This window comes from Pseudophryne corroboree, chromosome 10 (assembly GCF_028390025.1).
Source record: "Pseudophryne corroboree isolate aPseCor3 chromosome 10, aPseCor3.hap2, whole genome shotgun sequence".
Lineage (NCBI taxonomy): Eukaryota > Metazoa > Chordata > Amphibia > Anura > Myobatrachidae > Pseudophryne > Pseudophryne corroboree.
Window position 1 is genome coordinate 177,186,158 of NC_086453.1, and position 144,179 is coordinate 177,330,336.

A 144,179-nucleotide genomic window follows, 5' to 3' on the forward strand; every position below is an offset into this window, starting at 1 on the left:
CCGGCTCAGAAGGGTTGCAGAAACATTCACCTAGCGGCGGAAACTGGTACAACAAGTGCCACGCCCTCTAGAATGCAATTCCTGTTTCTTTTGGGTACCCCCTCGTACGTAGACTGAAACTATTTGGGAGGGTGTGGTTACTCTGATATAGACACAGAAATAGAACACTGTATCCTTTGACAGTTTGGCTGAACTTTCTACTGTATTTGACCCTTCGTGCAAATAAATTAGAATGTCCTAATGAGGAGGTATATATAGTCTTTGTGCATGAAGACTAGTGGCTAGCACTCATGGCATTTTCTGTACTTAAATATAAAACAAGCAAAACATATTAAGCAAATAAATAACATTCAGTCAACTTTTCCAGAATTCCAACATACAGTATAAAGACTCCCAGCATTGCTCTAAGTTTAATAACTGGCATAGTACCAACAGAAATGTATACTTTCTGAACTAAGATAAATGATTAGCTTTATTTATTTGTCATCAAAACTTTATATGCACAGCAAAACATTTTAAATGCACTTCACAATTCACTCTATATTCAATACTATTATATGTACATTTTTATATGAAAAAACACACCTTTAAGGTTAAATTATTACTTTATAAATGATGAATGTACTAAGACTTTCTATTCAGTCTCGCCTTAACAGTAAATAAATGTTAAATATTCCCAGATTAGTATGTTAAAAAGAAATTACAAGATCATAATCATTAAAATTGAAAATCTCAAATAGATTTTGCAAAATATTAAGTTTGAGTTAAAATGATGAAAAACCTTGAAGTGAGGTCTGCGGGGTTTAACAAACCTAGCAACTATGGATGGTCTACGTAACTGCCTATATGGGTAGAAACAGGCCATGCTGGAATGGGCATAAATGTGTCCAACACAATAGGAGAGATTGTGAATGCTTTTTCTTTGTTGCCTAATGTAAAATAATACATCAAGCATAGCCACCAGTTAAAGAGATCCCTCACATAAAATGTCCTCAGTGTGTCATTACTTGCATTCACTTTAAAACAAAATATCTCAGTCTTAATTACCTTTGATCTATTCAGGAAGGAAAACACAATTGATCATGAACTTCCTAAACAATGTTCTAGTTTGACTTCCTGAAAAGACACATACTGAATTTCATTTTTGCAAGAATTTCGGACAGATACCCTAAAGCATGCTCTCTATAGTATTGTTGTCTCCATTTTTTCATGGCAAGTGTTGCCTTTGTTTCTAGATACATTTCTATCGTTTGCATCTCCCAAAAAGAAAAATTGATGCCATATAACCTAGGCTGTAGAAATTCTTAGAGATGATAAGGTCCACACAAATGCCTTATAGGTCCTTAGTAAATCCCACGGGACATCACTTGGACATCGCTGCTCTAGAACTATCTGTTCCTTATTAGTATGCCATGTAGGCTAAATCAAGACATTTACAAAATCTCTGTCACAGTTGTTCTAAAATAGCAAACAACTTCTAAAGATGGTCATCCTTAATCCATTCCCATATTCCTCTATTGTTCTTGTTCCAATGTCCAAACAATTTTGCAAACATGAATTCATTGCTGAAGTCTCCTATTAACTTGTTTCTTCTTTTTTCTTTATGGGTATTTTTGTTGTTCTAGATAAAACAATAATTGAATTAGAAAACAAAATATGGAATGTTTCATGTTTTTTGTGATTATTACAGACAGTATACTATAGAAAGATTTTTATAATGAACCCATTTCTTTATTTCAATGGTTAGTATGATGAAATGTGAATGTTATATTTGTTGTATAAGGTGAGTTTCAAATGAATAAACTTTATTGATTTTTTCCTGAAGTACAGTTTCTTATTTTAGCTTGCAGATGTAATTCTTAGAACATTCTCAGCGGCGGCCTCCACATGTGTTCAGGGCAAGTTACTGTTGCAGTGGCGTAAAAACACAGGCAATGGCTGCAGAACTCGCCCCCATCATTGCCTGATCTCACCCCAGATTTGTGGATTTTGGTATGCAGTGCTATGGGACTGCAAACAAAATTCTGAACCTAACCTCACTTACTTGCCATGAGTAATTGGCTATTAATTAAATCTACCCCTTAGAATGTTTTATTCTATTTAAGCTCAATTTCATTATCAAGACATAAGTGCTTAAACACTAGTGGGGGATTTGTGATCTTATTTCATTCGCTATTTGTTGACCTGAAATGACTGCAATATTTGGGCGCCCTTTGGGAGTATTGGCACCTACTATAGTATCTTACAGAGTAAAGCAGAGTCAGAGACGGATTGGCCATTTAATGTACCGGGAAGATTTCTGAGAGGCTACTGCACCAGTGAGGCTGCCAGTCTGCTGTGTGAGGTTTTTTTTAAAATTTACATGTAGTACTTCCATGACAGGGGTAGGGGGTGGGTACAGCGGGGGCCGGACTGCATGTAAGGCTAGACAGATAATTACTCGCAAAGGCTGAGGGGCCGGGATGACTAAAGAGGTTGGCAATGGGCGGAGCTACGCCAACAAGACAGTTTGGGGTCTATTTACTAAGCCTTGGATGGAGATAAAGTGCTTGGAGATAAAGTACCAGCCAATCAGCTGCAAACTGCCATGTTACAGGTTGTGTTTGAAAAATGACAGTTAGGAGCTGATTGGCTGGTACTTATCTCCATGCACTTTATCTCCATCCAAGGCTTAGTAAACAGACATCAGTGTTTTTTAACTCAGTTAGCCGGCTTGGCTGAGAAGCCAGGGACACCGAGGAGTGGAAGACAGGTGGAGCTAGATGATCTGAAGACAGGGAGAACAGTATACTGTGCTGATCGGAGGGGTACAGATAGAGCTGATGATCGTGGCTGCAGCCTGCTTCTCACTAACATGTCTGCCTGAGATTGTTAGTAAAGACGCAGTTCGGGCTGGGATCATGAGCACCAGCGGGTCCCTCTGTCAGGCATTGGTCATTAGATTCAGGTTTTAGATGGGGGATTGGGGGCTAGTGTGCCCCTCTCCACCAGTGTAGCATGGGACTACAGTCTTCCCTCTCCATAGTTGCTCAGCTGCCTCTCCTTATATGTATGTGTACAGAGTACAGCATGTTTCCCCGCCCCCAGGTCTCCTACAGCTCTGCCCTTCTCCATCTGCTTCCACGGGTAGGGCTACACATAGGGTGGCACTCAGAAGTTCTCCAGCTGTGCTGTGCCTATGCTCCTACCCTCCCATGTGTACCTCTACCCCCCCACTACCATCATGTGTGCCTCTGCCACCTATATCAGCTGCCTGTGTCTCTGTCATCTCTCCATGTTTGCCTCTGCCCATCCCCTTTTCTCATGTGTCCACTTTCCCATTTATATTTTTGCCACATTCTCCACCTGGGCCTATGATATTTCCCCCCTCTCTACCTCTGCCCTCTTTGCCATCTGTACCCCTGCCACCAATTGCAGAGGGGCACTCTGCTCCGCCTCCATGTGTGCCACCCACACCACCCCATGGCTGGTTGCAGAGACCAACAGAATCAACACTGTGTACAGTGCCACATAATTCAAGGGTGGCAGGTAAGCACAATTTTTCATTTTTAATAATTTTATATTTCTATTTTAAGTGTGTGTGTGTGTGTGTGTGTGTGTGTGTGTGTGTGTGTGTGTGTGTGTGTGTGTGTGTGTGCGCGTGCGTGTGTGTGTGTATATATATATATATATATATATATATATATACACTGCTCAAAAAAATAAAGGGAACACTTAAACAACACAATGTAACTCCAAGTCAATCACACTTCTGTGAAATCAAACTGTCCACTTAGGAAGCAACACTGATTGACAATCAATTTCACATGCTGTTGTGCAAATGGAATAGACAACAGGTGGAAATTATAGGCAATTAGCAAGACACTCCCAATAAAGGAGTTGTTCTGCAGGTGGTTACCACAGACCACTTCTCAGCTCCTATGCTTTCTGGCTGATGTTTTGGTCACTTTTGAAAGCTGGCGGTGCTTTCACTCTAGTGGTAGCATGAGACGGAGTCTACAACCCACACAAGTGGCTCAGGTAGTGCAGCTCATCCAGGATGGCACATCAATGCGAGCTATGGCAAGAAGCTTTGCTGTGTCTGTCAGCGTAGTGTCCAGAGCATGGAGGCGCTACCAGGAGACAGGCCAGTACATCAGGAGATGTGGAGGAGGCCGTAGGAGGGCAACAACCCAGCAGCAGGACCGCTCCCTCTGCCTTTGTGCAAGGAGGAACAGGAGGAGCACTGCCAGAGCCCTGCAAAATTATCTCCAGCAAGCCACAAATGTGCATGTGTCTACTCTCAAACGATCAGAAACAGACTCCATGAGGGTGGTATGAGGGCCCGACGTCCACAGGTGGGGGTTGTGCTTACAGCCCAACACCGTGCAGGACGTTTGGCATTTGCCAGAGAACACCAAGATTGGCAAATTTGCCACTGGCGCCCCTGTGCTCTTCACGATGAAAGCAGGTTCTCACTGAGCACATGTGACAGACGTGATAGAGTCTGGAGACGCCAAGGAGAACGTTCTGCTGCCTGCAACATCCTCCAGCATGACCGGTTTGGCAGTGGGTCAGTAATGGTGTGGGGTGGCATTTATTTGGGGGGGCCGCACAGCTCTCCATGTGCTCGCCAGAGGTAGTCTGACTGCCATTAGGTACCGAGATCAGGTCCTCAGACCCCTTGTGAGACCATATGCTGGTGCGGTTGGCCCTGGGTTCCTCCTAATGCAAGACAATGCTAGACCTCATGTGGCTGAAGTGTGTCAGCAGTTCCTGCAAGACAAAGGCATTGATGCTATGGACTGGCCCGCCCATTCCCCAGACTGGAATCCAATTGAGCACATCTGGGACATCATGTCTCGCTCCATCCACCAATGCCACGTTGCACCACAGACTGTCAAGGAGTTGGCGGATACTTTAGTCCAGGTCTGGGAGGAGATCCCTCAGGAGACCATCCGCCACCTCATCAGGAGCATGCCTAGGCATTGTAGGGAGGTCATACAGGAACGTGGAGGCCACACACACTACTGAGCCTCATTTTGACTTGTTTTAAGGACATTACATCAAAGTTGGATCAGCCTGTAGTGTGTTTTTCCACTTTAATTTTGAGTGTGACTCCAAATCCAGACCTCCATGGGTTAATAAATTTGATTTCCATTGATAATTTTTGTGTGATTTTGTTGTCAGCACATTTGTTCAACTATGTAAAGAACAAAGTATTTAATAAGAATATTTCATTCATTCAGATCTAGGATGTGTTATTTTAGTGTTCCCTTTATTTTTTTGAGCAGTGTATATACTTATACATATACACACACACAATATATATACAGTATGTGTATTTACACACACATAAATGTACACCTAACATGCACAGCTCGCACTCCAGCTCCCACTGCGCTTTAGGTGTGACGTGCAGGTGTGTGCACCAGCGACATGAATAAAGAGGACCAGTATAGTGGGATAGGAGGGAACGGGGACAGGTTTAATATGAAATTCCTACAATCAAAATCCTGACGGTAAAAATCCCGACAACAATTGACTGAAGGTCAAAATCCCGACAATGTCAAAATCCCAACATGGTCAAAATACCAACATTTAAAAAATACAGACAAGGTCAAAATACCGATATTTAAAATGTCAAAAAGTTGACACATGGTTTTCATATTTTTTGTGTGTGTATGTCGACATAGATCGACATGGACACCATATAAGTGTCCCGCATCCCCTCACATAGCTTGCTGCGCTCGCCATGCTTGGGGCACTATTATAGTCCCCCTCCAGATGCACTGAGATGGTAAAGTATGAACAAGTCGGTTTCAATTAAAAAATCATGAAAAATTTTGTTGACTTTTTGACCTGTCGACATTTTAAATGTCGGTATTTTGACCTTGTAGATATTTTAATTGTTGGTATTTTGACCATGTCGGGATTTTGACCTTGTCGGGATTTTGACCGTCGGTCAATGGTTGTCAGTATTTTGACCGTCGGGATTTTGATTGTAGGTAAATTGACCGCATCCCATGGGGACATCTGCATCCTCTGGATCAGTGGGGGGTGAGATGGTGGTAGGGAGCCTTGTCAGTTTCATTTGTACTGGGCCCCGTTATATCTGGTGGCAACCTTGGATGTAGGGGATGTCATTGCTATGTGGTCCAGACTGCTGCCGGGTACCCACATCCCCTGCACCCCTGTAATGCCACTGAACAGGGGAAAAATGAGAGAGGGAACATAAAAGGCAGTGAATGCACTTATGCATGGCAGCAACGTCACAAGCTACTAAGTGGGTCAGACAGAACTTGCTCCGCAAAAAGAAAATGTCCCATTCACTTACTGTAATGCTGCCCCTTAGTTCCGGGACTGCTGTGCCCTGGAAGCTAATGTAAGACTGGTGAAGAGTCAGTACAGTGCTGCAGCTACTGGGGCTAATTTCCTCCAAGGGCAGTGATTGCAATGATTTCTTGTGTGGGCATTCTCTTGTGCCTATTTCTCATGCCCTGGTCTTCGGGTTGGGGCTGGGAGACCGGCGCTGGGGATCCAGGCAGTCAGCATACCGACCCCAGGATCCCAGCAGCAGAAAGCCATAGGTGTGGTGGGGGGGGGGGGGCGAGTGCAACAAAGCCCATGGCGGGTTCGCTGAGCTCACCATGCAGTGGGCTCGGTGGCTCGCTGCGCTTGCCACAGGTTCTATTCCCACTCTACTGGTGTCGTGGACACCCACGAGTGGGAATAGTCCCTGTCAGTTGGCATGCCGGCTGTCAGGCTGGTAAGTGGGCAAAATCCCGGCATTGGCAGGGTGACCGCCGGAATCACGAGCACCGGTCACATGACCGGATCCCCTATATACAGTCGGTACAATTATTAATGAATGTGGTTCTGGTATCTGCAGCTATTGCCCTTAATCAGTCATAAATTGTGTGGAATTACATTTTACAAATACCGAGGTATTACACATATATATGCATTAAGTACACATTGCAGAAATACGTAAGGTAAGGTTCACTAAGCACTGCTCCTGTGAGTAATTACTGACAGGACAGGAGACTACATTTAATTAGTGAGATCCAGTGATGTATTAACTAGAGATGAGCGGGTTCGGTTTCTTTGAATCCGAACCCGCACGAACTTCACTTTTTTTTCCACGGGTCCGAGCGACTCGGATCTTCCCGCCTTGCTCGGTTAACCCGAGCGCGCCCGAACGTCATCATGACGCTGTCGGATTCTCGCGAGGCTCGGATTCTATCGCGAGACTCGGATTCTATATAAGGAGCCGCGCGTCGCCGCCATTTTCACTCGTGCATTGAGATTGATAGGGAGAGGACGTGTCTGGCGTCCTCTCCATTAGAATAGAGATAGATAGATTAGATAGAGAGAGATTGTGCAGAGTCGCAGACAGAGTTAGTTTACCACAGTCAGTGACCAGTGCAGTTGCTAGTTAACTTTTATTTAATATAATATATCCGTTCACTTCTCTCTGCTATATCCGTTCTCTGCCTGAAAAAAAAAACGATACACAGCACAGTCAGTCACACAGTGTGACTCAGTCTGTGTGCACTCAGCTCAGCCCAGTGTGCTGCACAGTCATCAATGTATAAATTAAAAGCTTATAATTAATTGTGGGGGAGACTGGGGAGCACTGCAGGTTGTTAGCAGGAGCCAGGAGTACAATTATATTAATTAACAGTGCACACTTTTGCTGCAGGAGTGGTGACCAGTGCCTGACCACCAGTATAGTATTGTTGTATACTACTAATATCTCTTTAAATATCAACCAGTCTATATTAGCAGCAGACACAGTACAGTGCGGTAGTTCACGGCTGTGGCTACCTCTGTGTCGGCACACGGCAGGCAGTCCGTCCGACCAGAATTGTATTATTTATTATTATATACCTACCACCTAACCGTGGTTTTTTTTTCATTCTTTATACCGTCATAGTGTCATCCTAATTGTTACGAGTATACTACTATCTCTTTATCAACCAGTGTACAGTGCGGTAGTTCACGGCTGTGGCTACCTCTGTGTCGGCACACGGCAGGCAGTCCGTCCGACCAGAATTGTATTATTTATTATTATATACCTACCACCTAACCGTGGTTTTTTTTTCATTCTTTATACCGTCATAGTGTCATCCTAATTGTTACGAGTATACTACTATCTCTTTATCAACCAGTGTACAGTGCGGTAGTTCACGGCTGTGGCTACCTCTGTGTCGGCACACGGCAGGCAGTCCGTCCGACCAGAATTGTATTATTTATTATTATATACCTACCACCTAACCGTGGTTTTTTTTTCATTCTTTATACCGTCATAGTGTCATCCTAATTGTTACGAGTATACTACTATCTCTTTATCAACCAGTGTACAGTGCGGTAGTTCACGGCTGTGGCTACCTCTGTGTCGGCACACGGCAGGCAGTCCGTCCGACCAGAATTGTATTATTTATTATTATATACCTACCACCTAACCGTGGTTTTTTTTTCATTCTTTATACCGTCATAGTGTCATCCTAATTGTTACGAGTATACTACTATCTCTTTATCAACCAGTGTACAGTGCGGTAGTTCACGGCTGTGGCTACCTCTGTGTCGGCACACGGCAGGCAGTCCGTCCGACCAGAATTGTATTATTTATTATTATATACCTACCACCTAACCGTGGTTTTTTTTTCATTCTTTATACCGTCATAGTGTCATCCTAATTGTTACGAGTATACTACTATCTCTTTATCAACCAGTGTACAGTGCGGTAGTTCACGGCTGTGGCTACCTCTGTGTCGGCACACGGCAGGCAGTCCGTCCGACCAGAATTGTATTATTTATTATTATATACCTACCACCTAACCGTGGTTTTTTTTTCATTCTTTATACCGTCATAGTGTCATCCTAATTGTTACGAGTATACTACTATCTCTTTATCAACCAGTGTACAGTGCGGTAGTTCACGGCTGTGGCTACCTCTGTGTCGGCAGTCGGCAGGCAGTCCGTCCATCCATAATTGTATTATTATTATAATATATACCACCTAACCGTGGTTTTTTTTTCATTCTTTATACCGTCATAGTGTCATACTAGTTGTTACGAGTATACTACTATCTCTTTATCAACCAGTGTACAGTGCGGTAGTTCACGGCTGTGGCTACCTCTGTGTCGGCAGTCGGCAGGCAGTCCGTCCATCCATAATTGTATTATTATTATAATATATACCACCTAACTGTGGTTTTTTTTGCATTCTTTATACCGTCGTCATAGTGTCATACTAGTTGTTACGAGTATACTACTATCTCTTTATCAACCAGTGTACAGTGCGGTAGTTCACGGCTGTGGCTACCTCTGTGTCGGCAGTCGGCAGGCAGTCCGTCCATCCATAATTGTATTATTATTATAATATATACCACCTAACCGTGGTTTTTTTTTCATTCTTTATACCGTCGTCATAGTGTCATACTAGTTGTTACGAGTATACTACTATCTCTTTATCAACCAGTGTACAGTGCGGTAGTTCACGGCTGTGGCTACCTCTGTGTCGGCAGTCGGCAGGCAGTCCGTCCATCCATAATTGTATTATTATTATAATATATACCACCTAACCGTGGTTTTTTTTTCATTCTTTATACCGTCGTCATAGTGTCATACTAGTTGTTACGAGTATACTACTATCTCTTTATCAACCAGTGTACAGTGCGGTAGTTCACGGCTGTGGCTACCTCTGTGTCGGCAGTCGGCAGGCAGTCCGTCCATCCATAATTGTATTATTATTATAATATATACCACCTAACCGTGGTTTTTTTTTCATTCTTTATACCGTCGTCATAGTGTCATACTAGTTGTTACGAGTATACTACTATCTCTTTATCAACCAGTGTACAGTGCGGTAGTTCACGGCTGTGGCTACCTCTGTGTCGGCAGTCGGCAGGCAGTCCGTCCATCCATAATTGTATTATTATTATAATATATACCACCTAACCGTGGTTTTTTTTTCATTCTTTATACCGTCGTCATAGTGTCATACTAGTTGTTACGAGTATACTACTATCTCTTTATCAACCAGTGTACAGTGCGGTAGTTCACGGCTGTGGCTACCTCTGTGTCGGCAGTCGGCAGGCAGTCCGTCCATCCATAATTGTATTATTATTATAATATATACCACCTAACCGTGGTTTTTTTATACCACCTAACCGTGGCAGTCCGTCCATAATTGTATACTAGTATCCAATCCATCCATCTCCATTGTTTACCTGAGGTGCCTTTTAGTTCTGCCTATAAAATATGGAGAACAAAAAAGTTGAGGTTCCAAAATTAGGGAAAGATCAAGATCCACTTCCACCTCGTGCTGAAGCTGCTGCCACTAGTCATGGCCGAGACGATGAAATGCCAGCAACGTCGTCTGCCAAGGCCGATGCCCAATGTCATAGTACAGAGCATGTCAAATCCAAAACACCAAATATCAGAAAAAAAAGGACTCCAAAACCTAAAATAAAATTGTCGGAGGAGAAGCGTAAACTTGCCAATATGCCATTTACCACACGGAGTGGCAAGGAACGGCTGAGGCCCTGGCCTATGTTCATGGCTAGTGGTTCAGCTTCACATGAGGATGGAAGCACTCAGCCTCTCGCTAGAAAACTGAAAAGACTCAAGCTGGCAAAAGCACCGCAAAGAACTGTGCGTTCTTTGAAATCCCAAATCCACAAGGAGAGTCCAATTGTGTCGTTTGCGATGCCTGACCTTCCCAACACTGGACGTGAAGAGCATGCGCCTTCCACTATTTGCATGCCCCCTGCAAGTGCTGGAAGGAGCACCCGCAGTCCAGTTCCTGATAGTCAGATTGAAGATGTCAGTGTTGAAGTACACCAGGATGAGGAGGATATGGGTGTTGCTGGCGCTGGGGAGGAAATTGACCAGGAGGATTCTGATGGTGAGGTGGTTTGTTTAAGTCAGGCACCCGGGGAGACACCTGTTGTCCGTGGGAGGAATATGGCCGTTGACATGCCAGGTGAAAATACCAAAAAAATCAGCTCTTCGGTGTGGAGGTATTTCACCAGAAATGCGGACAACAGGTGTCAAGCCGTGTGTTCCCTTTGTCAAGCTGTAATAAGTAGGGGTAAGGACGTTAACCACCTCGGAACATCCTCCCTTATACGTCACCTGCAGCGCATTCATAATAAGTCAGTGACAAGTTCAAAAACTTTGGGTGACAGCGGAAGCAGTCCACTGACCAGTAAATCCCTTCCTCTTGTAACCAAGCTCACGCAAACCACCCCACCAACTCCCTCAGTGTCAATTTCCTCCTTCCCCAGGAATGCCAATAGTCCTGCAGGCCATGTCACTGGCAAGTCTGACGAGTCCTTTCCTGCCTGGGATTCCTCCGATGCATCCTTGCGTGTAACGCCTACTGCTGCTGGCGCTGCTGTTGTTGCCGCTGGGAGTCGATGGTCATCCCAGAGGGGAAGTCGTAAGCCCACTTGTACTACTTACAGTAAGCAATTGACTGTTCAACAGTCCTTTGCGAGGAAGATGAAATATCACAGCAGTCATCCTACTGCAAAGCGGATAACTGAGTCCTTGACAACTATGTTGGTGTTAGACGTGCGTCCGGTATCCGCCGTTAGTTCACAGGGAACTAGACAATTTATTGAGGCAGTGTGCCCCCGTTACCAAATACCATCTAGGTTCCACTTCTCTAGGCAGGCGATACCGAGAATGTACACGGACGTCAGAAAAAGACTCACCAGTGTCCTAAAAAATGCAGTTGTACCCAATGTCCACTTAACCACGGACATGTGGACAAGTGGAGCAGGGCAGGGTCAGGACTATATGACTGTGACAGCCCACTGGGTAGATGTATGGACTCCCGCCGCAAGAACAGCAGCAGCGGCACCAGTAGCAGCATCTCGCAAACGCCAACTCTTTCCTAGGCAGGCTACGCTTTGTATCACCGCTTTCCAGAATACGCACACAGCTGAAAACCTCTTACGGCAACTGAGGAAGATCATCGCGGAATGGCTTACCCCAATTGGACTCTCCTGTGGATTTGTGGCATCGGACAACGCCAGCAATATTGTGTGTGCATTAAATATGGGCAAATTCCAGCACGTCCCATGTTTTGCACATACCTTGAATTTGGTGGTGCAGAATTTTTTAAAAAACGACAGGGGCGTGCAAGAGATGCTGTCGGTGGCCAGAAAAATTGCGGGACACTTTCGGCGTACAGGCACCACGTACAGAAGACTGGAGCACCACCAAAAACTACTGAACCTGCCCTGCCATCATCTGAAGCAAGAAGTGGTAACGAGGTGGAATTCAACCCTCTATATGCTTCAGAGGTTGGAGGAGCAGCAAAAGGCCATTCAAGCCTATACAATTGAGCACGATATAGGAGATGGAATGCACCTGTCTCAAGTGCAGTGGAGAATGATTTCAACGTTGTGCAAGGTTCTGATGCCCTTTGAACTTGCCACACGTGAAGTCAGTTCAGACACTGCCAGCCTGAGTCAGGTCATTCCCCTCATCAGGCTTTTGCAGAAGAAGCTGGAGGCATTGAAGAAGGAGCTAACACGGAGCGATTCCGCTAGGCATGTGGGACTTGTGGATGCAGCCCTTAATTCGCTTAACAAGGATTCACGGGTGGTCAATCTGTTGAAATCAGAGCACTACATTTTGGCCACCGTGCTCGATCCTAGATTTAAAGCCTACCTTGGATCTCTCTTTCCGGCAGACACAGGTCTGCTGGGGTTGAAAGACCTGCTGGTGACAAAATTGTCAAGTCAAGCGGAACGCGACCTGTCAACATCTCCTCCTTCACATTCTCCCGCAACTGGGGGTGCGAGGAAAAGGCTCAGAATTCCGAGCCCACCCGCTGGCGGTGATGCAGGGCAGTCTGGAGCGACTGCTGATGCTGACATCTGGTCCGGACTGAAGGACCTGACAACGATTACGGACATGTCGTCTACTGTCACTGCATATGATTCTCTCAACATTGATAGAATGGTGGAGGATTATATGAGTGACCGCATCCAAGTAGGCACGTCACACAGTCCGTACTTATACTGGCAGGAAAAAGAGGCAATTTGGAGGCCCTTGCACAAACTGGCTTTATTCTACCTAAGTTGCCCTCCCACAAGTGTGTACTCCGAAAGAGTGTTTAGTGCCGCCGCTCACCTTGTCAGCAATCGGCGTACGAGGTTACATCCAGAAAATGTGGAGAAGATGATGTTCATTAAAATGAATTATAATCAATTCCTCCGCGGAGACATTGACCAGCAGCAATTGCCTCCACAAAGTAGTACACAGGGAGCTGAGATGGTGGATTCCAGTGGGGACGAATTGATAATCTGTGAGGAGGGGGATGTACACGGTGATATATCGGAGGGTGAAGATGAGGTGGACATCTTGCCTCTGTAGAGCCAGTTTGTGCAAGGAGAGATTAATTGCTTCTTTTTTGGGGGGGGTCCAAACCAACCCGTCATATCAGTCACAGTCGTGTGGCAGACCCTGTCACTGAAATGATGGGTTGGTTAAAGTGTGCATGTCCTGTTTTGTTTATACAACATAAGGGTGGGTGGGAGGGCCCAAGGATAATTCCATCTTGCACCTCTTTTTTCTTTTCTTTTTCTTTGCATCATGTGCTGATTGGGGAGGGTTTTTTGGAAGGGACATCCTGCGTGACACTGCAGTGCCACTCCTAGATGGGCCCGGTGTTTGTGTCGGCCACTAGGGTCGCTAATCTTACTCACACAGCTACCTCATTGCGCCTCTTTTTTTCTTTGCGTCATGTGCTGTTTGGGGAGGGTTTTTTGGAAGGGACATCCTGCGTGACACTGCAGTGCCACTCCTAGATGTGCCCGGTGTTTGTGTCGGCCACTAGGGTCGCTAATCTTACTCACACAGTCAGCTACCTCATTGCGCCTCTTTTTTTCTTTGCGTCATGTGCTGTTTGGGGAGGGTTTTTTGGAAGGGCCATCCTGCGTGACACTGCAGTGCCACTCCTAGATGGGCCCGGTGTTTGTGTCGGCCACTAGGGTCGCTTATCTTACTCACACAGCGACCTCGGTGCAAATTTTAGGACTAAAAATAATATTGTGAGGTGTGATGTGTTCAGAATAGGCTGAAAATGAGTGTAAATTATGTTTTTTGAGGTTAATAATACTTTGGGATCAAAATTACCCCCAAATTCTATGATTTAAGCTGTTTTTTAGGGTTTTTTTAAAAAAACACCCGAATCCAAAACACACCCGAATCCGACAAAAAAAATTCGGTGAGGTTTTGCCAAAACGCGGTCGAACCCAAAACACGGCCGCGGAACCGAACCCAAAACCAAAACACAAAACCCGAAAAATTTCCGGCGCTCATCTCTAGTATTAACAGGGGGAACCTGTACTCCCCTCTTTATATAGCACCCCCAATCCTTCTCTTTCTATCTCTCTCTATTTACTTATTTTACCCTTACCTCTTACTCCATGTCTTTTTTCCTGTCTCTGTCACTTTCTGTCTCTCTCTCTTTCTCTCTCTCACAAAGATACTCCTGTCACTTTGTTTCAATAAACGTTTCTGTCACTCATGTAGTGCCACTGCTCCTTTCTTTCACCCCCACCCTAGTGAAGGTAATAGAGTGTCGCACCAGCTAGTATATTCTCTGTGCAGTACCTGTGAGGTGTCACTGTGCCCTACCAAGTTTTATTTAAATCACGCAGAAGAAGGCGGACACTGTCTGCATACTTCTGTGGCATCACAAGTTGGAGAAAGTTGGCCAGTCTGATGAAAAAGTTGGTAAGGTGTATGGAGTCACTGTTTGAAACACTTGGTCAGTTGTATGGTTGGAGGGAAGTTGGTTTGGTACATGGCCAGCTTTCGCCTTGCCTATCACTGATGTTTACTGGTATAGTGATGTACTCAGTAGCGGATCTTGCTATGGGCAAGCAGGATTTTTGCCCGGGGCACTGCCTTCCGGAGGGCACCGCCACCGTGGCAAGATCTGCTACTGGTGCCGCCCGGTGTTGTGTAGATGCCCGGTGCGCGAAGAAGTCATCGCGCACCACACTGCATTGTGGGAGCGGCACATAGACGCTAGAGGTCATAATTGACCTCTATTGTGTATGCAAAATTATGGGACAGACGTCATGACGTCTCTCCCATAGATCCGTGGAGCGGTGCCAGCGGCCAGAGACTGAGGGCAGCAGCTGTCGGGAAGCAGGAGCGGGGATTGTAAGTATTATTTTTTTTTCTATTTTTTTTTTTGGAAATTGCGCAACTAGAGGGCACAACTCTACAGGGGGCACAGTACTGGGGGCAATACTACTGGGGGCACACTACTGGGGGCAATACTACTGGGGGCAAAACTCTACAGGGGGCACAATACTAGGGGCAATACTACTGTGGGCACAGCTACAGGGGGCATAGCTGACCACGCCCCTTCTCCGTGAAGCCACGCCCCTATTTTCCCATCCGGGGCACCGCAAGGTCAAGATCCGGCCCTGTATGTACTGATCCCGCCTACTTTGTTTTTGATTCCGCCTACAGTTGATTTGGGGATGCCCATATGAGGCACTTCCAAAAATTATTCCAGGGCCACTTTTAGCTCCCAATCCGTCCCTGAGCAGAGTACACACTATTCAATTATAGGGGCTAATTCAGACCTGATCGTAGATGTGCTAAATTTAGCACATCTACGATCAGTCACACAGGCATGCGGGGGGACGCCCAGCATAGGGCTAGTCTGCCCCATGTGTCAGTCCCTGCCCCGTCGCACAAGTACAAAAGCATCGCACAGCAGCGATGCTTTTATACTTCAGCAGTAGCTCCCAGCCAGCGCAGCTCCTGGGCGCTGGTGGGAAGCTACCCGCCGTGGCCCGCCCCTACGGTCCGGGCACACCTGCATTGCCTGGACCGCACCCCCTAAATGGTGGCCAAACATTACAGGCCTGCCCCCTCCCGCCCAGCGACCGCCTCTGCCTGTCAATCAGGCAGAGGCGATTGCGGGGTCTGGCATGCTTCAGCGCACTACGGTGCCGGCGCATGCATAGTTCATACCTGATCACTGCTGTGCGAAAACGCACAGCACCGATCAGGTCTGAATCAGCCTCATTGACCGATCAGAGTTGGATAGTGTTATTAGACAGGAGCGTTCGAGCGTTTGAAGCTGATTAATGGTTTCAAATGCTCCTGCAACCATCAGATTGGAAGGATGATATAGTGTGTACTGAACTAGTGATGAGCACCGGAAATTTTTCGGGTTTTGTGTTTTGGTTTTGGGTTCGGTTCCGCGGCCGTGTTTTGGGTTCGAACGCGTTTTGGAAAAACCTCACCGATTTTTTTTTGTCGGATTCGGGTGTGTTTTGGATTCGGGTGTTTTTTTCAAAAAACCCTAAAAAACAGCTTAAATCATAGAATTTGGGGGTCATTTTGATCCCAAAGTATTATTAACCTCAATAACCATAATGTCCACTCATTTTCAGTCTATTCTGAACACCTCACACCTCACAATATTATTTTTAGTCCTAAAATTTGCACCGAGGTCGCTGGATGGCTAAGCTAAGCGACCCAAGTGGCCGACACAAACACCTGGCCCATCTAGGAGTGGCACTGCAGTGTCACGCAGGATGGCCCTTCCAAAAAACACTCCCCAAACAGCACATGACGCAAAGAAAAAAAGAGGCGCAATGAGGTAGCTGTGTGAGTAAGCTAAGCGACCCTAGTGGCCGACACAAACACCTGGCCCATCTAGGAGTGGCACTGCAGTGTCACGCAGGATGGCCCTTCCAAAAAACACCCCCCAAACAGCACATGACGCAAAGAAAAATGAAAGAAAAAAGAAGTGCAAGATGGAATTGTCCTTGGGCCCTCCCACCCACCCTTATGTTGTATAAACAGGACATGCACACTTTAACCAACCCATCATTTCAGTGACAGGGTCTGCCACACGACTGTGACTGAAATGACGGGTTGGTTTGGACCCCCACCAAAAAAGAAGCAATTAATCTCTCCTTGCACAAACTGGCTCTACAGAGGCAAGATGTCCACCTCATCATCATCCTCCGATATATCACCGTGTACATCCTCCTCCTCACAGATTATCAATTCGTCCCCACTGGAATCCACCATCTCAGCTCCCTGTGTACTACTTTGTGGAGGCAATTGCTGCTGGTCAATGTCTCCACGGAGGAATTGATTATAATTCATTTTAATGAACATCATCTTCTCCACATTTTCTGGATGTAACCTCGTACGCCGATTGCTGACAAGGTGAGCGGCGGCACTAAACACTCTTTCGGAGTACACACTTGTGGGAGGGCAACTTAGGTAGAATAAAGCCAGTTTGTGCAAGGGCCTCCAAATTGCCTCTTTTTCCTGCCAGTATAAGTACGGACTGTCTGACATGCCTACTTGGATGCGGTCACTCATATAATCCTCCACCATTCTTTCAATGGGGAGAGAATCATATGCAGTGACAGTAGACGACATGTCCGTAATCGTTGTCAGGTCCTTCAGTCCGGACCAGATGTCAGCATCAGCAGTCGCTCCAAACTGCCCTGCATCACCGCCAGCGGGTGGGCTCGGAATTCTGAGCCTTTTCCTCGCACCCCCAGTTGCGGGAGAATGTGAAGGAGGAGATGTTGACAGGTCGCGTTCCGCTTGACTTGACAATTTTGTCACCAGCAGTTCTTTGAACCCCAGCAGACTTGTGTCTGCCGGAAAGAGAGATCCAAGGTAGGTTTTAAATCTAGGATCGAGCACGGTGGCCAAAATGTAGTGCTCTGATTTCAACAGATTGACCACCCGTGAATCCTTGTTAAGCGAATTAAGGGCTCCATCCACAAGTCCCACATGCCTAGCGGAATCGCTCTGTGTTAGCTCCTCCTTCAATGTCTCCAGCTTCTTCTGCAAAAGCCTGATGAGGGGAATGACCTGACTCAGGCAGGCAGTGTCTGAACTGACTTCACCTGTGGCAAGTTCAAAAGGTTGCAGAACCTTGCACAACGTTGAAATCATTCTCCACTGCGCTTGAGACAGGTGCATTCCACCTCCTATATCGTGCTCAGTTGTATAGGCTTGAATGGCCTTTTGCTGCTCCTCCAACCTCTGAAGCATATAGAGGGTTGAATTCCACCTCGTTACCACTTCTTGCTTCAGATGATGGCAGGGCAGGTTCAGGCGTTTTTGGTGGTGCTCCAGTCTTCTGTACGTGGTGCCTGTACGCCGAAAGTGTCCCGCAATTCTTCTGGCCACCGACAGCATCTCTTGCACGCCCCTCTCGTTTTTTAAATAATTCTGCACCACCAAATTCAAGGTATGTGCAAAACATGGGACGTGCTGGAAATTGCCCATATTTAATGCACACACAATATTGCTGGCGTTGTCCGATGCCACAAATCCACAGGAGAGTCCAATTGGGGTAAGCCATTCCGCGATGATCTTCCTCAGTTGCCGTAAGAGGTTTTTAGCTGTGTGCGTATTCTGGAAAGCGGTGATACAAAGCGTAGCCTGCCTAGGAAAGAGTTGGCGTTTGCGAGATGCTGCTACTGGTGCCGCCGCTGCTGTTCTTGCGGCGGGAGTCCATACATCTACCCAGTGGGCTGTCACAGTCATATAGTCCTGAGCCTTCCCTGCTCCACTTGTCCACATGTCCGTGGTTAAGTGGACATTGGGTACAACTGCATTTTTTAGGACACTGGTGAGTCTTTTTCTGAGGTCTGTGTACATTTTCGGTATCGCCTGCCTAGAGAAATGGAACCTAGATGGTATTTGGTACCGGGGACACAGTACCTCCAACAAGTCTCTAGTTGCCTCTGCAGTAATGATGGATACCGGAACCACGTTTCTCACCGCCCAGGATGCCAAGGCCTCAGTTATCCGCTTTGCAGCAGGATGACTGCTGTGATATTTCATCTTCCTCGCAAAGGACTGTTGGACAGTCAATTGCTTGGTGGAAGTAGTAAAAGTGGGCTTACGAGTACGACTTCCCCTCTGGGATGACCATCGACTCCCAGCAGCAACAACAGCAGCGCCAGCAGCAGTAGGCGTTACACGCAAGGATGCATCGGAGGAATCCCAGGCAGGAGAGGACTCGTCAGAATTGCCAGTGACATGGCCTGCAGGACTATTGGCATTCCTGGGGAAGGAGGAAATTGACACTGAGGGAGTTGGTGGGGTGGTTTGCGTGAGCTTGGTTACAAGAGGAAGGGATTTACTGGTCAGTGGACTGCTTCCGCTGTCGCCCAAAGTTTTTGAACTTGTCACTGACTTATGATGAATGCGCTGCAGGTGACGTATAAGGGAGGATGTTCTGAGGTGGTTAACGTCCTTACCCCTACTTATTACAGCTTGACAAAGGCAACACATGGCTTGACAAATGTTGTCCGCATTTCTGTTGAAATACTTCCACACCGAAGAGCTGATTTTTTTGGTATTTTCACCAGGCATGTCAATGGCCCTATTCCTCCCACGGACAACAGGTGTCTCCCCGGGTGCCTGACTTAAACAAACCACCTCACCATCAGAATCCTCCTGGTCAATTTCCTCCCCAGCGCCAGCAACACCCATATCCTCCTCATCCTGGTGTACTTCAACACTGACATCTTCAATCTGATTATCAGGAACTGGACTGCGGGTGCTCCTTCCAGCACTTGCAGGGGGCGTGCAAATGGTGGAAGGCGCATGCTCTTCACGTCCAGTGTTGGGAAGGTCAGGCATCGCAAACGACACAATTGGACTCTCCTTGTGGATTTGTGATTTCGAAGAACGCACAGTTCTTTGCTGTGCTTTTGCCAGCTTGAGTCTTTTCATTTTTCTAGCGAGAGGCTGAGTGCTTCCATCCTCATGTGAAGCTGAACCACTAGCCATGAACATAGGCCAGGGCCTCAGCCGTTCCTTGCCACTCCGTGTGGTAAATAGCATATTGGCAAGTTTACGCTTCTCCTCCGACAATTTTATTTTAGATTTTTGAGTCCTTTTTTTACTGATATTTGGTGTTTTGGATTTTACATGCTCTGTACTATGACATTGGGCATCGGCCTTGGCAGACGACGTTGCTGGCATTTCATCGTCTCGGCCATGACTAGTGGCAGCAGCTTCAGCACGAGGTGGAAGTCGATCTTGATCTTTCCCTATTTTTGGAACCTCAACATTTTTTTTGTTCTCCATATTTTAATAGGCACAACTAAAAGGCACCTCAGGTAAACAATGGAGATGGATGGATACTAGTATACTTATGGATGACGAGCGACTGCCGACACAGAGGTAGCTACAGCCGTGGACTACCGTACTGTGTCTGCTGCTAATATAGACTGGATGATAATGAGATAAAATTAAAATATATATATATATCACACTAGTACTGCAGCCGGACAGGTATATATTATGTAATGACGGACCTGCTGGACACTGTCTGTCAGCACTGCAGACTCCTAAAGTAAGCTACTAGTATCAAGAAGATAGAAAAAAAAAAAACCACGGGTAGGTGGTATACAATTATGGATGGACGAGCGACTGCCGACACAGAGGTAGCTACAGCCGTGGACTACCGTACTGTGTCTGCTGCTAATATAGACTGGATGATAATGAGATAAAATTAAAATATATATATATATCACACTAGTACTGCAGCCGGACAGGTATATATTATGTAATGACGGACCTGCTGGACACTGTCAGCACTGCAGACTCCTAAAGTAAGCTACTAGTATCAAGAAGATAGAAAAAAAAAAAACCACGGGTAGGTGGTATACAATTATGGATGGACGAGCGACTGCCGACACAGAGGTAGCTACAGCCGTGGACTACCGTACTGTGTCTGCTGCTAATATAGACTGGATGATAATGAGATAAAATTAAAATATATATATATATCACACTAGTACTGCAGCCGGACAGGTATATATTATGTAATGACGGACCTGCTGGACACTGTCTGCAGAATGCGTTTATAAAAACACCACACGACGAGTGTTTAACTTTTTCAGGCAGACAATCACAATATACTGGTGGTCAGCAGACAATCACAATATACTGGTGGTCAGTGGTCACTGGTCAGTCACACTGGCAGTGGCACTCTGGCAGCAAAAGTGTGCACTGTACTTAAAATATGTACTCCTGCTATAACTGCTCCCCAGTCTCCCCCACAATTAAGCTGTGTGAGCAGTGAGCACTCAGCACAGTCAGATAATGATATACAGTATTACATATAATGCAGCACACTGGGCTGAGCACAGATATGGTATGTGACTGTGTCACACTGTGTATCGTTTTTTTTCAGGCAGAGAACGGATTAATTAAACTGGTGGTGGTCACTGGTGACTGGTCACACTATCAGCAAGTAGTACTCCGTCCTAAGCAGACAATCACAATATACTGGTGGTCAGTGTGGTCACTGGTCAGTCACACTGGCAGTGTGGCACTCTGGCAGCAAAAGTGTGCACTGTACTTAAAATATATTATTTATGTACTCCTGCTCTAACTGCTCCCCAGTCTCCCCCACAATTAAGCTGTGTGAGCAGTGAGCACTCAGCACAGTCAGATAATGATATACAGTATTACATATGATGCAGCACACTGGGCTGAGCACAGATATGGTATGTGACTGTGTCACACTGTGTATCGTTTTTTTTCAGGCAGAGAACGGATTAATTAAACTGGTGGTGGTCACTGGTCACACTATCAGCAAGTAGTACTCCGTCCTAAGCAGACAATCACAATATACTGGTGGTCAGTGTGGTCACTGGTCAGTCACACTGGCAGTGTGGCACTCTGGCAGCAAAAGTGTGCACTGTACTTAAAATATATTATTTATGTACTCCTGCTCTAACTGCTCCCCAGTCTCCCCCACAATTAAGCTGTGTGAGCAGCGAGCACTCAGCACAGTCAGATAATGATATACAGTATTACATATGATGCAGCACACTGGGCTGAGCACAGATATGGTATGTGACTGTGTCACACTGTGTATCGTTTTTTTTCAGGCAGAGAACGGATTAATTAAACTGGTGGTCAATGGTCACTGGTCACACTATCAGCAAGTAGTAGTACTCCAGTCCTAATATGCTCCCCAAAATTAGTAAATAGTGTCTCTAACTCTCTACTCTCTTCTCTATAAACGGAGAGGACGCCAGCCACGTCCTCTCCCTATCAATCTCAATGCACGTGTGAAAATGGCGGCGACGCGCGGCTCCTTATATAGAATCCGAGTCTCGCGATAGAATACGAGCCTCGCGAGAATCCGACAGCGGGATGATGACGTTCGGGCGCGCTCGGGTTAGCCGAGCAAGGCGGGAAGATCCGAGTCTGCCTCGGACCCGTGTAAAAAGGCAGAAATTCGGGGGGGTTCGGATTCCGAGGAACCGAACCCGCACATCTCTAGTACTGAACATGCTATATTGGTCCTAACCTCCCAATCCTGTTGTAGAGATCAAAAGCAACTACACACTGGGCAAGAAACTATTCTGTGTGTACAGGCACGCAGAGATTGCCAAAACAATGGGGGTAATTCAGACCTGATCACTCGCTAGCATTTTTTGAAGCGCTGCGATCAGGTCAGAACTGCGCATGCATATGCACCGTGCAGGCGTGTCGCACAGGTACAAAGCGGATCGTTGCTGTGGGATGGGTTTTACGAAGATTCCATTCGCACAGCCGTTCGCAAGGTGATTGACAGGAAGAAGGCATTTGTGGGTGGCAACTGATCGTTTTCAGGGAGTGGTTGGAAAAACGCAGGTGTGTCCAAGCATTTGCAGGGCGGGTGTCTGACGTCAATTCCGGCCCCGGACAGGCTGAAGTGATCACAGCAGCTGAATAAGTTCTGGGCAACTCAGAAACTGCACAAAGTTTTTTTGTACTGCTCGGCTGCACATGCGTTCACACACTTGAACAGCTAAAATACATTGATCGCAGAGCTGCAAAAAACTGCTAGCGAGCAACCAGGGGGTAAATTTACTAAGGTGGGAGATTTTTAGAACTGGTGATGTTGCCCATAGCAACCAATCAGATTATATCTATTATCTGCTAGAAGCAGCTAGATAAATGGTAAGTAGAATATGATTGGTTGCCATGGGCAACATCACCAGTTCTAAAAATCCCCAACCTTAGTAAATTTACCCCCAGAGGTCTGAATTACCCCCAATGTCCCTGTGAAATTTATATAGTTACCAACTGAATACACTATAATTATCTTTGATACTTTGATACAAAGTGGAGTTAATCCAAGATAATGAAAAAATCTAAAATAAAATAATTACCCAATAACACAATTTACAAAAAATGTAAGTTCTACATTTTTGCTATATATGTGTCATGTATCTTAGCCTTACTTACAAAACCCAGTACTGTCATATCAGCTTACTCTGCAAGTCTCCATTTTCATCATTGGTCTGTTCTGATTCAGGGGGTCATTCAGGTGTGGCTGCTCCTGCAACCATTGGTACAAAGTACCAATTTTTGGTAATGTGCACATGCACAGGACCTGTTCTACACATGCGTTAATAGGTCCTGCTGCATAGGACACAGAACGGCATCAGATTTTCTTTGACTGACAGTCTGATGCCATTTCGGGGGCGGAGAGTGTTGACAACCTCCATTTGTGAAAACGGAGGCGTTTCACTGCAGTTTTGGGGGTGGGAGAGGCCAGTGTTCTCCGCCGAAGGATGGAGATTTCCTGGCCTCTGCAATGGACAGCTTGCGGAACTCCATGGGTGACGTAAGCCACCCGATGGTGGGTGGTTTGATCTAATTCTGCGTCCTAGGACAGCAGGAGGTGTCTACCTGTAATAGACTCCTCCTGCTTCATCTACATACAGTGCTATCACTGTTGTTTCCAAGGAAGCATCAGTGATGGCTATACCAACCGCACCTGAATGACCCCCTCTATGCTGTTTTAGTAATCCTCTGTGCACATGTGTTTCCCAGACTGCAGCTACTAATTGCACAAGTTGCTGGTTAATACACTCCTACAGTATGTCTACAGCAGTGATCTGAAATCTTGATCTGTTATTAACCTCTAAACATACTGCATGTTCTCTGTAGCCATCTTGGGCTCTTGAGCTTGTCATGTGATTCATTCATCCAACCTCAGTGCTGCAGTGGTCATCTGACTTCATCCACCAATGGACTTCCTCCTGTTCCTATTTAAAACTGAGACTCCCTGCAAAGCAAGTCAGAGCAATGACTTCCCTCTGGAATAGTTCCTGATCACAGGTCTTTGTGCTGGGCAATATCGCTGTTCCTCTCCAGTATTAGTGTATTCCTTCCTTCAGCTCATCCATGTTTTCTGTCCATCACTTCCATGTGCCCTGTTCAGCGCTGCCGTCAGCTAATCCTGATATCCTGCTCAGCCCTGTCTCCAACTACTGTGTGTACTGATAGATGCTGTTCTCAGTACAGCATATCTGGATTCCCTGCATCTGCCTACATCTCTAGGATATCTGCATCTCCTGTACCCGTTTAAGCATCTCCAGTCTCTTTGCACATCTGGATTCCTTGTGTCTGCTACATCTCCAGTTATCCTCCACCTGCAAGCATCTCCAGTATATCTGCATATCCTGCTTCAGCAAGTGGCTTCAGTATATCTGCATTTTCTGCTTCAGCAAGTGGCTTCAGTATATCTGTATATCCTGTACCTGCAATCACCTTCAGTATATCTGCATATCCTGCATCTGCTACATCTCCAGTATATCTTGATATTCTACATCTGCCAGCTTTCAGTAAACGTCATTACCTCTGTGTAACATCTATCGGCGCTGCTGCTTCCACACTGCACACAGACTTGCTTCCAATACTCCATCTCCAGTCCAGTCAGTGTACCTGCGGTTCATCTCATCTGTTGCTGTACGCGCAACTAACCATTTTTGTATATTCCACTCTACATTATACCGAATACTTTCATGGACTGTGTTTGCAAGTATTACCTATCCTCTGTGGTTCACTCACGTTACGGTATTTTCTAACTGACTATTATTGATTTCCCAGTACTGTGTGCTGTTGTCTGGCAGTTTAGTGTACAGGTTCCATGGCTGAAATACATGGTCAGGATACAGCCTATGCACTCTGGTGTCCAGTACGGTTTTACCTGGATTGTTCCTCATCCAGATTCCAGGACCAGGTCTTGTGTAAGGGCAGTACCAGGGATATAGCTTTCTCAAGCTCTTTCCTGGTTACATAAGACTCTGATTTGGATTCCGATTCCATGCTGCCAGTACTATGGGCCTAATTCAGATCTGATTGCTCCTCTGCGAGTTTGCAGAGGTTTGCGATCAGATATTTGCTGCCCAAACAGAGTGAATACCCGCCCCATACAAGTCTGCGTCCGCCGTGTGAAAAGCTTTGTAAACGCCAGTCAATTGCAAATCCGTTCATAACTCACTCACCATCGAATGTTTTTTCCAGTTTGTGCAGTCTGTGCATAGCCCAGGACTTACTTCTACAAAGCGATAGAAACAGGCTGTTCAGGTCCGGAGCTGACGTCACACGCCCTTCCTGAAAATGCTTGGGAATTTCTGCATTTTTCCTTGCACTCCCAGAAACCCCAAACATCCACTTCCTGTCAATCAATTTGCGTATGCCTAGCGATAAAAAAGGCGCTGGATTCTTTCACAGTTTGGCCAGGCACGTGCGAACTATGATCCATATGCATGCGTAGTCTATTGATAATCGTCCACCTTGCGAATTCGCACAGATGCTGGGCGGTCTTGCCCTGTGCTAGGCGGCCCCCAGCATGTGCGGAGTGACATTTTACACATTCAGGGACTGATTCTGAGTCGTACACAAAGAGGCTGTAGTTGCAGGCAGCTGCAAGTGCCGCATTTACTACATTATGCTAATGCCAGAATTAATTCAACTAAACCAGGGATGGGGAACCTTTGGCCCTCCAGCTGTTGTTGAACTACACATCCCAGCATGCCTTGCAACAGTTTTAGCATGGCCAAATTGCAAAACTGTTGCAAGGCATGCTGGTATGTGTAGTTTAGCAACAGCTGGAGGGCCAAAGGTTCCCCATCCCTGAACTAAACCCTGTGTGACCCATTGATTTTATGCTGTCCTCATTAGTATCTGCACTTGCAAAAGCTCCATGCGAGGTGGAAGAGATACATCAGAGACAGGCTTTGTTTCTCCCGAATACACACCTCAGAAACACAAGGAGTTTTTCTGCATGTTCACGACAATCCCCCACAAGGGCATTTCTAGAGAGGAGGAGGTCCGTGTGCATGATCCATCTGGTCCCCCTCCTCTCTAGCCGGCAGCGCGGTAGATTTCTGCTGCACTTATGCTGCTCTGTGGTACTCCGGAGGGTAAAAATAATGGGTGTAGGGTGTGTGATGTTGGCCCCCTGGACCCAGGGGGCCTGTGTACACAACACACTGCACCCATTATAAATATGCCAGTGTTCCCACAAGTCAGGGTGGTTACGTGCAATCGCTGTCACCGCCCAGTTCCCACCCCAGAGCACCCTCTCTCATGCATAGACAGATCCAGCCGGTATGACTATGAATAGGACAGACATATGCAAAAATGCATACATTTGTTTATCTGCATGCGATGTATGCAAAAACTTTTTTGCGTCTCTGCTAAGAAATGCAACCAACTTGGAATCAGGCATTCAGTGTCTAATTGTCACCTTGGCTCCTCCACACTGATCACCAGTCAGAAGTATAACAGTGCTGGCACCTCCCCCTGAGCGCATGGCATCATGATATTGCATAGGGGATGGTGCCAACAACATTGGGAAATGTAGCACTACCTGGAGAGTCCTGAGGAGACTTTGAGCAGCTGTACAGACTGCAGGGTACATGACTCAAGCATCCAAAGCATGCCCCAGGCAGCAGTGCAGCAGCGATACTGGCCACAGCTCCGTGTGATGGCACCACTCATGGTCCTGTCACTAGCCCTTTTACATCAAGGACAACTGCTGGCAGCTTCTTACCTCTGAAGTTGCCAAGTGATGCGCCTCCATATTTGCAATGTTTAGGGAGTGTGACTCTTGGCTATGATGTGACAGCCAAGGGTCACACTCCCAAGAATACAAGTTGTTAATCTACAACTCTGGTAAGCTGCAAGAAAGGGGAGTTTGGAGACAAATGGTTGGTGGCCACTTCCCACTCATCAGTCCTAATAAAAGTCTCCATTATGTGATCATCTCCGCTAGGGCAAGCCAGATTGCCCCATGACAGGACTTAGAGAGGGAGAGAATCTCTTTCTGGTCAAATTAGGATATAGTACAAACTAGCAGATGGCAGATTTTTTTGACTGCACCATGTAAGCAATAGAAAGAGCCATTAAATATTTCCAGTGTATATACTTCTCTAGCATGTACATTTTAAAGATCTTAATTGTTTTAAGTCAGTAAAAACTAGATAGGTTAATACTGTATATATAACTTGAATGCATTTAAAACAGAGAGATTTTTTCAATAACATCTGTATTACTTTATGCTTGCAGGTTATAACATAGAAACATTTAAAAGACAAAGCTGATATTTTATAGACTCCAAGAACAAAATTGGTCAAAATATTTATTAAAAATAAACAATCTGTTAAAACAGTCTCCATAACGACAAAACTAATGCACATGCTTTGTTAAATCGATTAATTCACAGACAAATCATGCAAGCAGAGGTAAGTAGACATAATTCATTGGCATGAGCAACTAACATACTGACATTTTAAGTGTAAACTTTACATTGGCTACAAAATATTCCCTAAAAGGAATGAAAGGCTTTACTTTAAGAAGAGAAAAAACTAGATCTACATTTAGACAAGTTCACATTGGTTTAATGGAGGTTCCCTTACCCCTGACAAACACTGAATAAGAGATTAAAGCAAGGGCCTAGCTACCATAGGTGCAGGCAGTGCAGCTGCTATGGGGCCCAGAGCTGAGGGGCCCACCTTCCCTGTCAAGGTTACATATGTTATATACATTTTTTGCCATTGGGTGGTACGTAGGGGTCCTTTCAAACTTTCTCCTGCAATATACAGTATCTAGGTATGCCCCTGGACCTGCTCATTGTTGTGTGGTATAAAATGAACTGGAGGGCATTTTAATGTTATATAATATGAACTGGGGCAATGTAATGAGGTACAATATGAATGTGGAGTACTATATATATTAATGTGAATTGGGGTACTGTGCGGCATAATGTGTGCTGGCAGTTCTGAAAATGTGGCATACAGTAGGGTGAACTTAATCACTACTGCGATTCATAAAAGAAACTAGGTCACTACTATGGGGCATCACATTAAATAAGGCTCTACTATTCTTCAGAAATGAACTAGAGCACTATTATAGAGCATAAAATGAACAACTGCTGCAGAGAAGTGTCTCTCTAGAAGCATTGGGATGGGGGCCCCTTCAAAACATTGCTATGGGGCCCACAAAGTTCTGGCTACGCCCCTGGAGAACAGGTAAACTAAAAGGAGTATATAACTTTTTCTCCAAGAAAACTGGCCAAATGCTGGTGGTATAATAGTTTTTGTCTGAGGATGAGGGAGTCATCATAAATTAGGCATACTGTACATTGAAGGCATACACAAAACAAGTGATAACACATGGTAAGGTTTTTTTCAGTAATAAATATCAGATGTGTTAATACTAGGCTAAAATACAATTAATATAATTAAAAGAGTAAATATGTAAAAACAAACAAAACAAGCAACAGAAAGGACAAACAAAAATGAATATGGTTTTATTTTACATGGTTTAAATGGGAACACGTGAGGAAGCTCGTGCTTAGCATGTTTGGGAATGTTCTAGATATTAGACATACTCTCTGGTTGTTGCTGATGGCTGTGATTGTCTATAATACTGTTGGCCTCTCCTCTCGTCATTGGGACATGAGCAGCACAGAAAGGATCCCCCAAGCATGGTGAGGCTGGCGGCAGCCCATCCAACGAATAATGCTGAACCAAATTCATACCTAGGAAATAAAAATGAGTTAATAGCTAGATAAACAGACCAGGTGTAACTAAGCCTATTTGGACTTGTCTGGATGAGTGCATTCAATTTACAAACAAAGGACAGAAAATTGCGCTTCAAAACAATAGTGCTGCAACAGCTGTTAGGGTGGTCACCTCACTCTCAAGAATAGATTCAAGAAGAATATGGGTCCTGCGGCCGTGTGCACCTCTGGGATATATATATATATATATATCAGTCAAATACAAGATAATAGGATGGTAATTTCAAACCATAGAGTTCATCTATTCAGTCCAAGATCTTTAAATGGCTTTCCTTCTATCTCCAATCTATTTCTAGGAGAAATGAATGCACACTCGTCCACATACAAAAGAACAAGAAGGGCATATATAGTGTGATAAAGTTCCTAAAACACTTTTTATTTCATTCGTAATGTCTATAAACATTAATTCATATATATAAATCCACCAATAAAGTGCCAATGTGCATACCGGATAGTGTGGGGTGTTCAAAATGCCCACCCCAAATTGTGTGATGATAAACAGACAGTTCCTCCCCGGGTTCAGGATACTGCAGCAATTCTAGAGTAAGGCGTCTCAATCCTACACACTAAGAGACTGGTAGGTCAATCTGGCCACCAACGCATTTCGGCTCACCCAGGAGCCTTTATCAAGGTGCATGGTGGACTGGGTTTGCTATCAGTATATCCCCTTTACTGTGACCTGATTGGTCCAGGCCAGATCCGATTTCATTAAGTCCCATTTACCTATTATTTTAGTCTCCCTTCTATCCTCATGCACATGGGTTTACAAACTTAAAACTTACAAAACTACACCAGCACAAACAATACATAATACACTTGGTGAATCTAATAAAACTCGGCGTGCGTTCCATTCATCCCACTAATGGAACGCACGCCACTTCCGGACCACGTGTGTCCGACTTCCTGTTCACAAACGAGGAAGTCCGGAGTCCGTCCTGCTATTGCTATCAATCTTTCCTCCCATGTGGGACATCTTCCGGCTGTAGAGCCTCACTAACAGGAGTTTCTTCGGCGCTTGAGGCGCACACGTCACTTCCGCTCTCTAAAGCCGGAAGCGCATACCCTGTATGTTGAATGGAACGCAATCTCCTCTTAAAAACCTTCTTAAAGCGCTAGGTAGTTAAAGTACACTAGCGCATCTAAAAAATATGAATTCATTTAAAATACACAGGTAAATTTAACACCATAGGCAAATGGGTATATATTACTCCACGCCACTTCTTTCATTGGAAATATAACTGACAACAGATAGGTGTACCACATTCAACTGGTCTCCTTAATTAAAGTGCATAATTTGGATTAACAATATAAATAAACAGAGGTAAAGAAAGATCAATATATGTAAACATATGACGACATTAAATTGCAATGAAATACCTAATCATAAAAACCACTTACTGTAAGTTCAAAGCATAAATTAAGACCTTTAGGGGCTAAAGTACGCATATCATACAGTATATCCATTTCATTTCTATTTGCGCTAACGTTTCATCTATATTATTCTTCCTCCAGTGGCTTTGTACTATGCTGATTCCCAATACATATTTTATTCCAGAACAACTTTTATTATGAAATTCTTTAAAATGATTGGGGACTGAATGATTTTCAAATCCATTGTTTATATTACGTACATGTTCCGCCCAACGGTCTTTTAACGGTCTTGATGTTGTACCGATATATTGTAGTCCACACTTGCACTCAATAAGATAAATACAATTCTTTGTATTGCAAGTAATAAAATCCTCAATTTTATATGATTTTCCTGTAACTGTGGAGGTGAAATGTTCTGTTTTACTGGGTTGCGAGGTATGACACTTACACATTTTACATACGCCACATCTAAGGAAACCATTTTTATACAATTAGACCATTTTGGTGGTATAGCACTTTTTACCAATTTTTGTTTTAAATTAGGTGATCTTCTATAGATAAACTTTGGACGATCTGGTAAAATTCTCTTTAAAATGGGATCTCTTGATACAGTTGATCAGTTACACTTGATCTAGGGGAATTGTCACAAAAGGATAGAAAACATCAAAATGTGTCCAGAAAAGAGAGGGAAGCCATAAAAAGTCTGAATGATAACAATATTGTTATAAAACCGGCAGACAAAGGGGGGGGGGGGGGTCGTTGTGATGGACACTGAAAAATACAATATGGAAGTGAAACGTCAACTGGATGATAAAAAAACATACACGTTATTAAGGAGTAACCCGAATGAAAAAATAGAAAAGGATATGAAGGCCTTTTTCTCTGACGTCCTAAGTGGATGCTGGGGACTCCGTCAGGACCATGGGGAATAGCGGCTCCGCAGGAGACAGGGCACAAAACTAAAGCTTTAGGATCAGGTGGTGTGTACTGGCTCCTCCCCCTATGACCCTCCTCCAAGCCTCAGTTAGGTTTTTGTGCCCGTCCGAGCAGGGTGCAATCTAGGTGGCTCTCTTAAGGAGCTGCTTAGAAAAAGTTTTTAGGTTTATTATTTTCAGTGAGTCCTGCTGGCAACAGGCTCACTGCTTCGAGGGACTTAGGGGAGAGAAGTTCAACTCACCTGCGTGCAGGATGGATTGGCTTCTTAGGCTACTGGACACCATTAGCTCCAGAGGGAGTCGGAACACAGGTCTCACCCTGGGGTTCGTCCCGGAGCCGCGCCGCCGACCCCCCTTGCAGATGCTGAAGATTGAAGGTCCAGAAACCGGCGGCAGAAGGCTCTTCAGTCTTCTTGAAGGTAGCGCACAGCACTGCAGCTGTGCGCCATTGTTTGTCACACACTTCTCACCAACGGTCACGGAGGGTGCAGGGCGCTGCTGGGGGCGCCCTGGGCAGCAATGAAAATACCTTTTATGGCTAAAAAATACATCACATATAGCCCTTGAGGCTATATGGATGTATTTAACCCCTGCCAGATATGACAAACTACGGGAGAAAAGCCCGCCGGAATAGGGGGCGGGGCTTATTCTCCTCAGCACACAGCGCCATTTTCCTGCTCAGCTCCGCTGTGAGGAAGGCTCCCAGGACTCTCCCCTGCACTGCACTACAGAAACAGAGTAAAACAGAGAGGGGGGGCACTTTTTATGGCGATATTTTATATATTTAAGCTGCTATAAGGATACAACACTTATATAAGGTTGTTCCCATATATATTATAGCGCTTGGGTGTGTGCTGGCAAACTCTCCCTCTGTCTCCCCAAAGGGCTAGTGGGGTCCTGTCTTCGATAAGAGCATTCCCTGTGTGTCTGCTGGGTGTCGGTACGTGTGTGTCGACATGTATGAGGACGATGTTGGTGTGGAGGCAGAGCAATTGCCGGTAATGGTGATGTCACCCCCCAGGGAGTCGACACCGGAATGGATGGCTTTGTTTATGGAATTACGTGATAATGTCAGCACATTACAAAAATCAGTTGACGACATGAGACGGCCGGAAAACCAGTTGGTACCTGCCCAGGCGTCTCAGACACCGTCAGGGGCTGTAAAACGCCCTTTACCTCAGTCGGTCGACACAGACCCAGACACGGACACTGAATCTAGTGTCGACGGTGAAGAAACAAACGTATTTTCAAGTAGAGCCACACGTTATATGATCACGGCAATGAAGGAGGCTTTGCATATCTCTGATACTGCAAGTACCACAAAAAGGGGTATTATGTGGGGGGTGAAAAAACTACCTGTAGTTTTTCCTGAATCAGAGGAATTGAATGATGTATGTGATGAAGCGTGGGTTAACCCAGATAGAAAAGTGCTAATTTCAAAAAAGTTATTGGCATTATACCCTTTCCCGCCAGAGGTTAGGGCGCGCTGGGAAACACCCCCTAGGGTGGATAAGGCGCTCACACGCTTATCAAAACAAGTGGCGTTACCGTCTCCTGATACGGCCGCCCTCAAGGATCCAGCTGATAGGAGGCTGGAAACTACCCTAAAGAGTATATACACACATACTGGTGTTATACTGCGACCAGCCATCGCCTCAGCCTGGATGTGCAGTGCTGGGGTGGTCTGGTCGGATTCCCTGACTGAAAATATTGATACCCTGGATAGGGACGGTATTTTATTGACTATAGAGCAATTAAAGGATGCTTTCTCTATCGTCCTAGTGGATGCTGGGGTTCCTGAAAGGACCATGGGGAATAGCGGCTCCGCAGGAGACAGGGCACAAAAAGTAAAGCTTTAGGATCAGGTGGTGTGCACTGGCTCCTCCCCCTATGACCCTCCTCCAAGCCTCAGTTAGATTTTTGTGCCCGGCCGAGAAGGGTGCAATCTAGGTGGCTCTCCTAAAGAGCTGCTTAGAAAAGTTTAGCTTAGGTTTTTTATTTTACAGTGAGTCCTGCTGGCAACAGGATCACTGCAACGAGGGACTTAGGGGAGAAGAAGTGAACTCACCTGCGTGCAGGATGGATTGGCTTCTTGGCTACTGGACATTAGCTCCAGAGGGACGATCACAGGTACAGCCTGGATGGTCACCGGAGCCTCGCCGCCGGCCCCCTTGCAGATGCTGAAACGAGAAGAGGTCCAGAATCGGCGGCAGAAGACTCCTCAGTCTTCTTAAGGTAGCGCACAGCACTGCAGCTGTGCGCCATTTTCCTCTCAGCACACTTCACACGGCAGTCACTGAGGGTGCAGGGCGCTGGGAGGGGGGCGCCCTGGGAGGCAAATGAAAACCTTTTTTGGCTAAAAATACCTCACATATAGCCTCCGGGGGCTATATGGAGATATTTAACCCCTGCCAGAATCCGTTAAGAGCGGGAGACGAGGCCGCCGAAAAAGGGGCGGGGCCTATCTCCTCAGCACACAGCGCCATTTTCCCTCACAGAAAGGCTGGAGGGAAGGCTCCCAGGCTCTCCCCTGCACTGCACTACAGAAACAGGGTTAAAACAGAGAGGGGGGGCACTAATTTGGCGTTAGAAATATATAAAAAAGATGCTATAAGGGAAAACACTTATATAAGGTTGTCCCTATATAATTATAGCGTTTTTGGTGTGTGCTGGCAAACTCTCCCTCTGTCTCTCCAAAGGGCTAGTAGGTCCTGTCCTCTATCAGAGCATTCCCTGTGTGTGTGCTGTGTGTCGGTACGTGTGTGTCGACATGTATGAGGACGATGTTGGTGAGGAGGCGGAGCAATTGCCTGTAATGGTGATGTCACTCTCTAGGGAGTCGACACCGGAATGGATGGCTTATTTAGGGAATTACGTGATAATGTCAACACGCGCCAAGGTCGGTTGACGACATGAGACGGCCGACAAACAATTAGTACCGGTCCAGACGTCTCAAAAACACCGTCAGGGGTTTTAAAACGCCCGTTTACTTTAGTCGGTCGACACAGACACAGACAGGGACACTGAATCCAGTGTCGACGGTGAATAAACAAACGTATTCCTTATTAGGGCCACACGTTAAGGGCAATGAAGGAGGTGTTACATATTTCTGATACTACAAGTACCACAAAAGAGGGTATTATGTGGGATGTGAAAAAACTGCGTAGTTTTTCCTGAATCAGATAAATTAAATGAAGTGTGTGATGATGCGTGGGTTCCCCCCGATAGAAAATATGGGCGGTATACCCTTTCCCGCCAGAAGTTAGGGCGCGTTGGGAAACACCCCTTAGGGTGGATAAGGCGCTCACACGCTTATCAGAACAAGTGGCGGTACCGTCTATAGATAGGGCCGTCCTCAAGGAGCCAGCTGACAGGAGGCTGGAAAAATATCATAAAAAGTATATACACACATACTGGTGTTATACTGCGACCAGCGATCGCCTCAGCCTGGATGTGCAGAGCTGGGGTGGCTTGGTCGGATTCCCTGACTAAAAATATTGATACCCTTGACAGGGACAGTATTTTATTGACTATAGAGCATTTAAAGGATGTATTTCTATATATGCGAGATGCACAGAGGGATATTTGCACTCTGGCATCAAGAGTAAGTGCGATGTCCATATCTGCCAGAAGATGTTTATGGACACGACAGTGGTCAGGTGATGCAGATTCCAAACGGCACAAAGGTGTATTGCCGTATAAAGGAAGAGGAGTTATTTGGGGTCGGTCCATCGGACCTGGTGGCCACGGCAACTGCTGGAAAATCCACCGTTTTTACCCTAAGTCACATCTCTGCAGAAAAAGACACCGTCTTTTCAGCTTCAGTCCTTTCGTCCCTATAAGAGTCATATCTGCCCAGGGATAGAGGAAAGGGAAGAAGACTGCAGCAGGCAGCCCATTCCCAGGAACAGAAGCGTTCCACCGCTTCTGACAAGCTCTCAGCATGACGCTGAGACCGTACAGGACCCCTGGATCCTACAAGTAGTATCCCAGGGGTACAGTTTGGAATGTCGAGACGTTTCCCCTGCGCAGGCTCCTGAAGTCTGCTTTACCAAAGTCTCCCTCCGACAAGGAGGCAGTATGGAAAAAAAAAAAAAAATTCACGAGCTGTATTCCCAGCAGGTGATAATTAAATTACCCCTCCTACAACAAGAAAAGGGGGTATTATTCCACACTATATTGTGGTACTGAAGCCAGAAGGCTAGGTGAGACCTATTCTAAATCTAAAAAAATTTGAACACTTACAAAGGTTCAAATCAAGATGGAGTCACTCAGAGCAGTGATAACGAACCGGGAAGAAGGGGACTATCTGGTGTCCCGAGACATCAGGGATGCTTACCTCCATGTCCCAAATTTGCCCTTATCACTAAGGGTACCTCAGGTTCGTGGTACAGAACTGTCACTATCAGTTTCAGACGCTGCCGTTTGGATTGTCTACGGCACCCCGGGTCTTTACCAAGGTAATGGCCGAAATGATGGTTCTTCTTCGAAGAAAAGGCGTCTTAGTTATCCCTTACTTGGACGATCTCCTGATAAGGGCAAAGTCCAGGGAACAGTTGGAGGTCGGAGTAGCACTATCTCGGATACTGTTACAACAGCAGGGGTGGATTCTAAATATTCCAAAATCGCAGCTGATCCCGACAACAAGTCTCCTGTGCTTAGGGATGATTCTGGACACAGTCCAGAAAAAGGTGTTTCTCCCGGAAGAGAAAGCCAGGGAGTTATCCGAGCTAGTCAGGAACCTCCTAAAATCAGTGCATCATTGCACAAGGGCCATGGTAAAAAAATGGTGACTTCCTTCGAAGCAATTCCAGTCGGCAGATTTCATGCAAGAACTTTTCAGTGGGATCTGCTGGACAAATGGTCCGGATCGCATCTTCAGATGCATCAGCGGATAACCCTATATCCAAGGACAAAGGTGTCTCTCCTGTGGTGGTTACAGAGTGCTCATCTTCTAGAGGGCCGCAGATTCGGCATTCAGTTTTGGATGTTGGTGACCACGGAGGCCAGCCCGAGAGGCTGGGGAGCAGTCACACAAGGAAAAAATTTCCAGGGAGTGTGATCAAGTCTGGAGATTTTTCTCCACATAAATATAGCTAAGGGTAAATTTATAATGCTCTAAGCTTAGCAAGACCTCTGCTTCAAGGTCAGCCGGTATTGATCCAGTGGGATAAAACATCACGGCAGTCGCCCACGTAAATAGACAGGGCGGCACAAGAAGCAGGAGGGCAGTGGCAAAAACTGCAAGGACTTTTCGCTGGGCGGAAAATCATGTGATAGCACTGTCAGCAGTGTTTCATTCCGGGAATGGAAACTGGGAAGCAGACTTCCTCAGTAGGCACGACCTCCACCCGGCAGAGTGGGAACTTCATGGGGAAGTTTTCCACATAATTGTAAACCGTTGGGAATTACCAAAGGTGGACATGATGGCGTCCCGTCTGAACAAAAAACGGGACAGGTATTGCGCCAGGTTAAGAGACCCTCAGGCAATAGCTGTGGACGTTCTGGTAACACCGTGGGTGTACCAGTCGGTGTATGTGTTCCATCCTCTGCTTTTCATACCTAAGGTACTGAGAATTATAAGACGTAGAGGAGTAAGAACTATACTCATGGCTCCGGATTGGCCAAGAAGGACTTGGTACCCGGAACTTCAAGAGATGCTCACAGAGGACTTATGGCCTCTGCCGCTAAGAAGGGACTTGTTTCAGCAAGTACCATGTCTGTTCCAAGACTTACCGCAGCTGCGTTTGACGGCATGGCGGTGGAACGCCGGATCCTAAGGGAAAAGGCATTCAGGAAGAGGTCATTCCTACCCTGGTCAAAGCCAGAAAGGAGGTGACCGCACAACATTATCACCACATGTGGCGAAAATATGTTGCGTGGTGTGAGGCCAGGAAGGCCCCACGAAGAAATTTCAACTCGGTCGATTCCTGCATTTCTTGCAAACAGGAGTGTCTATGGGCCTCAAATTGGGGTCCATTAAGGTTCAAATTTCGGCCCTGTCGATTTTTCTTCCAGAAAGAATTGGCTTCAGTTCCTGAAGTCCAGAAGTTTGTCAAGGGAGTATTGCATATACAACCCCCTTTTGTGCCTCCAGTGGCACTGTGGGATCTCAACGTAGTTCTGGGATTCCTCAAAACACATTGGTTTAAAACCAGTCAAATCTGTGGATTTGAAGCATCTCACATGAAAAGTGAACATGCTCTTGGACCTGGCCTGGACCAGGCGAGTGTCAAATTGGTGGTTTTTTTCTCAAAAAAGCCCATATCTGTTTGTCCATTCGGACAGGGCAGAGCTGCGGACTCGTCCCCAGTTCTCTCCCTAAGGTGGTGTCAGTGTTTCACCTGAACCAGCTTATTGTGGTGTCTTGCGCCTACTAGGGACTTGGAGGACTCCAAGTTGCTAGATGTGGTCAGGGCCCTGAAAATATAGGTTCCAGGACGGCTGGAGTCAGGAAAACTGACTTGCTGTTATCCTGTATGCACCCAACAAACTGGGTGCTCTTGCTTTTAAGCAGACTTTTGCTAGTTGGATGTGTAATACAATTCAGCTTGCACATTCTGTGGCAGGCCTGCCACAGCCAAAATATGTAAATGCCCATTCCACAAGGAAGGTGGGCTCATCTTGGGCGGCTGCCCGAGGGGTCTCGGCTTTACAACTTTGCCGAGCGGCTATTTAGTCAGGGGCAAACACGTTTGTAAAATCCTACAAATTTGATACCCTGGCTAAGGAGGACCTGGAGTTCTCTCATTCGGTGCTGCAGAGTCATCCGCACTCTCCCGCCCGTTTGGGAGCTTTGGTATAATCCCCATGGTCCTTTCAGGAACCCCAGCATCCACTAGGACGATAGAGAAAATAAGAATTTACTTACCGATAATTCTATTTCTCGGAGTCCGTAGTGGATGCTGGGCGCCCATCCCAAGTGCGGATTATCTGCATTACTTGTACATAGTTACAAAAATCGGGTTATTATTGTTGTGAGCCATCTTTTCAGAGGCTCCGCTGTTATCATACTGTTAACTGGGTTCAGATCACAGGTTGTACAGTGTGATTGGTGTGGCTGGTATGAGTCTTACCCGGGATTCATAAATCCTTCCTTATTGTGTACGCTCGTCCGGGCACAGTACCTAACTGAGGCTTGGAGGAGGGTCATAGGGGGAGGAGCCAGTGCACACCACCTGATCCTAAAGCTTTACTTTTTGTGCCCTGTCTCCTGCGGAGCCGCTATTCCCCATGGTCCTTTCAGGAACCCCAGCATCCACTACGGACTCCGAGAAATAGAATTATCGGTAAGTAAATTCTTATTTTTCTTTATATGCGAGATGCTCAGAGGGATATTTGCACTCTGGCATCGAGAGTAAGTGCGATGTCCATATCTGCCAGAAGAAGTTTATGGACGCGACAGTGGTCAGGTGATGCGGATTCCAAACGACATATGGAAGTATTGCCGTATAAAGGGGAGGAATTATTTGGCGTAGGTCTATCGTATCTGGTGGCCACGGCAACTGCCGGAAAATCCACCTTTTTACCTCAGACCCCCTCCCAACAGAAAAAGACACCGTCTTTTCAGCCGCAGTCCTTTCGGTCCTATAAGAACAAGAGGGCAAAAGGACAGTCATATCTGCCCCGGGGCAGAGGAAGGGGTAAGAGAGGGCAGCAAGCAGCCCCTGCCCAGGAACAGAAGCCCTCCCAGGGTTCTGCAAAGCCCTCAGCATGACGCTGGGGCTGTACAAGCGGACTCAGGAGCGGTGGGGGGTCGACTCAGGAATTTCAGCGCACAGTGGGCTTGCTCACAGGTGGACCCTTGGATCCTGCAGGTAGTATCTCAGGGTTACAGGTTGGAATTCGAGAAGTCTCCCCCTCGCCGGTTCCTAAAGTCTGCTTTGCCAACGTCTCCCTCAGACAGGGCGACGGTATTGGAAGCCATTCACAAGCTGTTTTCTCAGCAGGTGATAGTCAAGGTACCCCTCCTACAACAGGGAAAGGGGTATTACTCCACGCTATTTGTGGTACCGAAGCCGGACGGCTCGGTAAGACCTATTCTAAATCTGAAATCTTTGAACCTGTACATACAAAAATTCAAGTTCAAGATGGAATCACTCAGAGCAGTGATAGCGAATCTGGAAGAAGGGGACTTTATGGTGTCCCTGGACATAAAGGATGCTTACCTGCATGTCCCAATTTGCCCTTCACATCAAGGGTACCTCAGGTTCGTGGTGCAAAACTGTCATTATCAGTTTCAGACGCTGCCGTTTGGATTGTCCATGGCACCTCGGGTCTTTACCAAGGTAATGGCCGAAATGATGATTCTTCTGCGAAGAAGAGGCGTATTAATTATCCCTTACTTGGACGATCTCCTGATAAGGGCAAGGTCCAGAGAACAGCTGGAGGACGGAGTAGCACTAACCCAAGTAGTGCTGCAACAACACGGGTGGATTCTGAATTTTCCAAAATCTCAGTTGACCCCGACAACACGTCTGCTGTTCCTGGGAATGATTCTGGACACGGTTCAGAAAAAGGTGTTTCTTCCGGAGGAGAAAGCCAAGGAGTTATCCGAACTTGTCAGGAACCTCCTAAAACCAGGAAAAGTGTCTGTGCATCAATGCACAAGAGTCCTGGGAAAGATGGTGGCTTCTTACGAAGCAATTCCATTCGGCAGATTCCACGCACGAACTTTTCAGTGGGATCTGCTGGACAAATGGTCCGGATCGCATCTGCAGATGCATCAGCGGATAACCTTATCGCCACGGACCAGGGTGTCTCTTCTGTGGTGGTTGCAGAGTGCTCATCTGTTAGAGGGCCGCAGATTCGGCATACAGGACTGGGTCCTGGTGACCACGGATGCCAGTCTGAGAGGCTGGGGAGCGGTCACACAGGGAAGAAACTTCCAGGGAGTATGGTCAAGCCTGGAGATGTCTCTTCATATAAATATACTGGAGCTAAGAGCAATTTACAATGCTCTAAGCCTGGCAAAACCCCTGCTTCAGGGTCAGCCGGTGTTGATCCAGTCGGACAACATCACGGCAGTCGCCCACGTAAACAGACAGGGCGGCACAAGAAGCAGGAGAGCAATGGCAGAAGCTGCAAGGATTCTTCGCTGGGCGGAAGATCATGTGATAGCACTGTCAGCAGTGTTCATTCCGGGAGTAGACAACTGGGAAGCAGACTTCCTCAGCAGACACGATCTACACCCGGGAGAGTGGGGACTTCATCCAGAAGTCTTCCACATGATTGTGAACCGTTGGGAAAAACCAAAGGTGGATATGATGGCGTCTCGCCTCAACAAAAAACTGGACAGGTATTGCGCCAGGTCAAGAGACCTTCAGGCAATAGCTGTGGACGCTCTGGTAACACCGTGGGTGTACCAGTCAGTGTATGTGTTTCCTCCTCTGCCTCTCATACCCAAAGTACTGAGAATTATACGGCAAAGGGGAGTAAGTACGATACTCGTGGCTCCGGATTGGCCAAGAAGAACTTGGTACCCGGAACTTCAGGAGATGCTCACGGAAAATCCGTGGCCTCTACCTCTAAGACGGGACCTGATTCAGCAGGGACCGTGTCTATTCCAAGACTTACCGCGGCTGCGTTTGACGGCATGGCGGTTGAACGCCGAATTCTAAAGGAAAAAGGCATTCCAGAAGAGGTCATTCCTACACTGGTTAAAGCCAGGAAGGAGGTGACTGCACAACATTATCACCGCATTTGGAGAAAATATGTTGCGTGGTGTGAGGCCAGGAAGGCCCCCACGGAGGAATTTCAACTGGGTCGATTCCTACATTTCCTGCAAACAGGATTGTCTATGGGCCTCAAATTGGGGTCCATTAAGGTTCAAATTTCGGCCCTGTCGATTTTCTTCCAGAAAGAATTGGCTTCAGTTCCTGAAGTCCAGACTTTTGTAAAAGGAGTACTACATATACAGCCCCCGGTTGTGCCCCCAGTGGCTCCGTGGGACCTGAATGTAGTTTTGGATTTTCTCAAATCCCATTGGTTTGAGCCACTCAAATCGGTGGATTTGAAATATCTTACATGGAAAGTAACCATGCTACTGGCCCTGGCTTCAGCCAGGAGAGTATCAGAATTGGCGGCTTTATCGTATAAGAGCCCATATCTGATTTTCCATTCGGACAGGGCAGAACTGCGGACGCGTCCTCATTTTCTGCCTAAGGTGGTGTCAGCGTTTCACCTGAACCAGCCTATTGTGGTGCCTGCGGCTACTAGCGATTTGGAAGATTCCAAGTTGCTGGACGTTGTCAGGGCATTGAAAATATACTTTTCAAGGACGGCTGGAGTCAGAAAATCTGACTCACTGTTTATACTGTATGTACCCAACAAGCTGGGTGCTCCTGCTTCTAAGCAGACGATTGCTCGTTGGATTTGTAGCACAATTCAACTTGCACATTCTGTGGCAGGCCTGCCACAGCCTAAATCTGTCAAGGCCCATTCCACAAGGAAGGTGGGCTCATCCTGGGCGGCTGCCCGAGGGGTCTCGGCATTACAACTCTGCCGAGCAGCTACGTGGTCGGGGGAGAACACGTTTGTAAAATTCTACAAATTTGATACCCTGGCTAAAGAGGACCTGGAGTTCTCTCATTCGGTGCTGCAGAGTCATCCGCACTCTCCCGCCCGTTTGGGAGCTTTGGTATAATCCCCATGGTCCTGACGGAGTCCCCAGCATCCACTTAGGACGTCAGAGAAAATAAGATTTTACTTACCGATAAATCTATTTCTCGTAGTCCGTAGTGGATGCTGGGCGCCCATCCCAAGTGCGGATTGTCTGCAATACTTGTACATAGTTATTGTTACAAAAAAAAAAAAAAAAAATCGGGTTGTTATTTGTTGTGAGCCGTCTGTTCAGAGGCTCCTACGTTTGTCATACTGTTAACTGGGTTTAGATCACAAGTTATACGGTGTGATTGGTGTGGCTGGTATGAGTCTTACCCGGGATTCAATATCCTTCCTTATTGTGTACGCTCGTCCGGGCACAGTATCCTAACTGAGGCTTGGAGGAGGGTCATAGGGGGAGGAGCCAGTACACACCACCTGATCCTAAAGCTTTAGTTTTGTGCCCTGTCTCCTGCGGAGCCGCTATTCCCCATGGTCCTGACGGAGTCCCCAGCATCCACTACGGACTACGAGAAATAGATTTATCGGTAAGTAAAATCTTATTTTAAGTTTATATAGATCACAGGGCGTGATCTCTGAAAAAAAGGAGAACTATATGAACGTAAAGGATCCAAGTATCCCGGTTCTCTATATTTTGCCAAAAATCCATAAGGATTCTCAGAACCCTCCTGGAAGACCGATAGTGGCTGGAACTAACTCCATAACTGCCAATCTGTCGCATTTTATTGATTATCATTTACAACTGGAAGTTTTAAAGATTAGGTCTCATATTAAAGATACGATAGACATTTTAGAAAAATTATCGCAAGTTGAATGGCATGATAATCTATTTTTAGGGACAGCAGATGTCAGTAGCTTGTACACTATAATTGAACATACAAAAGGGATACAATCTAATCAATACTGTTTAGAGAAGGGTGATGTTGAAAAAAAGGAAATCCCATTTATTTTAGAGAGTATTGACTTGATTTTAAATAACAATGTGTTTTGGTTTAACAGAAAATTTTATAAACGAATAAAAGGTACCGCAATGGGCACACGGTTTGCCCCCTCCTATGCTAACATTTTTATGGATTCATGGGAGGAGCAACACATTTGGAAGAATCATCGTGGTATCATTTTACTAACGACATTATTTTTACCTGGGAAGGAAGGAAGGAAGATTTAGAGTTGTTTTGTGAAGAATTAAATCAAAATGATTTTAATATCCATTTGACTTTTAATGTTAGTAATACCGAGATTAATTTTTTGACATTGTATATTGATAATGGAGTCCTACAAACAAAAACCTTTTTTAAACCCACGGATAGCAATTCCTACATACCCACCACTAGTAATCATCATCCAAATTGGATAACAAATGTACAGAAAGGACAAATTAAAAGAATTAGTCAGAATTGTACTGATGTGGCTGTATATAAGGAACAAGCGGAAGAATTAAAAGAAAAATTTGTGGTAAAAGGGTATGAAGAACGTATTATTGACCAACACATTGTTGAGTTATCAGAAATAGATAGGAATGTATTGCTGGTACCAAAAGAAAAGGATAAGGAAAATCAAACAATTCTTCCCTTTATTACGTCATACAATATGCAATATAAGGAAATGGAAAAAATTGTGACCAAACACAGGCATCTATTATCAAAAGATCCCATTTTAAAGAGAATTTTACCAGATCGTCCAAAGTTTATCTATAGAAGATCACCTAAATTAAAACAAAAATTGGTAAAAAGTGCTATACCACCAAAAAGGTCTAATTGTATAAAAATGAAAGGTTTCCATAGATGTGGCATTTGTAAAATGTGTAAGTGTCATACCTCGCAACCCAGTAAAAACAGAACATTTCACCTCCACAGTTACCGGAAAATCATATAAAATTGAGGATTTTATTACTTGCAATACAAAGAATTGTATTTATCTTATTGAGTGCAAGTGTGGACTACAATATATCGGTACAACATCAAGACCGTTAAAAGACCGTTGGGCGGAACATGTACGTAATATAAACAATGGATTTGAAAATCATTTGGTCCCCAATCATTTTAAAGAAATTCATAATAAAAGTTGTTCTGGAATAAAATATGTATTGGAATCAGCGTAGTACAAAGCCACAGGAGGAAGAATAATATAGATGAAAGGCTAGCGCAAATAGAAATGAAATGGATATATGATATGCGTACTTTAGCCCCTAAAGGTCTTAATTTAGATTTTGAACTTAAGTGGTTTTTATGATTCGGTATTTCATTGCAATTTAATGTCATCATATGTTTATATATATTGATCTTTCTTTACCTCTGTTTATTTATAATGTTAATCCAAATTATGCACTTTAATTAAGGAGACCAGTTGAATGTGGTACACCTATCTGTTGTCAGTTATATTTCCAATGAAAGTAGTGGTGTGTATTAATATATACCCATTTGCCTATGGTGTTAAATTTACCTGTGTATTTTAAATGAATTCATATTTTTTAGATGCGCTAGTGTACTTTAACTACCTATCGCTTTAAGAAGGTTTTTAAGGGATGGTGTGGAGGATTGCGTTCCATTCAACATACAGGATATGCGCTTCCGCTTTAGAGAGCGGAAGTGACGTGTGCGCCTCAAGCGCCGGGGGAAACTCCTGTTAGTGCGGCTCAACAGCCGGAAGTTGTCCCACTTGGGAGTGAGGATTGATAGCAATAGCAGGACGGACTTCGGACTTCCTCATTTGAGAACAGGAAGTCGGACACACGTGGTCCGGAAGTGGCGTGCGTTCCATTAGTGGGAAGAATGGAACGCACGCCGAGTTTTATTAGATTCACCAAGTGTATTATGTATTGTTTGTGCTGATGTAGTTTTGTAAGTTTTAAGTTTGTAAACCCATGTGCATGAGGATAGAAGGGAGACTAAAATAATAGGTAAATGGGATCTGGCCTGGACCAATTGGGTCACAGTAAAGGGGATATAATGATAGCAAACCCAGTCCACCATACACCTTGATAAAGGCTCCTGGGTTTCCAGATTGACCTACCAGTCTCATAGTGTGAAGGATTGAAACGCCTCACTCCAGAATTGCTGCAGTTTCCTGAACCCGGGGAGGAACTGTCTGTTTATCATTATGCGATTTTGGGTGGGCATTTTGAACACCCCACACTATCCGGTATGCACATTGGCACTTTATTGGTGGATTTATATATATGAATTAATTTTTATTGACATTATGGATGAAATAAAAAGTGTTTTAGGAACTTTATCACACTATATATGCCCTTCTTGTTCTTTTGAATGTGGACGAGTGTGCATCCATTTCTCCTGGAAATAGATTGGAGAGAGAAGGAAAGCCATTTGAAGATCTTAGACTGAACAGATGAAATCTATGGTTTGAAATTACCATCCTATTGTCTTGTATTTGACTGATATATATATATCCCAGAGGTGCGCACGGCCGCAAAACCCATATTCTTCTTGAGTGCATTCATTTGAAAAACTGGGTGAGGATTTAAATTTGCTTGCCTGCTTGTGATGACATTGTTGGCAGTTCCTGTGGCATCATAATGGGCTGGTAGGATGGATACCTGTGCACACAGGCATGAACTGATATATCAGCAAGAAACTGATATCCGTATCTCTGCCGTGCTGCAGGGCTGATGTGATATGTCTGTGAACTACACTGTTCACATACGTATCTGTTGTACACACCTGCCGTTGCACTTAGCGATACAGTACTGTATATCGTTTGTCGACTGTACCAATGATGAATCGCATAGTGTGTATCCAGACTTAGAGTAAGTCATCTGTCTGAAATCACCTGCTTAAAAACCTGAAATCACACTGTTGACGACAACAGTGGACACAGATATAACAAATATGTTATATGTCAGAAACAGTGTGCTTTAATATTTTTTAAGATAGTGAAAAGTCCTTTTTTTTTAATTTCAGGGTCAATAATAATAATAATCATTATTATTATTATTATTATTATTATGCAACAAAATTTGAGTGCAATTACACTATAATAACACTACAAAGGTTACTGCATGTAGGGAATGTGGGATTTAAAGGTGTATTTACTAAGCCTTGGATGGAGATAAAGGAGACAGAGATAAAGTACCAGCCAACCAGCTTCCAAACAGTTATTTTTTAAACACAGCCTGTAACATGTCAGTTAGGAGCTGGTTGGCTGGTACTTTATCTCAGTTGACTTTACCTCCATCCAAGGCTTAGTAAATAGACCCCTGAGTATGAATTGGGTTCATGTGTAGAATTTGCAGTTTTTTCCTTGCTGAGCACACGTCTTTGCCCAAGATTTTGTATCAAATTAGCATCCCAAAGTTGCATGTATCGCTATCTATGTGCATTTGCGAGTGGCAACAGGTTAGCGTGAAATAGGTGAGAACTAGGCAGGGATTACTGCTCAGTAAAGCTTATTTCCATAGGCATTTCATGGGAGTGTCAGGGGCATGTTCTGGACATGTATTAAAATGTTATTGTGTCTTTTTAGTGGTTCCACGTGATTTTAATACTTTTCAGATGGATCATTTACACCAAGCTTGCAGCTTGTGCAGATTCAGATGCTAATGATGAGCATAGCCATAACTAGGGTAGTGCCTTAGGTGCCTTGCACACAGCACATATGTATACCACTGCTGCCGCCCGCCGTCACTAGCTGCAGCTCTGCCCGCTGTCATGTATGTAGTGGCGCGCTCATCACTACATGCAAGACAGCGTGCATCGCTACAGCTTCCCACCCACATTCTCCACCCCCTCTCCTGGGATAGACATGATGACGTCTCTCCCAGCCCTAAGCCACTCCCACAGTGCCCTGCACAATGAGGACTCAAGGCAGACAGAGAGTCAGCCCAGGACAGGTACAGCCAGGAAGTGCAGACTGCGCAGCAGAGTCAGGTCCTGCGTGAGTCACCTCTATCTTGGTCCAGTCAACACTGTCGTGGCCCTTTCATTTCCATACCCTCCAACTGTACCTTTTTAATAGGTACAGTACCTTTTTTTTATGGTCTGTACCTATTTTTGACTCTCCAAACTTCCATTGAAAGTATAGGAAAAGGGGCGTGACCACGCCCCCTTTACCCATGGCCACGCTCCCTTTTCTAATTTGTACCGATTTTTGTGTGTAAAATGTTGGAGGGTATGCATTTCTGTTCTTCCCCACTGTGCTGTCCCCGTCATCTCTGTCCTGTCTCTAACACCTCTCTCTTCTGTTCCCTCTGTTCTGTCATAGCCCTGTCACTCATGTCCTTTCCTGTCCCCTCTGTTTTGATCCTGTCACCTCTGTCCTGGCCCCATTATACTGTCCCTGTCACCTCTGTCCTGACCCTGTCCCTCCTGGTCCAGTCACCTCTATCCAAGCCACTCTGTCCTGGCCCTGTCTCTGTCACATTTGTCCTTATTCTATCCCTTTCACTTCTGTCCTGATCTGTCTGTGTCACTTGAATTCTGTGTCTTTTACCTTAGTGCTGTCCCCACTGTCCTGTCACCTCTGTACTGTATCCGGATGATAGGTCGACAGTACTTAGGTGAACAGTCAATAGGTCAACCATTATTGGTCGACATTGACACAGTCAACATGGGAAAAAGGTTGACACAGTCAAATGGTCGACAAAGGGCAGGTCGACACATGAAACGGTCGACATGGCTTTTTTTTTCCTCTTTTTTTTTGCAGGGTTTTTTTTTTACATCTTTTTCATACTTTACCATCCACGTGGACTACGGGCCTAATTCAGGTTGGATCTCAAATCGCGATCCAACCGGAATTTTTGCATTCGCCAGGCAGGTGCATGCACAGGGCCTATCATGCACATGTGCCCGCATTTACTGCGGGTCACCCACAGTAAATGCAAATGCCACTGCCTCTCAATCAGGCGGGTGGCAACTCTCCATTTCCAAGGCGTAGACGGGCATTGCGGGGACAGCAGCAGGGAAACTGAGGCAGCGGCTTCCAAATGTGGGAGGCCTTTCCCTGCAATGGGCGGCTCCGACATGCGACACAAAGGATTGCAAATTCTGCTAAAAAGCAGGATTTGCAATTATGAGTGGAAGTAGTATCCTGGCGAGTGAATTGCGGTTCCTGGTCATGTTACACCAAAAATGATCAAAACTCTAATGGCAACCTTTTCATGTGTCGACCTGTCCCCGTCGACCTAAACCAGGTTGCCCCATTGATCCATAACCTCTGTACTGTGGGTTAAAAAGAAAAGAGGTATCGAAAGAACAACAAAGTACTTTGGAAGTAATTGAGAGACACAAGTGGGAAAATAAAGAGGGCCTAAATAATTATATATTTCATCTCTGCTATGATAAGCCCTGCCAGAACAACTCTATTTAAAAATGATCCTCTGGATGATTATAGCAGGGGCAGCTATACTACACTACTGTGTGGTGTAATATGAATAGCGAACACTACTGTGTGATGTCATTTGAATTTGTACTCTTCCGTGGCCACGCCCCTTCCCCTACAAAGTCACAGATTCTTATTTTTGGCTATCCGTTTTTCGCATGTGCGGGAAAAGGGGGGCACAATACGCTTTCTGGCACATGGCACCAAAATGTCTAGTTACGGTACTGATGATGAGTACACAAATGCTGACCACAGTGTGTGCCCACTGTGTTAGCATTTGTGTCCTTGACTTCAAACACACCTCTGAGTATTAAAGAAAGTACAAAGACACAGCTGCAGAATTTTTATAAAAGGAGTGCAAATTTGGAAATGGTCAAATAATAATGGACGGGGTTCTGGTGGTAGTAATTGATAGATAGTTGCCTACCCTCCCGCATTCTACAGCACTCTCCCTAACTCCCTGAATAGTCCATCAATATCCCTGATTACACTTTATCCCCATTATGCAGCTGTTACATTCTTGGAGAAAAAGAGAAATCAGAGATACATACATTCAAATGAGCTCATCAGTGCCAGTTCCTGCATGGGTTATAAGGCACAATGGGGGAGATGTATTACCCTGGAGAAGGCATAAGGAAGTGATAAAGCAGTGGTATGTGCAAGGTGATAAAGGAACCAGTTAATCAGCTCCAATATGTAAATTAACAGTTAGGATCTGATTGGCTGGTGCCTTTATCACCATGCAGATATCACTGGTTTATCACTTCCTTATGCCTTATCTAGGTTAATACATCTGCCCCACTGATCCCTACGCCTACATACATTTTAAATAAAGTTTGTCATGGCCACTGACAGTATATGGAAACTCTTGTAAAACACAATACGTGAACAAATCCTGAAAAATAGCAGTGTCTTTTCTTCAACAAGTAGATCTTACTAACTTTTGGGTTCATTTACATTTGGAGGTCAGTCATTTTTATGACCCGCCTCTCAGATGTAGCAGTACACGTCCGCGCTGATAGGTGTTACCTTCACAATCTCCTGAAATACTTTTTCAAAAGTAGGCAAGTATGTCATGATAAAATAGAAATGTTTGATGCCATTATAACATGAACAATTTACAAGATTTTAACTTACCGAGCATTAACTGGGGTACTTGGGTTAAAAAACTCATGAGTAACATGAGTGGCATACCATGAAACAGCTATTAATGTTAACAGACCTGGAGAGACAAATTTAAGTGAAAGATCAGATATGTATATGTCACTATACAATACAAAGTGTAAATATTGCAAACGGACTAAGTTTCAAAACTAGTTTCAGAGAGATTATTCTTCTTATTCAACACAATATACATAATAAATGTGATGCCTATGCAATAAATTCAATACGCTTTGACCCTGTGCAAATTCAGCTCTTAATATATTTCTTGCTAGGTCGATAGTATTTATTTAAACATCATGCTTTTAGTACACTACAAATCGCTGTCTTAAAACAGCTACTTAAAATATACTTACCTTTATATCATGTTTATTGAGGTAGCCATTAATTTGATTTTCTATTTTAGATATACCGTATATTGTTCAACTATTTTTCAACCAACTGTATATTTTGCCTAAATACTGTTGGTTTACCACATATGATAAGAAATTACAGACTTACTTTAATGATCACCTCTTGGCAAAAAAACAGATATTAAAATGTATTGTTGTATTGTCTTGTTTAACTAAAGATTACTAATTAAGCATTCTTACCATCAGCCGCAGCACACTAGCTGCAGAATCATACACTTTGATCACAAGGGTCAAGCAGTGTACTTTCCAGCTGGTGGTCCAACAAGGATAATTGACAGCAGGGGCTGCTGACCCAAGACAACAGTCGTACTGTGACTGCGGCAAATCACTGTCCTTGCCAAGAAACGTATTGGTGGTCCCCTTGATTGATTGTAAAGTCTGCCACAGCCTGAATTAATCAAGTGCTGAACAAAGCACATGACAATGTAAGGGCAGTGGGCTGCTGGCTGCGGGGACCCACTCCCGGATCCTACCTGCCACTGTCAGCGTCAGCAAGGTGCTGTGTGCTTAACACAGTGTGTGGTAAGTATATATTTGGTTTAATTTCCATACCAAGCCTGGTCTGTCTCTCCTCCTCTTATCTCTCTCCCTCACCCCTTCCCTCATCTCTCTCCCTCACCCCTCTCTCTCTCCCACCTCTCCTTCATCCTCACCCCACCTCTCTCTGCCTCACCATCTCTCTCCATTTCCTCTCTCCCATCTCTCCTCTTCTCTCTTCCATCTTTCTCCCTGTCTTTACCATCTCTCTCCTCCCTCTCCTCTTTCTCCCTCACCTCTCTGTCTCCCTCACCTCTGTCTCCCTCACCCCTCCCTCTCTCTCTCTCAATCTCTCTCTCTCTCTCTCTCACTCCTCCCTCTCTCTCTCACCCCTCCCTCTGTCTCTCACCCCTCCCTCACATCTCTCCCTCACATCTCTCCCTCACCCCTCTCTCCCATCTCTCTCCCTCCCTCTCCTCTCTCCCATCTTTCTCTCTCCTCTCTCTCACTCCCTCTGTATCTCCCCCTGTCTCACCTGTGGGGCAGCGTAATATTAATGAGGGGTACTACTGTGTAGTGTAATGAGAACAAGGTTGCACTACTGTGTGGCATAGTTTGACATTTTTTTACATTTATTTGATGTTTTGGGAAGGGGAGCACCAAAGTACTGCCTTACCCTTTATGCAGAAAATCCTAGTTTGGGCCATGCTATGGAATGGCGAAGCAGATGCAAAAATCAAAGATTGCATTGCTGTAACTTCATGTCTCAACTGCCTGCTCAACCCACAAAATGTGATTGATGCATAAATTGACAGCAGCTTTTGTTAGGCTAAATGTTGCTTTTATTTATGAATAGAAATGATCTTTTAGGGGCAGATGTATTAAGCCTTTATAAGTGATAAAGCAGTGATAAGTGTAAGGTGATAACGCGCCAGCCAATTATTATGAGTTTGAAAAATTACCGTTAGGAGCTTATTGGCTGGTGCATTATCACCTTCACTTATCACTGCTCTATGACTGCTTTATCACTTTTGCAGGCTTAATACAGTATATCTACTCCTTAGTCTTAATTCCATTAATAACTTTTGCCAGGTTATGCATATTTCATTTTACTCTTAGGGACATATTTATCATAATCCACATCCCTCAGATGCGGATGGGATGTGATAAAATCATTCAAACTTGCAATGAATACATTGCAGGGATGTATTAATTATCGCATGCAGAGGCAGAACTTGCAAGAAAGCTCAAACCTTGTGAATCCTCTCTGCACACTTCAGGGTATTTTCCACAATAAACACCCTGACAATGTGCTACGTATGCGGCGCCGCCAGCTGCCGCTATCCCCCACCCCCCCCTTGCACTTACTCGGTGATAGGTGAACCACAGTTTTTAGCTCCTCAGTGACTCTTGTCATCTGATTGTTGGCTTGCAGCTCTGTGACCCTGTCATTTGATTTGTGCTGTAAACGGAGATGTTGGTCAGATGACTGGGGTCAAAGAGCAGTGAGCTGGTGATGAGATGACCAGAGTCACGAACAGGGCCGACAACAGAAATCTCGTGGCCCGGTGCAGTGATATTTCTGGGGCCCCCTCAGAAATAATAATTATATATATATATATATATATATATATATATAAAGTCCGCACAATCACCATATTACTCCAGAAGTATAGGATTAAACATGTCGAGCCCGCTCATCCACTCCAGCCAGGGGAGAAATCTAAAATTGCAAATGATGGAGAGCGCACTCGTGAATAATAGATTAAAACAATACTTTACTTAGTGTAACCTTTCACATACATAGTAGTTTAAAAAGGCACACTTAGCCAACTCCACAATCGGGACCACCCAAGGACAGCACGTTCACTCAGCGGCGCATCTCCGATGGAGCTAATCGCTGACTCTGGACACAGCGAATGACGTCCAACCATCTATGTCAGCAAGCAAGCCACGCCCAACGTGGTTGATTCCAAATGTGATTTTGGAAGATTTAAGATCCAACCATGATGCCTTTATCAACAGATCGTCCAGATACGGAATTATGTTCACCCCCTGTCTGTGGAGGAGAATCATTATTTCCGCCATCACCTTGGTGAATACCCTCGGTGCTGTGGAGAGGCCGAATGGGAGGGCCTGGAACTGAAAGTGACAGTCCAACAGTGCAAATTGAAGATAAGCTTGATGTGGCAGCCAAATCGGAATGTGGAGGTATGCATCCTTGATATCCAGGGATATTAGGAATTCCCCCCCCCCCCCCCTTCAGACCTGACATCACTGCCCTTAGAGACTCCATTTTGAACTTGAACTCCCTCAGAAAGGGGTTTAGTGATTTTAAGTTCAGAATGGGCCTGACCGAACCATCCGGTTTCGGTACTACGAAAAGGTTCGAATAGTAACCCTTGTTTTGCATATGAGGCAGCACTGGCACAATGACCTTTGTCTCCACCAACTTCTGGATGGCTTCTTGCAGGACAGTCCTGTCTGCCAGCAGAGCTAGCAAGCCTGATCTGAAAAATCGGTGAGGAGGGAGATTTTGAAATTCCAGCCTGTACCCCTGGGACATATCTTGCACCCAGGGATCCAGGCCGAAGGACACCCAGACATGACTGAAACGTCTAAGTCTCGCTCCCACCGGCCCCACCTCCGGGGCGTGCAGTCCACCATCATGCGGAGGACTTTGGTGTACCTGAAGCAGGTTTCTGTTCCTGGGAACCTGAAGCCACAGGTTTCTTGAACTTGGGCCGACCTCACCGAAAGAAGGTGTTGGACGGTTTGGCCTTTCTGGGCTTGGTAGACCGAAAGGGCTGTGATGTAACTGAAGTAAAGGTTTTCTTCGGCGCAAGTGTAGTTGAGGGAAGAAAGGGTGACTAACAAGACGTAGAGATCCACGCATCTAACGCTTCCCCAAAGAGAGCCTGACTTGTGTAGGGTAGAGTCTCCACACTTCTCCTGGATTCCGCGTTGGCAGACCACTGGCACAACCACAGTCCTCCACGAGCTGATACTGACATGGAAGAAATTCCCGCAGCCATGGAACACAGGTCTTTCATGGATTCTACCAGAAATCCTGCCGAATCCTGAATGTTACGTAAAAACAATTCAACATCACATTTTTCCATAGTATTCAAGTCCTCAAGTAACGTGCCTGACCACTTTACTATAGCTTTGGCAATCCAAGCACTGGCAATAGTGGAACGTAGTATTGCCCCAGAAGCCGTGTACATGGATTTGAGCGTGTTATCAATTTTACGATAAGCCGGCTCTTTCAAGGCGGTAGATCCTGTAACAGGTAAAACGACCTTTTTTGAGAGTCTGGATACTGACATGTCAACAATAGGAGGGTTTTCCCATTTATTCCTATCCACTACCGGGAAAGGAAATGCTACCTTTTAGGCATCTGGAATTTTTTATCCGGGTTTTCCCAAGCCTTTTCAAAAATAGCATTTAATTCCTTTGACGCAGGGAAGGTTAGCGAGGCTTTCTTATTATAGTGTGCTGGTTTACCATATAATATGGTAAACCAGCACACTACCTTATAAAGTGCAAAACAGCATTATCTAATGCATCAAAAAGGAAGGAAGCCCTTATATTAGCAGCATCATGGCAATCCATAGCAGCATTATACTCATCCATAACAAGGACATTCTCATCTGTTTAGCTGGCCATGTGCAGTTAAACTGGTTTACCTTATAATGCCCTTGTCTGGACATTTTTTGGTTTGCTTCCTCTCTCTCTGTGTGTGTGTGTGTGTGTGTGTGTGTGTGTGTGTGTGTGTGTGTATGTATATATATATATATATATATAAAACGCAACAGAATTTGCTGCGCTATATAAGAAACTGTTAATAAATATATATATTTATTTATACACATATTTAAATATGTATATCTCTTCTTCCTCCCCCACACACACCACAGTCTGTTTCTCAATCTCTCCTTCCTCCCACACACCCCACAGTCTGTCTCTCACCAGTGACTCCATGCTACATTCCTAGCCCCCCACCCGTTCCCAAGTCCTGTATACCCTCACTAATCCACTCTTACCCCGGGGAGAGACTCACCTGCTACACTCCCCAGTATCCAGACCCAAACACCGCACAGCAGGTATCATGTGGCCCTCACACCACACCAGAAGAGGCCAGTGCAGGGCATGGGAATCCTGCTGCTGCCATGTCCCATAACTGCCTGCAACATAGCTGGACCGGGAAGAGCAGGCACACACTTGCCGCACAGTCACTGTGTGTGAGAGGCTCCTTTCACTCTGAGGCTGCAATCACACTGCCTACAGCTCGCTGCCATATTTGGACAAGGCGACTCACATCCCTGATAAGCACTAAAGTCTATTTACTTAGCCTTGGATGGAGATAAAGTCGCTGGAGATAAAGTACCAGCCAATCAGCTCCAAACTGCCATGCCACAGGCTGTGTTTGAAAAATGACAGTTAGGGGCTCACTGGCTGGTACTTTATCTCCGTGCACTTTATCTCCATCCAAGGCTTAGTAAATAGACCCCTTAGTGGCATATACTTGGCACCCGTTACAGGTGTCCCCTTTGACGCCCTTGTCGCCAGCCCTGTTCACGAAGGAGCTCTCCGGATCACGGACCAACGCACAGGGGCCTATAAGTTCCTTTTTTAAAATTTAAAAAAAACATGTTTTTTTTTTAACAGAGATCAAATATGAATTAAAAAGCTTGGAGAAGTTTTTTCACATGAAAACTGCTCCAAAAGTACTTTAATACTTTTCAGTGAAACTAAACTAGTGTGAAAAGGAAGTAAAAAACACCTGTTTCACATTATTTTAGTAAAAATAAAATTGATAAATAGGGCTGTTTATGTATCTTGTATATGTTTGAGAACATTTAATAAATACATTTTTTACCTGCAACAAGAAACAGGACCCCACCGGAGACAGCAATTCTGTTCTTTATGATGGGATTACTATCACCTACTTTTGTACATTTCATTCCAACAACACTGATAATGATGCCAATGAATCCCAACAGCATTGCGACCACCATTAGGGCCCGGGTGGCCTGTATTTGAACTGCAAAAGAAATACAGAGCATTACATGAATTCATGAACCATCTTCTAGCAAGGAAACTGTTCGTTACTAATCATTTGAGAAATAGTATCTATTAAATAATGGACTATTGTGTCTGTCTAGCTCATGTTCATGGGAGCAAACAGCAAGCACATGCCCCCCTGCTGACAGCTCCCCCCAACTGCCTGTAATACCCCTTTCAGACCGCCAGCTTTGAACATGGATTTTTGCACATGAGCTGCCATAACACGTGTTACTGTGCAGTCTAAAAGGTCCCAATTATAATAATTTGAGTCGAGAGACCCAGTATTCCAACTCGGGTAGCGAGCAGGGTGCTGTGCTGTGTGAACGGGAAGCCGGGTCGATGCGACCCATTTCACATTCACTCTGTGTGCTCGCAACTCCCACACAGCACAGGCCATGCCCAGACTCCTCCAGCCAGCTTCTGGTAGCTACTGGTGTCCACTACCACATTGGCGTTTCTATAATGGGTGCGGTGCACACAGGCCCCTGGGGCCAGGGGGGGCCCACACCGCACCCATTGCACCCATTTTAATACTTACCTTTCCGGAGTCCAGCGCCGGGAGCTGCAATCGCCACCAAAATGGCCACCGCGCATGCGCGGCAGTCAAATTGGTCTCCGGATCATGGCGGGCGACATGTTTCCGGAGACCTGCGCATGTGCAGTAGACTCCGGAACAATGCCAGAGTCTACAGTACCGTACAGAGGAGGGGGCCCACCCGGAGGTGCACACGGGCATGGGTGTATCTAGGGGTCAGAGTGCCCCTGGCACAGTAAAGGACTGGCGCCCCCCAATTCAAATTACACCACACAGTGGTGTCACTTACTCACATTACACAGCACAGTACTGTCCCTTACTCACATTACACAGCACAGTAGTGTCCTTTACTCACATTACACAGCACAGTAGTGTCCCTTACTCACATTACACAGCACAGTAGTGTCCCTTACTCACATTACACAGCACAGTAGTGTCCCTTACTCAAATTACACAGCACAGTAGTGTCCCTTACTCACATTACACAGCACAGTAGTGTCCCTTACTCACATTACACAGCACAGTAGTGTCCCTAACTCACATTACACAGCACAGTAGTGTCCCTTACTCACATTACACAGCACAGTAGTGTCCCTTACTCACATTACACAGCACAGTAGTGTCCCTTACTCACATTACACAGCACAGTAGTGTCCCTTACTCACATTACACAGCACAGTAGTGTCCCTTACTCACATTACACAGCACAGTAGTGTCCCTTACTCACATTACACAGCACAGTAGTGTCCCTTACTCACATTACACAGCACAGTAGTGTCCCTTACTCACATTACACAGCACAGCAATGTCCGTTATTCAGGTTATGCTACACAGTAGTGCCCCTCATACACATTATTCCACACAGTAGTGCCTATATATGTATATATGTATACAGCATCATTCCAGCACTGTGGCAGTCCATGCTGCCGGAGTCGGGCTTACCCTGGTGCCTTCCTTATGTGTGTGTGTGTATAATATATATATGTATATATATATAAAAAGGAGGGGATGAGGGTAAGTAGCGACCTCGGTGTCCGTAAAAGATATAAAATTGCCAGCATGTTTAAAAGTAATAAAAGTCTATTTATTAACATAAAATTCAAACATAAAAGAGATACATAAAACTATGGGACAATATAAAGCACAACTGAACTAAAAGCACCAAATAAAAGAGCAAATAAAAGTATCCTTATCTTAGAGAGAGGTAGGTACAGGTCACCCTGGTGTTAATTGTTAATAAATAGACTTTTATTACTTTTAAACATACTGGCAATTTTATATCTTTTACGGACACCGAGGTTGCTACTTACCCTCGTCCCCTCCTTTTTTCTACATTGTCTTTAGGGTTTTACCACCCCTATATTCTTTGAGGGTAACAGCAGACGCCCCGTTAGTAGCATAGGGGAGTGTCATAGTGTCTAGCCTTTTAAACAACATATCTGTCTATCACACATGTGGCACAATATTAATCCTTGCGTCTATATATATATATATATATACATACAATGTGGGATAGTCCGGAACTTCCTGTATATCTGGTTTTGCTGCACAGGTGCCCTCCGCCAGGTAAGGTAAATAGAAGAAAAGAAACAGCGGTACTCCTGGTCTTGTGTAATCAAAAAGTGTTGTATTAAGGCATTAACAAAAAATGCAGAGACCGCAATGTATTATCCTGTGGTTTCAATACTATCTCCTTAGCTGGGTCTATCATTTATTTGTTTAATGAGAAATACATTGTATATGCATATCATAGCTCTCAAACCATGCATTCTGTAGATTGTATATATCTGGCTAAACCTCACATTATCCACAAAACAGTTCTGGTCAAAAGCACATTACACCAAAGAGATGGTGCGGTCAAGCACTTTACTCAGCCAAGATGCGATTAAACATGAATATGTATTTTCTTTATACTGTAATCTGTATTTATATATGGTTTACAGGCTGGGGATGTCCTGTGATTGTAATCAGGATAATTACAGTACTGGCAGGCCCGGGTTACAACAATAGATTATCTTCTAGCAGCTCAGGAGTTATGGTCCTACTGTTCAGATTAGACACAGATCCTTATATGCAGTGAATGAATTATAGCCTGTGCAGCCTATGCAAACTCCCCCCCCCCCCTTGCAGCATCCTCCCCCTGTGCAGAATGATTCTGCCAGAATCCACTACCCCTTGTGCTGTGCAGAATCCCATCCATGCAGGATGCCCAGCTCCCATCCCCTCCTGTGTTGCACTGTGTCAGTGGGAACACTGATGGTTGGGGAGTCCCGCGGCCGATCCTCTCTTCAGGACTTTTCTGGGCAGCCAACACCCAGCCGGCTACAGACCGGAGCGGGCGGCGGGCGGGCCACTCTGGGACTGTGGCTGGGAACAGCGTAGCCAGACAGGCTTTGCATCGGCTCTGGGAGCATGGGTGGGGACCGGCACTGCACCGCTCTACTAACAAGAAACTCTACATAAACTACACCTCCCAGCAACCCTTGCTGCCGGGAGCTCCTGGTTGCAAGTGCTGCTGGGAGGTGTAGTTTATGTAGCTTTTCTCATTTGTAGTGCGATACAGTGCCGGACCCCGGAGCCCACTGCTGCATGCTGTGTTCATTGCTAGCAGCAGGTGAGGAACTACCCAGCGCGGGTGGAGGAACGGATCCAGCGGCGCCCCTCCTCTGCTGGCGCCCCTGGCGAGTGCGATCCTGGCCAATACGTAGATACGCCCCTGCACACGGGCCCCCTCCTCCGTAGAAACGCCCCTGCTCTACCGCCAGACAGGCTGGGAGCTGTGTGGGGATTAGTGAGCTAATACATGCCAGTACTGGGGTATATAATGTAACATAATTAAACACTTCTAAAACTTGTGATTTTTTCCCCCCAAAAAAATCTCAGAAATTGCCTTTTTTTTTAAATGAGTGAATCAGATGAAGAACATGAATTTAACACTATCCATCCAAAATGATTTTAGTTTAAAAAAAGAATTATTTTTTTTAAATACCCCCCCAGCATCGAAACATCGATCGGGAACATTGTGACCATTGGAACAATGGTAACATTGCGACCATCGTGATTTTCGTTTTTAGAGCCCAGACAGCTGCCAGGTACACAGGGATAGGGGGAGGGGGGCTTGGGGGCGATGATTTACACTTACTATTGTCTGCAGCCGCTGGGAATGGGGGATCCTGCCGTGCTGACCGATCAGCAATGATCGTCAGCACGGCAACACTGGGGGCTTGGGGCTGGAAGGCAGGGGGACCTTCTGGTCCCTCTGACAGCAGCAGCGGGGGGAAGTTTTCCTTCCCTGCCGCTGCTAACACTCTCTATCTGACTGGTCACATCCTGTGCAATCAGGTCAGATAAAGCACTTGCAGGCATGGTCACATCTGATGCGACCATGCCAGGCAAGTGGTTAAAGCCTGCCTATTACAGATATACAGCATCATCTCTATGCAGAGGCGGATTTAGACCTCATGGTGCCCTAAGCAAGACAGAGATTTGGGGCCCCCCTTCCTCAAACAAACCATAGCACTATATTTTTGTTCCTTATTTATGCCCCTTAGATTTGTTGTGGTTCCTCCTTACATTCAACTTCTTAAAGCTTTAAACATTACAGATAAGAATATTGTATATGATTCGTAAGAAATAGATTAACTAGGAATAGTCTATCTACACTAGTAAAACTAATATGCAGTACATCTCAGCATTGGTTTTTTTTTTATAGACATTTATCATTTCCATTGATTAAACAAAGAAGCACAATTCCTCCCATCAGTAACAAGACTACCAGCTTGCAGTCTGCCATGACCCTATGATGTACAGTGCTGTATAATATGTTGGAGCTTATAAATGTAAGATACTAATCGTATCACAAATAAAAACCACTGTGCGTGCGCAGCTTTAAGTCACTGGAACCATTGGTGCACTCACCCACTTTGTCCTACATTTTTGCAACATAAACTAAGGGTACTGTTGGACTGTTCTCTCCACGCCAGTGTGAAACTGTCTACCAGATTAAGGAGCATTTCCCATGTAGTGCGACGGGATTTATACGCTGGGTACAGAAAGACAGTCTCACACCTTTGCCAGTACAACAGTCAGAGCACAAATACATTCCCTTCAGGTCGAGCGTCTGCTATGTGATCATGTAGCTGCATCCACGTATGTAAGGACTGCTTCACGCACATGTGAATGATGTGCCAGGATTACAAAGCCCGAGTCCAACACTTGTCTCTGTCACACACACCTGCGCAATGAGCAAGACCAATGCCCAGTCCTTCTTACCACTATCCACAACGGCAGGGACGCTGCGCTCTTTGCACACTGGGATTACTCCATATGGTAATTATAGGATCACCTACCCAGATGAGAAATCTCTGGTGATGAGGGACAGGAGGTGGCTCTTGTTGCCTTACATAGAAACAAAGGGGGAAATGTAGTAGGGTGTGAGAATCAGAAGGTGAGAGATTTGGGTAAAATTCTCCTGTTTTTTTAATGTGGCAATCATTTACATGGCAAAACCAGGTTGATTTTTCCATGTAAGTGATTGCCACTTTAAAAAAATCAGGAGAATTTGCCTAAAATCTCTCACTTTCTGATTCTCACACCCTATTACATTTCCCCCATAGAATTTGACAGCAGATAAGAACCAGATTGCCCAACTAGTCTTCCCTTTTTTAGGGTTTGGTTTTTGGGTTAGGTGTTAGAGTTGGATTAGGAGTTTGTTTAGAGCAGAGGTCAGGGAACTTTTTACCTTTTACCCCAAAATATATTTAGATACGCTGATGTTACCCCCTTGATTTGAAAGGAAGGAAATCATATATTATTGTGCATATATACTGGTTATCACTGTTTATATGACATTTGAGATACTGATTATCTATATATATACCCCTTGAAGAAGTCTGTTGAGACGAAACGCGTTGGGCCTGTACTGACCACCCACTGTTCTTAAAGTTAAGTTTGAATTTCCTATCCTTTTTTTCTCACATTAGTCCTTTATGAGAAATCTGTTTTCCTTGTATTTAAAAAAAAAATATTATTATTACCTTTGGAACTGTTTTTACTCTCGTATATATTAAAAATTTTATAAATTTTATAACATCCTTTTGGCCTTTTTTAAAGCATATAAAAACATTGTTTTTAGCCACACTTGTCGCCGGTACCCCTATTCCCCCATTGTTTTATATATATATATATAGATATATATAGATATATATATATATATATATATATATATATATATATACTCCAATGATCTGGCACTCCTGTGGTAGCTATCAATTACTTGCCAGGGTGCACTCCAGGGAAGAAAAGCTTTATCCCATCCATATGCATGCAAAATAAGGTAGCACTCCTGGGCAGTCAGTTGAGTGAAACAAGCTGGTGCTTTTAATATCAACGTTTCGGGGCACTTCCCCCCATCATCATGACAGGGAGGGGAAGTGCCCCGAAACGTTGATATTAAAAGCATCAGCTTATTTCACTCAACTGACTGCCCAGGAGTGCTACCTTTTATATATATATATATATATATATATATAAAACTTTTTATAATTATTATTTTCTGCATTTTTTTTGGCAATGAATGGGTTAATTAACATTTTCTCCCCCAAATCAACAGAATGAATGTGAGAGAGATGGATGAGGGGGGAAGGGGACACGACTTTTAGGAGACAGATGGTCACATCCTCACTTCAGTAATGTCAGTGGGAATTTCGCACTGTTATGTGGGCCACTGTCTGATCCACAGAACACTTCAAGTTTTGTGTATGGGTTGGCGGGTTGCGGACAGGAGGACAGGACAGTGCAGGATGGGCGGGCGCGAGGGAGAGCAGTGTGACGTCAGCACGTCACACCGTGGCCAGGAGCACAGCTCAGGGCGGGCAGGAGGGAGTGCGGTGTGACGTCAGCACGTCACATCACGAGCCGGACGGTGCTGGACGGGGCTGTGTCTTGGCAGCGAGACCATCCATAACCCCCAGGAATAAAATTTTTACTCCATTTGGGGTAATTAACTCCTGTTCCCTGACCACTGGGTTAGAGCATTAGTGTTAGAGTATTAAGGTCAGTGGTGTAGTAAAGATCAAAGAGTTTCAAAATCTAAAGCCGAGTACACACTAGCGTGCACACTAGCCGATGTGTGTACCCGGCAATATTGGCTGCAGCAGGACCCGGCATCGGCAAAAGAATACAACTTGCAGGGGGAGTGGGGGCCATGCCCTCGTTAACGAGGTCCTCCAATGTCTGAACTGTTCTTTTACTATCTAGTTTATACCCCTTTTCCACTAGCTCAAAAAACACGTGTAAATGCACGGGGGCACGCATTTACCCGTGTTTTTTGCTAGTCGATGCAACACGGCTCCTGTTCACAGTGTATGGAAGGGCGGAGCTGGGAGATCATGTGATCTCCCAGCGCTGCCCCTGCCGCGTCGCCAGCAGCGTCACCAACCCGGCAATATGCCGGGTTGGTGAGTGTAGTGGGAAAGGGGGCTGAACATGGGCCACAGCCGGGTAGCTCCCGTGTCAGGCTCACGACTGCGGCCCATGCTTCTAGGTGGAAAAGGGGTATTAGTGTATACATTCAACATCGTTAACGATGTGCAGGAAACTCATCGTTAACGATGTTCAGTGTACACACTAGACGAGATAGTAAAAGATATTGCTCAGAATGGCCCTTCTGAGCGATATCTTTTACTTTCTCGTCTAGTATGTATGGGGTTTAAGACATTGCTCCTAAACCTCACACTCAGGATAAAGCTGGCCACAGTGGAAGCAAAAGGATCTGTTTTAATTTGACTACACATAACAAGCCAAAATGGATGAGACCCAGCTGCTTGGCTTTTGGGCAGAATCTTTTGAGGTGTCAAATCACACCGTATCGCTCCATATTCACATTACACCGCCCCGCATCACTCCATATTCACACTACACCGCCCCGTATCGCTCCATATTCACATTACACTGCACCGTATCGCTCCTTATTCACATTAAGGGGGTCATTCAGAGTTTATCGCAGCAGCAAATTTGTTAGCAGTTGGGCAAAACCATGTGCACTGCAGGTATGGAAGATATAACATTTGCAGAGAGAGTTAGATTTGGGTGGGTTATTTTGTTTCTGTGCAGAGTAAATACAGGTTACTTTATTTTTACACTTCAATTTAGATTTCAGTTTGAACACACCACACCCAAATCTAAATCTCTCTGCACATGTTATTTCTGCCTCCCCTGCAGTGCACATGGGTTTGCCCAACTGCTAACAAATTTGCTGCTGCGATCAACTCTGAATTACCCCCTAAATCACACCGTATGGCTCCATATACACATTACATCACACCATATTGCTCCATATTAGAATTACACCGCACAGTAGTGCCCTTTATACATGCTACGTCACACAGTAGTGCACATTATATACTTAATGCCACACCATAGTAAGTATGTGTGCATTAGTACAGTATGTATACAATGTGTGTGTGTGTGTGTGTGTGTGTGTGTGTGTGTGTTGTGCTGTATGTGTGTGCAATGTGTATGTGTTTAACAGACTGAGACTGCGGCAGTGTGACCCTTTCTTAGCAGCAGCACTGCTGCCCATTACCTGGCACCCAGAGGATCAGTGTAACGTGGCCACCTAGCTCCCTTTGCCGCTGCTTCAATTGCAGCTCTGCCTCTCTACAAAGAATGGGGCAGACACCAGCATTCTCCAGCACACACTGCTTAGCACGACCAGTGGTCAGAACTTCGGTAGCCATGGGTGGAGTTTATCAGGACCAGGCTGGGGTATCCCCCACTTAGTTATAACACAGCTTCAGAATACAGAGGGCGGACCATACCGTGGCCAGGGGTGGAGCTTCGTGTGACCAGGGGTCTACTCCAGTGGGGATACTGCTTCTGCAGGCTGGGGGCAGAGCTTAGCATGGTCGGGGGCGGAGCCTCATGTGGCCGGTGATGGAGATTTGTGAGGCCCAGGTATAGAAGCCAGCAGTGTTTCAGAGAGGCACGGGGCGAGTGGGAGAGGCTAAACCAGACCCGTCATCAAAGTGCCCTAACCCTCCGCCAGCCGAGCCGGCTCTGCCCCCGCGCTTAAACCCCCCCAAACCCCCTGTTCGGTGTATGCCTCAGCCGCGCCCCCCCCCCCCCCAAGGTATGCCATGGCCGCCGCATACTAACCCAACCCCGTCCATTCACAAGTAGTCATTCCGAGTTGATCGCAGCCAGCAACGTTTTGCTGCTGCTGCGATCAACTAGTGCACGTCTATGTGGGAGTGTAGTTTAGCTTAGAAGGGCTGCGATTGCTTGTGCAGCCCTGCTAAGCTTAAAAAAATTTAAAGCAAAAGTAGACTAGCCCTGGACATACTTACCCTGTGCGACATCTCTGCGATGCCGGAGCCGGCTTTGACGTCAGACATCCGCCCTCCGTTCTCCTGGACACGCCTGCGTTTTCTTCTCCACTCCCTGAAAATGGTCTCTAACACTCCGGATCCGCCCAGGTACGCCTTCTTTCTGTCAATCTTCTTTGTGGTCGGCTCTGCGACCGCTTCCTTCGTAGGTCGCGTCGTAACCCGACGACCCATGCGCATTCCGGACCCGTTCGCACCGCAGTGACAAACCGCTGCGTGCGAACGGGTTGGAATGAACCCCACTGTGAGAAAACGCTGCACAAGCAGCATTTACCACTCCCAGCCCGCACCCTAATCATTCTTCACTGGCATGCGTCCCGGCTCCTCTCTCTATGCGTGTGATGTCATGACAGGTCACACGCACGGCACAACATTGACTAATGAGACACAGCATGCAGAGGTATTTCTGTTACGTCCTAGAAGATGCTGGGGTCCACATTAGTACCATGGGGTATAGACGGGTCCACTTGGAGCCATTGGCACTTTAAGAGTTTGAGAGTGTGGGCTGGCTTCTCCCTCTATGCCCCTCCTACCAGATTCAGTTTAGAAAATGTGCCCGGAGGAGCCGGTCACAGCTAGCGGAGCTCTACAGAGCTTCTCTGGTAAAAGTTTATTTTCAGAGTTTATTATTAAACTCTCAGGATGATATGTCCTCTCAGGATGATCTCATTCCATGCAATCAGGATTGCACTGTTTTAGCGCACATACCATCAAGGGAGCTAGAATGGTTATCCTCTATCAAATCTATGATTTCTCAGATTTCTACTAGGGTTGCACAGAAATAATCTGCAACTCAGGTTTTACAGAACTCTATGGCAGTTTGGTCCGGTTCTGTTACCTCAGGGCCCACCTCTGTAGGTTCCCACAAACGTGCTCTTGCCCAGATTATGCAAGATGACACGGATACCAATTCTGACACAGCAGACGGTGATGGGGATGTGCTTAGGGGGGCCGCATCTCTTGCTAAAGGGGTGCAGTTGATGATAGAGGCTATTAGGGATGTGTTGAATATTGCTGATACAACACCTGAGCAGGTTGAGGAGGCTTATTTCACTGACAATAAGAAAGCCTCGCTAACCTTCCCTGCGTCCAAGGAATGAAATGCTATTTTTGAGAAAGTATGGGAAAAACGGGAAAAAAAATCCAGATTCCCCTTCCCTGAGGAGGATAGGAAAAAATGGTAAAACCCACCCATAGTGGACGCGTCTGTATCCAGACTCTTGAAAAAGGTGGTTTTACCTGTTACAGGATCTACCACCTTAAAGGAACTGGCTGATCGCAAAATTGATACTACGCTCAAATCCGGCTCAATACACGTCTCAATCCGGCTCAATACACGGCTTCAGGGGAGATTCTACGTCCCACTATTGCCTGTGCATGGATTTCCAAAGCTATAGTAAAGTGGTCAGGCATGTTACTTGAGGCTTTGGATACAATGGATAAAAGTGATGTTTAATTGTTTTTACGTAACATTCAGGATTCTGCAGGATTTATGGTGGAATCCGTGAAAGACCTGGGTTCCATGGCTGTCTGTCTCAGCTCGTAGGGGACTTTGGCTGTGCCAGTGGTCTGCCGACGCGGAATCCAGTGGAGTTGTGGAGACCCTACCCTACACAGGCCAGGCTCTCTTTGGGGAAGCGTTGGATGCGTGGATCTCCACGGTTACAGCGGGTAAGTCACCTTTTCTTCCCTCAGCTGCACCTGCTACAAAGAAACCTTTTTCTTTAGCAACCTTTTGGGTTGCTAAAACAAGAAAGGCCAAACCGTCCAACACCTTTAGAGGAGGTCGACCAATATCCAAGAATCCTGCTGCTGCGGGTTCTCAGGAACAGAAGCCTGCTTCAGGTACGCCAAAGTCCTCCGCATGACGGTGGACCGCGCGGCCTGGAAGTAGGGCCGGTGGGGGCGAGACTAAGACATTTCAGTCACGTCTGGGTGTCGTCCAGCCTGGATCCCTGGGTGCAAGATATTGTGTCCCAGGGGTAAAGGCTGGAATTTCAAGATCTCCCTCCTCACCGGTTCTTCAAATCAGGCTTGCCAGCTTTGCCGGCAGACAGGGCTATCCTACATTGAGCCATCCAGAAGTTGGTGGAGGCACAGGTTATTGTACCGGTTCCTCCCCAGATGCAAAACAAGGGTTACTATTCGAACCTTTTCGTGGTACCGAAACCGGATGGTTCAGTCAGGCCCATTCTGAACTTAAAATCACTAAACCCCTTTCTGAGAGAGTTCAAGTTCAAAATGGAGTCTCTAAGGGTGGTGATATCAGGTCTGGAGGAGGGGGAATTCCTGGTATCTCTGGATATCAAGGATGCATACCTCCACATTCCGATTTGGCCGCTGCATCCAGCTTATCTCTGATTCACGCTGTTGGACTGTCATTTTCAATTCCAGGCCCTGCCATTTGGCCTCTCCACAGTACCGAGGGTACTCACCAAGGTGATGGTGGAAATGATGGTTCTCTTCCGCGGACAGGGGGTGAACATAATTCCATATTTGGACGATCTGCTGATAAAGGCATCATCCAAGGAGAAGCTGTTACAGTCCATAGCTCTCACGACCCATCTACTCAGGGAACATGGTTGGATCCTGAATCTTCCAAAATCACATTTGGAACCAACCAGGAGGTTGTCATTTCTGGGAATGATCCTCGACACGGAAGTGCAGAGGGTTTTTCTTCCAGAGGACAAAGCATTGGTGATACAAACAATGGTCTGGGATGTCCTGAAACTAGCCCGAGTGTCTGTTCATCAGTGCATTCGCCTTCTGGGGAAGATGGTGGCCTCTTACGAGGCTCTGCAGTACAGGAGATTTCATGCTCGGTCCTTCCAACTGGATCTCCTGGACAAATGGTCGTGATCTCATCTACACATGCACCAGAGAATACGTCTGTCACCAAAGGCCACTCCTCTGGTGGCTACAATTACCTCACCTTCTGGAGGGCTGCAGGTTCAGGATTCAGGACTGGATCCTTCTAACCACAATGCAAGTCTCTGGGGCTGGGGCGCAGTCACTCAAGGGAAAACCTTCCAAGGAAGGTGGTCAAGTTTGGAAGCCGGCCGGCCAATAAAGATTCTGGAAATCGGGCCATTCAAGTGCAGTCGGACAATGTAACGACAGTGGCTTACATAAACCGAGAGGGTGGACCGAAGAGCAGGGCTGCAATGTCAGAGGTAACAAGAATCATCCTCTGGGCAGAAAAAAATACGCGTTGGCGCTGTGTTGCAATCTTCATTCATGGAGTAGACAACTGGGAAGCAGACTTCCTCAGCAGACACGATCTCCATCCAGGAGAGTGGAGTCTCCATCCGGAGGTGTTCAAGGAGATAACAGATCTTTAGGGCGTACCCAAAATAGAAATGATGGCCTCTCGTCTCAACAAGAGCTTCGGCGATATTGTTCCAGGTTGAGGGACCTGCAAGCAGTGGCTGTGGACGCCCTAGTGACTCCATGGGTGTTCCAGTCGGTGTACGTGTTTCCTCCACTTCCACTCATCCCAAGAATGCTAAAACTCATAAGGAGAACAAGAGTTCAGACAATCCTCATTGCTCCAGACTGGCCAAGAAGGACTTGGTATGCGGATCTTCTGGATTTACTGCTAGAAGAGCCGAGGCCTCTTCCTCTTTGGGAGGACCTGCTGCAGCAGGGGCCATTCACTTATCAAGACTTACTGCGGCTACGTTTCACGGCATGGAGGTTGAACGCCAGACATTAGCTCGGAAGGGCATTCCGAACAAGGTTATTCCTACCCTGATACAGGCTAGGAAAGAAGTAACGTCAAAGCATTACCATCGAATTTGGAAAAGTATGTGTCTTGGTGGGAGTCCAAGAAGGTTCCTACAGTGGAGTTTAAACTTGGACGATTTCTCCTCTTCCTCGATGAAAGTGTGGATATGGACCTGAGATTAGGTTCTGTAAGGGTCCAGATTTCGGCGCTATCCATTTTCTTCCAGAAACAGTTGGCTGCCCTCCCTGAGGTTAACACCTTTTTGAAGGGAGTTCTGCACATCCAAACTCTTTTTGTGCCACCTACGGTGCCCTGGGATCTTAACGTGGTGTTGCAGTTCCTCCAGTCGGGCTGGTTTGAGCCTCTACATGAGGTTGAGGTCAAGTTTCTCACGTGGAAGGCTGTCACTTTGTTTGCCTTGGCTTCTGCTAGACGTGTGTCGGAGGTGGGGGCTTTGTCATGTAAAAGCCCATACTTGATCTTCCATGAAGATAGAGCTGAGCTCCGGACACGTCCGCAGTTCCTTCTGACGGTTGTGTCAGCATTTCATATCAACCAACCTATTGTGGTGCCAGATGCTACTGACTCCTCAGTTTCATCAATGTCCTTGGATGTTATAAGGGATCTGAAAATATATGTGAAGAGGACTGCTCGTCACAGAAAATCGGACTCTCTGTTTGTCCTGTATGATCCCAAGGAACTTGGGTGTCCTTCTTCTAAGCAGACAATCTCTCGCTGTATCAGGTTCACTATCCAGCATGCGTATTCTACGACAGGATTGCCGTGTCCCACGTCTGTTAAGGCCCACTCTACTTGTAAGGTGGGTTCATTTGAGCGGCTACTTGGTCGGGGTCGAACACGTTTGTAAAGTTCTACAAGTTTATACTTTGGCCTCTGAGGATTTGATGTTTGGTCAATCAGTTCTGCAGGGGCCTCCACGCTCTTCCTCCCGTTCTGGGAGCTTTGGTACATCCCCATGGTACTAATGTGGACCCCAGCATCCTCTAGGACATAAGAGAATATAGGATTTTAATTACCTACCAGTAAATCCTTTTCTCGTAGTCCGTAGAGGATACTGGGCGCACGTCCAGCGCTTCGTGATCCTGCAGTGGTTACTTAGTTCAGTATTGCTTAGTTCTTGGTAAGTACTGTTTTGTTACTTGGTAAGTAATATTGGGGTCATTCCGACCCGTTCGCACGCAGCGGTGCAAACAGGTCTGGAATGCGCATGCGCGTCGTTGGCCGGCGACAGGGGTTGCAGGGTTACGTCGCGGACAACGAAGAAAGCGGTTGCAGAGGCGCCCGCAAGAAGATTGATAGAAAGAAGGCGTTCCTGGGCACCACCAGACCGTTGCCTGCCGTTTTCAGGGAGTAGTGAAGAAAACGCAGGTGTGTCCAGGAGAACGGAGGGCGGATGTCTGACGTCAAAGCCGGCCCTAGCATCGCTGAGATCGTCGCACAGGGTAAGTATGTCCAGAGCTAGTCTTGTTCTGCTTGAAATTTTTTTAGCTTAGCAGGGCTGCACAAGCGATCGCAGCCCTGCAAAGCTAAAATACACTCCCCCATAGGCGTGGACTAGTTGATCGCAGCAGCAGCAAAAAGTTGCTGGCTGCGATCAACTCGGAATGACCACCCTTGTTCAGCCGTTGCTGATGTTTCAAGCTAGTTAGCTTGGTTTGCCTTGTGTGTGAGCTGGTGTGAATCTCGCCACTATCTGTGTAAAATCCTTCTCTCAAAGATGTCCGTCTCCTCGGGCACAGTTTCTAGACTGAGTCTGGTAGGAGGGGCATAGAGTGAGGAGCCAGCCCACACTCTCAAACTCTTAATGTGCCAATGTCTCCTAGTGGACTCATCTATACCCCATGGTACTAATGTGGACCCCATGGTACTAATGCGGACTACGAGAAAAGGATTTACTGGTAGGTAATTAAAATCCTATTTTTTTGCGGAAATCACAATAGAAACGCGTGATTCGGACCTGTCATCGGTCCCCCTAACTCTTGCCGGGCCCTAGGCAGCCGCTTTGGTTGCCTAGCGGTAAATCCGCCTCTGTCTCTATATATAAAAGGTACACACACAGACATACACACTCTCAGCATTAATTGCCACTGCGGCCAGTGGCAGGGACAATTAACTCCCGGCCAGCCGCAGGAGCTGCGCTGGCCGGGAGTTACTCCTCAAATACAAAGGCATCGCCACTGTGCGGTGCTTTTGTATTTGTACGAATGTCAGGGAATGTACGCATGTCAGGGAAGATGATCTAGCTGTGCTAAATTTAGCACAGCTACTATCAACTCGGAATGACCCCCTATATCAGCAATGGTCGCTCCGTTTCCACCAGCAGCAGCAACTGCTTCAGAATGTGACGCATTATGGACTTTGACCCAGCAGCTAACACAATCTGAAGATGGTGTTAGCAGAGTAGCCTTTGGACTACATAATGCAAAAACTGCAAGGAAAGGGCTCATCTGAGCACTCCTGAAAAGGGCACCGCACATTCGTGGTAAGCAGAAAATTAACGCGCAGAATGACCCCAGCTCCTAAAATTTCAATGAAATGATTGCTTTTGTGACATTGAAGGGACCTTTTGTTGACCCTGTGCCTGGATGTGATTAATAGTACATCTGGGCAATCTATAATTTCTTATTATCGCGAATAGCAGTGTTAAGAAATTATAATTAATAGGCCTAAACCATGATAATGAGTAAATATACCTCTAAGAGAGCCACAAGTAAAATATTATAGAAAAATATAATGCAACAGAAGGGAAGATGATCTTGTTATATACAGCTTACAATGTATAGGAAATAAGTATTTGTTATTACTGTTAGCAATAGCTGCATGCAAGTATGCCAAGTCACTATACCAATTTTGTGGAGCGAATCCTATTTTGCCTAACCACTGTGCCAGTTATATGTAGTGAGCACCCCAACATCCCAAACCACTGTACTAGATGTGTGATGTGTTCCCCATTGTGCCAAGCCCCTTTTCTATAGTGAGTACACCAGCATACACCACTGTACCAGTTATATAGTGTAGGGTAGCACTGGCACTATAGTGTGGGCAAGCACTACAGACAATTATTTTATGTACAGTAGCAAGAAAATGTGATCCCTTTGGAATTACCTGGATTTCTGCATAACTTGGTCATACAATGTGATCTGACCTCCAACTAAAAGTGCATACACATACACACTAGACGATAATGTGTGCAATGTGCCCGATTCGGAAACATCATTCAAGATATCGTCCAGTGTGCGCGCACTATTGGCGACATCCTCCGTTGGACTGCATGCAGGTCCAATGGGTGACATCATCAGCGAGGGCCATGCTGCCACATACAGCATGGCCCCCATTTCCCCCCCACCATTGCTGTCGACATCAGCAAGTGTGTATGCTTGGTTCCGTCGCTGACAAAACAGCATACTTTGCGAGTCATCTAGTGTGTACCCACCTTAAGTTGCAAGAATAGACACTGTCTGCTTAAACTAACAACATACAAATTACAGAGAATTCTTGCACACATCTTTTTACCATTCAAAGTAAATGTTGGAAAAATATGTGAACTCCCAGATTAATGACTTAAAGAAAAGCTAATTGGAATCAGGAGTTGGCTAATCAGCGAGACAATATTGGAGAGGTTAGTTCCAGTTGCATAGCTCTATAAAAACCATTCACAAATTTTGAGTTTGCTATTCACAAGAAGCATTGCCTATGATTCATGTCTCAAACAAATGAGTTCTCAAAAGACTCAAGAGTAAGAATTGTTACTTGAATAAAGCTGAAAAGGTTACAAAAGTATGTGTAAAAGCTTTAATGCCCATCAGTGCATGCTAAGACAAACTGTCTCTAAATGGTTACGGTTCAACACTTGTCACTCTCCCAAGGAGTGGCTGTCCTGCAAAGGTGACTGGAAGAGCACAGAAAAGAGGTTAAGAATAATTCTAAAGAGACAGTTACAGATGTTAGTTAACTCCAGGACTATGTGTCTGAGACCACTAGAGCCTGTGAGAGGGTCATCTGCCAATAATAGCCCCATGTTTTTCCCTTAGTGCATAACATGCACACCGGTACTTAGTGGGGCACCTGGGCTTAAACCTCTAGCAGTAGGGGCTCACACAATAGGCTGGAGACCACAAGGTAATTAACCTGGAGTGTAGCAGCGGACAAGGCAGACAGACTGTATACAGGATGTCTTGTAAAGGCTGGGGTTAATAGCAAACAGACTTTGGCTAAGTTATGCAGACTAGGCTGGTGTAACTGAAGACAGCAGGACTTGATGAAAACTGGATACACAGCAAAGCAGAGGTTAATTACAAGCCAATTTAACAGGATATGCTGATTGAAGCCTACTGAACTAGGAGTATGCAGGATTAACTGAAGGACAAATGGTAACTGAAGCAATGAGGTGTCAATTGTAGGAAACTTAGTCAGGCAGTGGCTATCAGGTGCTGAGGTGTACTAATTGAAAGCAGATTGCTGACAGCATGAACCTAGTAGCAGAGAGACTTGCTAGATAAATTGTGACTAGGCTGCAGTCTGTAATAACACACAATGGCTAATCTGTAACTCAGGAACAGGTTCAGGTGAAGTGGAAATGCTTGCATGACTTGCAACTACTGGCACGACTGGAGTGAATGTACTTTGCTGCAATGGGTAAACATGGACACACAGGCTGGATGTACACAAAACCAGAGCTGGCAGGGTATATTCACACAGACTTGACAGAAGCTTGGACATGGATCAAGACCAGACACGAGAGTAACTGGATGGCAAGGACATGGAGCAGGATAACAGGTACAGGGCAGGATTCCACAGGGCACAGGTGTAGGACTGGCAGGGACAGCATACAAAGGACTGACACAATATACAGTAATGCAGGTACACAAAGGCAGGGAACCAGGACTCAGTAACAAACAGGCAGACTGGGAACTGTACAGGGTACAGTGACCATATATCGAGCTCACTAGGTGCAAGAACTAGAGAATATCACCAGCAACAGGAACTGGCCAGAATTCCTAATGAATGGGAGAGAGACCAACCACAGAAGTCATCAGGCTGACGTCAGGTATTAAGACATTACAAACAGGTATGCTGCTGCATATAGCAGCCAGCATCCAAGTTGCTAGGAGACAGCTGGAATACATACAGGAATGAGCCACAGAGGCGACTCATAACATGAGACTTATAGAAATCTCTGCAATTTGCAAACATATTTGTTTACTAATCTCCAAATCAAACAATCAATGATCTAGAAAGGTGTTCATGGGAAGGTATTGAAGTCCCTACTGCTGTTAAAAAATATAATGCTGTATCTCTGAACATCTCTAAAGAGCAACTGGATGTTCTACCAACCAACTGTATATGGCACAGCACACATGAATCATTTCAAAACCTCATCCCACCTGTAAAATATGTTGGAGGGAGCATCATGGATTGGGACTGTTTTGTTGACTCAGGACCTGGACCTGTTGCTCTCTTTGACAAAAAAATGAATTCCAATTCAGAATTTAAATTTGTCTGTATTACAATTGAAGAGCAACAGAAGTTGGAGGATGCAGCAGGACAATGACCCAAAACACAGTAATCAGCAGGGCGCTGGCATGAATTTTTTTTCTCTGTGTTCTGTGCATGTGATGTCCACGCCATAGCTGCCCTGAGGAGGAGCAAGGAGAAGATACAAGTAAGTGAGGCTGCTGTAGAGAAAAGGATAGGAGGGGCAGGAGCTTAGGCTATGGAGAGTTGGGGGGTGGCGTGAGAGCTGAGGCTGCGACAGAGACAAAGGGGATGAGTTATGAGTTGAGGCTATGGAGAGACACTGAGGGAGGGCTGAGGCTGCTGGAAAGCCATAGTGTTAGGTGTGGGGGTGCCTCTGATACTAAGGAGAGACACAGTGGGATGAGACCAGTTGTGGTTGCTCAGTGGGGACTGCAATTCAAACCACAAATATTTGAGGGACGGGGGAGGTGGGTGTTAAAAAAATAATCCTAAGTGTACATTTAAAGATATTTTTAATATCTGTGGGGGGCTGCCTGGAAGGTAAGTTCCCCAGAGGTCAGTGCACTGTATCACAGCTGCAGCAGCCAGGACACACCAATCAGCTCCTCCCTCCTGTATCTGCCCACCCCCAAGACTCCCATTAGCTAGTTTGCACAGGAGACTGGGGGCTGGCAAATAGACCAGAGAGGTGTTGAATTCAGTGTCCTGGCTGTAGCAGCTGTGATACAAAGTATTGAATAGGCCTTATGCTCACCAGGGATCGATTCAGGGAACTAACACCACTAACCTGTGTGATAAAAGGGGTAGTGTACTACAAGGGAGCCAAGGGTGTTTAGTTAGCAAGTCTGGGGAAGTTATGCATTTGAAGACTAAAATGCGTGTTTTACCTGCTTGGGGAAAATACAGTGTTTCCCTGGAGTTTGGCAACCTGTCTGGCCAAATCAGAACACCTCTAAAGGTCTATATTTCAAAGGCAAGGAAGGTGTGTGGTTTGACTGTTTATCAGCGAGGGGGAGGAGGAATTTGGGTTATATAAGGCCTCTTTAGGCCATTTGACTTTGATGACCAATACCAGATAGTGGCCGGTGACTAAGGGGTAGGTCTTTGTTAGTAAGCGACAGAGCTGTAAACAATGTTCTCTGTGACAGTTATTTTTTTCTGGAAAAGTAAAACAGTGGTCAAGAAGTCCAGAATTGTTGTACGTACTCCACTAACAGGCGACTTTATCACACATTTTATAATAAACTAGAAGTTTGTTGCTAAAACCACAATGCTATATTTATTTATCTGAAAGCTGGAAATATCGGTGGCAACTTGGAGACTCTCAAAAGGATAATGGAGCTTATCAGCAAAAATCATCAAAAAAAAAGACTTTGAACAATACACAATCACTTGAAATTGCAATCTGACAATAGAATTCAAGATAAAATAATGGGCCTGATTCAGATGTGGACGGTGGACACTATTTGCATTCCTGCTGTCTTTAAAACACTAGAGTTGTATGTAAACCATTGGGTTTATGTACAACTCTGAATCAGGCCCTATATTAATCTTATCTTTTGAGATGGAGACAGCTTTGTCTCCATCTCTACAGTGAGAGGGTGTGACTGGCTATCAAAACCCGCCCCCTCACAGATATAATGCTGCGATTTGCGGGTGTATGGGGAAAGAGTGCATGGCCTATTGCTGTGAAGTCCTGATGCTGTAACTGGTAGTGTCATGCCTCCCCCTCTCTATCCTGCCTCCCTCCCTCTCTCTCTCTCTCTCTCTCTCTCTCTTTGTCTCTCCCTCTTTCTTTTTTGACACTCTCTTTCCCTCTTGCTCCCCTCTCACTCTGCCTCTCTCTCCGTCACTGACACCATCTCTCTCTTCCACTTGCTTCCCATCCCTCTCTCCCTGACCCCCTCTCTCTCCTTCTTTCTCTTGCTCCACCCTCTCTTCATCCCTTGGTCTCTTCCTCTCTCTCCCTGACATGCTCTCTCTTTTCTTTTCCCTCCACTCACTCCAACCTCCCTGTCTCTTTGCCTGACAACCTCTGTCTCTGTCCCTGTCTTTCTCCCCCTCTCTTTCTCTGTCTCTTTCCCAACTCTCTCTCCCTGACACTGTCTCTCTCTCTCTCTCTCTCTCTCTCTCTCTCTCTCTCTCTCCCTGACACACACTCTCTCTCTCCTGTCTCTCCCTCTTTCTCTTCCTTGACACCCTCTTTCTCTCTTGCACCCTCCTCTCTCTTTCTCTCATTTCCTTTCTTTCCCTGACACCCTCTCCCACCTTTTCTATCTCCCCTCTCTCCTCCTGACACCCTCTTTGGACCGGACAAAGCAGGCGTGTTCAGACCATGCCCAAAAACGCCATGATGATGCCCTCAACACCCATCGCTGTCAATCACCTTGTGGCTGTAGCCTCATTTTTGTCACTGAGGGGGCATGCCCAGTTCTCTAAGAGTAGCTGGCATGCCCCTAAACTCTTTATTTTCTCTAAGCAAAGCAGAGTGACAGGAAGCCTCCCAACTGCACCCCCACACAGCAACCCGCGGGAGGGACAGTGGGGGAAAAAATGGGACAGTTGGGAGGTATGCTTACCTATTTACTCAAGCATTTCACTCATATCCTCTGTTAGGCTTGTTTTGTATTTTGTGCTGTAAAGGCACATGTAAACACGCTGAGTCTTACTAGGAGAGAAGTGCTTTATAAATAACATTATTATTATTATTATTATTATTATTATTATTATGGCGTCAATTATGTGTCCTTGATACACAATATTGTTATTCCATTATGACAACTGAGTTGCAGTCAATGGGAATTTGGTGCAGAAAAGTTGGTCACCTTGGATACAACAGTGTTCAAAGGTTACTGAATGGGATATCACAGAAATGTCTGTGATTGAAAGAAAAGGGCATATGTGTGAAAGCTGCGTAACAGGAAAACAAAGCTAAAGTCAACAAGCATAACTGAAGCACCACTTGAATTAGCACATACAAATGTGTGTGGTACAATGTAATTCAAGTGAATAAATGGTCACAGATACTTCATAACATTCATTAATCACTTCACAAGCATGACCTACATCTACTTTATCAAAGAGAAATCTGAAGTAGGGACGAACATTGCAGATTATAAAAGACTTGTATAGAATCGAACAGGTGACAAACTCAAAACTAGAGATTTACGGACTAGGAATTCTGAAAACTGAGCCCACCCGAACTTCCAGGCGCCAAAGGAATCTGAGCTGTGGCTCGGGTTTTCCCGCTATACTTGGATTACAAAACAGAGCAGTGGATCTCGCATATTTTGGATTTGATATAAGTCCCTCCCGCTGTGATTCGAGCACCATTTCATGCTAAAGATAGGTAAATTGTAGTAAGGCAGGCAGGACTCTCTTAGTTGTGAAGCTAAAAAAAGCCCTTTAAAAAGTGATAAAGTGTTTAGTAGCAGCTAAAAAGCCTGTAAAGGCAGGGTACTGTGTCACTCTGTGGACAGGGAGGGAGCATTGTGCTCAAGGGGCAGTGGGCATTGAGCCTGTGTGTAATATAAAAAATGGCATTAGGAGCTCATTGTGTGTATTCTTTCATTCAAAAAAGTAATTTAGGAGCAATGATCTACAGATCTTGCCGTCATTTGCTGAAAAAACAACCCTATTTTTTGGAGGTAAAACTTTTGAGTTTTGGCCAGGCATTGGCACTGTGTTAAAAATAGAAACTTTTTTTAAACTTGTGCTTCTTCAGACAGGCCAGGCAGTGGTACTGTATTTAACAACAATAACGCTCATTAGTTGCCATGCCACCACCATGTCATTTGTTAAAAAAAACACAGAAAAAAGTAGTTTTATTTAAACTTGTGTGTGTTCAGGGACAGGCAGTGGCACTGTGTTACAATAATGCTTGGTAGGTGCTGTGTCACCCACCGTATTAATAATATCATTGCTGTGAGTTGATATGGATCAGTCGATGGAAGAGCAGGAGCAGCAACCAAGTATTAGTGTTGTGTTTGCTGCCAGTCATGATAGTACTACAACATCTACTAAAGGTGGTGAACCGGTCAGAAAGTTTAGGCAAGGGAAAATGAAATCAAAATCTTTCATAATGTTAAAAAAGAGGTAGAGGTGTCACATCACAACCAACAAATCAATGCCCCAAAAAAGGAACAGTAAGGCTGAAGAACAAACTGTGTGTTAACAAATCCCTGAGGAGATTCTAGAGGTATCCACATTAACTATGTTTGAGTCTGACGCTTCTGACCCTGTACTCATTGAGAAGCCTCCTTTGCCTCCGTCCACCATTTCTGCACCATCTTCAAAAGCGAGGATGAGCAATACAAGTAAAGGAAAAAAGAGAGGTGCCCGTGACTTTCAACCTAGGGGAACTTCCTAATGCTGCACAATATGGAAAGAAGGGGGGAAATTGCCAACCCCAAAAAAATATCAATAACAAGAAAAGCGAACCAAAATGTGCGCAGAAGGAAGAGCCAATAATAAATTAATTTAATTCATTTTTATTTCATCAGGGTTAATAACCAAGTGATAATATGAATTAGCTAAAATATAATCCTTAGAGTGACCACAATAGGATATGAAGAAAAAAAATATTAATATATTAAATTAAAACAACATAATATTAAAATCCACAACCATCTGATAACATTCTCACATACAGCTAGTATTTCAGAAGGCCAATAATGGATACAAATGTATCAAAATCCTATAGAATGAAGCCGTTCCTGAAGTAGGTAATACTGTAACCACTTGGGATGCACAAATAAATCACAATGTTTCAAAAAATAATGATACATGTACTAAAAAGTCCACAGTGGCTGGCCAGCCTTATTAACTAATTGATAAAATGTGCGCAAGCAAAGTTCATCCAAGGTCAGTGTAATAAATGGGTAAAAAATATGTATTGCCTGTCAATTGAGATTTCATGGGATTAAATCAATGGTGAAAGACTAGAAATCATTATAATAACGATCCAAACTGATAATGGTAAACCGTTAAGTATATAGCCAAGTAAAGATGGTAATGACATAATAGAAATTGAGGATGTTAGTGTGGAAGTGCAACAGGATGAGGGGGACATTTGAGTACTATCTGACACTAATGAGGATATTAATGATGAGGATATTGGTGATGTTGTTTGTGTAGGTCAGCCACCAGTGGCAGCAGTTCCTGCCCATGATAAAAAGAAAGACATTGTGATGCATAGGCGTAAGACCAAAAGAGCCACCTTTTGGGTGTGGGATTACCTTTACCCAAATGTTGACAATGTTTGTGATGACATCTGCTCCATTTGTGAAGCCAAAGTTAGTAGAGGTAGGGATGTTAACTATCTTGGCATCTATGTTACGTAATTTCATGTAATTTATTTTACAGAATTAGAATAATTTGTATTCATCACCCTCATCATCAACCTCCTCATTAGAGAGCAGAGGTAGTCCTTCCAAAAAATTGTTTTGTGTGGGCCCAACCAAACCAAGCACTTCAGCAACAAAAGCGGCAGTCCCTGTCACTGAAGTGCTTTGTTTGTTAAACTGTATATGTCCTTTTTAATATCCAACATAAGGGTGAGTGGGAGGACCCAAGGACAATTCAATCATGCATCACTTTTCTTTTCATAACGGGCTATATTTTGGGGGTCATTGTGGATGGCCTTTTTTGCATAGATATGTTTATTGGTTATACAATAGCTCTAATACATTACCAATTTGCAACACATGTTTAAACAGATATTAATGCTGTGTGTTTGTGCCGTTGCTCTGTTGCTTAGTTTGGCCAGCTACTCTTCATCCAATATTGGAGAAGAATATTGTGAGTTGTGAGGTGATCAAAATTGACTGGAAATGACTAAAAAAATTAATGTTATTGAGGTTAATAACACTGTAGGATTAAAAACAGGTCCAAATTGTGTGATTTTAAATGTTTATAGCATTTTAAAAAAATACAGATCCAAACCCAAAATTAGAACCAAAACACAAAATTAATACAGATCCAAAACCAAAACACAGTTGTTGGCGTACATCTCTACTGAAAACTATGAGATATAATAATGGTGGATAATACGACATGCCCCCATTTGTGAGTGCGCTTCCTGTCACTGCCCCCAAATGCCTGCAACATGTACATCATGCTGCAGTGTAGGGGCACTGTGAACGACAATGCAGAGCAAGATCTGCAGGTGCGCACTGTGGCTTCTGCACAAGCGCAGATATAAAAACATTAGAGATGTACTGTACATAAACATTGGGTTTACATACATCTCTGCATTAGGCCTTGAGACAGAATATGGCATTGGTGAATCATGTGTGAGAACCCTTCCACTGTAACATAGGGCCTAATTCAGATCTGATCGCAGCAGCAAATTTGTTAGCAGATGGGCAAAACCATGTGCACTGCAGGGTGGGCAGATATAACATGTGCAGAGAGTTATGGGCCCTACACACTGGGCGATAATACTCAAAAATATGAACGAGATACCATTCATATCTTTGAGTGTGGAGGCACCAGCGATGAACGATGTGTGGCCCTGCATCATCGCTGGTGCCCCGTCGCTTGTGCATGCAGGCCAATATGGACGATCTCATCCATATTTGCCTGCACTGCTACGGAGCCTGGTAACGGGGGGAGTGAAGAAACTTCACTCCCCAGTCACTGTCCCCCCGCCGCCGGGTCGCCCGTCGGCCATATCCGCCGTCGGGCAGCTCGGCAGCGGATCGCGCAATGTGTAGGGGGGTGGGGTGTGAAAAACTGAAATCTAAATTGCAGTGTAAAAAAAAAAGCAGCCAAAGCAGCCAGTATTTACTCTGCACAGAAACAATATAACCAACACAAATCAAGCTCTCTCTGCAAATGTTATATCCCCATAGTACAGGTCACACAGAAACGAATTTAGATAAATAAGGATATCACTGATACCGAGAGGTCTCACAATGTCACATAACAGTACAATCACATTGGGGTTGTGTACAATTGCATCCTAAACTTCAAGTGTCAAATTTAAAAACTGAAAAGCATATGCAAAGTAAGAATGATCACAAGTGATCAGTAGGCTGCCACCAGATTTATTAGGAAGATCAGAAAGAGACAGTCTAAAACTGTTAATATATATAAATATACACATACATACAGAGTTGGACTGGCCCACAGGGGTACAAGGGAAACCCCAGTGGGTCACATAGTTGACCACTCTTAACCTGCGGTAAGCCACAAAGTAGCAGTTCCTATCATAGGCTACAATGCAAATTTCTCTCCATTGTAGCCTATGCCAGAAACTTTGACTGACAGCCCAGCTGCAAAGAACCAATCACTGCGGAGCTCCTCAGGAGCTCCAACGTGATTGGCTCATGGGTTTCCCAGTGACAGGTGTCACCTAGAGTCGGGTCATTCACATAGTGAAAGTGTACAGTATGTGATCACACACAGACTTCCAGATGTCGGCGTTCAGGGGTTATTTGCACATTTTTTTTTCTTTACATTTCCTGACAGAAGCATGCATGTATCTCGCTGAACTGTGCATGCTTCTGTCGCCAGCCAGAAGTTGGTCTGTTCTTTTGCTATTTTTCAGAATGTTTTAGGTGTGAGTTTAGAACTCGCACCATATTACATTGCCCGAGTTTTATGTGTGCAACGGCAAGTCATCTGGATGCGAGTTTTGCCATTGCAAGTTGCAGGATTGCAGAAAACATACAAGTTTGCATGTTCCCACATTCTATTACATTTAGCGCTAAACTTGCACATTTAACAAACTCAGACCCTATTACATTTGTCTGAGAGTGTCCGTCATAATGGAGGCATGCAAACAATTTATGAAGTGATCCGACTGTGCTTTCTTTGCCATGGATGGACACACATATAGGATGTTTGACATACAGTACAATTGGAGTGCAGCCTTATTGCATTTGAACCTAGGCCCTCATTCCGAGTTGATCGGTCGCAAGGCGAATTTAGCAGAGTTACACACGCTAAGCCGCCGCCTACTGGGAGTGAATCTTAGCTTCTTAAAATTGCGACCGATGTATTCGCAATATTGCGATTACTAACTACTTAGCAGTTTCTGAGTAGCTCCAGACTTACTCTGCCTGTGCGATCATTTCAGTGCTTGTCGTTCCTGGTTGACGTCACAAACACACCCAGCGTTCGCCCAGGCACTCCCACCGTTTCTCCGGCCACTCCTGCGTTTTTTCCGGAAACGGTAGCGTTTTCAGCCACACGCCCCTGAAACGCCGTGTTTCCGCCCAGTAACACCCATTTCCTGTCAATCACATTACGATCGCCGGAGCGAAGAAAAAGCCGTGAGTAAAAATACTTTCTTCATAGTAAAGTTACTTGGCGCAGTCGCAGTGCGAACATTGCGCATGCGTACTAAGCGGATTTTCACTGCGATGCGATGAAAAATACCGAGCGAACAACTCGGAATGAGGGCCCTTATTTATATTATAACTGAACATACTCCATATGGGGACATTCTGGTTCATCTCCTTTAACCCAGATAAAAGGTTAATAGCCAGCACTTCAGAGTGAAAGCTCACATCACAATCCCACCTTATAAGGATTTTAAAAGATAATTTCTACAACATACATTTTGCTATTCACTTTTATAAAGTTTCCATGTGATTAAAAGACTGCAACATTTTATATTTTTGTGCATATTGATTTTGCCTAATGAAATTGACAGACCTTGATCATTGGTCTTATACTACTGAATCCTGAACTATTGTGTGATCAATTTGCTCTTATTCGCTACGATTGTGATGTTCCTATTATTATTTTCTAATTGTATGTATGTGTATATTATATTTATATTAAAGTTTTTAGACTGCTGGAATTATTTAATTCTTGACTGCTGATCTCTCCAAGCGCTGTCTCTTTGTGATCTTCATAAAAAAATGATGTTTATAAACCACACTGAGGTTTATTTTTTTAGACAGCAGCTAGATTGTACAGTTAATTTATTGAACACAAATAGTTTGTTCAATCTAGTGTTATAGCACCATTATCTAACTGGCACCAGGTTTATGTCTGGCATAGGTCATATGTTTATAGCCATTTGCTTTATTTGCAAAATATGCATTCGTTATTAGGCTTCAATGGATCTTAATAAGTCTATCTAATACAGCAGAAAAAGTAATTATTATTACGTGCATGCAAAAACATACAAAATGAATTGCCACTTTAACTCTAGTTGCTACAGCGTCTAGTTCGCTACAGCACTCTGTTCCTGGTTCGGAGATATCAAAACCAAAACTCTGACAGTTTTCTTCTATGCTGGGATATATGCCTTGGTTTACTCCTGGAATAAATAATTAGATTAGTATGGGGCTATGTGGAAAAATAATTTGTCCCAAGCCTATACTATTGAGTGTACGTATACAGTATGCACGAATTGAATAATTTTACTCAGTGAAAGGTCTTGTTATTTATTGAATCACCCTTGTATTTATTTAATTAGGGTTTTACAAACTAGCGTCAAGTTGTATTTACATAATAAAATATATATGGGTTAACAAAAGACCATGGATATTATTGCATTTAATAAGACTATAATAAAGGTGGGGGACAATGTGCTTGATTTCTGCGGACCCTGGCTGGTCTTCAGAAAGAGCCACAGGCTCATCTCTCTACAGTTCTGCTTAAATAAAAGGTATACAACAAGAATATATTTATATTGGCCCTCATTCCGAGTTGATCGGTCGCAAGGCGAATTTAGCAGAGTTACACACGCTAAGCCGCCGCCTACTGGGAGTGAATCTTAGCTTCTTAAAATTGCGACCGATGTATTCGCAATAATGCGATTACTAACTACTTAGCAGTTTCAGAGTAGCTCCAGACTTACTCTGCCTGTGCGATCATTTCAGTGCTTGTCGTTCCTGGTTGACGTCACAAACACACCCAGCGTTCGCCCAGGCACTCCCACCGTTTCTCCGGCCACTCCTGCGTTTTTTCCGGAAACGGTAGCGTTTTCAGCCACACGCCCCTGAAACGCCGTGTTTCCGCCCAGTAACACCCATTTCCTGTCAATCACATTACGATCGCCGGAGCGAAGAAAAAGCTGTGAGTAAAAATACTTTCTTCATAGTAAAGTTACTTGGCGCAGTCGCAGTGCGAACATTGCGCATGCGTACTAAGCGGATTTTCACTGCGATGCGATGAAAAATACCGAGCGAACAACTCGGAATGAGGGCCATTGTTTTAATAAGTCTCTTGATCTGTGTATATAGGACCAGTGGTGCATGAAATGGGGTTTCTGAGTACCCAGAACCCCCCACCCAACAGACCATTTTTTTCATGCAATGGAGCAGCCTGTAGCAGCCTTTAGTTTAAAGCCAACCTCCTCATGGTGTTTGGCCCCACTCCCTATCTAAAGACTTGCAAATCACACCAAAGGGACGGGTCTAATGATGTAATGCCTGACACCATAAGTGACCTACTGGCCTGGTTGGTGTGCTGCTGCAGGATATATATATATATATATATATATATATATATATATATATAGACACACGCATGCACACACATGCACAAAGAATGAGAAATAAGTTTCCGGATGCGCGGTGCATATGTAGAGACAAAATCTAACTGTCTGGTTGTGAATTTGTGACTTGTAATTTCTGACTAAAGTTCTTGTCAAGGCACAGAACTTAATATAAGCAGCACTACACACTGAAGAAGTCGGCATGTTCACTTCCTTCATGAACTAATTATGGAGCTCAACATAGGCCACTAGAGGGTCATGATCTTCTATGACTTTAAGTGTGGTCTGCAACATCAGAAGAGTTTTGACTGACTGCAAGCTGCTCTTTGGGTGGAAGCACCGTCCCGAACCACTGTGTTTGAGTGGTTTGCAGAATGTTGGCACAGGAGGTGGTCCTCGAAAAATGTGGAGCATTGCGCCCAACCTGTGCCTGCCATCCCAGAGGACAATGTTGCTGCTGTGCGGGCCATAGTTGAGTTAGATACCAGGGTGACAAAGGCCCAGTTAGAGAAGGAGATAGGCATCTCATCAGGATCCATCAGCTTGATACTCCACAAAAGGCTTGGCCTGAGCAAGGTTTATGCATGCTGGGTGCCCCATAAGCTGACGGAAGAGCAGAAGGAGGCTCAGGTGACTTTATGGCCAGGTTTGGTGGCGGTTGCTCACACTCTGTCAGTGGTGATGAATCCTGGACCTAAAGTTTCAACCCCAAGACCAAACAGTTGGACCAGTGGAGCCTGATTGGGGGTTCACAGCTACAGAAGTTTCAATGTTAGCGCAGCGTGGCCAAGCACATAGTGGCGGTTTTTGTGGCCAAGACTGGTCATGTAGCTACCGTAACACTTGTGTAGCCGTGCACCATCACTGGAAGCCATATCCAGATGCTGTCCAAGATCTCACGCTCGTGGTGCCATTGAACGCTTGGTCATCTGCCATAAAGTCTAGACTTGACCCCATCCGTTCTTCATGTTCCCACAAAACAATCACAAGATGCGTGAGATTTGTTTTGCGTCACCAGAAGCTGCAACTGGAGACCTTGTAGAAAACATACCTGCTTCAGACTGGTCCAGCTGCTTCACCAAGTGGTTCGAGTGCATGCAACTGTACATATACCCCTCTGGCGAATACTTTGAAAAATTTCAATATGTTGCCCACTAAACTTTTATAGAGCATTCCCAGAGTTTATTCAGATGAGAGGTTACAATACAATGTTATCCCTGACAGCATCCCCAAGCCACTTCTAGTCCTGCTGCCAGAGGATCACCTCACACTGTACTTTTACCTGGGTGTGGTACAAAATTCAACATTTGATATTCAGAATGTCGATATTCAGAATTTTGACATGGATGTTATGTTGACATGATCATAATGTTCACATTATGCACGTCGACAGTCTCCAACGGTTTTCTACTGTTAGAGCCCTAACTGTGCCCCTAAACCAATCCATAACCCTAATCACAACCTAACCATTACCCTGACCTTTATCCTGTAATGTTGATATTATGACCATCAATATTCACAATGGCGACATAATGACTACATATCCTTTTACCTGTATATATGTAGGGCTCTATTTATAAAGCTCTGAAAAGTCTTTTCACACCTTCGTGCTATTCAAGAACGTGTTACAACAGGGAAATCTCAGATTTGTTCTGTAATCCCCCCTAGATTCGTATAATGTCTATTGTGGGGAAAGCATTGTCCCGACAATTTAGTATACTGTGGTATATTCTGTTTACTGCAATTCTAGATAAAAGCATCATACCTTCTCAGGATGGCACTGTTCTGTACTTACTTTTCCATGATCCTGGGCAAAAGTATAATTGCATGTGCAATTTCCATTTTATCATCTCACGCATATCCAGGGTAAAGACAATTGTTTCAGTTAATTGTGCATGTGCGGGTACTCCTGTACACACACGCACTATATTTAAACACAGTCTGGGATTGAGAAAAACCCTATTGAAGCACATCAGGAGACACCAGAAGGTATTTATTTTGAATAACTACATGACGTAAAATGATTGCCACAAAGGCATACGGTAATTTCCAATACCTACGGATAGACCCGTAGCCACTTGATCTGCAGAATTCTGGTACAGTGGTATGTGAATATTTTCTTAAAAGACATGGGGCGGATAGGCAACCCACCTCATCACATTCAGACTCTAGCACCATACAAGAAAACTGTTAAGACATAATTTATGGTGTTTTAAGTGGATGTGTTTGTTTGTTTGTTTGTTTGTTTGTTTGTTTTTAGTTTGTTTGTTTATTACAGCAATACCCTTGCATTACATTTTATATACAGAATAAAATCCCACTACTGTTGGACTTACAGTCTTGCTCATTGAATAATATCTGATATCACATGCTACAATTTTCTTCAGGGTTCTCTAAATCTTTAGCGATATCTCCACTGGAGAAAACATTTCAGGAATTTGCTAATTTTTATGGGAAATTATTAAATTGTGTCTAATTACAAGAAACATGCCAACATCACAGCACAGTATTAGAGTAGAAAGGTATTTTTTACTTTGCTGGTTGAGAAAAAATACATTCCACTGCTCTGGATCTGAAATAATCTCTTTATTTTTCTAATTCTTCACTTAGTTGCCTGAACTTTCTTACCAGAATTTTAAGTTTAAACGAATGTCATTATAAATGTGAAAGAACTGGTTAGTAATGGTTGACATGAAAAGGACTTTAAGATAAATGTAGTTTGAATTTTAATGAATGATTATTACATGATCTTTAAAAGTTGGATATTGGTAAGTCAATAAGTTACATAGGGTCTATCTAAATAAACAAATTAAAGGAAAATATTGTTAAGAAATAATATTTAAAAATCATACACAAATTAAATGTATTGTATGTTAGCAATCCATGTTAAGACAAAATGACAGTTACCATACAGTATTGGATTGTACAGCAAAGATCAAGCTTTGCAACAGCATTCACAGCGGGAGGCAGTCAGCTGACCACCGGACAGGATCCCGGTGGTCAATATACGATGCTGGAATCCCAACACCATCTGCAATACCGGCAGTTGGAGTCCCGACCTCTGACTGGTTTCCCCACTTGGGTGGTGGTCCATGCCACCACCCGAGGGGGAATAGAACACTGTGACGACCCAAGGTGGCCCCCAGCCTGAGTCATGGTGAGCGCAGCGAGCCCGCAAGGGGACACTCTCGCTTGCCGCCGGAATCCCAGCTGTTGGGATCCCGGTGTCAGTCTCTTGACCGCCAGGATCCCGACTGCCGGGATCTTGTACTGATCCCTTCACAACATACCATATGATCAGAAACCATCAGTAATGAGGGAAAAGTTGAAGCAAGTTTTATCAAAGAACAAAGCACCAGGTACTTTGCTAGCAAATTTGGAAGACATCATCAGGGCCTAATGACTGCAAAAGATCTGTGTTCATACGAATACTAAAGATGGGTGATCCAAGTGGAAATTATCAAACAATTGCACTTATTCCACATGCTAGCAAAATCCTGCTCAAGAGCATCCAATGGAGACTACAATTATATATATATATATATATATATATATATAAAATTAATTATATAATAATTATATATATATATATATATATATATATATGAATTGTCTGAAATACAAGTAAGGTTCAGAAAATGAAGAGGCACAAGAGACATCATAGCAGATGTAAGGTGGATGCTTGAAAGACCAAGGAATATCAAAATGACATCTACATGCGCTTCATTGAATAAAGTAAGTATATCCTTTGAATGTATCGATCATGAAAATCTCTGGAAAACATTAAGAAATATGGGCATACCAGAAAATCTGATTATCCTCATACAGATTCTCTACAAAGATCAAGAAGCTTTAATTTGAATAGATCAAGGAGAAACAGATAGGTTTAAAATCAGCAAAGTACAGTAAGGTGGCATCCATTCACCATGGCGGTAATTCCAAGTTGATCGCAGCAGGAAATTTTTTAGCAGTTGGGCAAAACCATGTGCACTGCAGGGGGGGCAGATATAACATGTGCAGAGAGAGTTAGATTTGGGTGGGGTGTGTTCAATCTGCAATCTAATTAGCAGTGTAAAAATAAAGCAGCCAGTATTTATCCTGCACAGAAACAAAATAACCACCCAAATCCAACTCTCTCTGCACATGTTATATCTGCCCCCCCTGCAGTGCACATGGTTTTGCCCAATTGCTAAAAAATTTCCTGCTGCGATCAACTTGGAATTACCCCCCATATCTGTTCAAACTGCATGTAGAACAAATCAGAGATTCAGGGCTATACAAAGAAAAGCGGCGTGTATAAATTGGTGGAAGACTTATCAATAACCTATGTTGTGCTAACAAGACCACATTGCTAGCAGAAAATGAAGATCTAAAACAGCTACTAATTAGAGATGAAGGGTTTGGTTCCCTGAGAACTGAACCACCCCAGAACTTCATGCTCCGAGCCAGATTGAGGCCAAACTTCATCATCCCGCTGCCGGAATCTCGCGGGTTTTGCATTCCATACAAACAGATGCGCGTCGCCGCCATTTTCACCATTTTCACTCTGGACTTGGAGAGTGAGGGAAACAGACCTCTGTCTCTGTGGGTGGTGGCATCGGGTGGGGTTAGTGTGTGCACTGTAGGGGTGCTGCTGCAGTCACTGTGGTGTACCTGTGCTGTGTTAGGGGTGTGGTCCTGGCTGTCACTGGTGTGCTGCAGCTGTACATGGGTATTGCTGTCCTGGCTGTCATTGTGTTGTACAGGGTGCAGGGGCACTGTCCTCCTGTATGCTGTAAAATATAGGGGTGCTGTTGGCCTTGTATGTTGTAAAAATGAATGGGTTCAGTTGTTAAAACTTAAAAGCACACTGCTCCTGTATGCTCTAAAATATAGGGGTGCTGCTGGCCCTGTATGTTGCAAAAATTCAGAGGTGCAGCTGTTAAAAATTAAAAGCACACTGCTCCTGTATATTGTAAAATATAGGGGTGCTGTGGTTCAAATAACATTACACTGGCCCTGTATACTATTAAAATTCAGGGGTGCAGTTGTTAAAAATTAAAAGCACACTGCTCCTGTATGCTTTAAAATATGCTGGCCTGTATGTTGCAAAAATTCAGAGATGCAGCTGTTAAAAATTAAAAGCACACTACTCCTGTATGCTGTAAAATATAGAGGTGCTGCTGGCCCTCAATGTTGTAAAAATTCAGGGGTGAAGTTAAAAATTAAAAGCACACTGCTGTATACTGTAAAATATAGGGGTGTTGCTGTTCAAATAACATTACAGTGGCCCTGTATGTTGTAAAAATTCAGGGGTGCAGTTGTTAAAAATTAAAAGCAAACTGCTGTATGCTGTAAAATATAGGGGTGTTGCTGTTCAAATAACATTACACTGGTCCTGTATGTTGTCAAAATTCAGGGGTGCAGTTGTTAAAAATGAAAAGCACACTGCTGCATGCTTTAAAATATAGGGGGTGCTGCTGCTTAGTTGTAAAAATTCAGAGGTGCATTTGTGAAAAATTCTAAGCACATTGCTATGCAGCGGTATGGAAGCGACTTCTGATGAAACAGCCCCAGGTTTAGAGGCTGAGAAAGGCGGCAAGCATTCCGCCCGACACGCTATCCGGTATCCTGGTTATCACTAAAGACCCGACACACAGCTACACGCTTTGGCGGCTCCCGCTACGTAACCACGAGCGAACGGCTTTGGTGGACAAGCCGCGCTCCAACACTATCCTGCGAGTCCTGTCCTCACCCATTGAACTTGACAGCCTCCTCCGTGCCGCTGCATAGCAAGGTGGGCAGCCGGCGCCCACTACCAAGAAGGAGACATCGTTCAATTCCTCCACTTCTAAGGCCAGGGTAAGCTTTGCATGAGACTGTTCAAATAGCGGTTCCAGCTTAAAAGTCACTGTGTTATACATGGTATCAAGTCCATATAAGCTGCCCATAAAGAGCCTTTCTTCATTGGTGGATAAGAGTGTGAGCATTCAAGCTTTTTATCAAGCGTTAGATAACTCAAGTGTACCATTTTCATTGTGGATGGACTCTTAAATTTAAAAGAATATTCAAATAAGCCCTTGAGATCAATTAGCCCATGCATGGAGCTTATTATAAGGAGCATCTGATAAGCACAAATGCTGTACCTTTATCCGGAATACAAGAGGCTACATTTCTAAGGGAGTTTTTACAATGTATCTTACATTTTGTTGATATTTGTAGTTATCAGTGTTTGGTTCATACTACAAAATCACAGGATACTTGGTTTATGTATTGTATTGTGACATATACACATATTAAATATTTTTAATAATAAATTTTATTAATACTGTTTAACGACAGCGCTTCTCTGAGTTTTTTTTCATTATTTTTATGAATTTTTTGGCTTGAGGATCAGCACCTCAATTTGGGAAGCTGCGGTCATAGAACAGTATTGGTATTTTTGTTGTCTTATAGCCGATTACTAGCGCCCACCTACCATTTGATTCTCCGACTGTTGCTGAAATGATGGGTTTGTTAAAGTGTGCATGTCCTGTTTATACAACATGAGGGTGGGTGGGAGGTCCCAAGGACAATTCCATCTTACACTTCTTTTTTTCTTTGATTTATGTGCTCTTTGGGGCCTAGTTTTTAAAACTGTCATCCTGTCTGACACTGCAGTGCCACTCCTAGATGGGCCAGGTGTTTGTGCTGCCCACTTGTATCGCTTAGCATAGTCATCCAGCTACCTTTTTGCAACCTTTTGGCCTAAAAACAATATTGTGAGGTGTTCAGAATAGACTGGAAATGAGTGGAAATCAATGTTATTGAGGTTAATAATTCCGTAAAATCAAAATTACCCTCCCCCCCTCCGCCCCGTCTGTGCTTTTAGCTGTTTTTATGTTTTTTTCAAAACTCATCCAGATCCAAAACCAAAACCCGAAAAGGATGGTTTTGGCAAAACCAATCCAGATCCAAAACACGAGCGGGGATCCAGATCCAAAACCAAAACCCAAAAAGTTTCTGCTGCACATCTCTACTACTAATTAAGATCAAAGAATGTTGTCTGAAAATGGGCTTGCACCTAATGTGAAGAATACAGAGATTGTAACAACTGGCAACCTTAGTTATTTTCACCTAAAAGAAAAAGTTGAAATAGTAGATAGTTTTAACCGACCAGGATCACTAATCAACACTAAAGCAGCGAGCCGACTAGAAACCCGAAGACGAATAGCACTTGGTAAAACAGCCATGAGGGATCTTGATAAGATATTCATGTGTAAGTACAGTATGTATCTTTGCAGAATCATTTTGCTTATGATTTAACCTATGTTTTTTTCAGCAACATCGTATGGGTGTGAAGGCTGGACAGTCAAGAAACAAGACAGCATGAACGGTGTAATGATTACATTACTGCCTCAGAGAACCAGTGGTGCAAGTACAAAAAATGTCTTACGGGTACTGTGTGCGCGCGCCGAAGGCGCGCGCAAAAAAATGGGTGTGGCCAAATGCCACATGGGGCGTGGCCAATGGAAATGGGGGCGTGATACACATATGGGGGAGGGGCAGATACACGTATGACCCCAATAGTGCCAGATACACGTTGCCCCACAGTGCCAGATATACATTGCCCCACAGTGCCAGATACACATTGCCCCACAGTGCCAGATACACATTGCCCCACAGTGCCAGATACAGAAATGCCCCCAGAGTGCCAGATATACATTGCCTCGCAGTGTCAGATACACGTTGCCCCACAGTGCCAGATATACATTGCCCCACAGTGCCAGATATACATTGCCCCACAGTGCCAGATACACATTGCCCCACAGTGCCAGATACAGAAATGCCCCCAGAGTGCCAGATATACATTGCCTCGCAGTGTCAGATACACATTGCCCCACAGTGCCAGATACACATTGACTAACAGTGCTAGATACACATTGCCCCACAGTGCCAGATACAGAAATGCACCCAGAGTGCCAGATATACGTTGCCTCGCAGTGTCAGATACACGTTGCCCCACAGTGCCAGATATACATTGCCCCACAGTGCCAGATATACATTGCCCCACAGTGCCAGATACACATTGCCCCACAGTGCCAGATACAGAAATGCCCCCAGAGTGCCAGATATACATTGCCTCGCAGTGTCAGATACACATTGCCCCACAGTGACAGATATACATTGCCCCACAGTGCCAGATACACATTGACTAACTGCCAGATACACATTGCCCCACAGTGCCAGATACAGAAATGCCCCCAGAGTGCCAGATATACGTTGCCTCGCAGTGTCAGATACACGTTGCCCCACAGTGCCAGATATACATTGCCCCACAGTGCCAGATACACATTGCCCCACAGTGCCAGATACACAAATGCCCCCACTGTGTCAGATATACATTGCCCCCCGTGCCAGATACAGAAATGCCCCTACAGTGCCAGATATGCCCCCAGTGCCAGATATCCCCCAGTGCCAGGTATACATGCCCCCCCAGTGCCAGATATCCCCCAGTGCCAGGTATACATGCCCCCCTGTGCCAGATATCCCCCAGTGCCAGGTATACATGCCCCCCTGTGCCAGATATCCCCCAGTGCCAGGTATACATGCCCCCCTGTGCCAGATATCCCCCAGTGCCAGGTATATATGCCCCCCAGTGCCAGATATCCCCCAGTGCCAGGTATATATGCCCCCCAGTGCCAGGTATATATGCCCCCCAGTGCCAGATATCCCCCAGTGCCAGGCTTTATGCCTCCCAGTGCCAGATATCCCCCAGTGCCAGGTATATATGCCCCCCAGTGCCAGATATCCCCCAGTGCCAGGTATATATGCCCCCCAGTGCCAGGTATATATGCCCCCCAGTGCCAGATATCCCCCAGTGCCAGGTATATATGCCTCCCAGTGCCAGATATCCCCCAGTGCCAGGTATATATGCCCCCCAGTGCCAGATATCCCCCAGTGCCAGGTATATATGCCCCCCAGTGCCAGATATCCCCCAGTGCCAGGTATATATGCCCCCCAGTGCAAGGTATATATGCCCCCCAGTGCCAGATATCCCCCAGTGCCAGATAGAAATGCCCCCCCAGTGCCAGATATCCCCCAGTGCCAGGTATATATGCCCCCCAGTGCCAGATATCCCCCAGTGCCAGATAGAAATGCCCCCCCAGTGCCAGATATCCCCCAGTGCCAGGTATAACCCCCCCCCCCCCCTTCCCTGCTCACCGCTGCCGCTGGCCGCTGCCGTCCTGTGTGAGGGAAGGAGAGCGCAGCCTGTGCCTCTCCTTCCCCTCAGTCTCCGGCGGGTGTCTCACAGTTTAATTCAGCGCCGATCCGTGAGCCAATCAGAGCTCGCACCGCGAGCTCTGATTGGCTCACGGATCGGCGCTGAATTAAACTATGACAGCCGCCGGAGACTGAGGGGAAGGAGAGGCACAGGCTGCGCTCTCCTTCCCTCACATCAGCGGCGGTGCGAGGAGCGGCGGCCCGTCGGTGTGGGTACGGCGTACCCACGGCTAAATTCTTACGGGTACGCCGTACCCACCCGTACCCGCCCACTTGCACCACTGCAGAGAACTGAGGTCATGGGTTCAATTCCCACTACAGCTTTAACTGTATGGAATTTGTATATTCTCCCCGTGCTTGTGATGGTTTCCTCCGGGCACTATGGTTTCCTCCCAAAATCCAAAAATATACTGGTAGGGTAACTGGCTCAATACCAAATTAACCCTAACGTGAGAGAGAGAGAGAGAGAGAGAGAGAGAGAGAGAGAGAGAGAGAGTGTGTGTGTGTGTGTGTGTGTGTGTGTGTGTGTGTGTGTGTGTGTGTGTGTGTGTGTGTGTGTGTGTGTGTGTGTGTGTGTGTGTGTGTGTGTGTGTGTGTGTGTGTGTGTGTGTGTGTGTGTGTACACATGTGGTAGGGAATATAGATTGTAAGCTCCACTGGGGCAGGGACTGATGTGAATGGCCAAATATTCTCTGTAAAGCCCTGCAAAATATGTGTGATTTATAGATAACTGGTAATAAATAAATCAATAAAAATAAGATAGGATTATTACTGACACTTTTGGATTATGGTGCAGGAGATGAATATTACATATACCATGGATTGCCTGAAGAACAAATCAATCGGTATTAGACAAGATAAAACCTAAGCTCTCACTAGAGCCACAAATGACAAGACAGCGCCTTTCCTACTTTGGACACATGTTATGAAAGGGGTCCCTAGAGACAAACATTATGCTTGGAAAGGTTGAAAACCAATGAAAAAGGGAAGACCAGCAGTGAGATGGCTATCCAGTTTATTGGTTTGTATGTATGTATGAACTGCATGTTTTACCTGCTGCTGCACCTGATTATTAGTCTGCATTATCTACACAGATACAACACAAAATAGGAGGGACATCTCAGTACAAGAATAAATGTAATTAAAACTAGTCAAATATATTTAAATGAATTCCCATATTGAACTACATTTATTTGTATGTGATATATGAGTTTTATTTCTGGATATTAAACAAACAGCAATCCATGAAAATAGGATATAAGTAAGAAGCAGAGGCAATTCTCCAGGCCCCCCAAAATGTAATCACAGCTGCATTGCAGAGTTGGAATTGCACTGCAATATAGAGAAGAGGGCGGTGGAGTCCAAACAGGGAATAGGCAACATGGGAGAGAGGAGGGGGAGGAGCTGCTGCAGAGTAATCCAGATCCCAGAGTGATAAAGACTACCCAGCAGCCAGCTGGATAATCCTTTATGGTAAGGAGGACTTTATGTAGAAACATTGAAACATAGAACTTGAAAGCAGATAAGAACCACTTGGCCCATCTAGTCTGCCCTAAACACAAGTATACGCACAGGGCCGGCTCTACCATGAGGCAGCTTTATGCAGCTGCCTATGGGCACCAGCACTTGAAGGGTGGCACTGAGTGGAATCAACAAATGAAGGATGAGTGCTGTGCTCGCCGTGAGGCACCCGCTCCATGCTGAGCTCACCCATGTCAGATCTGCCGTTCCAGGGCTGGAGCCGCATGTCCGGGGGCCTGTCTCTGCCTCCCCTCATTACTTACTCGCTCCCTTCCCCCAACCTGATGACTGGGGACAAGATCCGCTCCCTCCGCCAGGATATTTACCTTTAGATTTATGTCTTTCATTATTCTCATTTTGAAAGATGTCTCTTGTGGTAACTAGCCTACATCAGTATAGTGTTGCTCTATGATTACATTCAGACTATAGCCTAAGGGGTGAATATTGTTATACTGTATGATTCACCATGTTGATTATTATTATTATTATTATTATTAACGTAGCCTATATGACTATATATTATTTATAGGTTTAATATCCATGTTTAGAGCTACTGGGTCCACTTTGTGTTCTAAAATTCTAAATGTATTTAGTGTCGTAATCATGTGGCTACTCTGTGATTTCCAGTAACATTGCTGTTGGTCTCAATATAATTATCTATTTAAATATTCTTTTATAAACCTAAGGTGGCTATACACATTGATTTCTAGCAATGTTGTGGACAGAGTATGTGTTCATAGGGGTAGCAGTTTATTTACCGACGGACACAATACCGACGGCCATTGACCAACAGTCAAAATACCGACAATCATTATGCCGACATAGTCAGAAAACTGATATTTGAAATGCTGACATGTCAAAATGGCGACATGCATTTTTGAGGAATTTTTGCCCCAAAACAGACTTGTTCATACTTTACCTTCCCAGTGGACCTGGAGGGGGAATATAATGCTGTGCCAAGCGTAGCGAGGCACAGTGCCCGAAGCATGGCAAGCACAGCAAGCAATGCGAAGGGACGCAGTTCATTTAGACGGTGTCCATGTCGACCTATGTCGGAACTGACACTAAAAACCACCCAGAAAAAAGCATGTCAGTATTTTGACATGTCGGCATTTCAAATATCGGTATTCTGACTATGTCGGAATTTTGAACATATCGGCATAGTGAATGTCGGTATTTTGACTGTGTTAGTATTTTGTCTGTAGGTCAATGGCTGTCAGGATTATGAGCGTCGGCATTGTGTCCATCTGTAAATCATACTGTACCCATTCATAGAGCTAATTTCCATTCTGTTAAATGCGATGATGTGTATTTTCCAGTATTGTTACTGTTGCTATGGTGAAGGGGAGCACTGTGATGACAGACTTGTGTCTGACATCATCAATTATGAGTCGCCCGATGCATGCACGTGGCCCGCCTCCCGGACACTGCTGGTCACTGAGTGATCTGTCTGTTAAAAGGTGAGAAGTTTGTTATCCTTGTTGATCGGATGAAAATGCCACAATAAAACGGCATTAAAACGTATATACTGTATTGTACGTATCAGATAAGACTGGCATTCCGCTTAAGCTTTTGCATGTAGTGGATGCACTCCCCGGTGTTGCCAATTCCAAAAATTCTCCTGTATTCAATATGAAAGATCCAATATTAAAGCATCTGAAAAGTTAAACTGTGGAACTTAGAAGTTTCTACCTCAGCAGTTTTTCACCTGAGGGGCAGGATAATGGGTTGGGGGGGAAGGGGATGTGATGGTTGTGGTGGTGGGGGGGGGGGCGAGGTGAGAAACCTTGCAGCAGCCTTGTATACACACACACTTACACGTTACGGTTATTTTTTTATTGGGAGCCAATTACCCTACCAGTATATTATTGGATTGTGGGAGGAATCCGGGGTACCCGAAGGACTCTCATTCAAGCATGGAGAGAATGCACAAACACCACACAGATCCATAAAGGGTATCGAACCCAAAACCTCAGTGCTCTCAGGCAGTAATGCTAACCATTATACCATCCTTACTGTCCCCAATGTGTGTGACTGTATGTATGTGTGTGACTATATATGTGTATGTGTGATTGTGTATAAGTGTGAGACTGACTGTATGTATTAATGTATGCATGTGACTGTATGTATGTGCATAGGTAAGAAACTGTATGTATGTGTATAAGTGTGTGACTGTATGTATGTATGTGTGTGTGTGACTATATATGTGTATGTGTGATTGTGTATAAGTGTGAGACTGTATGTATAAATGTATGCATGTGACTGTATGTATGTGCATAGGTATGAAACTGTATGTATGTGTATAAGTGTGTGAGTGTGTGACTGTATGTATGTGTGTGACTGAATGTGTGTGGGAGTCTCATAAGTGGGCATGGCTATCTTGCACTTAGTTATAGCTTGATTTAGAATTTGGATACCCCATTGTAAAAAGATATACATATTATAATATAAAAAGTTCACTTTGCATCATTTATGACTCCCAGTCGTAACCTGAGAACCTCACTACAGGGGTAATTCCAAGTTGATCGCAGTAGGAAATTTTTTAGCAGTTGGGCAAAACCATGTGCACTGCAGGGGGGCAGATATAACATGTGCAGAGAGAGATAGATTTGGGTGTGGTGAGTTCAATCTGCAATCTAACTTGCAGTGTAAAAATAAAACAGCCAGTATTTACCCTGCACAGAAACAATATAACCCACCCAAATCTAACTCTCTCTGCAAATGTTATATCTGCCCCCCCTGCAGTGCACATGGTTTTGTCCAACTGCTAAAAAAATGTCCTGCTGCGATCAACTTGGAATTACCCCCTACGTTGTCACAAATTGTTGGTTGTTTTTTTTCAATAATGTCTGTTTAAATTCTCTGTACCGAAAGCTGCTTCTTCTTTGTCTTTGATCTGCTGTAACTGACACTTTAGAAAGGAGGCATGTTTAAGTATCAAATGCTACAATAACATTTCTTTCTGTGTAATGCAGAGAAGGAAAAGGAACGCACTGTGGGCACAGACTGTAAAACCAGCATAGAGACTTTGAATAGTTTGTTGGTACGTAGTCTATTTAAAAGAAAACTATAGGAATTTTTACCCTGAAATTTAAATTCTACCTCAGCCCTATGGTTTTGTGGTACATTTATATTCGATGGCTCCTTCGGCCAATAGCTCTACCGACACAGCAGCCTAAGCATATTTGAATGTAAACAGTGCTGTGTATTGTCAGATGGAAGCTGATTAGCTAGAGCAGTGTTTAGGTGGGGCAGAGGCTTCAAATTTAAAGAGAATATTGTGCCTGGAGCCATATTTTATCGAGACTGTTCCTTAGGGGCTGGTTAATACAGTATATGTAATCTTTATGGCTGTATCTATAACTGCCAATGTAACTACTATTGGGCCCACCTAACAGTGAAGCCTGATGAGTCTTGCTGTAGTGATTTCTACAGACAGCAGGTGACATACATGTATTAGGTATACCCTTCATCGGAACACACCCTCTCTATCACAGTTTACTCTACAGTTTACTATAATAATAATAATAATAATAATAATCACAGTTTACATTACATGAGGTATATGCAGCATGTATATACACAAGCAATTGTGGAAATACCAGCACTGCAGGACGTGTAGTTGCTGCAGGGCCCAGAGATGAGGGAAGAGTGGGCGTCTGTGAGGTTAGAACTACATGACCAGGCCCTTAAACAAATTTTGCTATGGGACCAGTTGAGGAACTGATCCGACACCCTTGATAGTCAGTCTATATGCCCTGTAAGAATAATGGAAATCGAAATCTGTCTATGACTTATGACATAGAATATACAGTAGTATAACATACAAGCAGGCGAGGAACCATGGTCCAGGAATGCACTTATAATGCATTGTAGTGGCCTTAGTTGTAGGAGGCAGGAAAGTGAAGGGGATTCACAAAAAAAAAGTTGTAGGAGGCAGGAAAGTGAAGGGGATTCACAAAAAAAAAAAAAAAAAAAAATATATATATATATATATATATATATATATATATATATATATATATAGCAATCGAAATCAGCCGGAACTCCAAGGAATCAATCCTTTACCTGCTCCGGTGCCCTCCCTCAGTCAGCAAGACCGTATGTAGTAGGAAATCACACGTTTATATATATATATATATATTTAAATATGTGGATCCAGGTTGAGTATCCCTTATCCAAAATTAAACATCACACATTTTTAGTTCCCCTACTGAGATAATAACACACACTATATATATATATATATATATATATATATATATCATATACCTGACGAAAATGCCAATTTAATAAACGGGCATTGAAACGTTGCATCTTTAATTACTCTGCCTTTGTGAATCATTGGAGTGCCGCACCATCCTGTGTTTGCTATCTGTTTCCTGTGAGGGCACCCGATGTACTATTGCTCATAAGTGGCTGTGCCGGACCCACCTCGTTTTCTATATATATATATATATATATATATATATGCACATAATATATAATTTAGATGTCATCATCTCAGTAGGGGACCCAAAACTGTGGGATTTTCAATTTTGGATAAGGGATACTCATCCTGTATATAAATTATGGGTAGTAATAGTTGGTAGAACCAATCACGTTTAGAAATGACAATATTTGTCTTGTAAAGCACACACAACTCACATACAAAGTGTTATGGTTTTGAATAAGGGATGAGAATTTGTCATTTCATTTGTTGCCTCTGGAAGCAGAATATATAGCATGTTAACAAAATATAAATAAGTGATAATATAGCAAAGATAATAAAATGTAAAATAATCAGAGCCATGACAGGTGCAGGTAATTTTTATATTCTCGTATCCAAGGCAGCTGCCTCTCCTGCCCGACATTTGTCCTGACCCTACAACAAGCAAATGGAAAAGCAGTATATTTGTGTGTGGAGTCATTTTCCCTAAGCCTAGCTGCTCCTAAGAAAATAGATACATACAGTAGGTATTAGGCCTTCATTGTCCCATGGCTTGAGAGCTGTATTCCGTACAACAGCCATAGACCTTGCAATGTAATAAAAGAGAAATACTATACCTGTATATACTAGTATGCCAAGCACTTACCCTACATTGCCCTGCATGGCTGTATCAACAGCACTTGCAATCATAGGTCATGGGAATAATTCCTGTTTAAGTAGCTGTTTGAGCTGCATTCAACTCTATTAAATGGTAGCTCAATGCAGGCTGAACTACTATGTGCTTATGTACACATAACCTTCATCAGCTGCCTCTGTTACCTATTTGTACTAGCCCCAGTCCTTGTAAGCCAGGCATAATAAATTATACATTATGGGTATAACTGAAGGGTAGTTATGTCAGTACTTGTGTTATTATTCATACATTTTTCTCTCCAATTTACCAGTAAGCAGTTAGTAATTGTTTTAGAAGTCATTATTAATACAATTTTCTGTCACCAGCGACTACTTGTTGTTACGTTAGCCTGCCAGCTCTAATTTGTCTTTGGGATTAAGTGTTACTTAGGCTATGTACATCTCTGTGCCATAAATCTTACTCAGACTAATTAGCTAAAACTGTTACACTTGCTGTCCTTGGCTTTCTCAACAGCCAACATTGTAGAATTATCCCCAGGCCATTTATTATATACACATACAGTATTTAAAGATTTAAAAAAATGATGTACAATTAAACACATAATATGAATTCATGCATTGAAATTGCCAGCATTAGGGAAATAAATAGGGCATTTTTCCAATACTAGAATAATTGCTTAGGAATTGAGGTGTGCATGTCACATTTTATTACATACCATCCAAGGAGAGCAGAGAGTCATAGACTTTGCACTGCACTTGCCCAGTGCTTTGAGAAGCACATGACATCCACAGGCCCTCATACAGTCCTACTGCTGTGATAATCGCATCTCCGGCATATGACGACTGCTTCCACTGAGGTAATGCTGTGGTGGAGATGATCCCTATCCACCCTCCCAAAGCCAGAAAATAGCCAAGAAGCTGGATTCCTGAATTTGCCATAATGAAGTGGGTTTTTTCCTTAAATAAAGTTAGTAAATCAAATTAAAAAAGTATCCACTTAATTGCAATTTTAGGACAGATGTGGGTCAACGCAATTATCTTCACCAGTTTCAAAAAGCCACTTTCCTTGCAGAGTGGTGAAACCAGAAGTGACAGATCAGTAGCAATTCATGACAAAGTTCTCCCAGGCTGAGATGTGTATGGGACAGTTGGATTTCCAGAACTTCATGTTTACACTTGACTGAATCTCTAGGACACTCAGGGGACAAAGTGGTAATAAAAAAAAAACATACACACACTAATGTCTTCATCTGTAAGCAGCTTTCAGAATGCAAGGGGGCCAATCCTTGGATTAATGGAATTCATAGTAACACCCACAGAGGAAAAGGCAGGAAACTTGGAATTTAGAATTAACACATTGCAAACTGGAGAGAGCTGGACTGTGGACTGTACTCAAATCATATAATTATTAAATCTATCTATCCATGTATATGTGTGTGTGTGTGTGTGTGTGTGTGTGTGTGTGTGTGTGTGTGTGTGTGTGTGTGTGTGTGTGTGTATATATATATATATATTTCAAGAAGAATTTTTAGATCAGTGCGCTTCTCTGTAGCTGATCCTTTTCTTATAAAGTCTGGTCCACAGACAACTGCCCGATATTCGGGTTTCAGTACATTATTTATATATATATATATATATATATATATATATATATATATATATATATATATATATATATATATATATATATATATATATATATATATATATATATGGGTATATGGGTCGCACTCACGTTTTGATCATAGTCCATCCGCTGGGGTGTCATCCAAAGAAGTTCTCACGAACATCCAATTGTATATAGAAAGAAATTGGAGCACTCACCAGTCTCAATACTCAAATATGCACCAGATTTATTTGTATTGACAGCATAATTCAGCTGTGCCTCACAGCCTATGCTGCAGATGGATGATTGGATGGTTAAGACAGCTTTCCTTGAATATTATTGAATATCTCCTGATGATGGTCAGCAAGGACCGAAAACGTTTGAGATACCCTGTATGCTGGAAGGTACACTTGTTACCACATAGGCTGTGAGGCACAGCTGAATTATGCTGTCAATACAAATAAATCTGGTGCATATTTGAGTATTGAGACTGGTGAGTGCTCCAATTTCTTTCTATATATATATATATATATATATATATATATATATATCTATCTAAAGAAAAATTTTTGGGAACTAAGCGCACAAGTGTCAAAGAAATAACACGTAAATAATTTATAAAATTGCTTATTAAAAAACACTCCCCATTAATATCTGTGGGTGGCTGCTAAAAAACAGTGTATTTGTGAAACATGGATAAAATAGTAAAGAATTACGTTCTAAAGTACCTACTAGTGTAAACGTACAAGGTGCAAAATGTGCTCAAGTGAACAAATATTTTGGGAATGGACTTAGGGGGTCATTCCGACCTGATCGCATGCTAACTATTTTTTGCAGCACTGCGATCAGGTCAAAACTCGGTAAAACTGCGCATGCGTATGCACCGCAATGTGCAGGCGCATCGTACGGGTACAAAGCGGATCGGTGCTGAGTAATGGATTTAACGAAGAATCCATTCGCACAGACGATCACAATAAGATTGACAGGAAGAAGGCATTTATGGTTGTCATCTGACCATTTTCAGGAAGTGGCTGGAAAAACGCAGGCGTGTCCAAGCGTTTGCAGGGCGGGTGTCTGACGTCAAATCCGGGACCGGACAGACTGAAGTGATCGCAGCGGCTGAGTAAGTTCAGACCTACTCAGACTTTTTTGTGCCTCTTGGCTGCACAAGCGTTCGCACACTTGCAAAGCGAAAATACACTCCCCCATAGATGGCTACTATCTGATCGCAGCACTGCAACAAATAGCTAGTGTGCGATCAGGTCGGAATGACCCCCAAAGCTTCTTAGTTGGCGTCTTCGGTCGTCAGACCAGCATATAGTCAAGGTGTATATAAAAGAACGGAGAAAATATAAAGACCATCATGTGTAACGTCTTAACTGCATATTTGTTTATACAACAGATACTGTGTAAAATCTAGGGAAAGCAATCACAACCAACAAGGTTTTTCCTTTTTTCAAAAACACAGTTTTAATCTCAACAAATACATACTTAAAAACAAGTAAATAACAAATAGCAGGCAATGTTAGGTAGCACACATACAAGAGGTCAGAAATATAAAGGCTTATCTGTCCAAGGTGGCATTCCTGGATACAGCAAGAGTTCCTGTATACAGGTTGAGTATCCCATATCCAAATATTCTGAAATGCAGAATATTCCGAAATACGTGAAACCTTTGTGTAAATTAATTGTGTGTACGTACACAAACTTCATTTAATGCACGTTATGAAAAATATTGGATAAAATGACTTTCAGGCTGTGTGTATAAGGTGTATATGAAACATAAATGCATTCTGTGCTTATACTAGGGTCCCATAGACATTATATCTCATTATGGTATGCAACTATTTCAAAATACGGAAAAATCCCATGTCCAAAATAATTCTGATTTCAAGCATTTTGGATATAGGATATTCAGCCCCTGAACATTGGGGATCCGAGTCCACCCGAGCAGTTGAGGGTATTCCCGCAAGACTCGGATCCCACATCGAGGCCGAATGTCATCTTCCCAGCATTGGATTCTCGCTGGACTTGGATTCCACATAAGGAGCCGCGGCCAGGACTCGGCGCCATTTCACTCAGTGAATGCTGACAAATGCTGTGCTATACTCTGCTGTTTAAGCTGTGTCCATCCACAGACTCTAAACTAATTGTGGCTGTGCTGTAGGGTGGTCTTCAGTATGCCGACTGTCGGGATCCTGGCGCACAGTATACCGGCGCCGGAGTCCCGACAGCCGGCATACCGACACTTTTTCTCCCTCGTGGGGGTCCATGACCCCCTTGGAGGGAGAATAAAATAGCGTGGCACGCGTAGCGCGACACCGTGCCCGCAGCGTGGCAAGCGCAGCGAGCCCACATGGGGCTCATTTACGCTCGCCACACTGTCGGTATGCCAGCGGTCGGGCTCCCGGCGCCGGTATGCTGGTCACCGGGAGCCCGGCCACCGGCATACCATACTACACCCGTTCAGTATAGTGACTATGTATATACGGGCACGCTGCTCTGTACTCTGCTGATTAGGCTGTGATGTGTCCATCCAGAGACTCCAGACTAATTGTGGCTGTGCAGTATAGTGACTGTGTATATACAGGTACGCTGCTGTGTGTTGCACTTTACTCTGCTGTTTCAGCTGTGTTGTGTCCAGAGCAGTGGTGTAAGTAGAAAAAATGTCTCAATGCAACTGTGCGGGTGCACCAAAGGCACGTGCACCAAAAATTGATATGGCCACATGCCACACAGGGCTGGGCCAATGAAAATGGGGACGTGATACATATATGACCCCAATAGCGCAGTGCCAGATACATATATGCCCCCAATAGTGCCAGATACACATATGCCCCAGTAGTGCAGTGCCAGATACACATATGCCCCCAATAGTGTAGTGCCAGATACACATATGCCCTCACAGTGCCAGATACACATATGCCCCCAGTAGTGCAGTGCCAGATACACATATGCCCCAACAGTGCCAGATACACATATGCCCTCATGGTGCCAAATATATACTCAAAATGCAAGATACACATATGCCCCATGGTGCTAGATATGCCCCCACAGTGCCAGATACACATATGCCCCCACAGTGACAGGTAAACATGTCTTCACAGTGCCAGATATGCCCCCACAGTGCCAGATATGCCCCCACAGTGCCAGGTACACACATGCCCCCCACCCCACAGTGCTGCTCACCACTGCTGCTCTGGTTGCCTTTGCTGCTGCTGTGCGTGTGTGTCAAGGGAGGAGAGCGCAGTGTGTGCCTCTCCTGCCTTTCAGTGCTCAGTCCGCCAGCGGCATGTAGGATCTCAAGCCGTTTGTGAGCCAATCAGAGCTTGCAGACCGGCAGCCAATCAGGAGCTACCGCTGCCGGCGGCTGGTTTAAGATCGTACAGGCCTCTGTCACCGGACATAGCAATGAGAGACAGAAGAGGCGTGCACTGCGCTCTCCTCCCATGACAGCTGACACACACACACCACTGCTGCCAGGCTGAGCACTAAGGGGCAGGAGAGGCATGAGCTACACTCTTCTCCCCTGACACACACACACAGCAGCGGCTGCAAGTACAGGTGGATGGCCAATGGCACTGCATACTGACTGTCAATTTCTTACCAGTATGCAGACTGCCATACTTGCAGCACTGTCCAGAGACTCCAGACTCACAAGTGGCTATGCTCTGTATAGTGGCTGTGTATAGGGTGCACACTGCTGTATGCTGTGCTGTACTCTGCTGTAAATTGTACTGTTTGGTGCGCTTTACCCTAGTGCACTTCGTGCATGAGCATCTATAAGCCCTGTGATCCACGCAGTTTGAACCGAGCTGCAAAGTTTTAAAAATAGAAAAAATAAAAAAGTAAAATATATATCTATTGTTAGTTTGTTTGCACTGGTTGGTGTGCTTTACCCTAGTATGCTTTGTTCACATGCATCTATAAGCCCTGTGATCCATGCAGTTTAAACCTAGCTGCAAGTTTGTAAATAGAAAAATAAATAAATAAAATATCGGTGAAAACAATGGCCCTCATTCCGAGTCGTTCGCTCGGTAATTTTCTTCGCATCGCAGCGTTTTTCTGCTTAGTACGCATGCGCAATGTTCGCACTGCGACTGCGCCAAGTAATTTTGCTATGAAGATAGTATTTTTACTCACGGCTTTTTCTTCGCTCCGGCGATCGTAGTGTGATTGACAGGAAATGGGTGTTACTGGGCGGAAACACGGCGTTTTATGGGCGTGTGGATAAAAACGCTACCGTTTCCGGAAAAAAAGCGGGAGTGGCTGGAGAAACGGAGGAGTGTCTGGGCGAACGCTGGGTGTGTTTGTGACGTCAAACCAGGAACGACAAGCACTGAACTGATCGCAGATGCAGAGTAAGTCTGAAGCTTCTCTGAAACTGCTAAGTAGTTTGTAATCGCATTATTGCGAATACATCGTTCGCAATTTTAAGAAGCTAAGATTCACTCCCAGTAGGCGGCGGCTTAGCGTGTGTAACTCTGCTAAAATCGCCTTGCGAGCGAACAACTCGGAATGAGGGCCAATATTGTGATCTTTGACATGGTCAAAATTTACTGGAAATGACTGGATATTACTGTTATTGAGGTTGATAATAATCTGGGAACAAAAAAAAAAAAAAAAAGTCCCAAATAATGAGATTATAGCATTTTGGTCACTTAAAAAAAAAAAAAAATCCATATCCAAAGCCAGTCACAGCATTTTGGCAAATCCAAAGCTGGACAATGAATCAGAGCCAAATCCAAATCCAGCAAAAATTGTCCGGCACGTATATCTAAAAAAATGTCTCCAAATTCTTCAGTCTTTTGGAAATTCCAGGAGAGTAGGAATGTATGCCCTAGTATAGGGCCTGATTCAGCGATAAACGGAACACATTACTGCTGCATCTTTCGACACAGCAGCAATGTGTAAAATTGATAATACAGCAGGAGGCATCTGTGATCCGAGTGACAAGTCCAAATACCCAGCATCGCATCACCATCGTGACAGTCAGCCAAAGCTTATTTAGGAAGACTGGAACTGCTTAGCCAAGGACAGAAAATCGATGTTGGAAGAAACAGACTTAGCACTCCCAGTAAACATGAACACTGGCCAGCTTCACCCCTCCTCCAAACACCATCTGCCTGTTAAACAGGCTGCTGCTTAGGGGGCACTGCGTGCAATCATGCAGGAACTCAACTATACATGCACAGAATGGGTCCTGTACATGCGCAGTCTAATCACCATCGGAGATGTACAAAAACCATCAGGTTTTTGCATACATGTCCGAATCAGGCCCATAGTGAGGAGCAGTGGCACCGAGGGGGCGTGGGTACTCTTTACCCGGGCCTGGGCCTGTTGGAGGGGCCCAGGTCCCGCTGCCCCTCCTTTCCCCAATGTACACAGCACCAGCATGGAGCCGATAAATAGTGGACACTGCAGCAATTGCAGCCTCTCTCCCCAGTGCAGCACACATGTTGCTGTGTGCTGCACTATGGAGAGAGGCACTGCAGCAGCGTCCTCTCTTACCCTGTTTGACATGTGTGGGGGGGTGAGCAATCGCACCCGCAACCTCTTCCCCCCAGCAGGCATCGCTGTCACCCCCTGCTTCTCACCAGGCCAATATTTGTAAAGATGGGGTGTGGCCTGCATTGGTCACACCCCCCTCAGATTACCTGGGCCTGGCACAGCTGTCATCACCCCTGGTGAGGGATGAGAACTGTGGCAAAGAACTTCTAAAACCCATTTCACACTAAGTAATGTGTATTATGGGCATTACTAATGTGGGGCATATGTGTAAGGTGCATTACTGTGTGGAATTATGGGCATTACTAATGTGGGCATATGTGTTAGGTGCATTATTGTGTGAAATTTTGTGTATTATGGGCATTGCTAATGTGGGGCATAAGTGTAAAGTGCATTGCTGTGAGGAATTGTGTGTATTATGGGCATTACTAATGTGGGGCATAAGTGTAAAGTGCATTACTATGTGGAATTATGTGTATTATGGGCATTACTAATGTGGGGCATATGTGTAAGGTGCATTACTGGGTGACATTATGTGTATTATGGGCATTACTAATGTGGGGCATATGTGTAAGGTGCATCACTGTGTGGAATTATGTGTATTATGGGCATTACTAATGTGGGGCATATGTGTAAGGTGCATTACTGGGTGACATTATGTGTATTATGGGCATTACTAATGTGGGGCATATGTGTAAGGTGCATGACTGGGTGGAATTATGTGTATTATGGGCATTACTAATGTGGGGCATATGTGTAAGGTGCATGACTGGGTGGAATTATGTGTATTATGGGCATTACTGATGTGGGGCATATGTGTAAGGGGCATTATTGGGTGACATTATGTGTATTATGGGCATTATGCAGGGTTTACCCCCCCCCCCCCCGGTGGGCCCCACTGCCTGAGCATTGCTGGGTCAGATGCAGAACTAGCGGCGGCGCTAGGGGGCAACAGCCCAAATTCTGTCTAGGGCATCAAATTGGCTAGGGCCGGCTTTGACCCTCCCCACTACTTGCTCATGGCTACGCCATCTTTCTGGTCATACACAGGTCAGTAGAGAGCCTGGCTGGGTCCAGGTAGTTTTCAGGGGGCGTGACCTAATCACAGAAGACGTGGCCATGCACCCTTCCTGTAAAAAATACAGGAATAAAGTGTACTCTAAGCACCTCCATGGCCACCTTGCAGCCCAGCACACAGCAGCGTGTCCTAAGGAGAAGAGCTGCTGCTGCTAGGTATGGTAAGCAGGGGGGAATTGGGCCCCCACTGGGCCCCTGCATCAGACCCAGCCCCCCTTTGTCCTCTTCGGCGCCCCTGGTTATACATTCGTAAAGATGGTCCATGTGCCAGAGACATTGATAGCTCCAATGCCAAGCCATCTTTTTGAGCATATCAATGTGGGGTGCCACATGGACGGCCCTATATGTGCAACATGGGGCACTTTTAGGTCCATGTGCATCACAAACCATGCACCCATGATAGATACGCCACTAGGAGGATAGGTTATTAATAATTAGTGATTGGCTCACTATTAACCCCAGCTCTTTCGTTTGATGAGAATATGGATTTATCTAAAGTGAAATTTTTAACCAGGCAGCTTTTCATCGGCATTGGACAGGCTGTATTTAGGGTGAGTGTGCAGTCCACCAGAAGATTGCTTTGCAATCAGTGTGACCCCTAAGTGCCAGCAGCAGAGAGAGGCTTTGTCTTCACTCTCCAGCTCAGTGGGTTAATGAACGTGTGTGGGACTAAACTCAATTACGTCATGGTTCTACAACAAAGACACTCATTGAAAAATAATTTATTAAACAGTGTGTGCATTAGCAAAATGAAATCACAACAAAAGAATCATATACTGTAGTTGTACTGAACAGAAACAAAGTATGGATGTCAAGAAAAGTAATGTATGTACCATTGTTTAATCTAGAAAGAAGGAGCTAGCATTACTTTCAGCATTCATTTCAGCTTTATATCAGTAATGCTAACAAATAATAAACTGTTTTCAATATTTATTTCAAAACATCAACTTCCTTTGTGGTGTAAATGTTTATGTCTGGTACAATTAAATATACAGTAAATAAATATACACACTCATACAACACAGCTTGATCTTGTAAATTCAAGCTGTCCTATGGGGCACTTAAGTATTGTCCCACCATTTATATAGGTATATTGGAGGTCATTCCGAGTTGATCGTAGCTGTGCTAAATTTAGCACAGCTACGATCATCTTCCCTGACATACGGGGGGACGCCCAGCACAGAGCTAGTCCGCCCCGCATGTCAGTGCCGCCCCCCCCCCCCCCCCCCCGCCCGCCCAAATACAAAAGCATCGCACAGCGCAGATGCTTTTGTATTTAAGGAGTAACTCCCGGCCAGTGCAGCTCCTGCGGCTTGCCGGGAGTTGTTTGTCGCTGCCGCTGGCCGCAGCGGCTGTGAGAGACGTCACGCAGCTGCCGTGGCCCGCCCCCCCCAATGGTCCGGCCACGCCTGTGTTGGTCGGACCGCACCTCTTAAATGGCGGCTTAACGCCGCCGTTCAGCCCCCTCGCCGCCTAGCGACCGCCTCTGTCTCTGAGGCGATCAATAGGTAACGAAGGTTGCCATGCGCCGGGGCATGCGCAGTTCCGACCCGGCGCCAGAGCCGGATTAAGGGGGGGTCCGGGGGATACGTACCCCGGGCCCCCCTTTCCAAAAGGGCCCCCTGCTACACCGCAGATCGGATTTCTCTTCCGATCCGATCTGCGGTGCTGTGCTCCGCTCCCCGGCTCCCTTAGAACAGATTGACATGCGGACGAGCGTCCGCATGTCAATCTGCGGTCTCCTCTCCCTCCCTGCTGTGTTGGAGGGACACGGAGCGCATCGCGCGTCTCTCCTGTGTCCCTCCCTCGCTCTCCCCCGGCCGGTCTAAGGAAGTGCCGTTCGTGAGCTCTGATTGGCTCACGAACCGGCACTTCCTGTATTAGACCAGCGGGGGGAGAGCCAGGGAGGGACACAGGAGAGACGCGCGATGCGGTCCGTGTCCCTCCAACACAGGGGGGGGGGGAGCAGGCACTTGGGGCATATACCTGGCACTGTGGGGGGCAGATCTGGCACTGGGGGCATTATCCTGGCACTGTGGGGGGCAGATCTGGCACTGGGGGCATATACCTGGCACTGTGGGGGGGGGGAGATCTGGCACTGGGGGCATATACCTGGCACTGTGGGGGGCAGATCTGGCACTGGGGGGCATATACATGGCACTGTGGGGGGGAAGATCTGGCACTGGGGGCATATACCTGGCACTGTGGGGGGCAGATCTGGCACTTGGGGCATATACCTGGCACTGTGGGGGGCAGATCTGGCACTGGGGGCATATACCTGGCACTGTGGGGGGCAGATCTGGCACTGGGGGCATATACCTGGCACTGTGTGGGGGGGAGATCTGGCACTGGGGGCATATACCTGGCACTGTGGGGGGCAGATCTGGCACTGGGGGGCATATACCTGGCACTGTGGGGGGGAAGATCTGGCACTGGGGGCATATACCTGGCACTGTGGGGGGCAGATCTGGCACTGGGGGCATATACCTGGCACTGTGGGGGGCAGATCTGGCACTGGGGGCATATACCTGGCACTGTGGGGGCAGATCTGGCACTGGGGGCATATACCTGGCACTGTGGGGGGAAGATCTGGCACTGGGGGCATATACCTGGCACTGTGGGGGAATATTTGGCACTGGGGGGAGCAGGCACTGAGGGGGCATATGTGGCACTGGGGGGGGGGGTATATGTGGCACTGGGGGCATGTACCTGGTACTGTGGGGGAATATCTGGCACTAGGGGCATATACCTGGCACTGTAGGGGAATATCTGGCACTGGGGGCATATGTGGCACTGGGAGCATGGCCCTAGCAACAAGCACTACCCCCTAGCAACGAGCATGACACCCAGTGCATGAAACCCCTGGCAACGAGCATGACACCCTGAGCATGAAAACCTCTGGCACCGTGCATGGAACCAAGAGCATGAAACCCCTGGCAACGAGCAGGTAATTTAAAAGTAATTAGAAGCCTTACTGTAGAACTTAATGTGTAATGGGCATTACGGTGTGTGGCATAATGTATCACGGACATTGCGTGTGTGTCATAATGTATCAGGCATTACGGTGTGTTGTATACTATATCACGGGCATTGTGGTATGTGGTATAATGTCTCAGGATCATTGTGGTGTGTGTCATACTGTGTCACAGACATTGTATGTGCTATAATGTATCAGGGGCATTGCAGTGTGTAGCATAATGTATAACGGGCATTGCGATTCCTGTCATAATGTGTCACAGGCATTACGGTGTGTGGCATAATGTGTCTGGGGCATTACAGTGTGTGCATATTGTGTCATGTGCATTATTGTGTGTGGAATAATGTCTAAGGGCCATTGCAGTATGTGGAATAATGTATACTGGGCATTACTATAAGGAGGAAAAATGACAAATAATGTAAGGGGCATGAATCAGGATTATTTTTCTTTCCTGTGGTGGCCAACGTATGGGCGTGCAGGTTGCAAAACTGGGGTATAAGGTAGTCTTTTCCTGCAATGCCACGCCCTCCACGCAAAGCCACGCCCATTTCGACAAAGCCACACACCCTTTTTGCCGGCGCGCGCCTGCGGCGTGCACATTTTTCTACCTGTGCTAGTGCCAATTACGGGGGGTATGTGGGGGGGGGGGGCGAAGGATTTTTTCACTTGGGGGAGAAAAATTTCTAGGTACGCCACTGGGCTCAGCTGTCCAATAATGTATCAATGAAACAGCCTGCGTGCCCAGCCAATGACTGAGCGGCAGGCTGCTTCATTCATACTTTATTGGACAGCTGAGCCGTCGCTCAGCTCAGCTGTCCTGTCTGTGCGCCCGCTGCTGCAGTGAGGACGGGATCCGGGGAGCACAGCACCGCAGATCGGATCGGAAGAGAGATCCGATCTGCGGTGTGGCAGGGGGTGTGCTGCTTGGGGAGGCAAATATATATATATATATATATATATATATATATATATATATGTATATGTGTGTGTATATATATATATATATTTTTTTTTTCTTTTTCTGCCTTCTCTATTAGGGGCCCCACTCTCTTAAGTGCCCCGGGCCCCCCATGGTCTTAATCCAGCTCTGCCCGGCGCATGCACAGTTCCAACAAACTGTAGAGAGTGATCGGGTCGGAATGACCCCCATTGTGCTTCCAAGGCCAGGGATATGCTGTGTCCTTCCATATCCTTCAACATGTTGACGACAACAGGTACACTGTGAGGTTGAATCTGTGATGCCAACATGTTAATAATATGATTTTGGGCCTAATTCAGATCTGATTGCAGCAGAATATTTGTTAGCAAATGGGCAAAACCATGTGCACTGCAGGCGCGCGGGGGGTGGGCTGATGTAACGTGCAGAGAGAGTTAGATTTGGGTGGTTTTTTTTGTTTCTGTGGCTGCTTTACTTTTACACTGCAATTTAGATTTCAGTTTGAACTCACCCCATCCAAACCTAACTCTCTCTGTACATGTTATACCTGTCCCCCCTGCAGTGCACATGGGTGGTCATTCCGAGTTGTTCGCTCGTTGCCGATTTTCGCTATATTGCGATTAGTCGCTTACCTCGCATGCGCAAGGTTCGCAGAGCGCATGCGCTTAGTTATTTTACACAAAAGTTAGTTATTTTACTCACGGCATAACGAGGATTTTTCATCGTTCTGGTGATCGTACTGTGATTGACAGGAAGTGGGTGTTTCTGGGCGGAAACTGGCCGTTTTCTGGGCGTGTGCGAAAAAACGCTGGCGTTTCTGGGAAATACGCGGGAGTGTCTGAAGAATCGGGGGAGTGGCTGGGCGAACGCTGGGTTTGTTTGTGACGTCAAACCAGGAATGAAACTGACTGAACTGATCGCAATGGCTGAGTAAGTCTCGAGCTACTCAGAAACTGCTAAGAAATTTCTATTCGCAATTCTGCTAATCTTTCGTTCGCAATTCTGCTGAGCTAAGATACACTCCCAGAGGGTGGCGGCTTAGCGTGTGCAATGCTGCTAAAAGCAGCTAGCGAGCGAACAACTCGGAATGAGGGCCATGGTTTTGCCCATTTGCTAACAAATTTGCTGCTGCGATCAGATCTGAATTAGGCCCAAAATCATATTATTAACATGTTGGCATCACAGGTTCAACCTCATAATGGGCCAGATGTACTAAGCTTGAAAAGTGAAAAATATCACTGTGATAAAGTACCAGTCAATCGGCTCCTAACTGTCATTTTTCAAACACAGCCTGTGACATGGCAGTTAGGAGCCGATTGGCTGGTACTTTATCACAGTGATATTTATCACTTTTCAGGCTTAGTACATCTCCCCCAGTGTACCTGTTGTTGTTGTCAACATGTTGAATGACTTACTGGGCACTACATCCAAGGAGACTGCAGCAGATATCACCGATACCGTATTTGCTGTAGTCCCCTGTTTTTGATCACAAAAGCAGCCCCCACGTTTACAAAGATTCGCATTCTGGAGCTTGCCCCTGTAGCTAACACCCCTTCAGATGACGTTAGCCAATAGCAGCCTATGGGCTATTGTTTTGCAGTTTTTGGATCCCTTTCCACTAGCCCATGCTAACGCATGTACAGCCCGACTTACCATGTCTAAAACCAGAAGCAAAATTATAGCAGTAGCCAATTAATATTCTGGAAATTAAACTTAACACAAACATTTATGTGCTGTATGTTGATATGCTTTGTCTTAGTTTATGCATAGTATATACGGATCCTCTTAGTTAGGAAGACATTGTTATAACGTTACCATGTGGCATATCTAGCACAGTTGCACCCATTTTTTTAATACTCTCTGGAGCCTCCGTCAGTGGCAGCAGCACTGCAGAAACAACCAGGAAAATGGGGGGTGCAGGGCAGCGGACAGCAACTTGGTCCATTTTACAAAAGGGAAGGGGAAGGGGGGGTGTTGCCCCCGTTTTGTAGGTGTGCTGGACCCAGAGTCTGAATTATCAGATGTGGAGTTCCTGGACTCTGCTGACCGTAAGCTTCAGACTGAGCGAGGGCTTATCAATCACTATTTACTAGTTAGTCGCCATGGTGATCCGATGCTGCATCCTTAGATGCAGCTATTGGAGCTCGCAGATGCATACGAGAGGCATTGAAATACTACAGATACCTCCTGCTGCATTTGCATTTTATTTGTACAGAATTGCACAGCCACACTTGTGACCTACAAAATGGAATGAGACCCTTTGTGTCTCTCCAAGATTTGATAACTCTCCCCCACCGTGTTCAAGTGCAACATTATCAATGAAATATTTGTTTACTGTACTTCCTTAACAATTTCCATTTTTCCATGCCATCTAATATTGTGTACTCTCCAGGATGAGTCAGGGTGGTATAGGGATCCCGATGCTTTGGATGCTGGCGGTCAGAATACTGACAATGGATACCAACACCTACTAGGAAAGTATACTAAGCCTAACCTCTTACCTCCCTATCCCTAACCCTCCCTCCCACCTGCCTAACACCCCCCAACCACCACCACCACCACCCCTGCAGCCTAACCCTAACCCTAACCCTTTCTGGTGGTGCCTAATCCTAACCCCCATCCCTGCAGCCTAAACCTAACCCTCCCACCCCTTCAGCCTAATGCTAACCATCCTGGTGGGGCCTAATCTTAACCCTCCCTTCTCACAGCCTGACCCAAACCTTCTCCCTGCAGCCTAAACCTAACCACCATCACCCCCCCTTCCTTCCCCCACAGCCTAGCGCTAAGCAGTGACGGCATACTGTACTTACCTTTGGGATGCCAGCAGAAGGGATGGCGGCACCGGCATTGTTATCAATGTCGGGATCCCTGCATTGGTATTCTGAGCAGTGTCAGGATTCCGACTGCTGGCATCCCAAACGATGGGATCCTGACCGGATCCCGATGAGTGATTTACTACTCCACCCAGGGCAGCATGATTCAGTAAACTAGTATGAAGTTTACCTTCTTTGTGTCACACACTAAATATTAACAGTAGTAAATAGTATATGGGAACCACTTAATATGAATGAAAATCATATGAGGGATGTGCAATAAGTGGGATGCAGTCAGTTTACCTCCAATCAAAATCCCGACGTTCAAAATCCCGACACCAATTGACCGATGGTCAAAATCCGTAAGGTCAAAATCCCAACATGGACAAAATACCGACATTTAAAATACCGACAAGGTCAAAATACCGACATGTAAAATGCCGGCAGGTCAAAATACCGACATGAGTTTTTCATGATTTTTTTCATTGAAACCGACTTGTTCATACTTTACCATCCCAGTGGATCTGGAGGGGGAATATAATAGTGTGCCGAGCGTAGTGAGGCACCGTGCCCGAAGCATGGCGAGCGCAGCGAGCCATGCGAGGGGACGCGGTACACTTTATATGGTGTCCATGTTGACTTATGTCGACATACACACAAAAAACAACAAGAAAACATGTGTCGGTATTTTGACCTGTCTGCATTTTACATGTCGGTATTTTGACCTTGTCGGTAATTTAAATGTCGGTATTTTGTCCATGTCGGTATTTTGACCTTGTCGGGATTTTGACCATCGGTCAATTGGTGTTGGGATTTTGAACGTCGGGATTTTGATTGGAGGTATTTCATACCGATCCCCAATAAGTACAGTACACAGAAAAAAAGGGAAATATGCAGGTGCACACTCTAAACACTAGCAATCAGAACAATTATAATAAACTCTGCAATTTAACATGGAGTAAGTTCTTAGTATAATTTTTGGCCTTAAAAAATGGGCCCACCTATCAGTTGAGTCCCTAACATTCCTAAGGTTCAAGTCCAGAGCACGGGGGGAGGGTGTTATTAATTATGTTTTTTGTGGTGCTTGCTATGAGGCTGTATTAACAGGTGGGGGATGGGGGGTGTTATTATGTTTTTGTGGTGCTTAATGTGTTTTGAGGCTGTATTAGCAGGCAGGGGTGGGGTGGGGGTTTTATTATTATGTTTTTGTGGTGCTTACTTTGCTTTGAGTATGTATTAGCTGGCGGGGGGGGTTATTAATTATGTTTTTGTGGTGCATAATGTGCTTTGAGGCTGTATTAGCTGGCGGGGGGAGGTTTATTAATTATGTTTTTGTGGTGCTTTGTAATGTCCAGCACGTGTTTTTTTTAAGGGCCTCTACCTGGTGCAACGTGGGTAATTGGCTTTACCTTGTACAACGTATGTATAAGCGGCTTTACCTGGTGCAAAGTGTGTATAAGCGGCTTTACCTGGTGCAACGTGTGTATAAGCAGCTTTACCTGCTGCAACGTGGGTGTATAAACGGCTTTACCTGGCGCAACGTGTGTATAAGTGACTTTGGGGGACATTTACTAAGCAGTGATAAGAGCGGAGAAGTGAGCCAGTGGAGAAATTGCCCCATCAACCTATCAGCAGCTCTGTATCATTTTATAGTATGCAAATTATAGATGTTAATGCAGTGCTGATTGGTTGCCAAACTTGCCATGGGCAACTTCTCCACTGGCTCACTTTTCCGCTCTTATCACTGCTTAGTAAATGTCCCCCTTTATCTGGTACAACGTGGGTGTATAAGCGGCTTTACCTGGTGCAACGTGTGTATAAGCGGCTTTACCTGGTGCAACATGTGTATAAGCGTCTTTACCTGGTGCAATATGTGTATAAACGGCTTTACCTGGCGCAACATGGGTGTATAAGCAGCTTTTCCTGGCCCAACGTGTGTATAAGCAGCTTTACCTGGCCCAACGTGTAAATAAGCGGCTTTACCTGGTGCAACATGTGTATAAGTGGCTTTACCTGGTGAAACATGTGTATAAGCGGCTTTACCTGGTGCAACGTGTGTATAAGCGACTTTACCTGGTGCAACATGTGTATAAGAGGCTTTACCTGGTGCAACATGTGTATAAGCGGCTTTACCTGGCGCAACATGGGTGTATAAGCAGCTTTTCCTGGCCCAACGTGTGTATAAGCGGCTTTACCTGGCCCAACGTGTAAATAAGCGGCTTTACCTGGTGCAACATGTGTATAAGTGGCTTTACCTGGTGCAACATGTGTATAAGCGGCTTTACCTGGTACAACGTGTGTATAAGCGGCTTTACCTGGTGCAACATGAGTGTATAAATGGCTTTTCCTGGCGCAATGTGTGTATAAGCGGCTTTACCTGGTGCAACGTGTGTATAAGCGGCTTTACTTGGGGCAACATGTGTATAAGCGACTTTATGTGGTACAATGTGTGTATAAGTGGCTTTACCTGGCGCAGTGTGGGTAATGGGCTTTATCTGGTGCAACTTAACTACTCTGGCATTATAAAGGGCTCTTCTCTGGCTTATAAGGGGCACTATAACTACTCTGGCATTATAAGGGGCACTATCCTGGGGAAAAGGGGGAGCATGTTTAGTTTGTGTCTTTTTTGCTTTTTTTTTTTTACAATCTCAGGGTCAACATGTTTTTATGTAACGTTTTTGCTTGCTATTTAAATAGTGTTTTTTTATTTTTCTCACAGTAATGGCTTCTTAAATGGACCGAGAGTTCACAACTGGATTCATCCATATGTATTGTGCCAGCGATTGTCTGTGGAAAGTCAAAAGCAAGGATTTTTCAAACAGACAGACAAAGGATCAGGCCTACAGATAATTGGTGGAGTACAGCAAAACCCATAACAGTGATGCCAATCTCATTTGAGTGAAGAAGAAGATAGCGAATTTGCGTACGGTGTTCAAGAAGGAACACACACGAGGGATCGAGTGCCAATGTTCAGGAGCCAGGACTGATGATGTTTAAAAAGACAACGCTATGGTACTATGAACAGATGAAGTTCCTTTTGGAGAGAGAGTCTAGGGTACGTAGATGGGGTAGCCTGGATAAAGAGTCTGCTAAGATGCAAGAGGAGGAGAGGACCCTTAATCCGGTAAATTAAAACACATTAAAATGTTCAACTTTATCATTGTTTATCAATGTCCTAATGTTTTCTTTGCTTTGTTTACAGGAATCTACCCCGGAGCTGGTAGTGGACACTTCTGCAACAGAGGCAACAGAACTGGAGTGGAGTGGTGAGGAGTCAGCAGCATCTCTGTCAACAGCACCATCAAGGCAGAGACAAAACACATCATCATTGAGTTCCATTTCTGAGGACACCAGCTCAGTTCAATGTATCCAGCGGGCGGACAAAATACTTAATAGACCACCGGACAACATTCGTCAATTTTCAAATTTGATAGATTCTCAGACGTGCAAAATGCCAGAAAGTGTTTGTAGAACTTTCAAGCTCATAGTATTTGATGCATTGAGAAGGGCTGAGGATAATGACCTACCCTATGACCTGGATCTAATGCCAAATCTTATGCGGCACGCACAAAATGCCCCGCAGCCCCAGTATCCTTACCACCAACCCTACTATTATCTGCCGGGTAATCCTCCGCCAAAGCGCCCTTTTTGTCCGCTTGGATCCCCACAAACACCCACTCTGCCCACTCCTCCCACCAGCACTCTGTCCACTGGATTGTACTCAGCAATGCTGAGTACACAGTCGTCGTGTCCCCCCCCCCCCCCCCAGAGGATAAGGCTACTTTTTTTAATTGTTAAATTATTATTTTTTAATTATTTTTTTCTAGTTTCAGTTGGAAAGATTATTCTTCCACGTTTTCCTCAACTTTTTTGTTACAAAGGAATTCATCTTGTTCTTAGTTACCATAGTGTCAGATTCGAGAAAAGAAAGCAAATAAGATATTAGCATGCATAAAACGGGGAATTGATGCAAGGGACATGAGTGTTGTACTCCCATTATATAAATCACTAGTGAGGTCACATCTTGAATACTGTGTGCAATTTTGGGCACCATAATACAAAAAGGATATCCTGGAGCTAGAAAAGGTTCAGAGGCGGGCAACCAAACTAATTAAGGGCATGGAGACGCTGGAATACGAGGAAAGGCTTGCAAGGCTAGGCATGTTTACACTGGAAAAGAGGAGACTAAGAGAGTACATGATCAACATCTACAAACATATAAGGGGACAATACACAGAGATTTCGTGGGACCTGTTTTTGGTAAGATCAGCACAGAGAACACGTGGACACTCGCTTAGGTTAGAGGAGAGGAGATTCCGCACAAAGCGACAAAAAAGTTTTTTCACAGTAAGGACAATACGTGTTTGGAATTCCCTGCCTGAGAGAGTTGTAATGGCGGACTCAGTCGACACCTTTAAGAATGGGTTAGATAAATTCCTAATGGATAAGGATATCCAGGGATATGGTGCATAGTCACGCACTATAGTTATTAAGAGGAATGAAACACAACGGCTGACATCAGCATCTGACAAAATTTAGTCCAAACATAATACTGCACAGGAGCCCACAAATAGGTTGAACTCGATGGACAAATTGTCCTTTTTCAACCTTAGATACTAAGTTACTATGTATTTGCCCTGGACTTTTGAACGTTGGGATATTGGTCATTCCTGTGTTCCTTCAAAGGACAGTGTCCAAGTTGGATGGCATCACTGTTACTGGCTTTACTGTACTTTTTGAGGCCTCATTTTACTTTGTTCTGTTTGAAAAATCCTTGCTTAACAGACAATCATTGGCCTAATGCACATCAATGAATCCAGTTGCATAAGTGTTAAAAATTAATATATTTTAATAAGTACATTTTTTTTTTTTTTTTTTAAAGTGTTGTGTATTTTTTATGGTTTACCAAATTGTGTTTTTTTGGGGGCGTTATGATAGTATTTGCAGCAATGCCTGACTTGGGCATCATCTTCCCTGACATGCGGGGGGATGCCCAGCACAGGGCTAGTCCGCCCCGCATGTCAGTCCGCCCCCGCACAAATACAAAAGCTTGTATTTGTGGCGTAAGTCCGGCCAGCGCAGCTCCTGCGGCTGGCCGGGAGTTGTTTGTCGCTGACACTGGCCGCAGCGGCTGTGTGAGAAGTCACGCAGCCGCCGTGGCCTGCCCCCCCAATGGTCCGGCCACGCCTGCATTGGCCGGACTGCGCCCCCTAAACGGCGGCTTAGCGCTGCCGTCCAGCCCCCTCCCGTTCTGCGACCGCCTCTGCCTGTCAATCAGGCAGAGGCGATCGCTACTGAACGACGGCCTTCGGCCATCCGGCATGCGCGATTCTGACCTGATCGCTGCGCTGCAATAAACTGCAGCGAGCTATCGGGTCGGAATGACCCCTGTGATTCACACTGTTTGACCCCATTTGTCCTCACTTATCCCCCGTTCAAGGTAATGGTAAAGGGGGCATTTATTACAGGTATGCCTGACTTGTTCCACACTGTTGGACCCCATTTGTCCTCACTTTTCCACTATAAAAAAATTACGCAGTCGTGAAGTGTTCTGGGTATACTTGACCCCAGAGCTCCTCTTGAATACTAGAGATGAGTGGGTTCGGTTCTCAGAGAACCGAACCCTACCGGACTTCACGTCACGAGCCCGGATCCGAGTCAGGCTCGGGTTTTCCCGCCTGACTCGGAAACCAGAACGAGGCAAAACGAGGCAAAACGTCATCATCCCGCTGACGGATTCTCGCGGGGTTTGGATTCCACATAAGAAGCATCCCCGCCATTTTCACTCCAGTCTCGGAGAGTGTAGTGAGAGGACGTGTCCTCAGTGTCTGTGTGGGCTGGAAAGTGGGGTGGCGATTCCAGTGCTGTCTTGTGCTGCTCAGTCCAGCTGCTGTATAAGTCCCTTGCAGTTTTGCTGTGTTGTTTTGCATCAGACCAGGGGTATTGTTTTGTGCAGCATCAGTCCAGTGACCAGTCACAGTGGTGGTGTCCTCTGCTGCCATATATCCAGTGTTACTGCCGTATAATTCCCATGATACTGGCATATAATTCCAGTGATACTGGTGTATAATTCCAGTGATATTGCAGTATAATTCCTGTGATACTGGCGTATAATTCCCGTGATACTGGCGTATAATTCCAGTGATATTGCCGTATAATTCCAGTGATACTGGCGTATAATTCCCATGATACTGGCGTATAATTCCAGTGATATTGTCGTATAATTCCCGTGATACTGGCGTATTCCTGTGATACTGGTGTATAATGCCCGTGATACTGGCGTATAATTCCAGTGATACTGCCGTATAATTCCAGTGATACTGCCGTATAATTCCAGTGATACTGCCGTATGCTTCCAGTGATGCTGGCGTATAAGTCCAGTGATACTGTTGTATAATTCCAGTGATCCTGCCGTATACTTCCAGTGATACTGGCGTATAATTCCCATGATACTGGCGTATAATTCCAGTGATATTGTCGTATAATTCCCGTGATACTGGCGTATTCCTGTGATACTGGTGTATAATGCCCGTGATACTGGCGTATAATTCCAGTGATACTGGCGTATAATTCCAGTGATACTGCCGTATAATTCCAGTGATACTGCCGTATAATTCCAGTGATACTGCCGTATGCTTCCAGTAATGCTGGCGTATAAATCCAGTGATACTGTTGTATAATTCCAGTGATCCTGCCGTATACTTCCAGTGGTACTGGCGTATAAGTCCAGTCCAGTGATCCTGCCGTATATGACTAGTAGTACTGCCATATAATTCCAGTGATACTGACGTCTATATATATAACCTGTTGCAAAGTGGATTATTGAGGCCATAACAACTATGCTGGTGTTAGACGTGCGTTCGGTATCTGCCTATAGTGCAGTGGAACTGCAGTGCCAACCCTATATGGGCCAGGTGTTTGTGCTGCACACTTGTGTCGCTTATCTTAGTCATACAACAACCTTGGTGCATCTCTTTTTCATCTTTGAATCATGTGCTGTTTAGGGCATGGTTTTTTAAAGTGCCATCCTGTTTGACACTGCCATATAAGTCCAGGGGTACTGCCGTATAAGTCCACCAATTGCAGAATTTTTGAAAAATGACAGGGGCGTGCCGTGCAGGAGATGCTGTCAGTAGACTGAAACATTGCGGGCCACTTTCGACATTCAGCCACTGCATGCCACTACTAGATGGGCCAGGTGTTTGTGCTGCACACTTGTGTTGCTTAGCTTAGTCATACAGCGACCTCGTGCACTTCTTTTTCTTCTTTGCATCATGTTCTGTTTGGGGACTAGTTTTTTTAAAGTGCCATCCTGTCTGACTCTGCAGTGCCACTTCTAGATGGGCCAGGTGTTTGTGCCGCACACTTGTGTCGCTTAGCTTAGTCATCCAGCGACCTCATTGCACCTCTTTTTCTTCTTTGTATGATGTTCTGTTTGGGGACTAGTTTTTTTAAAGTGCCATCCTGTCTGACACTGCAGTGCTACTCCTAGATGGGCCAGGTGTTTGTGCCGCACACTTGTGTCGCTTAGCTTAGTCATACAGTCACCTCAGTGCAACTTTTAGGTCTAAAAACAATATTGTGAGGTGTTCAGAATAGACTGGAAATGAGTGGAAATGAATGTTGAGGTTAATAATACAAAATTACCCCCAAATTATGTGATTTTAGCTGTTTTTATGTTTTTTTCAAAACTCATCCAGATCCAAAACCAAAACCCAAAAGGATGGTTTTGGCAAAACCAATCCAGATCCAAAACACGAGCGGGGATCCAGATCCAAAACCAAAACCCAAAAAGTTTCTGCTGCACATCTCTACTACTAATTAAGATCAAAGAATGTTGTCTGAAAATGGGCTTGCACCTAATGTGAAGAATACAGAGATTGTAACAACTGGCAACCTTAGTTATTTTCACCTAAAAGAAAAAGTTGAAATAGTAGATAGTTTTAACCTACCAGGATCACTAATCAACACTAAAGCAGCGAGCCGACTAGAAACCCGAAGACGAATAGCACTTGGTAAAACAGCCATGAGGGATCTTAATAAGATATTCATGTGTAAGTACAGTATGTATCTTTGCAGAATCATTTTTACTTATGATTTAAACCAAAACACGAGCGGGGAATTAGACACAAAACAGGAAAAGTGCCCGCCGCACATCTCTAATGAATACATTGTTTTCTAACATACATGCACAACACACACAGGTACATACTCTGACAAAAGAAGTTTAAAACAAGAAACATTTTTATTTTGAATAAAAATACAATAAAATATAAACCAATCAAGCATTTGTAATTTCTTTTGGAGGACACTGTATAATGCCTTGCAGGTCTCTGGAATTATCACTCCTAAAGCCTGAGGGGAGATTAGGGTGGAGAACTTTAGGTCCCATAGCAAGATAGCGCAGGATAGTGACCAGTTGTTCCTCAGCAGTAATGGCCCTGCGCATAACTGTGTGCTGCTTCACAATGAGAGGCATCACCAGTTGCAGCAGCCCCTGGAGCATGTCATCATTCACGTACAGGTAGTTCCAGTAGTACTCAGGATTATTGGCCCTCATTCCGAGTTGTTCGCTCGCTGCTAATTTTAGCAGAATTGCTAATAGGCTAAAATCCGGCAGTTCTACGCATGCGTATGCACAGCAGGGCGCACGCGCTAAGCAACTTTACACAAAACTATGCTATTTTACTCTGCTGATCGTAGTGTGATTGACAGGAAGTGGGTGTTCCTGGGCGGAAACTGGACGTTTTCAGGGAGTGTGCTAAAAAAACGCAGGCGTGCCAGGTAAAAACGCAGGAGTGGCTGGAGAAACGGAGGAGTGGCTGGCCGAACGCAGGGCGTGTTTGTGATGTCAAACCAGGAACTAAACGGACTGAGGTGATCGAAATCTAGGAGTAGGTCTGGAGCTACTCAGAAACTGCAAGGAAATTGCTTTCGTTAGCAATTCTGCTAATAATAGCAGAATTGCTAATCTTTCATTAGCAATTGCTAATCTTTCGTTAGCAATTCTGCTAAGCTAAGATACACTCCCAGAGGGCGGCAGCTTTGTGTTTGCATTTCTGCTAAAAGTAGCTAGCGAGCGAACAACTCGGAATGAGGACCATTGTCCCAAAGCTTACGTAACAGCAGCGTATGAGACATAGGCCCTCATTCCGAGTTGATCGCACCAAGCAACTTTTTGCTGCTGGTGCGATCAACTAATCTCCGCCAATGGGGGAGTGTATTTTAGCATAGCAGGGCTGTGAACGCTTGTGCAGCCCTGCTATGCTAAATAAATTTCACACAAAACAAGACCAGGGTATGAGTTACTTACCCTGTGCGACAGCTCCAGCGATGAAGGTCCCGGTCCTGACGTCAGACACCTGCCCTCCGTTCGCCTGGACACGCCTGCATTTTCTTACCACTCCCTGAAAACGGCTGGAAATGGTGAGTGTCTGCCACGGAACGCCTCCCGCCTGTCCATCTTCTTGCGATCGCCTCTGCGATCAGATTTGTCGCTGGCAGCGTCGTCGCCAGGCAATGACACGCATTCGCAATGCGTCCCCCGCACATGCGCATTTCTGACCCGTTCGTACCGCAGTGAAGAACTGCTGCGTGCGAGCGGGTCGGAATGACCCCCATGGAGTCCCTCTCCAAAAGCCATTGCTTGGTCCAGCAAGACCGAGCAAGTCTCCTCTCCCTCATCCTTCTCTCTTGGTCCAAATCAATCACTGCAACAGCCTGGCAGTACAATATCCTAAGCTAGTAGTCATCCATGATAAAAGGCAAGAAGCACTTTTAAACAAACAGCAAACTCTCAAAGCACTGGCCCTCATTCCGAGTTGATCGCTCGGTAATTTTCTTCGCATCGCAGTGAAATTCCGCTTAGTACGCATGCGCAATATTCGCACTGCGACTGCGCCAAGTAATTTTACAATGAAGATAGTATTTTTACTCACGGCTTTTTCTTCGCTCTGGCGAACGTAGTGTGATTGACAGGAAATGGGTGTTACTGGGCGGAAACACAGCGTTTTCGGGGCGTGTGGATAAAAACGCTACCGTTTCCGGAAAAAACGCAGGAGTGGCCGGAGAAACGGGGGAGTGTCTGGGCGAACGCTGGGTGTGTTTATGACGTCAAACCAGGAACGACAAGCACTGAACTGAACGCAGATGCCGAGTAAGTCTGAAGCTACTCTGAAACTGCTAAGTAGTTTGTAATCGCAATATTGCGAATACATCGGTCGCAATTTTAAGAAGCTAAGATACACTCCCAGTAGGCGTAGGCTTAGCGTGAGCAACTCTGCTAAATTCGCCTTGCGAGCGATCAACTCGGAATGAGGGCCACAGTGCAGAAGGTAAACCATCTATACACAGAACAATGAAGGCACTGATTTTGCAATGGCCACTGCAATTCCACAACAGAAAAAGCCTCCCCCTCTCCTATACTACCAACCCACTATTTAAATATAGGACTTTTTTTTTCTTTTTGACTTGGCACATATTGCTCAGCACAGATTGCTCAGCACACATCTCACATGTGTATGGGTGATCTAGACACCGGGATGTTCAAGGGACATCTCCTATGATAAATTGCTCATTACAAATCTCTTGCAGAAATCTCTCCGTGTGCATGGGCCTTAAGGGGTGTATTCACGGAGAGATCCATGCTTAAAATCTAAGTAATCTGACTAGATTGCTTAGAAGTTAAGCAGTGATCTAGCCATGTGTACCCCCCACAGCGATAGCGATGCACGGCCCTGCGCATCGCTATCGCTGGTGCTAGATTGGCCTGCATGTAGGCTCAATCTAGCACGTCGCTCATTTCACCCACTGGGTCCCCTCATTTAGCACACATCGCGCTGTGCTGAGCTAGGGGAGATATGTGTGCTGAGTGGTTTGCTCAACGCTCATCTCCCCCAACATCTCCCCCCACATCTCCCCCGTGTGTACGGCCCTTTAAAGCCCCCTAAACATGGGGGAGATGTGTGCTGAGCAATCTAGCACAGACCGCTCAGCACACTTCACTGCCCCCGCTCAGCACTCAGCGCGATTTGTGCTGGGCGAGGGGGGCCGCTCATTTCACCCCTGAGTGATCTAAATATGCATGCCAAATCTAGAGTCAGCAATCTCTCCATGTATACCCCCCTAAAGTGTTTAAATTAGAGATGTGCACCAGACATTTTTCGGGTTTTGTGTTTTGGTTTTGGATTCGGTTCCGTGGCCGTGTTTTGGATTCGGACGCATTTTGGCAAAACCTCCCTGAAAATGTTTGTCGGATTCGGGTGTGTTTTGGATTCGGGTGTTTTTTTTTCAAAAAAACCCTCAAAAACAGCTTAAATCATAGAATTTGGGGGTCATTTTGATCCCATAGTATTATTAACCTCAATAACCATAATTTCCACTCATTTCCGGTATATTCTGAACACCTCACACCAAACAATATTATTTTTTGTCCTAAAATTTGCACCGAGGTAGCTGGATGACTAAGCTAAGCGACCCAAGTGGCCGGCACAAACACCTGGCCCATCTAGGAGTGGCACTGCAGTGTCAGACAGGATGGCACTTAAAAAAAATTTGCCCCAAACATCACATGATGCAAAGATAAATTAAAGAAAAAAGAGGTGCAAGATGGAATTGTCCTTGGACCCTCCCACCCACCCTTATGTTGTATAAACAGGACATGCACACTTTAACAAACCCATCATTTCAGCGACAGGGTCTGCCACATGACTGTGACTGAAATGACTGGTTGGTTTTGGCCCCCACCAAAAAAGAAGCAATCAATCTCTCCTTGCACAAACTGGCTCTACAGAGGCAAGATGTCCACCTCCTCCTCATCGTCCGATTCCTCACACCTTTCACTGTGTACAACGCCCTCCTCACAGATTATTAATTCGTCCCCACTGGAATCCACCATCTCAGGTCCCTGTGTACTTTCTGGAGGCAATTGCTGGTGAATGTCTCCACGGTGGAATTGATTATAATTCATTTTGATGAACATCGTCTTCTCCACATTTTCTGGAAGTAACCTCGTACGCCGATTGCTGACAAGGTGAGCGGCTGCACTAAACACTCTTTCGGAGTACACACTGGAGGGGGGCAACTTAGGTAAAATAAAGCCAGTTTGTGCAAGGGCCTCCAAATTGCCTCTTTTTCCTGCCAGTATCCGTACAGACTGTCTGACGTGCCTACTTGGATGCGGTCACTCATATATAATCCTCCACCATTCTTTCAATGGTGACAGAATCATATGCAGTGACAGTAGACGACATGTCAGTAATCGTTGGAAGGTCCTTCAGTGCGGACCAGATGTCAGCACTCGCTCCAGACTGCCCTGCATCACTGCCAGCGGGTGGGCTCGGAATTCTTAGCCTTTTCCTCGCAGCCCCAGTTGCGGGAGAATGTGAAGGAGGAGCTGTTGACGGGTCACGTTCCGCTTGACTTGACAAGTGTCTCACCAGCAGGTGTTTGGACCTCTGCAGACTTGTGTCTGCCGGAAAGAGAGATACAACGTAGGCTTTAAACCTAGGATCGAGCACGGTGGCCAAAATGTAGTGCTCTGATTTCAACAGATTGACCACCCGTGAATCCTGGTTAAGCGAATTAAGGGCTCCATCCACAAGTCCCACATGCCTAGCAGAATCGCTCCCTTTTAGCTCCTCCTTCAATCTCTCCAGCTTTTTCCGCAAAAGCCTGATGAGGGGAATGACCTCAGGTTCAGGAGTATTTGCTGGTGCTCCAGTCTTCGGCATGCGGTGGCTGAATGCCGAAAGTAGCCTGCAATTCTTTGGGCCACCGACAGCATCTCTTGCACGCCCCTGTCATTTTTAAAAACATTCTGCACCAACAAGTTCAATGTATGTGCAAAACATGGGACGTGCTGGAATTTTCCCACATGTAATGCACGCACAATATTGGTGGCGTTGTCCGATGTCACAAATCCCCAGGAGAGTCCAATTGGGGTAAGTCATTCTGCGATGATGTTCCTCAGTTTCCGTAAGAGGTTGTCAGCTGTGTGCCTCTTATGGAAAGCGGTGATACAAAGCGTAGCCTGCCTAGGAACGAGCTGGCATTTGCGGTATGCTGCTACTGGTGCCGCCGCTGCTGTTCTTGCTGCGGGAGGCAATACATCTACCCAGTGGTCTGTCACAGTCATATAGTCCTGAGTCTGCCCTGCTCCACTTGTCCACATGTCCGTGGTTAAGTGAACATTGGGTACAACTGTATTTTTTAGGACACTGGTGACTCTTTTTCTGACGTCTGTGTACATTCTCGGTATCGCCTGCCTAGAGAAATGGAACCTAGATGGTATTTCGTACCGGGGACACAGTATCTCAATCAATTCTCTAATTCCCTGTGAATTAACGGTGGATACCGGACACGCGTTTAACACCACCGCAGCTGCCAAGATCTGAGTTATCCGCTTTGCAGCAGGGTGACTGCTGTGATATTTCATCTTCCTCGCAAAGGACTGTTGGACAGTCAATTGCTTACTGGAAGTAGTACAAGTGGTCTTCCGACTTCCCCTCTGGGATGACAATCGACTCCAAGCAGCAACAACAGCAGCGCCAGCAGCAGTAGGCGTTACACTCAAGGATGCATCGGAGGAATCCCAGGCAGGAGAGGACTCGTCAGACTTGCCAGTGACATGGCCTGCAGGACTATTGGCTTTCCTGTCTAAGGAGGAAATTGACACTGATGGAGTTGGTGGTGTGGTTTGCAGAAGCTTGGTTACAAGAGGAAGGGATTTAGTTGTCAGTGGACTGCTTCCGCTGTCACCCAAAGTTTTTGAACTTGTCAATGACTTCTGATGAATGCGCTCCAGGTGACGTATAAGGGAGGATGTTCCTAGGTGGTTAACATCCTTACCCCTACTTATTACAGCTTGACAAAGGCAACACACGGCTTGACACCTGTTGTCCGCATTTCTGTTAAAATAATTCCACACCGAAGAGGTGATTTTTTTTTTGTAATTTGACCAGGCATATCAATGGCCATATTCGTCCCATGGACAACAGGTGTCTCCCCGGGTGCCTGACTTAAACAAACCACCTCACCATCAGAATCCTCCTTGTCAATTTCCTCCTTAGCGCCAGCAACACCCATATCCTCATCCTGGTGTACTTCAACAGTGACATCTTCAATTTGACTATCAGGAACTGGACTGCGGGTGCTCCTTCCAGAACTTGCAGGGGGCGTGCAAATGGTGGAAGGCGCAACCTCTTTCCGTCCAGTGTTGGGAAGGTCAGGCATCGCAACCGACACAATTGGACTCTCCTTGGGGATTTGGGATTTAGAAGAACGTACAGTTCTTTGCTGTGCTTTTGCCAGCTTAAGTCTTTTCATTTTTCTAGCGGGAGGATGAGTGCTTCCATCCTCATGTGAAGCTGAACCACTAGCCATGAACATAGGCCAGGGCCTCAGCCGTTCCTTGCCACTCCGTGTCGTAAATGGCATATTGGCAAGTTTACGCTTCTCATCAGATGCTTTTAATTTAGATTTTTGGGTTATTTTACTGAACTTTTGTTTTTTGGATTTTACATGCTCTCTACTATAGAATACAAAGGTTATAACCAAAGTGCGCAATGAATTTCCCCCACAATGCAGCTATAATTCCTGTGTGTGAGTAAGCACCAAATTTACTCAAAAATACAAAACGTGAAGAAAAATACACAGCAACTAATTAGCGCTAAAGAGAAAACCACGTCCACCAATTACAATGAAGTAGAACACCACTTCACATAACTCCTTAAAGTGTTGCCACTAATTATACTTGATTAGGAATTACAGTTCTTATTCATCCTTAGGTGTCAAAAATTCATCTAGAGGGCAAAAAGACATACAATAATAGTGCAGATTGTTTTATGATTGGAATGATCGTTTTATTGCACGATGCACACTTACAAACAAGTGATTTTTTTAAACGTGTAGAATCATCCACGTAGGCACTACAGCAAAGGGACCTCTTTCAGGACGTCCACCGAATCACATCGTGTTCCATAAAAAACAAAAAAAAATGCAAAATAGTGCAGAATGATAAAAACAATAGCAGCTTTAATGAATGGTTCCACTTACAAACATATGTTAATATAGGGCATTAACAAAAATTCGCAAGGCAGAACAACTGGTCCCCACTCCTGATATTCCCCAGAAAGATGTCCACGGGTACACTGTAACTCACTTCCGGATAGTAGGTTCAGTAAATCAGTTCGAGCACCAAAGTTCAGCGTGAGCGGATCCACATAAACATACCGTCGCTAAACGCGTTTCGGACTGGATGTCCGTCAGTAGCGTGGTATGTATCACTAAGTCCTTGCTTATAAAGATAGTTAATTGGCCTGACAGGTGTTTCAAATATGGAAATCGCCGCGTTCGCATCCACTTCCGTGTACGTCATCTCCGAATCCGGAAGTGACGCACCTATGCGTTCCGGGAGTCGTCATTATGCGTTCCACCAGACGATCTCCGTTACTGTAAGCTCCAGCGGGCTATACTTTCCAATGCCAGTATTAACACAACTGGATTCAACATCCTTTGTCAAGCCAACAGACGCAGTCCATCAATTAAACATAAAACATAAACATAAAAAATACAATTAGATTACTCCATGAATTCATAAAAATACCGGGTACGTTAACATATATATATATATCAAAGTCAACCAGTACATGCATATATACAGATGAACACACCACTCAGTGAGATACCATGTGATAAGATGATAAAAATAGGGAAAATACACAAATCAAGAGAGTGAACAAATTAAATTAAAAAGCTCTTCAATTCGAAATCGATTTTAAGACCCCTGGGTACAAGGGTCCCCAATTGATAGATCCATCACATCTCTGATTGAGAGAAGCGTTTCTCAATATCATGGCTTCTCCATTTCTATAAAATTTGTTGTATTCCCCAGAAATTCTTTATACAGCACGCTCTTGATTCGTGTGCAATTTTAAAATGTGCAGAAACATTGTGTGTAATTAAAGATTTACGAATGTTATAAATGTGTTCTGCAGCTCTTACTTTTAGTTGTCTAATAGTTTTCCCTACATAAAATAACTCACATTCACACTGTAGTAAGTACACTATATTTTTGGAGTGACAAGTAATAAACTCATTTATTGAGTGGGTTCTGTTCACTACTTTAAAAGTCACAATCTTTCTGTCCTTCATCTTTACGGTCCTGCACATAAGGCAGTCCCCGCATCGATGGAAGCCTTTAGTCCTAATACTAGTTCTTAATTAACTCTCTAAACTACTTTTGACTAGATGGTCCTTCAGAGACGGGGCCTTTTTATATACAAATACCGGTTTTTGTGGAATTACATCACCTATAATGGGGTCTTGTTTTAATAAATTCCAGTTCCTTTGAAAAACCTGTTCAACCTCCCGGTAGCAATTGTTATATTGACTGATAAACGCCCATTGGTATTTGGTGTCTGATTTTTCCTCTTTACTCTTGTAAGTTCCTTTCTGTCGATCTTATTAATCCTCTCTCTAGCCTTATTTAATAGATTGTCTGAATAACCTCAAACACTTAATCTTTGAGAGACCTCTCTTAGTTGCATTTCACAGATAGATTCATCTGTGCAATTCCGTTTTATTCTAGAGAATTGGCCGAAGGGAATAGCATCAAGCCAATTATGATGATGTTGGCTTGATTTATCAATATAACTGTTTGAGTCCGTATTTTTTCTATGTGTTTTAGTCTTTAAAAGACCATTGTCAATATAGATACTCAAATCTAAAAATACCACTTCTTTAAGACTATAGGAAAATACCAAGTTAATAGAAAATGTATTGGAATTTAAATCAGTACACCACTGATTGAGGGACTCTTCCGTACCCCTCCACACAAAAAGTATATCGTCTATAAAGCACTGCCAGGACACCAGGTTCGCCACCAGACTCCCTTCTGGCCAGATGACAGTATCCTCCCAGTATGCCATATACAAATTAGCATAAAAGAATTAAACAGATCATTGCGTAGTATGTTCTATATTTGTAATTACACCTTTAGTGATGGGGGGGTTTCTTAAAAACGTGATGTGTAATGTATCCCTCCACAAAACAATTTCTTAGATAAAAAACAACAAAACAGCTTCCATCCTAATTTAGAGATTATTAAAGATATCTCCTAAGGATCTTTATTTTCAGGTGGAGGGTGCCTTTTGGTGGTGTAATTACCTCCAATAAGTCCCCAAAGAAGGGGGTTAGTACACACAAATACCCAGAATGGAGTGATAGAATGTTCTTCAAACTTGTGGAAATCACCTTATGGTAATATAATTACCTAAAGACACCCCTCAAACAAATGAGGTCTATGCATGTGGATATTTCACCAGGCAGAGGCGGATCACATGAGACTTCTTAAAAGGCAGGTTTCTTTATTAAACTCCTCCAGAAAGTGGCATGTAAAAAATGTAGGATACTCGACATAGCATAATACTGTTTTAATGAAGATATCCACATAAAATAGACAGACAGTTAAATTTTAAAAAAGGGGATTCTAGTGAGCCAAAAAATGCCTACCAGATGACAAAAGTTCAGTGCATAAAGATGTAGACTGATAGATCCTCTCAGAGTTCCGGTTACTCCTTGGGGCAAAATCAGTGGTGCTCACCGATGGTATGTCCGTTCGGTTCTCCAGATATCCCTGCCGTCAGCTACGCGTTTTGGTTTCCCTTCCTCAGGCTTCCGGTCACCACATAGCTAATGTGGATACCCATACACTCTCCTGTGAACACACAGTTTGTTTAGCCTTAGTGTTCTTGTTTTGAGACACTAATTTGTCCGTTTTTAATATGACACCTCTACCTCTTTTTTAAAAATTGTGAAAGATCATGACTGGCAGCAGCCACAGCACTAGTACTTGGTTGCTGCTCCTGCTCTTTTATCGACTGATCATGATCCTTATTGACTTAGTACTTATATTTAGTAATGCAGTGGCATGGCAAATACGGAGCTTTAATGAATGCACAAGTTGTCAGTGGTGGAAGAGAGAAGGTGATGGGGAGATAGTGATTTCGGGGAGAGGCATGGGTGATGGGTAGAGGCAGTCGGTAGTGGGGAGAGATAGTGGAAGACAGAGAAGCAGTTGGTGACAAGGAGAAGTAGAGGGTGACAGGAGAGAGTGATAGAGATAGCCAGTGGGTGATGCTAGAGAGGCAGAGGGTGACGGAGAGATAGTTAAGGGGGAGAAGTAGTGGGTAACAGGGATTGGGTGACAGGAAAATGTTGTGGGTGACAGGGAGTTGGTGACAGTGGGGCCACATGGAGAAGGTGACAGGGAGAGGCAGTGAGTGTCACCAGGAAAAGGGTAACACTGAGAGAGTATTGGGGACATGCAGTGGGTGACAGGCAATGGGTAAGGCAGAGGGTGAGGTCTAGGAAAAGTAGAGTAGGAGAGTGGGATAGGGTGACAAGAGAGAGTGGGTGAAGGAAAATGGTGATGCCGGGAGAGGCAGTCGGTGAAGGGCAGAGGGTGAGGTAGTGGGTGACACGGAGAAGTAAAGGATGACTGGGAGAGATAGTGGGAGACAAAGAGAAAATGTGTGACATGGAGAGGCAGAGGGTGATAGTTAGAGGCACTGGTTAACAAGAGAGGGTGACAGGTAGGGTAAGATGATGCCAGGGAGTATGTAAATAGATTCCAGGCCAGGGGCAGACATGGGCTTGCTGCGCTATCTGACTACTGAGAGAGACGCTATGATTGTATGGAGCTGCTGCAGCAGCTGAGCCGCCCTTGCCCCTTGTACACTGTCTAGTGTCTCATTTGTCTTTTTTTCCTACCTGGCATGAATATCAGGAGTTTCTGAAGAGAATGGAAATGATTAGCAGATCGGTCTGCTCTTGCTCTACTTAGTGTCAGGGACGGTCACTGCAACAATAGATCCCCAGCACCCATGAACAACCTCTCTGTGACAGAAAGGAAACCAGGGGCAGTAATGAGGAGGAAAGAGGAGGAGCTGAGAGGAGAGGTGAGAGCGGCCCCTCCTCTCTCTCTCTCTGGCCGTACCTGGTCCTCAGACTACAGACAGCAATGTTTAACTGGCGAGACTGAGTTGGAGCCCTGGCAACGGGTAGTGCAGTAACAATTGACGGCATATAATGAGTCAATGTGACTCATAATGCCACCAGCTGTGGACCCCTTCACGGGGGGCAGGTGCAATACACTGGCTGCACCACCGCTAATTCTACCACTGCAAGTTCTATGGGAGGTTTTCACAAATGACAACTCACACTGCAGTCACAGTGCTTACAGTATACTTATGAACGCAGTGCACTTCATTCATAAGTATAAGCAGTGTGAGTCTGCAGTGTGAGTTGTCATTTGTGAAAATGAGAACTCAATGATAACTCCATCGCCAGGACCCCAACTCAACAGTTAAACATTGCTGTCTGTAATCTGAGGAACAGGCACGGCAGCTATTTAGCTTATTGAACACACAAGTTATACAAAAGAAAATAATAACAACTTTTCTTTGTTTTTTCACAAATGACAACTCACACTGCAGACTCACAGCGTTATATTTATGAATGCAGTGTGAAACAGAACCTATTGAGTTTATTAAACACACAAGTTGTACAAAAAATGTATATTGTAGTAATGGTGGCACACACCAGTGTGCACCAACAATGGGTTAATGCTGCATTGTGGACAGTGACCAATAAAACCACCAATGTGCACTGTACATCAAGGGTTAATGCTCCATATGAATGTATTAGGACCTCTGGGCTGTGCACCAAGGTGCTGCAGTAATGTTGCAGCACCAGTTTTGACACACTTAGCCAAAATGCAAGTAATAACAGATATGATGTTCCTTCCTGTACTATTAAAATAAAAAATAATATTTTGCTATCTGCCTACTTGATCCAACTAGCTCAGCCAGTACTATTAACTAGGGACATGTGGGTGCCTGTCAAACAGTTTCCTGACTCTCTCAAGTAATATTAACTATAACAATAATAATAACATTATAATAATAAATATAATAATAATAACAATAATAACAACAGTGTCTTGAGTCTCCTGACCTCATGTGGGTGCCTGTCAAACAGGACCCTAACTCCCCCCTCCGGCGTTCCTGTGTGTAATGATGCCCGGATCACCACAGGAGGGACTTATATAGAATCCAAAACCCATGAGATCTAACACCAGAATGATGACCTTTTGCCTCAATTTGAAATACAAGCCTGGCAGGAAAACCCAAGGCATAGCTTGGATTTACTTGGATCACAGAAGTTCGGGTGGGCTCGATTCTCTGAGAACCGTGCCTACTCATCTCTAGTGTAATTAGGGTGTTGAAAAGTCTTACATTAGTGAAAAGCAGTTTAGATACTAAAAACTGTTATAGTAAAGTGTTTGTCAGGACTGTGCAGGTGTTTAGCGCTAGTTTGCGGGACTTACCTATCCAGGTGCTGGTAGTGTGGTGGCGTGGCATGTGGGGTCCTCATGGACGGCAAGTGAGAAAGCGGATGTCTCAGCCATGACAATGGGCAGCACTGGCTAGTGTAATGGTGGCTGGGGTAGTTTGGTGTGCGCTCCATGTGACCAGCATTCCTGTGTGCCTGCATAATGGGAGCTGCCATGTTGGAGTCCATCAGATGACTGCCAGTATCTAAAGGTTAGCCAGAGGATATTCCTGGGCCAATCAGTGCATGGTTATGCCTATAAAGCCAGACTAGCCCAGAGGGGAATCGCCAGTGCTACAAGGAAGCTATTTGTTACTGTGCTCCCTGCTGGAAGCTATTTGTTACTGTGCTCCCTGCTGCGGTTATTGGCTTTGTCCTGGTGCCTTAGGAGACCCCCTGCTAGTGTTGTGCTCTGCTAGGGCTTGGTTGTACTCCAGCTCTCCTAGCCTATACTGTGGACCCTGTTGTTATCCCTGCTGACCACGTCCTGTATAGCTGGATCTGTTCTGCACCCTAGTACATCCTGTATAGCTGGAATTGCTCTGCACCACAGCACATCCTGTATAGCTGGAACTGCTCCACACCCCAGCACATCCTATATAGCTGCAACTGCTTCGCACCCCAGCACATCTTGTATAGCTGGTTCTGCACCACATCCCAGCACATGCTGTATAACGTACTGCTCCGTATTCCAAAACATCTAGTATAGCTGAACCTGTTAGACGATCCAGCACATCCGGCTCCACTTCCCAGTAACTATTACAACATCTCAGTCCATACACAGTGAACCTGGGGGTAATTCAGACCTGATCGCTAGGGTGCGTTTTTTACATCCTTGTTATCAGGTAGTCGTCGCCTACAGGGGGAGGGGGAAATCGCTGTGTATGTGTGTGTCCGGATGTGTTGGATAGACTGCACAAACTAATTTTGTGCAGTCTCTGTGTAGCCCAGGATTTACTCTTCCAATGCGATGATCGGGTCCGGAGCTGACGTCAGAAACCCTCCCTCCAAACGCCTGGTCCCTCCTGCGTTTTTCCGGACACTCCTCAAAAACGGTCAGTTGCCACCCACAAACATCCTCTTCCTGTCATTTTCCTTGCGTTCGTCAGTGAGATGGGATTTTTCGCACCATCCCGTCGCTGCCCAGCGCTCCCCGGCGCTGCGGACCGTTGAGCCTGTACATTGCTGTGCATGTGCAGCTCAGACCTGATTGCCTGCTGTGCGAAAATGCACTGCAGCGATCAGGTCTGAATCGGCCCCTTAGTGCCTATCTGATCTCAACAGCAACCAGTATCTTGGTTCCAATACTCACCTTCATCTTGTGACGTCTGGGGGTTTATTTACTAATATTCGTGTTTTGCCGTTTTTAAGGGTGTTTGAACTCGAATGGTATCGGGTGCATTTTACTGCAACTTTTTGAATCCTGATACGATCATTCACTAAGCTGCCGAGTTATGCACATTCGTTTTTTCCGATGTCGATGTGATTCGTAATGTCAGGCAGTGTTTTACGGGAGTGATGAGTAAAACACTGCCTGACAAAACACAAGGAATCCCGGCAGGATCTGTGAGATCCGTGCAGGGCTTCATTGTGTACCTTAAAAAGGTGTTTTAATTGTTTTTAAATCTGAAAAAAATTGCGTGGGGTCCCCACTCCTAAGCATAACCAGCCTCGGGCTCTTTGAGCCGGTCCTGGTTGAAAAAATATTGGGGGGAAATTGACCGGGGTTCCCCCATATTTGATCAACCAGCACCGGGCTCTGCGCCTGGTCCTGGTGCAAAAAATACGGGGGACAAAAAGCATAGGGGTCCCCCGTATTTTTTGAACCAGCACCGGGCTCCACTAGTCAGAGAGATAATGCCACAGCCGGGGGACACTTTTATATAGGTCCTTGTGGCCCTGGCATTAAATCACTAACTAGTCACCCCTGACCGGGGTACCCTGGAGGAGTGGGGACCCCTTAAATCAAGGGGTCCCCCCCCTCCAGGCACCCAAGGGCTAGGGGTGAAGCCCGAGGCTGTTCCCCCCATCCATGGGCTGCGGATGGGGGGCTGATAGCCAAGTGTAAAATAAAAGAATATTGTTTTTTGCACAAGAACTACAAGTCCCTGCAAGCCTCCCCCGCAAGCTGGTACTTGGAGAACCACAAGTACCAGCATGCGGGGGTTAAACGTGCCCGCTGGTACCTATAGTTCTTCTGCAAAAAAAATACCCAAATAAAAACAGGACACACACACCTTAAAAGTACAACTTTATTACATACATTCCGACACACACATACTTACCTATGTTCAGATGCCGACTCGGCCCACGTCTCGACGTCGATTCCAGGGTACCTGAAAATAAAATTATACTCATCTAAATCCAGTGAGTCGTGTCCTTTTTTTATAATCCACGTACTTGGCAAAAAAACAAACCGCATACCCGATCCACGCACTGAAAGGGGTCCCATGTTTACACATGGGACCCCATTCGCCGTCTGCCGGGACCCCCCCTGACTCCTGTCAAAGAGGGTCCCTTCAGCCAATCAGGGAGCGCCACGTCGTGGCACCCTCCTGATTGGCTGTGACCTCCTGTAGTGTCAGAGAGGCTGTGCAGTGAAGATACAATGTAGCGCATAGGCGCACCATTGTATCCAATGATGGGAACTTTGCGGTCAGCAGTTGACCGCGAGTAACCTCAACCGCTGACCGCAAAGTTCCCATCATTGGATACAATGGTGCGCCTATGCGCTACATTGTATCTTCACTGCACAGCCTCACTGACACTACAGGTGGTCACAGCCAATCAGGAGGGTGCCACGACGTGGCGCTCCCTGATTGGCTGAAGGGACCCTCTTTGACAGGAGTCAGGGGGGGTCCCGGCAGACGGGGAAAGGGGTCCCATGTGTAACCATGGGACTCCTTTCAGTGCGTGGATCGGGTATGCGGTTTGTTTTTTTGCTAAGTACGTGGATTATAAAAAAAGGACACGACACACTGGATTTAGGTGAGTATAATTTTATTTTCAGGTACCCTGGAATCGACGTCGAGACGTGGGCCGAGTCGGCATCTGAACATAGGTAAGTATGTGTGTGTCGGAATGTATGTAATAAAGTTGTACTTTCAAGGTGTGTGTGTCCTGTTTTTATTTGGGTATTTTTTTTGCAGAAGAACTATAGGTACCAGCGGGCCCGTTTAACCCCCGCATGCTGGTACTTGTGGTTCTCCAAGTACCAGCTTGCGGGGGAGGCTTGCAGGGACTTGTAGTTCTTGTGCAAAAAACAATATTCTTTTATTTTACACTTGGCTATCAGCCCCCCATCCGCAGCCAATGGATGGGGGGGACAGCCTCGGGCTTCACCCCTGGCCCTTGGGTGGCTGGAGGGGGGGACCCCTTGATTTAAGGGGTCCCCACTCCTCCAGGGTACCCCGGCCAGGGGTGACTAGTTAGTGATTTAATGCCAGGGCCGCAGGGAACTATATAAAAGTGTCCCCCGGCTGTGGCATTATCTCTCTGACTAGTGGATCCTGGTGCTGGTTCAAAAAATACGGGGGACCCCTACGCTTTTTGTCCCCCGTATTTTTGGAACCAGGACCAGGCGCAGAGCCCGGTGCTGTTTGATGAAATATGGGGGATCCCCTGTCATTTGTTACCCCATATTTTGACAACCAGGACCGGCTCAAAGAGCCCGAGGCTGGTTATGCTTAGGAGGGGGGACCCCACACAATTTTTTTTTAATGTTTTATCACTAAACAGACCCTTTCCCATAGATAACCATGCACAGATCTCACTGATCCGTGCATGGCTATCCAAACTCGACTGAAAAAAGCAGGTCTATTTTTTTGGTGCTTAGATTTAACGAATCAGAAAAAAACAGACCCGCACTTGAGCACTCAGAGACTAACACCCAAATATGAATGAATAGTGAATGCCCGTATTGTATGAAATAACAGCCGTGTTTGACCGATGGTCTATTCATTCGTATTTCTGAACTTTAAAACTATTACGGATAGTCCAAACACTGCCGAGATTGGTGCTTAGTGAATTCCCGGATTGGGACTTAGAAAAAAAAACACAAATCGGACAAACTCGAATTCTTAGTAAATTTTGGCCCTTGTCTCTAACACCTAACTACAGTGTGTACATGAAAAGAAACTACAGTACATACTACCTCCTCATCTCGTCCCATCTGCTAGTGATTCCTCCATTACCACTCACACCTCGTCGGTGACGGAAAACCATCAAGATCTGACAGTGTTATAGTAATGATGCCCCGAGGTATCCCGGTCACCGGAACCCATTACTAATAATGACATTTTATATAAATGTATCCAGTACTTACAATTCCTAGTGCCTATTCCAATATGTAAACAAAAACAATATCTTAGTCTTTTAAGGCACTGAAAAAAACGGTGACTATAGAAACTCAATACTGGTTGAGCAGCTGTTCCCAATACACTTCTGTAAATTTATATGGAAATTACATGAATTAAAGGAAACTGTGCTCCACCAGATCAGGATTTTCTATATTAGTCAATCATAGGCAAACTCAACCATAATATTCATATATTTATTCTATAACAAAAAAAAATTGTAGTTTTACAAATAAAATATATGTGAGTGTTCGCACAATAAAAAATCTCATTTAAACTGTTCATGGTCACTCGTAATAATAAAAATTAAGTGTGTATATATATATATATATATATATATATATATATATATAATTGTCGAGAGTGTGGCAATTACAGTTTAATGCCAAAAAATGCTAAATCATGCACTTGGATCTCAAAGATCCAAAGGCTAAATATAGTATTAATGACACTATACTGTAAACTACTGAGGAGGAAAGGGATCTAGGAGTCACTACTTCAGGTGACTTAGAGAGGCAGGTAAGCAATGTAACGAAGCAACGAGGAAGGCAAATCAGATGCTTGGTTGATTAGGGAGAGGAATCAGCAGCAGAAAGAAAGAAGTAATAATGCCACTGTATAGGTCATTGGTACGGCTTCATCTAGAATACTGTATTCAGTTCTGGAGGCCATATCTTCAGAAGGATATTAATACATTAGAGACTGTACAAAGAAGGGCAACTAAAATGGTGCATAGCCTACATCTCAAAACATACCCAGAAAGACTAAAAAATCTCAATAAGTATAGATTGGAGCTGAGAAGGGAAAGAGGGGGCATGATAGATACTTTCAAATATATCAAGGGTTTTAATAAAGTCCAGGAAGGAAACATTCTTCAAATGAAGAGAAGTAATAGGACACAAGGACATGCACTGAGACTGGAGGGGGGAGGTTCAGGGGAAATTTGAGGAAAAATTACTTCACAGAAAGGGTAGTGGACAAGTGGAATAGTCTCCCATCAGAAGTGGTAAAGGCTAAGACAGTAGAGCAATTTAAATATGCATGGTATAGACATAAGGATATCCTTACACATAAATAATGATCAAATAAGGTTTGAGGTAAAAATACTGTTAAAAAAAGGGGGGCACACTAGATGGGCCAAGTGGTTCTTATCTGCCGTCAAATTCTATGTTTCTAAATAGAAGGAGAGGGGGGGGGGAACAGGGAAAGAAAGAGAGAGAGGTTTTCATGGAAAAACTGAGAAAAAGAGAGAATGGGATGAAAGAGGAGAGAGCATTAGGGAGAGAGAGGAGCAAGAGAGAGTGTCAGGGAGAAGGGAACAAGAGTGAGATAGTGTCAGGAAGAGAGAGAGAGGGAAGAGAGAATGTCAGGGAGAGAAAGAGTGTCATGGAGAGAGAGAAAAAAAGAGAGAGAGGGTGTTAGGGAGAAAGGTGGAATGTCAGAGAGAGAGAGAGAGAGAGACAGTGTCAGGGAGAAAGAGAGGGTGTCAGAGAGGGAGACAATGTTAGGGAAAGAGAGAGAGTGAGAGGGAATGAGAGTGCAAGAAAGAGAAATAGACAGTGTCAGGGAGAGAGAGTGTCACAGAGAGAGGGAGAGAGAGAGAGAGAGACAGTGTCACAGAGTGAGAGACAGTGTCAAGGAGAGAGAGAGAAAGAGACAGTGTCAAGGAGAGACAGTGTCAAGGAGAGACAGTGTCAAGGAGAGAGAGTGCCAGGGAGAGAGAGAGCAGACCACCATACAGGGCATAGATGGACAGACAGACAGATGAGGGGGGCATAGATGAACAGACAGGTGTAGGGGGGCATTGACGCAAAGAGCAACATATGGGTCCAACAGTTGGACGGGGGACCATAGACCTACAGTCGGATGGACCAACTGGATTGGGTCATAGATGGATAAACCGGGGGGTTGGGTGGGTGGCATGGATGGACAGACAGATGGACAGGGCATAGGATGAGACTGGGGGTGGGCAGACAGACAGGCAGATCACCATATGGGTGCATAGATGGACAGACAGAAGGGGAGACATGTAAAGGAAGGGGGAGGGGGCATAGATGGATGGGGGGTGCATAGATGGACAGGAGAGATGGACAGAGCTCCATATGGGGGCATAGACAGACAGAGGGAGGGTAGACGGGTAGAGAGAGCACCATATGGGGGCTTAGATGGACAGATGGAAGGGGGGGGGTGCATAGATAGACAGGAGAGACGGACAGAGCACTAAATGGTTGCATGGATGGACAGGGGGAGGGGGGAATAGACAGATGGAGAGAACACCAAATGGGGGCATATGGAGAGACAGACTGATGGGCTGGAGGAACGCTCACCATCAGCAGGACTGTGCGGCACTATGTGGTACTCACAGCACCACTGCTGCAGATATGCTTGCTTCCGGACAAAAGACCCGGGCACACACTGAGCTCGGCTCTGCACATTTCTCTGCCCTTCAACCGGAAGTAAATTGTCAGTGCCTGGTATGCGCCACAAATAAAAAAATAATGAAAAAAAAATCCAAACAGGGTGCAGTGGGATTGCCTGTTGAGCCTTGGGGCTCCCCAATTGGTCGGGCCCCATAGCAGTTGCATCTCCTGCACCAGGAGTTAAAGTGATCCAACCTGATGTGTGCCCGGCACCGCAGGGAGATGCCGGGTGCCCGCTGAGATTGTGTTAGTGGGGTAGGAGCTCAGTACTGAGTTCCGGCTTCCGGCTCTGTCAGTGTGCTTTATGGGAGAGACGTCATGATGTTTCTCTCATAGTGCCGAGGAGCAGACGCCCGGAGGACGGCAGCAGTCGGACGTGGAAGCGGGGCTTGGTGAGTATGGTGGTTTTTGTTGTTGTTTTTTTTACATGTGTGTGATGTATTAGCGGCGCATCTACTGGGGGCAAGCTACAGGTGGGCAAACTACTGGGGGCAAACTACTTGGGAGCTAACTACAAGGGGGCAAGCTACTGGAGGCAAACTACAAGGGGGCTAACTTCTAGGGGCTAACTACAAGGGTCAAACTACAGGGGGCATTAGTACTGGGGGCATAACTAATGGGGCATTACTACAGGGGGGCTAAATTTCAGGGGCACTAAACTACAAGGGGGCAAACTGCAGGGGGGCTAAACTACAAGGGGGCTAAACTACTGGGGGATAAACTACAAGGGGGGATAAACTACTGGGGGCATAACTACAGGAGCTAAACTACTGGAGGCATTACTACTTGGGGGTTAAACTACAAGGAGGCAAACTACAAGGGGCAAACTACAGGGGGCATTACTACTGGGGCCATTACTATGGGGGGCTAAAACAGAGCAGGCCATAGGCATAGGCAAACTAGGCAATTGTATATGGCATTTGATATGCCTAGGGGCATCAGCAGTTTCTGCTGATTAAAATGATATGCGGCATGCCTATATTTTGTGTGTAGCATTTCATATGCAGGTAGAGCCACAGTCTCACACAGTATATAGGCATGCTGCATATCATTTTAATCAGCAGAAGCTGCTTGTGCATCCTAGCCACATAGCAATGCAAATAAGATGCATTTTCATTAAAGGCATTGAGGCAAGATTTATGAGGACACATCTGTATCCAAGCAGAGGCAGAGGTCACAGTGTTAGTGGAAGTGTGAGTGCTGTGTGCATGTGAGTGGGTTGGTTGTGCAGTAGTGTTCAGAATATGTATAAGGAGCATTATGTGTGTCATGTAAAAGTGCATTAATAATGTGCAACATATGTGTAAGGGGCACTGTGTGTGTCATTATGTGTATAAGGGCATTAATAATGTGCGGCATATGTGTAACAGGGTACTACTGTATGTGTGTCATTATGTGTAAAGGGGCACTAATAATATGCAGCAAATGTGTAGGTGGCACTATGTGTGTCATTATGTGTATAAGGGCATTAATAATGTGCGGCATATGTGTAAGGGACATTATGTGTAAAAGGGCATTAATAAAGGTTGTCATAATGTGTAAGGCGCATTATGTTTATAAGGACATTAATAAGGTATCTCATATGTGTAAGGGGCATTACTGTGTGGAATTATGTGTATAAATGCATTACTAATGTGTGGCATTATGTGTATAAGGTGCACTACTATGTGGTGTTGCGTATAGAAAGGGCACTAATGTGTCTTCTAATGTGAATAAAGAGCAATAGGGTGTGGTATAATGTGAATAACAAGCAATTCAGTGTGATGTAATGTGAATAAGATGCTCTACTCTGAGGAGTAAAGTTTATAAGGTAAAGTGATACTACAGTGGGATGTAATATGAATTATGGACACTATTGCATGATCAAATGTGAATAAAGGTGCAGTACTGTGTGACGTAATTGGAATTGGGGTTACTATTGTGTGGCCATGCCCCTTGCCAGCAAAAACACACCCCTTTTTGGGCTGTACGCCAAATGTGCGAGCTGTTCCTATTTAAAATATAGGGGGTACAAACACCAAAATAAGGACTGCTATGGGTGAGGGGTGATGGTGCTGTGAAAGAGGTGCAAGGTCAGAGGCGGAACCAGCGGTGGTGCTAGGGGGCACCAGTTAAAATCTTGCCTAGGGCATCATATTGGTTAGGGCCGGCTCTGGGCTAAACTACAAGGGGCTAAACTTCTGGGTGCATAACTACAGGAGCTAAACTACTGGGGGCATTACTACTTGGGGGCAAAACTACAAGGGGGCATTACTACTGGGGGCTAAACTACAAGGAGGCTAAACTACTGGGGGCATAACTACAGGTACAGGTACTAAACTACAAGGGGGCATTATTACTGGTGACATTACTACAGGGGGGCTA

At 45.0% G+C, this 144,179-nt stretch overlaps 1 protein-coding gene across 1 annotated transcript; it reads right to left on the reverse strand.

The window, feature by feature from the left end:
* Positions 1-454: 454 nt before the first annotated feature.
* On the reverse strand, positions 455-100,974 carry CLDN19 (claudin 19). The gene is made up of 5 exons (XM_063942953.1): positions 100,445-100,974; positions 55,108-55,272; positions 49,312-49,396; positions 28,718-28,867; positions 455-1,621 (listed from the first exon to the last, which is right to left on the reverse strand). The coding sequence occupies exons 1-5, from the start codon at positions 100,665-100,667 to the stop codon at positions 1,579-1,581; spliced, it is 666 nt and encodes a 221-aa protein (XP_063799023.1). The 5' UTR covers positions 100,668-100,974; the 3' UTR covers positions 455-1,578.
* Between the last annotated feature and the right edge of the window lie 43,205 nt (positions 100,975-144,179).

What these genes read in the sequence shown, in the direction of transcription:
- CLDN19 (XM_063942953.1), bottom strand. Translation starts at nt 100,667, where the DNA reads ATGGCAAATTCAGGAATCCAGCTTCTTGGCTATTTTCTGGCTTTGGGA. An exon ending in GGTCCTGTTTCTTGTTGCAG is followed by an intron (nt 49,397 to 55,107) that starts GTAAAAAATGTA and finishes TTGTCTCTCCAG; the next exon opens with GTCTGTTAACATTAATAGCT. An exon ending in CCATCAGCAACAACCAGAGA is followed by an intron (nt 1,622 to 28,717) that starts GTATGTCTAATA and finishes TGTTTTATCTAG; the next exon opens with AACAACAAAAATACCCATAA.